This window comes from Anolis sagrei, chromosome 6, assembly GCF_037176765.1.
Source record: "Anolis sagrei isolate rAnoSag1 chromosome 6, rAnoSag1.mat, whole genome shotgun sequence".
In the NCBI taxonomy this organism is placed as follows: domain Eukaryota; kingdom Metazoa; phylum Chordata; class Lepidosauria; order Squamata; family Dactyloidae; genus Anolis; species Anolis sagrei.
Window position 1 is genome coordinate 32,584,352 of NC_090026.1, and position 136,759 is coordinate 32,721,110.

The 136,759-nt window shown below is 40.3% G+C and overlaps 1 protein-coding gene across 1 annotated transcript; it reads right to left on the minus strand.

The window, feature by feature from the left end:
- Positions 1 to 18,503: 18,503 nt before the first annotated feature.
- On the minus strand, positions 18,504 to 112,707 carry IGF2BP1 (insulin like growth factor 2 mRNA binding protein 1). The gene is made up of 15 exons (XM_067470000.1): positions 111,884 to 112,707; positions 107,897 to 107,957; positions 51,547 to 51,595; positions 48,882 to 48,933; positions 47,568 to 47,631; positions 35,046 to 35,327; positions 34,548 to 34,682; positions 33,531 to 33,653; positions 31,013 to 31,148; positions 26,881 to 27,003; positions 26,070 to 26,186; positions 23,213 to 23,287; positions 22,650 to 22,781; positions 19,661 to 19,774; positions 18,504 to 18,666 (listed from the first exon to the last, which is right to left on the minus strand). Exons 1-15 carry the CDS (start codon positions 112,056 to 112,058, stop codon positions 18,574 to 18,576), a joined length of 1,731 nt encoding a protein of 576 aa, XP_067326101.1. The 5' UTR covers positions 112,059 to 112,707; the 3' UTR covers positions 18,504 to 18,573.
- Positions 112,708 to 136,759: the final 24,052 nt, after the last annotated feature.

Here is a 136,759-nt window from a genome sequence, read left to right on the forward strand (position 1 = left end):
GAAGCTTCAAATAGTCCAACAAAAGGCAGCCAGGTTAATAAGTGGAACGGCATACAGGGACCACACAACTCCCATGTTACATCATCTCCACTGGCTGCCTCTTTGCTACTGGGCACAATTCAAAGTGCTGGCTTTTCCCTGTAAAGCCCTAAACTGCCCCAGACCAGTTTACCTGTCTGAACGCATCTCCCTTTACGAACCACTGCAGAAACTAAGCTCTTCTGCAAAGTCCCTGCTCTCAGTCCTGCCATCATCACACAGGTGCATTTGGCGGGGACGAGAGACAGGGCCTTCTCAGTGATTGCCTCCCAGTTATGGAACTCGCTTTCTGGCAATATTAGATCAGCCCCCTCCCTCTTGTCCTTCAGGAAGATGGTGAAGACCTGGCTGTGGCACCAAGCCTTTTGGAGCAGTGCAATGAGGCAAAATGGTGACCTGAGATGGTTTTTGAGCAACTTTTAATGTGAATATATTTTAATGTTTGTATATATTTATGGTTTTATGTCCTGGCACTGAATGTTTGTCATATATATGTTGTTTTCCGCCCTGAGTCCCCTGCAGGGTGAGAAGGGCGGAATATAAATGTTTTGAATGAATAAATGAATGAATGAATGAATGAATGGAGCACTTGCCATTTGAGCCAGTTGCCTAACAGGAGAGCTGTCACTGTGCTGGACTGGATTGGGAATAGGAAGAAAGGAGGTCTCCTTATGTCCAGCCAAGCCTCATGACTAAGAATGGCTGAGGCCCTTTCCACATTGCACCTATATCCCAGGATCTGATCCCAGATTATCTGATTGCTTATCCTAAATTATCTGGCAGTGGAGACTCATATAATTCTGTTTAAAGCAGATAATCTGTGGGATATAAGGCAAAGGGTGTTTGCCACTGTCTTCCTCTGAGCTAGGTGACCTGCCCATGGTCATCCAATGGGTTTCCATGGCTGAAGAGGGACTAAAAATCTTGTCTCCCAGAGTCCTAGCCCAATATTCAAACCATTACACCACTCTGATTCTGGCTGAGATGTCTGAGCTACAAATCAAGTTCTTTTTTCAAATTCCATCTCAGACACAAACATACTTGACAGTTTTCTGAAAGATGTTCCCTTTCAGTCACATTATCTAAAATTTGCAGTGGAAGTAGAAGGATAATGAATTTTACTATACAGCAGGAGGAGGAACCTTAAGCCCTTTTGGGCTACCCAGAATTCTTTCCTATTGGCTATTGTGGTTTCTGAGCACCCACACACCTGAAGTACCAAGAGTTCGCCATCCAACTCCTTACCTGTGAGGATTGAAGAATCACACTTGAAAGAGCCACACAAACATTAAGTCTTAAATCAGAGAACAAGCTGAAAGATTGGCATTTTTTCGTCTTTTATTTTAAAAAAATGAAACAGTGGAGTAAAGCAGTTTGTGGCAAATATCAAGCTGGAAGATTAAAATGGAGTCAGTGTCCATCTGTAATCACAACTTTGGATCTGAGCCAACTTAACCTGCCTCATGCAAAAACAAAAACAAGGGGTCAAAGAACAGAGATTAGAAATGGAAATTAAAGGGAGAAAAGTTTTTCTCTTTTAAAAAAAAAACCATTCTTTTACAGTTGACCAAAGAAAACAATTGTTGAAGAGCACAGCCTATCAGAGACAGGCGCTGGACTCACAATGATTTCAATTGCATCCAACAAAAAGGAGAAAACAATTTGACACATTTCTTGAAGTCTTTCTGCAGTAAAGCATAGCAGACAGATTCCTTGTCCAAATTCATAGGAGGGTGTAATTTTTAAAATAAACATGATTTGTCCAATAAGATAACAATTGATTGCTGCGACAGAAGATAATCAGAACCTACATCCAAGTAGCAAAATAGTTAAATATAAGATCATCCACAATTGAACTGGGAGCTGCTCTTGTTTAACTTGCCTGAGTTGGTTTACAAGAGACATTGACAAAATGCACAGAAAATAGGTATATGTCACAGTATCTATTAGCAATAATAGCTGGATTGCACCCCTATGTTCAGGGGTCGTATACCAGGCAATGGTGGCAAACCATGGGGAATGCCAAACAAACCTCACTGCGACAATTCTCACTTGGTTGGCTAAAGTTTTCACCCAAAATACTCAGTACAAGATTTCTCCCCCAACAAGGCAATCTTTCTAACTCCTCCCCCATTCTGTCTTGGTTCAGCTAATTTTGATAGCGATCCATCAAGGTCATTTGTGTTTAATATTTAAAAATATGATGATGCAGTTGTTTAGCACCCTCAATGGAGGGAGATACAAGATTTACAAAAGACTATCCACTTGTGGTTCTTAAGGCACAATTCAATCAATTGCTGGTAAATAGGACTCTCATTCAGGATGTATGCCAAGAATGTGGAAAGAAAATGGGAGTCGTGAATTCTGAGGGTGTTGGGGACGGGGAAGAAACAAATATGGTGCAATTAAGGAAAAAAAACAGTCATAGAAGGGAAGAGAACAGTTGAAATCTGGGAGCTCTTATAAACTAACAAACATTTTAAAAATCAGGGTCAATCAACTTGTAGAGGGGCGGCGGGAGGGTTTAGAGGAACACAAGTAGTTGTTCCAACAGCTTGAGGACAGCGGCATATAGCCGTGAATGGTTTCTATGGTGCTGTCAACATGTAAACTCCATTCCATTCCCCATTATCTGTGTCCTCCTAAGAGCTTGGCAGGATAACATGAGTTGATGCCCTACAGTATGCCATTCCAACAACGGGAACACCTAACCCCTGCATATATCATTTCAATACCGTTTTATTGGAAGACAGGTTGACATGCAACTGCTCCCATTTGCTCTTGGGATCAGGACCCAATGACTTATCCAGGAACCTGAATTTGGTTTTGCCCAGCTATGCCTCCACTGGGCCATGTTTGGAGCATTTGGGCCATACTGGCTCAGTCTGCACAGCATACAGTCCCCTTGACCTGAAATGCAGATAAAGCTTGCCTCTCTAAACCCTCTACAATTCACCAAGTCTGCTTTAAAATGCAGGGAGAGACCCATAGTTTCTATTTTCTTATTTTAAAAGGAAAGAAAATGAAGCAGAACAATATTTCTTTGGGGAAGGGGGGCAGTATTTTTCTCCCTACGCTACACAGCATGTTGCATTATCACTACCTAGTTATTTTATTTTTTATTTATTTAATCTATTGGTGCTAAGAGGTAGATAAACAAACACGAATTGGTTATATTTATATAATATAATGGTCGTCATGCCCCTAAGTTGATATGAAGTGCAGTTCAACAAGCACTTTTAAGAGGGTTTTGACTGATATATTGGCTGAGATGCTGGGGAGGCGGATCGAAGAGGCACCCAGTCTGAAGCCAAAAGCTATGGGGCCGGGGAAGGCAGTGTGTGCCTTTCATGCAGCTCATGGAAAGGCTGCAATGAAAGGGGAGAGAGTCAGGCCATGGCTTGAATTCCTATTGCTGAAAGAAATATGAGATCAAGAGGTCTTTTTAAAAACTATAAGGAACTTTTTGTGACTGACAGAATTCTCCTTGGAGCTTACCTATTCCAAGGGAAGCTTTAAAACAACTCACACACACACAGATGTAGTAGCCACAAATCTTATGATGCTGAAATTGGAAATGTTACTCTTACAGAATCCTATTGCTCATCCACGTAAGATGGTTCTGTACTCTAAAACAGTAACTTGTCAAGACTTCTCCCAGGAGTTCTCATCTATCAAGACAATCTAGGACTGCAAAGAACTATCCATGAGTATCTGTTCAAAGGCCGTGCAAGAATACTCCCACAATCATGAGTATTCCCCCATACGCATTCAGTACTGTTAGACCCTACGTGTATCAACCTGCATCTTTACTTCTGCCATTCTGGATAAGAAAAACTGTTCATGTTACAAACACTTAGCAGCCAGAACTTGTCCTAGTCATACTTAGTGTAGGCCTTGGAGTCAAAAACCAATGAGATCCAAATGTCTAAATATGGAACCAAAGTCCACTCTGTGTAAAAGAGATCAAATTTATACAGACAATGGACAATTTAATTGTATCTTCTTTGAGGATCCTGCAATGCTGGCCCTGATGTTGTGGAGGAAGGGATGAATCTGTTTCAGTTTTCAGTCTCAACTTTAAAAGAGATGCTGAACCTATTTGAAGTTCAGACTAAAACCTGGAGCAAATCCGTCATCCCCGCACTGTCACTGTCTGGCAGATGCCACCAGAATTTGGCAACCATGAAATAAGGTGTTTCTACATGGTGCAAACAATGAGGATTCACACCAATTTTGGAAAGCAGATAACAGATAAAACTGAACTGGCCCTTCTCATTTTGGTGAAAACTGGTTATGCTTTATGTTTTGTTTCTCCTTCTCACTATTTGCTGGCATCTGTGCAAAGCAGCAGCCATCTTGAAGGAAATGCTACAAAGAACCCTAGTTCTTCTGAAAGACGGAAAATTATAAGTCTTATCTGACTACGAAAAATATATTTTGGGCAGGGATCTTACCTCTTTACTGGCCTAAATTCCATTTTAGTCCTGATTTGATGTTACCCATTTAAGTGATTAGATTTATGTATACGTTGACTCATCACTCAACAATTGATTGAATGGGTCTGCTCTACTTTCGGACTTTGCCAGCCACTTTCTCCTTTCAGCACATACTGTTGTTTATGCTCACAGCCTCCCACAAGTCTACAAGCAGCAAAACTTAGAAATCTTTCTTTTTGGGGGCCACAACTCCCAGGATCCACTAGGCAGCATGACCGTGAAGCAGACTGGCTGTACTCCAAATGAAAAGATAACCTTTCCTAACTGTGTGACAGATAACATGGTTCACATTTTAAGTGTCTACAGCACCGAACTGGGAAAACAGCCAATTGTGTTGAATCTGAATCAGTCTCACCAAAAGGAAATTAAAAACACTCTTCATATCCCTATACATTACACTGCAAATCAGAGAGGTATTCATCTTTGAAAAAGTCAATTTCTTTAAAAAAAGAAAGAAACCATCTGCAATGGAGGACAAAGCAGCAGGATTTACATGTACTTCTATGGGGTTGTGGCTATTGGTTTGCCTTAAAAAAAGACAATGGAGATTGGCTAATGCAAACCAAATCACAGAGTTGTTTACCAAATGATAAACTCACCATGATGTATGCACATAAGCTTGTTGTAAGGCTTTTGCCCTGCCTTCCTTCTTAGTAGAGATCTTTGGGAAAAGGTCATCAAAGAAGCAAAATGTTATAAACTACCAGCTTTCATTATGGTTCCAATACACATTCTAAAGTACTACTGGGTAAATATGGTCTGTCCCTATTTCATGGGTGTGCAACCTTTGGCCCTCTAGTTGTCAGAAGAATGGAAACTTCGATTACCCCACAGTGTTGGATATGATGGTTGGGCTGATAGAAGTTATGGTCCAAAAACACCTGAAGAGCTAAAGTTGCCCATCATTCCTTTTGCCAAAGTTTTCCTATTGGTGTGCATGACTCATCTTTCTACTTGAGTTTGGAGAAATTATTTATTTGGTCTGTAATTCCAAGAACTTCCCAACTAGCAGAGAGTGTGCCCATAACAGCTGGTGGTTCTGGTAGATCAGTGGTTCTCAACCTGGGGTCCTCAGATGTTTTTGGCCTTCAACTCCCAGAAATCCTAACAGTTGGTAAACTGACTGGGATTCCTGGGAGTTGTAGGCCAAAAACACCTGGGAATCCCAGGCTGAGAACCACTGTGGTAGGTGAAGTCTGAGAACAAGGTCCTATTTAATGCTGAAGGAACACAAAGCTCTGCTAGTCTGAGAGGTCTGAGAGGACAACACCTCCCAGCTGGCTCATGGTGCCATTCAGACCTCCCAGCAACCTCCTCACCAGCCAATCAATTGCTATTCGGATCAAAAGGGCAACAAATAATGTTTATTATTATATTATTATCCAGTTGCTGTTTTACAGCTGGACAAAATTAATGCATAAGAAAATACACCAGAATGAGTAACCAAAAGGATTCTGGTCTAAAGAGGTAACTTGTCCAAGTTCTGCTTTCATGACCAAATCATAATGGAACAGCTGTGGACCAATATAGGTGAGCTTTGGGCATATAATAATATATCAAGAGCTGGGTGGACCTTCCAACAATCTCAAATTCTATAACTTGGTGACAGAAAATGGCACAATGCCCCAGAACAAACTGCCTCCTGCATGCCTGCCCAAAATACCACGGGATCTTTCTAGTTCTGTTTCCCACAGAAACAGAAATCAAGATCAACAGTACATTCACATCTCTTCAGAGGTATCTGCAGATCAAAATGACTCCTTCTGCTATATTTGGTGAAGCAGAATCCAGCTCCCTGAAAATCTTACCTTGATTTAAACTGGAAGGGACCATGCTATCAATCAAAGTCACTCTCAATTTGGATGAAATCGGAATCAAATTCGGAATTGCAGAACTTTTTAGAAGCCCCCTAAGCAAACCATATACACCAGGCATGGGCAAACTTCGTCCCTCCAGGTGTTTGGACTTCAACTCCCACAATTCCTAACAGCCTACTGGCTGTTAAGAATTGTGGGAGTTGAAGTCCAAAACACCTGGAGGGACAACGTTTGCCTATGCCTGGTATATACAATGCTCATTCATATCTTCCATGCATGTCTGTGAGGCTTATGCAGGAGAACTTCCTGGACTGGACCTTAAAGGTGCAATTCTGCATAGAATTGAAGTAAAAACCCATTTAACTTGTTAGGACTTATGTCAAGGTAATATCAGTGTGTGGAAAGAAGAATGCATAGGACTGTGCTGTTCAATTGTTATCGGCTATTGCATTTACTAATCACAGAGGTTAGATGTTGATGCAGAATTTTGTTAGCCTGCAATTTAGAAATATTCTCATCTTTGTCAACAACTCATTTCCCATAATGGGAGGGATTCTTTCTCCTTCAGTGATGGTTGCAGTGCATTTGAACTAATTTCTTTCCCAGCTTCTGACTGATGGACATTATCACAGTCAATGGCTTGCAAGTGTATCTGTAAAGAGATTGGCTGACTTGCTCTGGTCTCAGTTTACTGAATGATGTGTTTTTGGAGGTTATGGACCCTGGAACAACAGAAGGCTAGAGGTGTCACAAAGGGAACCTGATTTCTAAAGGTTAATTTTTATGATCTATTTACCTAGAGATCTGATCTAGTTCCCTGCCAATGTAAACTGAGCACTTATGAGCCTTTTAATTAATTCTGGTTTCTTGCCACAATAATCTGGTAGTGATGTTCTATATAGTCTAATCTGGGAGATATATATAATGATTTATATTTATCTTCTATAGAATACAAAATCTAGGGAAAGGCACAGCTTATTAATTCGATGAGCCCATACAGAGGAAATAGGAAAGAGCACAGCTCAGCAAAAGAGTTTAAGTTTTTTCTGCAACACACTCCAGATTCCATCTTTTGTTTGATCTAGTCAGGTCAGGAGCACCCTCTATCTGAAATCCTGGAGAGCAGCTGCCAGTCAGTACAGACGCTATCAATTTATACAGATTGGCCCAATTTGGATATAAAGCAGCTGCATGTGCTCCTATCTACTTTGGCCTATAAGTCCAGCTTCCACAAAACAAAGCCTTTAAGTGAGAACAGGCACAATTCTGGCTCACAACAATCATCAAGGCAAGGTGCAAAGTGACCGGATGAAACCAGTGCCAAAATTACAACATCTTTGTTGTTGGTTCCACTTGCTCAACATGGATATTCCTTCTTGCAGAACTTAAGATGTGTTGAATTTACTAGGGATGAACTAAGATGGGATTGAACCCCTTTACCCAAAGTGGACTTACTGGATCCTACTGCACCACAACTAGAGTGAAAGATTGGACTTTGCAGGGCAGTTGTGAGAAGGAAAAGCAAGTTCTAGCCCAACTGCATAAGCCGCCAGCCCCACTGCAAAAGCTACCCTTAAATTCTTTCTTGAAGTAACCATCTTACTTATGGAAAGGAGTTAGTAGGAGATTCTCCTCTATGCTGCACAATTATAGTGGTGTGATTCCAGTTTAACTGCCATGGTTCTGTTAAATGCAATCCTAGAACTGGAAGTTTTAGGAGCCACACTTGGAATTATCAGCCAGAGCATTCTGGTGTCTCACAACCTACAAACCTCAAGACCTCAGAGGACAGAATCATGGATGTTAAAGTGGAATAACATTATAACTATATAGTGAATGGCCCCTGGATTATCTTCTACTTCGAGGCTTATGTGGAGCTACAGTCTCAGAATGGATAGTAATCATTCTCTCTCTTAAACAATTACACATACTCATATACACACCCTGATTTTAAAAACTCTATCGTACTGTTAAGTTTGAGGTAGTTTCTGCATGTGTAAATTCCATAGCTAGTAAACAAGTTTGTATCCTCAAAGCAATAAAGTTATGACAGAGCCTCTTACAGTTCAGTTTTCTTTTTTCCTCTTTGATAAGCCATAAAAATCTACATCTGGCACAAATCTTTTTATACAAGAAAGAAAAGGCCTGCTTTTATCTAATCTTTCCAAAGTCTGTTCAGATAAATGGCTTTGAATTCCTACAATTCCTTTGATTTATTTTCCTCATGGCTTTGGATCTAAATCCTAGTATTCTTCTTTTAATTTTAAAGAAAGATAAACAAAAGTTTTGCCTTCCTTTTGAACAGGCCAATACTTTCAAGTGGGCTAGTAAGTCAACAGAAGTTGCAATTTTTTTTCTAAAATCATGAAAGTAAAACTGTCCCCATGATGTTTAAACATATTCCATATTTGGTCCAAAGAGAACCAAAGAGTGAGGTCAAACTAAATTTGCCAAACCCTATTAGCTGCTGAAAGTTTCAATATGCCTTCTTATTCTTTCCATGTACGACTGCCTCCTGTGCTCTGAGAGTTGAGATGATCAGGTGAACAAGAGGAAAATTTAAACCTAAGCCCTAAAGAATGCTTTATTACACCATTTATCATGTGATTCTCCACATGTTACTGTTTTGCAGGCCAGTGTAGCCAATGCTGAGAATGCTAGGAATTGTGGCTCAACATCTGGACGACCACATGATTCCTACTCTTGTTTAGGGTCAGACAGTTTCTAGGGTTTTAGGGGGGGTTCAGAGGCAGCTCCATACCTACCAGAATGCCCATCCTCTATTTTGCCACAAAATTTAATCAATGTGACAAATCCCCTCCATGCACTTTTACTTTAAAACAAGGCACGTGAGAAATCTTGCTTTGAGGAGTGTGATTCAAATATTTTGAAAGGTGTAAAACAGTGGTCTCAACCTGTGGGTCCCCAGGTGTTTTGGCCTACAATGCCCAGAAATCCCAGCCAGTTTACCAGCTGTTAACATTTCTGGGAGTTAAAGGCCAAAACATCTGGAGACTCACAGGTTGCGAGTCACTGGTGTAAAACACAGTGAGTGCCTGTGTTGTGGGAATGGGGTTTCAGTGGTTTCCAAAACCAAAGAAGCTACCTGTAGCTTGCAGACTGCGTACTGCCCATCTCTGCAATTGGATGGCATCCTGTCAGTGACATTCTACATGCCAGGCTACAATTCTTATCTTTGGCCAGCTCAGTCAACAATGATGCCAACTAGGGATGGAAAAAATTGTCGCCCTATATATATGGAGGGTGTCCAATCAGAGTAGGCTGACATCAACTTAGGCAGCCTCTGAGTGAAGGTCAGCAGGGTAGTTCTAAGCCAGCAATAGCTTCTGCTATGATGCCAACTAGGGATGGTAAAATTTGTAGCCCAACAAAAAAGGAGGGTGTCCAATTAGAGTAAGGCTGACATCAACTTAGGAGAGCCTCTGTGTGAAGGTAAGCAGGGGAGTTCTAAGCCACCAATAGCTCCTGCTAACTTCCTTCCTGCCCCTTTTTTGAAATTCAAAAGGGTAGGAAGAAACACTCAACCAGACTGCAGGAGACAGGGGTAACAAATGCCAACAGCAGCAAATCCGGTCCCATTCTGACCTCAAATAAACCCCTGAATGCAGGAAATCTGAAAGACCCTTATGGCACAGAGCTTGGGAGAGCAACTTTTCAAATTCCACAAGCCAGCACAGACGTTTGGGGAGCTGTGATCCAAAGAAGTAATTTTTGTAAGCTCGGGTATGTTTCCAAAATAAGAAAAGTTCCTACTGTGAACATTGAAAGCATCAAAAATCCTGCACAAACTACAATTTAGTGGTAAAAATGCCAGATCAATGACAAGCCATGGTTTGACCAAACTCCAATGATTGTGCAGGTTTTTTAAAAAGCCTGAAAGTAAGCCAAAAACAAAACCAAAAAAACCCACTCTTAATAGTTTTGCCAGTTTTGGACAGCAATCTATCACTGCAATATCTAATTGTCACTGTCATCACCTATCCCTGATAGCTAAGTAAATTCTTAAAATCTAACACATCCTCCACTGCTGGCAACACCAGTTTCAGTTCCCCAAGTACTATACATGGAATTTGGATGGATATCAATAGCTCGCACAGGTTAGGAATATTAATTTGGGGGACGACACCTCTCAATTCCCCCCAGTCACTATGGCCGGTAGCTGTCACACTGCCTGGAGGACTATAGAGGCCATCATTCCAAAAGGCTCTGGCAATGCCAACAATTCTAGCACCAAAGTCAGGATTTTGAAACTACCAATCTCTGATAGTTAATCTTATGCTCATTTGAAAAATGCCAGAGGTCCCAGTCCCACCCCAACTTTGATGCATTTGACTAGAAATATTTAAAGAGAGAGCGAAGTAACGATTTGATTTTAATAGCACTGGGGGGGGGGGGGGTTAAGGTGGGGAGAGTGTCTTTTCATCCACCCCTTTAAAGGATACGATTTGAACCAAACACCAAAATATTGCTTGCTGTTGGAAAGCACCTTATTTGCTATGGCTGATGTCTGAATAATAATTATTTAAAATAACCGATTTATGCAAGTCTGTATTAAAAGCAAGAGAAGTCAAGAGATTTTTAAAGAACTCGATTTCTCCCCCCCGAACACACATACACACACTCATCTTTTTTTTTTCTGAATGCAACACAAGCAATCAATTAATTTGAAGCAACACTCTCTTCTCCTTCCCTTCACAATTCATAATCCATTTTTGGTTTTCTTCCCTAACAGAGTGCATCTTATAACTTTTTATGCTTATAAAGGGCCTAAACCTCACCCACAAAACAACTATTATCTGTTTCAAGGATTTCCAGCCAGGAAAAGGAGATTAGAAACCCATTTGTTTAACTCTGTTTGGTGTAAAAGGGAAAACCTGGTACATTTTAATGGCTCTGGAATCAGGGGTTTGGGTTTCTGCACCTCTTCCATCAACATCCAATCGCTACAGAAAAGGGGTACTCACTTTTTTAAAAAAGGAACATTATACATTGAAAGGCCTAATAATAGCTTCTCTCAAGAACCCTGAATCTGGTCAGGATCAATGCCAAGTTGGCCCCTTGTGAACTAATTTTACAACCACTGACCTTTGACAAGTTACATTCAGAGAGGTTTATCTGCTCCAAGTGCAATGAAGTATAGCATAGCAAATGTGACTTTTAAAAATATATATATTAAAAAGAAAACCCACAGACCTTTCAAAGAGTGGCAGCTAGGGTTGCATCTTGTCCTTGAGAATGTACAAAAAGCCACACCAAAATTTGGCTCCCGTTTCTTTCCTTTTTTTCAAAAATGGACTGCTTCTCCTCAGTAAAACTGAGGTAATCTTTGTAAAATATGTCACAGCACCATAGCGGAAAAGAGGGCCAAATATTTGCAAGGTCAAGTGTTGGCTGAGCTTCTTCACAAGGTGGTTCATAACAAGCAGTCCCACAAGCTGGCTTCTGAGCATCCCAAAGATACTTGAGTTCAATGCAGTTGAGGATGAGTTTAGGCAATGAAAGGATACCGTTCTCTGTCCTTCTCTGATCGTCCTCTTTGACATAGTTGCTTGTGAACATTAAAAAAATACTCGGGTACATACTCTGTTTCCGTGAAAATAAGATATCCACTGAAAATAAGACCTAGTAGACGTTTTGTTGTATTGCTAAATATAAGGCCTCCCCCAAAAGTAAGACTTAGCAAAGTTGTTGAACTTCCCTGATGGCCGGAAGCTGCAATACCGTTCCTGCTGTATAAGTGGTCAAGGAATTGCTCTAGGAGATCATTAGTCTCCAGACAGTGCATGGGAACCAGGTACTTTACAGCCCTTATTTTTATGGCCTTGTGTGTGAGTTAGACAACCAGTGTGTCACTTTGATTCTTTAGGGGGCGTCTGCTTTTCTGGTTTGTGATGACACCTACTGTACAGTATATAATAAATGTTCTTTTTGTTGTTGTTCAACAATAAACGCGAATTCTTCTTCATGGAAAAATAAGACACCCCCTGAAAATAAGACCTAGCACATCTTTGGGAGCAAAAATTAATATTTACGGGCTAGTGCTGAATATTTACAGCACTAGCCCGTCTTATTTACGGGCTCGTGCTGAAGAGATACATTTCTCACTATTGTAGAGAGCCAGCAAAGGACCAGCTGTTTTGAGAGGAGGTATTTTGTTGCTATACTGCAGGGAGTTATGATCTATCAGCAACACCTAGTGACAAAAACATCCTAGTTTGAGGATACAACAAATGAGAAAACACTGATAATCGAGATATAGAGAAACAACAGGTTCAACTTAGATAAGCAACCAAAGAGGACAATCATCTAAACAGATCACGTAAACTCATCCTAACTTCTAAATTAAGTATACATAAAATGCAGCCAGTTGTGTAACATTTGCAAATCTTTTGTGGAGACTGTGTTATCACAGCGATTTTAACAACTTGGACACTGCAAACAAAATGCACAAGTTATAAATTGGCCATATTCTTTAGGGGTATGATTATAACATTCAATTGTTGTACTGAAGGGACGAAAATGAAAACTTTTTGGGATGGTGTGAAGGGTGGGGAGGGCAGGCGAGAGAAATCCGCCATCTTTTCCGCTACGTCTGAAAGTCTCTGTCGTTCTCCATAGAGAGCTCATAACACTGCCGACCTGCATAACAATTTCTGGCTCATAAGAAATTATGAAACTTAACTTCTCTTTTCATTAAAAAAATAAAATATTCAAGACTATCAGCTTTTATATAAAATATCAGCAAGCCCAAAAACAAAACAATTGCTGAGGTAAGTTCATACCTTGAGGTAGCTTCTTTCCCCCCATTTTTCTCTCATTTCTTTTTTCTTTCCTCCTTTCCCTTAAAAACATACAGCAATGCCTGACCTTTTCTGCACACATCTCTTGGTTACAAGGCATAAAAAGGACAGTAACTGCTTCAGAGTAAAACAGCAAGATCCATGCAGCCACTTTAGTTTAAATTCAAAGGTATTTCAGTTGAGTATTAGGCACATGGAAATACTTTGGAACTTCATGGGCATGGTGTCATACAGCCCAACTTGGATCCCAAGGCTTTTTTCAATGGGACAATTTGACCCAGTTTCGATTATCTTGGTTAAACCTGGACATAATGGGTGTTAAATCAGGACAAAAGTCTTTCTCTGCTAGTTTACAAATATATGTATTTCAATTTCAGTGTGAACAGGGTTGCTTTGCCCTGTGAGATTATTTCCAATACTTCTGTTAATGCAAAATTTCATCAGATAAGAGTAAAGACATGATCTTAAACTCATATAGATAGCATCCACTTGTGATCATCAGTCTCAAATGTTTGGCTATTTTGTAATTTATGCATTAGGCCAATGTTGGATCATTTCAACATAATTTGACCTCCAGTAAGAGAGCTTGAGACCCAGAAATCCATTTAATCCAGAATATCCATATTCAAATCAAAAGGGCAGTCACAGTAGCTTCCCAATGATACAAAAACCTTCTGATGTAATTTTTTCATCAATTTAAGAAGGCCGTGTGGTCTGCCATCTGATCAGGGAATGGAACAACTACTTTAGCCAAGCAGTTACTCACTTCCAGATCTTTGTGGATTACTACACCCCAAATCTATGTGGCAGTAAAGCTACTAAGAGCCGTAGTCCTCAGAGCAACTTTCCCTGTCTCTATCCATGTCCATGAGCAAGAGGCCACTATAACCAAAAATATAATCCAATAATATAAACCATAAAAATGTTTTTTTATATATATGCTATGGTCATAGACCATTCAATGTCCATTGAATGTTCTATGACTATAGCATATATATGAAAAACATTCTTATGGTTTATATTATTGGATTATATTTTTGTTTACAATGGCCTCTTGCTCGTGTACTTCGGGGAATCCTTTCTCTGTTTTGTCTATCCATGTCCACCATGCAAACTTCCTGGCATAGACAAGGTACTTTCCCCAACACAAATTTTCTACATGTGTCTCAATAGATATTCCAGCTCTTTTAATCTGATGCATCAAGTAGCGTTATAGCTGTAATTCCTCTGCACACTCTACTTAGGAGACACACTTTAATTCAGCCAGTTCACACACTAACCTGGGAGCATAGACATCACAAAAGGGCCATACCACCCAGTTTACTGATGCCAAGGCTCATGAAATATGACACTGAACCGGGTTTGCAGGCTTTAATTTTTTTGGGAGGGGGGGGGAGTTGGAAGATATATTATCACATACTTTTGACAATAGTGTAGTTTCGTTTTAGGTCCAAATTGAAATTTAGCATTGGGTTTATCTGAATCCAAAGCTCTCTGGCACACCCTGGAGGGGAAAAATGCATATTAACTAGACTGAAGTCTATTTTAACGCAGAGATGGAACTTTGTCCTGTGCACAGGCCGACAGGTAAACAATTCTGGTCCTCCACAAAATACAAATCCACGGTATATAATTTTTCATCATTGTTTCTTTCTTTTCAAAGCTCACATAAGAGTGACTGGGATTAGTAACCACATTACATTCTTCTGATGTCTATATTTGGTATCGCCTCATAAAGACACTCAATATTCTTGTGGCAAATTTTTCCTTACTTCCAAAATTAAAAAAAGGGGGGGGGGAGTTATTTATTTAAAATCAAATCAATTTGCAAAAAATTAACTTCATTTTAATCTTACCCCCCTCCTTTTTTTTTCATTTCTTCCCTCCAATCCTCAAACGTAATCCAAACATCCCTACAAGTACTCATTTAAAACATAATCTTTAGATCCTACTGGAATTAAGGTCTCCTGGGTTTGTTTGTTGTTGTTGTTGTTTTGTAAATATACATTAGGTTACTTCCTATAGTGGTACCCTGGCAGGAATTATAACCTAGGGATCAGGCACTCAACAGTGAAATCCTATACACACTTAATAGGAGTTAAGTTCAACTATGATATTATATTCGATGTGTAGGATTGCATATTAAGTCCCCAGATCAGCCATTTAAAGCAGGGAGTTATGATCTATCAGGAAGGCATTTGCCTTGATCCAGAGAATGCAATCGTACGCACCATTCTTGATTCCCATTTGAATGAAGAAAAATCTGTTCCGTAGAGGAGACAATCACTCAAGCAGTAAGTGGAGAATGAGCAAATAAGATCACAAGATCCCTGAGCAATATATCCACCTGTGCTGCAGATTCCATTCCTGAACATATCTGGATCAAGGCAAGCATCTCTTCTTTTTGGTATGTCTATGAGGTTCCTATAAAGGTAGAGGGACATCATACCTAAAATGGTAAGAGATTCTGCCTCTTCAAGATCACCAAGTGGCGTTTACCCCCACTTTTAGGAGTAGAGAACCACTGTGATGCAGGAAAGAGGTCTCTGACATGCCTAGAAGCCCTGACCATTCTAGACAACTGTCATCTTACAAAAGGGGAATTTGGGGAGACTTCCAGCTCACAGTCTGCAGCCATCAAGGATCATGGAGGGCAAGTGATCTGAGGGATATCTGAATAAGTTTTGCAAACAATTTCACCCTGCCCAGCTACCTCACCATATCACAAAAGTCAAGCAATCAGTGACTCCCTGTTGATTTGGTAAGGTTGGAGCTACATTGCCATATGATCTATCTTGAACCACATTATAATATATGGCCAATATAGGCCCATATAATGCAATTCAAAGTGAATTATTTCACAATGTAGATCCAGTCTAAGAGGTAATGGATGCAGGTTGAAGAGGCAGCCTTGGGAATGGGCAGCCAAAGGCAGAAAGGGGCAATTGGCTCTCCTCCTCACTGAATCCTGAAGGTAGCCTCCGAACAATACACCGTCTTCCCAAGCTGCTTCTGGGCATATACCATCAAAAGGTAGAAGGGAGACTGTGGAAATGTTACTTTTTTAAAAGTTACAACTCCCAGAATCCCCAGTTAACAAGGCCAGTAGGGATTCTAGGAGTTGTAGTTTTAAAAAGTAACATATTTAATGGAATATGCCCACAAATAATAAACCAGAGTTTGGAAATATTCGTTTTTGAATGACAACTCTTAGAATCACCAAAGGTCATGCTGACTGGGAGATCCTGGGAACTTGAGTTCTAAAACGTAACATTTCCAAGCTCACACACAAAAGTAACAGCAAGATGTCATTATTAGAAGTAAGCAGCTGGTAGCTGTGGCTTCCTTTCAGCAGAACATGGGCCCAGAAAGGAGATGGCCGTTCAAAATAACATATTAGTAGCTGAATGTTCAACTCATGCAATGCGTGTGCAAACCTCAGGCAAACACAGAAACCCTGAGGTGCATATGGATGTTTTAGGGGTTGGTGCAGAGAAAGGCATGTTTGGGACGGGGATTTTGCTGTGGTCTGAACAACCACCTTAAAATGTAAACCTGCAAAAGAGAAGGACATTGGAGTTGAAAAAATCTTTCTAAAAAAAAGAAGCCGAAATTACCATATCCCTTTTTTAATAATCAATGAAAAAAATTAAAAAACTGTTTGAGCCATTTCAGAACTATAACTGACTTGGATCACAGCATTTTAAAAGAACGGAATGGGCCTCATAATAAAAAACCAAACTCAAATGCAGAAGTTTCTACCACTGAAGAAAAACTCCTCTGGATCCAACCTATACTTTAAAAAGTTTTGTCCAGGGCTGCAAGGTAGAAAAAACCGATACAAATGCAACAATTTCTGCCTTTCTTCAACAGTGTAACACCGTATTCCACCAGGACTGTATGTAAATGGTTTCTATCTTGGTGGGATATTCATTCATTTCCTGATTTTCAAATAATTTGAACACTTTCTCTGAAAAGTGAATATTTCAAGGGAACTGGTCCAATTTACAACAAAATATATCTAACACCACAATCTTGTATTTAACAACTCAGAAGTAAGTCCCATTGATGCATCTACATTGCAGAATTAATTCAGTTTGACACCACTTTAACTGCCATGGCTCAAGTCTACAGAATCCTCAGGCTTGTAGTTTAGTAGCACTTTGGCAGAGAAAGCTAGAGACCTTGAAAAAAAAACAATTCCCATGATTCCAAGGCATTGAGCTATGGCAGTTCAAGTGATGTCAAACTGCATTAATTCTACAGTGTAAACACACCCTCGATCCTAGATGGATGGTATAGAACTGCAGGCTAAAGAAATATAGTTTGGTGAAATGTCTGTATTGACCAATTCTACTTTGCAATCACATCCGTAGGCTGATTTCAATACAGAGACCATGGCAGCTCAAGTATCTGGTGCTTGATACACATATTGGGTAGTTGGGGTCAAAATATTATACAGCCGATCTTTGTGGAGACACGGCTACTGGGGGGAAAATCCAAATAACCAGTTTGTACAACAGTGCACTATTTATTTATTTATTTATTTAAAACTTTTATATCCCGATCTTCTCAATCTCCGTAGAGGGACTCTGACCGGTTTTCACAATTGTCAGTTTAAGATTAGTGTTTCCCTAGAATCCAATGTGAAAGATTTTTCCAAACATATGCCCTTCTAATGTGCTGGACTACAATCCCCATCATCTTTAGCCATTCTGGCTAACATATCTTTCTGAAATTTGAGAAAGCCACCCTCAAAAATCCGGTGCTCCTCAATTTTCTTCCCTTGCCAACTGGAAAACCGAGTGCTTTCTTTGGTGATGGGGTGTAATGGTATTGGATATCCAAACAAAACCTTGAACTATTTGCATTGGGTGTAGGAAGGATTGAGGGATTCCAAATGCCCCTTTTCTCTGCCCTTGTTCTGATAAAGGCACAGCAAGTTGCATGTGTGATCATTCCTGCCCCTCTGGACAATCCCAGAAATACTGCACAGTGTTTTTCAGACTATGGGGTTGGATTAGAATTCTTTTACCCAATTGGCTGATCTAAGATTCACCCCTAACATATATATCTGTGTGTGGTTTGCATGCACATATGCAAAGCGACACATGCGCATGCACACACAGAAAGCATGCCTGAGGAGCCAATCAAAACTGCTTTGGCTCAAGAGACGTAAAGTCACCCGTCTACACAAAATAATTCCTAATACCCGCCTATGGTAAACTGATTCCCAGCCACTCTTAGGGTTTCTGCATCAGCTCATCACTCTTTCTGCTTGGCTTTGTTTCATCCGTTGTCAATGTCGTTCGTTCGTTTGTTTGTCCATCTCTCTCTCTCTCTCTTTCTCTCTCTCACTCTCTCTTTTTCTCTCACACACTGGGGTAAAGCAAATTCCTATTTCCTTCGTGCTTGTGTCTGGCTGTTCTGTCCCTTCTGATGCTGCTGTTTCACCTGAGCGAGGATATCACGTATTTTGCGTTGCGCCATCTGATAGGAAAGGGAGAGAAGCAGAGGACAAGCAGATTTATATTTATTGCCCAGTGATGGAGAACTTTTTAGACACCGAATACACAAACCACTGTCCTAGCCTAGTACAACAGATTAATTTCTCTCCATCCCCAGTCATATTGGCTGACTTTCTGGGAGATATGGCTTTCTGCAGCACTGTGTATAAACAAATGAATCACATTTGGAACAAGCATAGTGATGCCTGGAAAATTCGCTCAATTTTTTGAGATGGTTTCAGTTAAAAATCACAGCTTGGAAAAATTACTTTTGGGTTCTACAGTTTCCCAGTGAGATGTAGTCCAAAAACAACACTTCACCTATCTTTGATTTCAACTGCCTATCCCTCCCATTGGAGCCCCTGGTGACGCAGAGGGTTAAACTGCTGAACTTGCTGGCCAAAAGGTCGGTGGTTCGAATCAAGGCAGTGTGGTGAGCTCCCACTGTTAGCTCCAGCTTTTGCCAACCGAATAGTTTGAAAACATGCAAATGTGAGTAGATCAATAGGTACTGCTCCGGTGGGAAGATAACGGTGCTCCATGCAGTCATGTTGGCCACATGACCTAGGAGGCATCTACGCCGGTTCTTTGGCTTAGAAATGGAGATGAGCACCAACTCCCAGTCAGGCACAACTAAACTCAATGTCAAAAGAAATCTTTACCTTTACCTTACCCCTCCCATCAGAAAAAAAAAAAACATCTCAAGTATTTTTCTTTGTGAGCTATGGCAACATACTCTTTTGAAAGAGATGTCTTTGCTCATCTCTTCCAGAATGAGTTAGAGGAGCAATGGCTTGCTGACATTGTATGGCAGGGAGTTGGACTAGATGGCCCATATGGTCTCTTCCAACTCTGTTATTCTATGAGTCTGTGATTACCCTCAGTTTGCCGTTATGTCCAAACTGGGCCATAGACTTAATAGGTTCGATTTTCTAAATGTTTATTACTATTCTCAACTCCCCCCATTTGACACCTACCTGGCTGGCATAGAAATGCCCGATGATCTTGACAATGACTTGCTCATTCTCATCGGGGGTTTGGTCCCGTGGGACAACAACCTCAGCTGCCGTCAGGTTCTGCAGCTCATTAACCTGTAAATTGAAAAGTATTTAATTTTTGAAAAAGCCATACAATCTCCTGACCTGAACATGCACTCATGTGCAGCCACACCACTTTTTTATGAGACCTGAACTAGAGAAATTCTATTTTGATTGTGATTTAGATCATCTTTAATTTAAGACATGCAGGCCCGTAGCCAGGATTTCGTTTCGGGGTGGGGTGGGGGCTGAATTTTTTTCAGGGGAGTTTCGGGGGGATGAGTTTCGGGGGGGGGGGGCTGAGTCTGAGTGAAAGAGGGTCTAGCCTAGCAAACCTTTTGTATCATTACCCCAATACCCCCATCATGCATATGGGATATATTGAGTATGGTGATCAGATCATGATATGAATAAACATAATAGTTTATTTTTTTATTAATTTTTATTGATTTATCACATTTATTACACACTATTGCATTTTGTACATCAGCCTCTTAACATGTTGTTTTGCTTTGACATTTCCCCCCCCTTTTCTCTTTTTTTCCCCTTTTTTTCCACCACAGTGCTCCCCTCCACCCGTCTCAAGCCACCATTCTTACATTTCATCTGTCCAAAATTTCATTTCTTCTTGTGATGGTAATTTTCCTTCCTTATTTTTTAATCCATTTACCACAAATTTTCCCCATACAGCATCAAAATCGCTTTGTTTCCATGTACCTTTTTTAACATGTCAATTTATCATTTATTGCTATTTTCCATGCTTCCTTATACCACTCCTCTATTTGTATATTCATTTCTTTTTTCCAATTCCTTGCTATAAGCAGTCTTGCTATAGTTAGTAAGTTTGTTGTCGCTTCTTTATCCTCCTTTTTCAGTTGCTTATTGTTATATAATGATAGTAAGGCTATACTAGGACTTTTATCTATTTTCATATTCATTATTGTTTCTATTTCTCTAAATACTTTCTCCCAAAAATTATTTACATATTTACATTGCCACCACATGTGTATATATGTTCCTGGTTCTTGACACCCCCTCCAACAATTTATTGAGTTATTTTTATTCATATATGCTATTCTTACCGGTGTCAAGTACCACTTCCATATTAACTTATAATAATTTTCTTTAACTCGTATCAATAAATTTTTTAAATGTCTTTGTCCCCATAATTGTTGCCACTCTATTTCACTTATTTTTATCCCTAAATCCTCTTCCCAAATCTCCTTAAGGGTACATTTTTTTATTTTTTCATCCTTCATTTCAATTAGTATCTTATAAATTTTGCTAATTATACCTCTCAAGTTTTCATATTCTTCTACAGCCCTTCCCTTCTGTATTATTTGTTCGAATTGATTGAGTTGGCTTCCATTTCTATTGTTTTTTTTTCCAGTTTATTAACCATTGTTCTAATTGTATACAATGAAACCATGACAATTTTATTTCTTTAAACTCTTCCAACATCATTTCCCTCTTCATTTCCACCTTCATCCAATCCCCTATCCTATCTAGATTTATTTCCCTTACCTTTTTATCCATTATCCTTTTTATCCAAAAAAACATAATAGTTTAAATAATGCACCAGTAAGGCCTTTTCACGAACCACCATGAGAATTTCGCCCCCCCCCCCCCCCCCCCGGCTACATGCCTGAAGACATGGCATTCCCTTCAGATCCAAGTTTTTATTCTTACGTGATATTTTAGAAGTAACCATGGCTTGTGTGAACTGCAATTTATGATTCAACCAGGAGAGGGCAGTAGTGAAATGTCCAATAAGGAAGACATCACTGCCAATGGGGAAACTTCAGGGGCTCATATCTCCCTCATTATTTAAGCTATTGGGATGAAACTTGCTACAGTGGTAAACACATTTACAACTCTTTGCCTATTAGGTTTCATAACATTTCACTCATCCACTGGTTTTTTGGAAATTTTCAAAGTTTTTAAAAACAACATTAAAAAAAACCTAGTATAGCAATCTCCACCTCCGCCTCCCTGGCTGGCTGAGAGGCATGCCAACAAGTTTTGCAGGAGGGCTTGGTTTCCTCTGAATTTTAGCTGCATCACAGCTATATCCAAAGACATATGAGACTTCAGAATCGAAGGCTCCTTTTGATTCATAATCTTAATATTGGGGGAGGGGGCAGCAAGCAGGTGCGTCGGCGCTCTCTTCAAAAGTGCTAACCATCCGAATAACCGACGACTCCCAAATAAACCTACATCAAGTGCACATCTCTATTAGTTAATTATCTCTCTGTGGGATTATACCTCACCACTATGTGGAACTGGAAGTTTGTTCTAGTGATTTCTGGTTTTTGTTTTTCAGGCTTTTAAAAAGTTTTTTTCCCTATTAAAGAACTATGGTTGAAAATCTTTGAAGATCCGTATTTATTTTTAAACCAACAATTATTGGTGTTGCAAGATTCAATACGGTGGTTCAAAAGCTCCACTCCATCCTACTTGCAGACATTGCTAACCCCGCAAATGTAATTCCAAGCAGCAGCCTGTGAAGACAAAAACCATGATTTGTTGGTACAAATATTGTACCAACATGATTTGTACTAACAAACCACAGTCTGTCAAACTATGTTGGCAAACCAAATTCTAATATGGATTGGAATTCCTGGTTTGCTGGACGCTTGCCAACACCATGTTTGCCAAGTAATGATTCAATCAGGCAATGTGCAATAAATACAGCGTGGTTTCACAAAGCCAGGGTTTTGTGTTATGCTCTGGTTTCCCCTACAGTTTGTTCAGATATAATTACGGCCCCAGTTATCAGTGTATTTACCAACAGATGTTGGGGAAACAAACACCTGGCACATTTGTAGCCTTTAAATCAAGAAAATCCAAACTAGAAGCATTTTCACCAAGTAATAACAAGTCTCCAATCACTTAATGCATTATATTTGTGGCCCAATGCTGCACTCACCGTTTTGCCTCCTTTTCCGATGACTCTCCCTGCAGCTGAAGCAGGGACTCGGATATGGGTCTCCAGCTTCACTTCTTCTTTGGGCCCAAAAAAGTTCTCCTCTTTAAGCTTTCCATAAATTCGCCCCTGAGCCTGAAGAAGGAAAAAAAGAAATGAAGACCAGGCACGACTAATTAATTTCTATACACAATCATGTGATTCCATAGACTTGCTCCGCGCCTGCTAATAGGAGACTCCCAAAGTCTCCTATCAGTCATCTGGGCTACAAAGATACTGGGGACTGTGTTCCAAAAAACCCAAAGCTATTATGGTTTTTTAAAAATATGTCATACTTCTGGAAAACATGTTTGCTTCCAACTTCCACATTTCCTATCTCTTCTTCTTCTTTCAGTTTTAATTACAGCCATTTTGTGACTGACCTATATTATCCATGGCAATGTTTTGGAGCATCACTGACATACACTGAAAATGCCCAACGTTCCTGACTGCTGTTTTAAAAATAAAGAAAGAAATTATAATTAAACATCTACCAATAAGTATGAATACGGAGGGAGAAAACACACCTTGAATTGGGCTTCTGGTGGTCCAGTGATTATCACCATTCGCACTTTGGAATCCGGTGTCTCTGCAGGGGCAATCTGGAGGACAATAGGGAAATGACATAAATTGAGTTGCTTCATCAGTCATCCAGTCCATTGCTTCTTAAGTATGGGGCCTAACCCCAAATGGAGTCCTCTTAGCTCAATGTTGGGGCTGCAAAATATCTTACTCCAGTAACAGTCTTCTGAACATCACCTACTGACTGCTTTAAACATTTCCACTAATCTGTTGTGCAGTGTTTGCAGTGGATTCTGCCGAAGATGCTTCAGCTGTGCGTCATAAAATGGAAAATCATCCTATTTAGCAAGCCTTGTAAATACTGATTTATTTTCAGTAAATGTTTGGTTTTTACACCTACTATATACACCAGTGGTTCTCAGCCTTCCTAATGCCGTGACCCCTTAAATATAGTTCCACATGTTGTGGTGACCCCCAACCATAAAATTATTTTCATTACTACTTCAGAACTGTAATTTTGCTATTGTTATGAATCATAATGTAAATACCTGACATGCAGGATGTATTTTCATTCACTGGATCAAATTTGGCACAAATACCCAATATGCCTAAATTTAAATACTGGTTGGGTTGGGTTGTGGGGGGGGGGGGTTGATTTTTTTCATTTGGGAGATGTAGTTACTGGGATTTATAGTTAACCTACAATCAAATAGCATTCTGAACTCCACCCATAATGGAAATGAACCAAATTTAGCACAAAGAACTCCCATGACCAACAGAAAATACTGGAAGCATTTGGTGGGCATTGGTCTTGGGTTTTGGAATTGTAGTTCACCTACATCCAGAGAGCACTGAGAACTCAAAAAATGATGGATCTGAACGAAACTTTGCACAAATACTCAATATCCACAAATGTGAATACTAGTAGAGTTTGAGCAAAATACACCTTGACATTTGGGAGTTGTAGTTGCTGGAATTCATAGTTCATCTACAAAGAGCATTCGGAACCCCACCAATCATAGAATTGGGCCAAACTTCCCACAAAGAACCCCCATGACCAACAGAAAATACTGTCTTTGATGACCCCTCTGACACAGCCTCCCCCCCCCCCCCCCCCGGTCCCAACTCCAAGGTTGACAAACGCTGATATATACCAATATAGTCAGGTCTACATAAACATTTTTTGGGCCAAAAGGGTCCTGAATAGAAAAAGCCCTGATATAGTCAACCTGCAAAACCTGTGTGTCAGAAAGAGTTTGGAAATGTAACTTTATCAGGATATAACTCCCAGAATCCCTCAACCAGCATGATCAGTACAGAGTTGGCGTGGAAAACTGGCATAATGTAACGACTACTGTTTTATTTCATAGAATCATAGATATGGAAGAGACCCTGTGGGCCATCCAGTCCAATTCTCTGCCAAGAAGCAGGAAAATTGCTTCAAAGCACCCCTGACAGATGGCCATCCAGCCTCTGTTTAAAAGCCTCCAAAGAAGGAGCCTCCACCACACTCTGGGGCAGAGTTCCGCTGCTGAACAGCTCTCACAGTCAGGAAGTTCTTCCTAATGTTCAGGTGGAATCTCCTTTCCTGTAGTTTGAAGCCACTGTTCTGTGTCCTAGTCTCCAGGACAGCAGAAAACAAGCTTGCTCCTTCCTCCCTATGACTTCCCCTCACATATTTATACATGGCTATTATGTCTCCTCTCAGCCTTCTCTTCTGAAGGTTAAACATGCCCAGATATTTAAGCTACTCCTCATAGTGCTTGATCTCCAGACCCTTTATCATTTTCATTGCCCTCCTCTGAACACATTCCAGCTTCTCAACATCTCCCTTCAACTGTGGTGCCCAGAATTGGACACAGTGTGATTCCAGGTGTGGTCTGGGCAATGCAGAATAAAGGGCTAGCATGACTTCCCTGGATCTAGACAATAGACTCCTACTGATGCAGGCCAAAATCCCACTGGTTTTTTTGCTGCCGCATCATATTGTTGACTCATGTTCACCTTCCTGTTCACGAGGACCCCAAGATCTTTTTCACACGTACTGCTGGCGAGCCGGTGTCCCCCATTTTTTATCTTTGCACTTCATTTTTTCTGCCTAAGTGGAGTATCTTGCATTTGTCCCTGTTGAAACTAATTTTGTTAGTTTTGGCCAATCATCTCTCTAATCTGTTAAGATGATTTTGAATTCTGCTCCTGTCTTCTGGAGGATTAACTATCCCTCACAATTTGGTGTCTACCTTTCTTTCTACAGAAAATAAAACCTCTCTGTCCTGATTTTGTTGCTTTTTCCACCTGTGTTTTCATCATGTCCTCAATTCATATTGGGCTACAAAGACTTGTTTTTTCTCCTTGTGATTAAATTCGCACCTATTTTATTGTATTATGTATTTATGTATTTATTTATTTATTTATTTATTTATTTACGGCATTTATATGCTGCCCTTCTCACCACGAAGGGGACTCAGAGCGGCTTACAAGTAAAAAGTAAATACAATATATTATATTATTATCATGGCACAATATTAATATTATATATACCACTGTACTATAACATTATACATTACTCCTTATTCTTGTATTAATCCACTTAGTGTACACATTCCCCATTAGTTAAAATGTCTTTGTGCACACTTCTATAACTCTGTGAACATCATTTTAAAAGATACCAAATAACACTCCTATGCTTCACAAATGTTTCAATTCTTGTATTCTATACTTCCTCTCAAAAGGAGGTGTGAAGAATCCAACTAAACCCCTTTCCATTCCTAGGCAGCAATACCTGCTTCACGCAAAGTTTGGCAGCAGCCAATCAATCACAAAAATTTTAAAAACCTGAAAGAAACAGAGAAGGTTAGGCACCTTGATAGAGGCACTTGCAAATCTGGAAAGCTGCTTGATATGCTGCCCTTTCTTGCCGATGATCGCACCCACCGCCTGGGCAGGGATGAAGACATGCACCGTTTCTTGCTCAGGAGGCTGTCAAGATAAAGTTTTAGGGCCGCCAGTCAGTATCGGTCAAGCTGGACCTCCCAAATTTGGCATTTATTAAAAGCTTTTGTCCATCATCCACTGATGAATGGCTCCATTGCCATAATGTCACAGAATGTGTAGTGTAAGTTTGATAATATCAATGTATGTGATTTGGGCTAGAATTTTTATGGCTTAGCAACAAGTTGGGAAGATTAATAGGACAAAAGTTTACAGCAGGCATGGGAAAACTTTGGCTCTCCAGATGTTTTGGACTCCCAACTCCCACAATTCCTAACAACCTCAGGCCCTTTCCTTTTCCCCCTCAGCCGCTTAAGTGGCTGAGGGGGAAAAGGAAAGGGCCTGAGGCTGTTAGGAATTCTGAGAGTTGGAGTCCAAAACACCTGTAGAGCAAAAATTTGCCTGTGTCTGGTCTACAGGCAGGGATCTGTTGGAAGAGAACAAAATAAACTGGGAGTGAAGAAGTACAAATTCGAATGTTCAAACAGTGGGGTTGGGAGGCAGTTTCAGTGTTTTGTGAATAGATAGTCTTCTTCTGAAACAGGTGTCGAAAGGAAGAAGGCTGTATATCATTATGTAGGTACAATGGAATAATACTGTTTTGGTCATGCATGCTTTTATAGTTGAGGGTAAACAGACCTATACAAACAGTCTCCCAGAACGAAGCATGGTTCAAACCTACCAGAAAAGAACTGTATGGTGCTGCCCCAGAAACACTACTTGGAGGAGGTGGCACTGCATTGGAAGAGGCAGGGAAGAGGCCAACAGCAGCTAGGTTGAGGCCAGGTATCAGGTGTGACTGTAGCTAAAATGAAAGAACAAGAGGAGGAAAACGAAGATATGGATGATAAGGTGTTTTGTTACATTTGTACAGTGGCTTTTCCATCAAAACTGAATGTTTCTTATCATGGCTCATAGACACTAACAGTATGATTAAACATGGGTCTTACATCAAAGAGGGAAAGAGTGGGATATATCTATCTATCTATCTATCTATCTATCTATCTATACTGTATTTGTATACCGCCTTTCTCAGCCCGTAGGCGACTCAAGGTGCTTAACAGGGTAAAATTCAATGATTACAATATCATATATATAATTAAAAACATAACATATAATAAAAATTAAACATATCAATAAAATATAAATTCATAGTGTCGCCTTGTTAAAAACGTTGTCCGGTCTCATTGTCAGTTCCATTTTCCTATGTCAGTTACTCTGCATTTGGAAACGCTTGTTCAAAAAGCCACGTCTTGACTTTTTTCCAGAATGTTAAAAGGGAAGTGGCCCATCTAATATCTATAGGGAGGGCGTTCCCCAGCTGAGGGGCCACCGCCGAGAAGGCTCTGTCTTTTGTCTCCGCCAAAAGTACTTGTGACGAAGGCGGTAATGAGAGCAGGGCCTCCCCAGATGATCTTAAGGTCCTAGATGGTTCATCAGGGGAGATGTGTTTGGACATGTTAATAATAATAAAAGTGAATAATAATAATAAAAGTGAATAATAATAATAATAATAATAATGAAAATGAGTATGTGTGTATGTAGTGAAAGTGTCCACTTCCACAAACACTACACAATATCCCAGAGTACTTGTAAGATATCAGTACAAACACAAAACAATCTATGCGTAATGTAAAAGTGTATTATCAAGAAGACATAAAATATTCTATTTACCAAAATCCCCAGTACAAAGCTCAATTCAGTGGTACACAGAAATCAAAAGGAGCAACCGCTCTCAAACATAACAGTTCTGGGTTTGGATAGGGATTCCACTGTGTATAGGCTTCAGGGATATATTCAATGCAAAAAGTCATATAAACCAAGTAAGTATAGAGTCATGAGGCTATATGTAAGCTGAAGACAATAATGGAGATGAAGCGTCACTCTCAAAACAATCTTCATGGAAAAGATCCAGCTCAAGTCCAGTGAAAAATGGAGCACTGCTTCTCAAAATAAGTCTTCAAAGAAAAGTCCCAATGGCATTCAACAGGGGTGCCCAGGTATTTTTGTACCCTGTTTCGGGGAAAGAGATCCCCTTCTTCAGGAGTTGAAGTAATCAGCAACTCTAGACTCTTATCTATAACAAGATATAACATAACATAACATAGAGTAACAAGTATTCTCCAGCAAAATTACAGAAGTAAAAATAATCCATACAACAAACATATATACTCACATCATGCCAGATAGCATTTACAACAAATGACTCTGCTAGTAGTACATTCACACTGCGAGTACTTCTGTAGGTTCATCCACAGGTTTATAAAGGGTAATTAGAAACTTAAAGGAAACAGCTAAAATTAAGTGACTCATTAAGTCCCTGAGGGGAAAAGGTTTTCAACTTAAAGGTCCAATACATTTCCCTTTGGGATAGTAGTTTTTCTAAGTCCATATGGGGTTTTGGAATGATGCATTCCAGAGCACAAAATTTAAAGGAGTTGGGTGAATGTTTGTATTGTGTAAAGTGTGAATATAGGAGGGACTCAGTAGATAAACATTTTATTCTGGATTTATGTTCAGACATTCTAATTCTCAAAGGTCTGGTTGTTTTTCCAATATACCACAAACCACAGTCACATGTTAGAAGGTAAATTAAATTACTGCTGTTGCACGTGGAAAAAATGTTTAAGCGTGGTGCCCACTTTGTTCCTGTAGTTGTGGACCTCCTTGGTTTTCCATGATTGTGGACAACATTTACAGCGTCCACAGGGGTAATGGCCTCTCAAAGTGCTTTTAGGTATAGTAGTAGACGTGGATAAATCTGTATGGATTAACAAGTCTCTTATATTTTTAGTACGCCTATTACCGAAAATGGGTAGTTTTTGACAACCTGGAATATCTTGAAGTAGATGCCAGTGCTTTTTGATGATCCGGGTAATCTGTTTGGAATAGTGCGATAGTTCTTGTGTCCAAATAATTTGATTTTTTGTGGGTTCATCTCCATTATTGCCTTCAGCTTACATATAGCCTCATGACTCTATACTTACTTGGTTTATATGACTTTTTGCATTGAATATATCCCTGAAGCCTATACACAGTGGAATCCCTATCCAAACCCAGAACTGTTATGTTTGAGAGCGGTTGCTCCTTTTGATTTCTGTGTACCACTGAATTGAGCTTTGTACTGGGGATTTTGGTAAATAGAATATTTTATGTCTTCTTGATAATACACTTTTACATTACGCATAGATTGTTTTGTGTTTGCACTTCCACAAACAGCCTTAACCCACAGTGCCAATGAGCCACCAAGGCCCTCCCACCTTTTATAACATTAAAAGGTTATAGCAAAAACCATGAACATGTAGCTCAACACCTGCTAATGTCCTTCCCAAACACCATACTGTCCACCACCCAAGGAATGCTTTCATTCAAGGACAATTTCATCCTAGATTTTACATGTTTTCCCCAACACAGACATTCCAGTGTTTCTTACTCTCTCCATTTGCATGATCCCGCCCACTGCCTCTCCCTTAACCCTTTCAACTCTGTCTGCACAACAAACAGAGCAGAACTAATCAGCAACTAAACATACTGGAGGAGTTTGGGGGATTGACTCCACATGATGGAAGTTGTAGTTCACCCTGCATCAAGTCAAGAGCACTGTGACCTCCACTGACAATGGACCTGGACCACATTTGGCACATAGAACCCCCATGACCTAAGAAAAATATTGAAGAGGTTTGGGGAGAATTCACCTTCAGTTATAGCCATTGTAGGTACTGGGATTTATAGTTCACCTGCAATCAAAGAGTACTCTGGACCCCACCAATGATGGCCCTGAACCTCACTTGGCACACAGAACTACCATGACCAACTAAAAATTCTGGAGGGGTTTGGAGGGAACTGACCATTTCTGGAAATTGTAGTTCACTTACATCCAGAGACACTGTGATCACCACCAATGATGGATCTGGGCCAAACCTAGCACACAGAACCCCTATGATGAACTGAACCTACTGGAGGGATTTGAGGGGACTGACCCACCATGGTGAGAACTATAGTTTACCCTGCAGTCAGAGATCACACTGAATCCCACGAATGAAAAAATGCAAATGTGAGTAAATCAATAGGTACCACTCCAGCGGGAAGGTAATGGTGCTCCATGCAATCATGTTGGCCACATGACCTTGGAGGCATCTACGGACAACATCGGCTCTTTGGCTTTAAAATGGAGATGAGCACCACACCCCAGAGTTGGACACGACTAGACTTAATGTGAAGGGGAAACCTTTATCTTTATATATATATAAATATATACATTGATTAATACTGGCACGAGAGTGGAGGATTTTATGTAATTGCTAAAAATGAGTGGAGGTATTTTAGTGAACTGAATAGCATTTCACACTGAATTTTAATTATGTTTAGGAAAAGACAGGCATCTCAAGAAGTGGATTGAATTCCACTGAAACTCATCCTTAAATAAACTAAGTCTTACAGATGCTGCTACATTCTTTCTTTCCTCCCCTGCTCCCATTCTTTTTAAGCTGAAACAGGCTAGCAACTCTTGAAATTTGTAATTAATTCTTATATATCTGTACATTTTAACTAAAAAAAACCCAAGAGTAACCAAACAAAAATAAGCAGATTTCAAATACTGGCTCCTTCTATAGAAAATAAATATATGTTGCACTGGCCCCGAGCCATACTGAATTCAGGCCCTGATTAGTATAAATCCACTAATCGTTTTTACAGTCTTTTGATGAAAAGACATTGATCTCTGATCAGACAGGCTGTTCTTATTGAAGATGAGATATCACATGATTTTACCAGATTGCTAGGGGAGAGAAGAGGTGGGACAAGAATATGCTCACACTCATAGCTGCCACATCATTCTCATAGGCTTCCCTCACTTTCTTCATGATTTCTTGCTCGGCTCGGCAGCAGTTCTCAATTGAGCCCTTGACGGTGATGGTCCTTTCAGGGTTATACAGTGTCAAGTCCTGCAGCCTGGGGAGCAAGACAAAAAAGAAGGAGAAGCACATCACAGTTTTGTATTCCTCTACCACAGAAACAAAATTATTTATTTATTTATTTACTGTATTTATGTACCGCTTTTCTAAAAAACAAAGTACAATCAAGTACTCAATTTCTTCCTAATCTTCAGTTTGGATTGCTACAAAAATAAAACAGCTTGTATGACTGATTGTACATCAAGTACTAAGTACAATTTCTGCTATCTTTTCATACTGCTTCACTTCAAAATGCAAATCAATACCAGGAAGATCAGAGGAATCAAGTTTTTTCTCCCCAAGAGGGACTCAACACAGTTTACAACAAATAATGACAAAATTCAATGCCTTACATACGTATAAACTAAATCCTAGATCTAAACAAAACATTTAACTGCCCATTAAAATCAATAAAATAATTAAATATAAGAAAAAATAACAATTAGACATGAAGATCTAAAATTAAAACCATCTAATACAAACATTAAAATCACATGATCCAAACTCGTAGACCGGGGACATTTCAAATGTCGATTGCACATATTCCATGTTTATTTCTTGTACTGCATTACTTTACTAGCCAAAGGCTCGATTCCATAACCATGTCTTTATTTTCTTTCTGAAGGCCAGGAGGGTGGGCACTGATCTAATCTTACTGGGGAAACAGTTCCAGAGCTGAGGAGCCACCACTAAGAAGGCCCTGTCTTTCATCCCCACCAACCGCACTTGCAAAGCAGGTGGGACCAAGAAAAAGGCCTCCCTAGAAGATCTTAACCTCCTTGGTGGTTTATAGAGGAAGATACATTCAGACAGGTAAGCTGGGCCAGAACAGTTTAGGACTAAAGCCAGCAGTTTGCTTTGTGCTCAGAAACTGACTAGCAGCCAGTGGGGCTGGCATAACAGGGGTGTTGTGTTCTCCCTGTACACTGCTCCGGTGAGCAATCTGGCTGCTGCCTGTTGGACTATTTGAAGCTTCCAAACAATCTTCAAAGGCAGCCCCACGTAGAGTACATTGCAGTAATCTATTCTTGATGTAACAAGAGCCTGGACTACTGTGGCCAAGTCCAGCTTCCTCCAACAACACCTTCTGGGAACAACCCTCCAAGAAGGACCAGAGCCACTATAAGACAGTACCTCCAAGCCCTATTCCTGCGAAGCATCCCAGGATACCGTGGTCTACAATATCAAAGGCTGCTGTGAATTCCAGCAGAACCAACAGGGGCACACTCCCCCTGTCCAGTTCCTGGCGGAGATCATCTACTAAGGCGACCAATGCTGTTTGAGATCCATGTCCCAGTCTAAAGCCAAACTGTGACGGATCCAGATAATCTGTTTCCTCCAAGAACACTTGGAGATGGAAGGCCACCACACATTCCATGACTTTGCCCAAAAGGAGAAGATTAGAAACTGGCTGAAATTTGACTAATTGAGTGGGGCCCAGTGATGGTTTTTTCAACAATGGTTTTATTACAGCTTCTTTTAAACTAGCTGAGATTTTGCCTTCCTTACAGGACAAATGACACGTCTCCTTGCAAAGTCTCAGCATGCAGCTCCCCAAGGCCAACCAAAGTAATTTTAGCATCTTGGACAGAAAACCCAACAAGCACCTCATTCTGTCCCTTTGTGATTAGAAGTTACAGATTGAGCATCCCTTACTGGGATTTCCAAAATCCTCCAGAATCTCAAATGGCCCACATGATATAGTGACACTTTTGCTTTATGGCGGTTCAATGTATATTGATGTTATATCATGCAAAAATTGTTTAAAATATTGTATAAAATTATATTTGGATTATGTCTAAAGTTACATATGAGGCATACATAAATTATGTGTTTAGACTTCTCCAAACTATCTCATTATAGACTATGCAAAGGCATGTATTAAAAATCCAAAATCCAAACTACTTCTGGTCCCATATATTTTGGAGAAGGGGTACTCAACCTGTACAATGATAAGTAATAAATAACTATCAATTTGCTGCCTTTCCATGATTGTCCAAAGGGGCTGCGTCAGTATATCTAGCCTGGCCCGGAATAGAAACCATGTCGAGATGCTCCTATGACAGGTGACTCTTACAGACAACATTCATTTTATATAACTGACCCATGACACTTACAGCACACTACACAGTACATCACAAACCCAGGCAAAGACTGCACGGTGTCTCATCTATTAATAAGGGATATGTGGAATGCGGCAGGATCTAACCAAACAAATATTTACCTTATCATGGATCTGAGGGTACATAATAAGGGAGCTGATGGGTATCATCTCTCATGTTTTAATTGTTTTAAAGAGTCAGCTCAATTTCAGAAGAGAATGAAATAAGAAAAGAGGGAAGAGAGAGATGGATGGACAGAAGCAAGCAAAAATCCTTACGAGGAGATGGTGATCTTTGTCTCTGTGTCCTGCTCCACCTTCTTCAGGTTCCGGCCCTCTTTGCCAATCAGACGTCCCACAAAGTTATTATGGGCTAGAATTTTCAAAGGCACTTCATCAGCACTAGGAGAAAAAGGAGGAGGAGGTGAATTTAAAGGCTTGTAACTTCCTTCTATCCTAAACTTTCAAAACGTTCATGAGTCCAAAAACCTACAGTCCTCTGCTAAACTAGAATTTGGAAAATTCCTTTTTTGGTATACTGGCACCCGCAACCTTCCAATCTGCAGGGTCACTAATCATGCTGCAAATTGTAATCTGTAAAGGCAAGGTACTCAAGTTCTCTTCTATCCTGCCTTCCCCTTGAGATTATTCCAGGCCTTCACTTAGCCTCCTCAAAGCCTTAAGTTTGTTACAACATATTGTCAAAAGCTTTCATGGCTGGAATCAATTGAGTTGTTGTAGGTATTTCGGGCTGTATGGCCATGTTCTAGAAGCATTCTCTCCTGATGTTTGCCTGCATTTGTGGCAAGCATTTTCAGAGGTTGTGAGAAACCTCACAACCTCTGAGGATGCTTGAGACAGGTGCAGGAGAAATGTCAGGAGATAATGCTTCTAGAACATGGCCATACAGCCTGAAAAACCTACAATAACCCACTTTGTTACAACAGGTTGAACAGATTAGTCAGCAATTGAGTGGATCCAGAACAGGATCAAAATCTTATATGGTTACTACATGATCACAAAGTGATAAGGCCTGAACCAGACCATAAAATGAAAATGATGAGTCTTGGGGAAAAGGTATAATTTTAAAGAGCAAATGAGAATCCCACTCCTCTCAAAGCAAACAGCTGATATATTCCTTTCCCTCAGATATTGATTATGCTGGCTGGGAATGATGTGAATTGTAACCAGGCATATTAGGAATGTGTCATATTAGGAAAGTGAGACAAACAGTCTTGGAACACACACTGAAAAGTCCCACATCAACCCTTTGCACCAATAATATCTCAGCCATACGTTTTAGTATCCTTTGCCTCTTTCTGCATGATTTCCAAGATCATCTTGCAAGCAGCAGAGCAGCCCTCTGGGGTCGAATGGATGCTTATTGCTTTCTCTGCTGCCCCAGCATTTTCCTTCCGGTGCACATCAATTCTGCATGGCAAAGAGAAGGGAGACAGAAGTCATCTGAGTTAACAAAACATGGAAACCAAAATCCCAAAATCCCAATATGAAAATAAAGGACTAGAAGCCTGAAGCAAGTCAAACAGATGTTCCCTTATCTACCACCTCCATACATGTTAGCTCTGGCTGTATTCATTTTATAATACTAGCCACATGTTGATACATGAGGAAGAAAATCCCCTAAGAGCATCTCCCAATTTTTAGCAGTAAAAATACACTAATACCAAAGCTTAAACTCAACAATTCACTGCCTTTCAATCCTCCTCAAGATCTGCAACCTATTGGCAGAGCTGGCCCTAGTGAAAGGGGAGAAGGAAACAGGCAGGGTCTTACTTGGACTGTGTCTGCTTGGTTATGTTGCGGATGGTGGCACCTTCTTTGCCAATAATAGCTCCCACATATTGGGTGGGAACAAGAAGCCGGAGGGGGATGTCTACTGGCTGTTGCTTCACAGGGGCTCCTGAAGCTACGGGAGAACCCTGCCTGGGGGCACCTCGGTTCCCAAAACCTCCTCGACGTCCATTCTCCGCGCCTTGCACAGTTTGTTCATCAGGGATGTAGGAAACCTTCAGTGCATGATTTTCCAGTTGATGTCCATTAAGCTTCATGATGGCTCTGAAGAGGAAGCAGAGAAGAACAATAACTTAGTTGACTTTACATATCTTTCCCATTATTTCTGATGTGCAGGCTTACAGCGCAGTCACTTATGTAAGCAAAAGCATGGCTATCTACTCTTTCTACAGATGTAGGTGAGTCACAGAGACCACAAATTATTGAAGTATTTACATATGCAGTTATACAGACCAATACTGCTGAGCTCAATGCGATGTCTTATCAAGAAAGTGTGTGTGGGCTGCAGCATTCATCTCTTCAATACAAAAGGTAGCTTGCACATAGATAAGTTACAAATTACACAAAGGTAACAAAAACATTCTGTCTGGGAGACGAAGAACTCAGTGAAATGAATATGAATGATTTTTATTCATGAACTTTAAGATCTTCAGGGGAGGCCCTCCTCTGGGTCCCATCTTCGTCTCAAGTACAGTTGATAGGAACGAAAGAGAGGGCCTTCTTGGTGGTGGGCCCCTGGCTTTGGAATGCCCTCCCGAGGAAGATCAGGCTGGCCCCTACCCTCCAAACCTCCCGTACACAATTAAAAACATGGCTTCTTTGACAAGCCTTCGACCATGTTGAGATTCTTCGACAATACATATGAGGACCTTCGCTGACAAGTACTTTACAATTTTGAGATCGAATACTGCTGTTTTTACCTACAGCATTCTCTGTTTTTTATTGTTTTTAACCAGGAGGTACTATGAAATTGTGATGTTATATTGACTGTTGATTGTTTATATTTTGTTTTGCATTTGTTGTATTTTGCATGTTACACTCTGAGTGTTCTGTGAGCCGCCCCATGTCCCTCTGGAAGATGCTGGCGGGATAAAAATAAAAGTATATTTATTTTTATTTATTTATTTTTTAAGTCCATTGTAAGAGCAATGGAAATATATATATACAAATTGTGTATTCCTTATATAAAATGCTAGGATCAGAAATGTTCCACATTTTGGATTTTTTAAGAATTTGGAATACTTGCGTCTACATAATGAAATATCTTGTAGATATGACTAAGTCTAAAAACTAAATTTGTTTATGTATCACATATATTTTATATACTAAAACTGATTGTGATTTTAAAAGCTGTTTCAATAATTTTGTGCATAAATGGAACCATCAGAAAGCAATCATTCCCTCAGCCATTCATGTGGACAATTTTGGATTTTGGAATTCTGCATAAGGAATACTCAACTTCCACATTACTTTCATAATGTGAACAAAAATAAATATTTTACTATTTCATTTCAACATAAGGTTGCTAAAGACATTCTAAGGACATTAAATTAATATTATCAATAAACAGGACAACTGATTGCATTTTATTAATGCTGAGGTCGATGTACTATGTCCTCAATTAACTTTACTTAAACTAAAGCCAATACATAACTGGAAGCCCACAGCCAAAAACTGATATATCCCTTGAAATCCATGTGTGAATTGAAGGCTTGCCATTATGGTGCATATATTCCTGACCAACAGATTACAATGCTGCAATAAGAGTAGATGACACAACCAGCCAAACTAACTGTCAAGAGTCCAGACTAGTGCAAAGTTCAATTAATGTTTGGTTTCCATCGGACACAGCTGACATTTTGAAAAACATGTAGATACACCAAGAAACAATCAAGAAACAAACAAGAACATATCTCCTTGACACTATTGCCACAGGCCTTTCACTGTAATTTTCCTCCAGTTTTTAGAAAAGTTACTTTTTGATTACAGTAGGCCAGTATGAATGTATTGGCTAGGGTGTTTATTTATTTATTACTAGCTTGGGGACCCGGCGCTGCCCGGGTTATGAGAGAAAGGAAATGTATATCAAGGCTGGTGTTTGGCTCGCAGTGGTCTCAGGAAGTTAGTGAAGGTACTGTGAGTCCCATCGTCCTCCAAACTGCACCAGGATGGAGAAGTTTGGTCTTGATCAGTCATTGGATGAGGGTCACAGCAGTCTCAGAAAGTGAGTTAAGGTACTGCAAGTCCCATCATCCATAGTCTCCCTCAAACATCACCAGAATGTTGAGTTGGCCATGGGGGCTCTCTGTGCCAAGTTTGGTCTTTATTGGTATTTGGATGAATGTCACTGTGGTTTCAGGAAGTAAGTGAAGGTACTGCAAGTCCCATCATCCATTGTCCGTCCTCCTCCAAACAGCACCAGGATGTTGAGTCTCTCATGGGGGCTCTGTGTGCCAAGTTTGGTCTTGATTGGTCATTAGATGAGGGTTGCAGCAGTCTTGGGAAGTGAGTGGAGGTCCTTGAAATCCCATCATCCATAGTCTGTTCTCCCCCAAACCTCACCAGAATGTTGAGTTGGCCATGGCGGTTCTGTGTGCCAAGTTTGGTCTTCATCAGTCATTGGATGAGGGTCTCAGTAGTTTCACTAAGTGAGTGAAGGAACTGCAAGTCCCATCGTCCATGGTGCATCATCCTCCAAACCGCACCAGGATGTAGAGTGCATCATGGAGACCCGGTGTGCCAAGTTGGGTCCTTATCGGAAATTGGATGATGGTTGCAGTGGTCTCAGGAATTGAGCGAAGATACTGCAAGTCCCATATTCCATGCTCGATCCACAGTCAAACCACACCATGGCATAAAGTGGGTCATGAGAGGTCTATGTGCCAAGTTTGGTGTTGTTCAGTCATTGTTGAGGGTCGCAGCAGTCTCGGAAAGCGAGTAGAGGTACTTCAAGTCCCATCATCCATGGTATGCCCTACTCCAAACCGCAGTAGGTTGTAGAGTGGGTCATGGGGGCTCTGTGTGCCAAGTTTGGTTTTGTTCGGACATTAGATGAGGGTTGCAGCAGTCTTGGGAAGGGAGTGGAGGTACTTCAAGTCCCATCATCCATGGTCTGTCCTCCTCAAACGTGCACCAGGATGTAGAGTGGGTCATGGGGACTCTGTGTGCCAAGTTTGGTCTTGATCCGTCATTGGCGAGGGTCTCAGTGGTCTCAGGAAGTGAGTGAAGTGACTTCAAGTCCCATCATCCATTTCCATATTTTTCCAAACTGCACCAGGATGTAGAGTGGGTCATGTGGGCTCTCTGTGCGAATTGTGATCCTGATCCATCACTGTTGGCAGTTGTAATGGTCTCAGGAAGGGAGTGCAGGTATTGCAAGTCCCATCGTCCATGGTGCATCCTCCCCCAAACCGCACCAGGATGTAGAGTGTGTCATGGAGACTCAGTGTGCAAAGTTTGGTCTTTATCGGTAATTGCATGAGGGTTGCAGTGGTCTCAAGAATTGAGCAAAGGTACTGCAAGTCCCATAATCCAAGGTCTATCCCCGACCAAACCACACCAGAATGTAAAGTGGGGCATGAGAGGTCTATGTGCCAAGTTTGGTCCTGATCAGTCATTGGATGAGGTTAACAGCGGTCTCAGAATGTGAGTGATGGTACCGCAAGTCCCATCATCCATGGTTCATCCTCCTCCAAACTGCAGTAGGATGTAGAGTGGGTCATGGGGGCTCTGTGTGCCTATTTCGGTCTGTATTGGGAGTGTTCTGACCCAGCCCCCTCTGGCCTTTTCCTTTCCTCTCTTTGTCATCTCGGAATGTTGGGTTTGAGGCTGGCCAATCAGAGACCATATGCAAATTTCCTTCTCATGTCCCCGTTTCTTCCATGAACTCTTTTCTCCACCAGGGGCTCCTCTTGAAGCTGGCCAATCAGAGACCATATGCAAATAGCACCACTGCGGCAGCCAATCCGAATGTTGGAACTTTCAGGCTGGCCAATCAAAATGCTGGCACATACTCCTCCCGCCACACCGCCACACATCCGCCACATACAAGTTTTGACTTTTATTATATGTACTAGCTTGGGGACCCGGCGTTGCCCGGGTTATTAGAGAAAGTGGGTAATGGCGGTTCTGTATGCCAAGTTAGGTCTTTATTGGTCTTTGGATAACGGCTGCATTATTTTCAGGAAGTGAGTGAAGGTACTTGAAGTCCCATCATCCATGGCCCATCCTCCTCCAAACAGCAGCAGGATATAGAGTGGGTCATGGGGGCTCTGTGTGCCAAGTTTGGTCTTTATCAGTCATTAGATGAGGGTGGCAGTGGTGTCAGTAAGTGAGTGAAGGTACTGCAAGTCCCATCATCCAGTGTCAAATTCTTCCAAACCGCACCAGGATGTAGTGTGGGTCATGCTGGGTCTCTGTGTAAATTGTGGTCCTGATCCATCATTTTTGGCAGTTGTAATGGTGCAGGTATTGCAAGTCCCATTGTCCATGGTGCACCCTCCTTCAAACTGCACCTGGATGTAGAGTGCGTCATGGAGACTCAGTGTGCCAAGTTTGGTCTTTATCGGTAATTGGATGAGCGTTGCAGTGGTCTCAGGAACTGCGCAAAAGTACTGCAAGTCCCATAATCCATGGTCTATCCCCAGCCAATCACACACCAGGAGGTAAAGTGGGTAATGAGAGGTCTATGTGGCAAGTTTGGTCCTGATCAGACATTGGATGAGGTTAACAGCGGTCTCAGAATGTGAGTGATGGTACTGTAAGTCCCATCATCCAAAGTCGATCCTCCTTCAAACTGCAGCAGGATGCAGAGTGGGTCATGGGGGCTCTGTGTGCCAAGTTTGATCTTGATCAGACATTAGATGAGGGTTGCAGCTGTCTTGGGAAGGGAGTGGTGGTACTTCAAGTCCCATCATCCATGGTCTGTCCTCCTCAAAAGTGCACCAGGATGTAGAGTGGGTCATGGGGACTCTGTGTGCCAAGTTTGGTCTTGATCAGTCATTGGCAAGGATCTCAGTGGTCTCAGGAAGTGAGTGAAGTGACTGCAAGTCCCATCATCCATTTTCAAATTCTTCCAAACCGCACCAAGATGTAGAGTGAATTATGCGGGCTCTCTGTGTAAATTGTGGTCCTGATCCATCATTGTTGGTAGTTATAATGGTTTTAGGAAGGGAGTGCAGGTATTGCAAGTCCCATCGTCCATGGTGCATCCTCCTTCAAACTGCACCTGGATGTAGAGTGGGTCATGGAGACTCAGTGTGCCAAGTTTGGTCTTTATCGGTAATTGGATGAGGGTTGCAGTGGTCTCAAGAATTGAGCAATGGTACTGCAAGTCCCATAATCCATGGTCCATCCCCGACCAAACCACACCAGGACGTAAAGTGGGTCATGAGAGGTCTATGTGCCAAGTTTGGTCCTGATCAGTCATTGGATGAGGTTAGCAGCGGTCTCAGAATGTGAGTGGTGGTACTGCAAGTCCCATCATCCATGGTTCATCCTCCTCCAAACTGCAGTAGGATGTAGAGTGGGTGATGGGGGCTCTGTGTGCCTATTTCGGTCTGTATTGGGAGTGTTCTGACCCAGCCCCCGGCCTTTCCTTTCCTCTCTTTCTCATCTCGGAATCTTGGATTTGAGCCTGGCCAATCAGAGACCATATGCAAATTTCCTTCTGTCATGCCCCGTTTCTGCCATGAGCCCTCTTCTCCACCAGGGGCTCCTATTGAAGCTGGCCAATCAGAGACCATATGCAAATAGCTCCACAGTGGCAGCCAATCAGAATCTTGGAACTTTCAGGCTAGCCAATCGGAAAGCTGCCACAAACACGTCCGCCCTCCACACTTCCGCCCTTCGCATACAAACACTCTTCTTTATTATATATATAGATATAGATAGATTTATTTCCTGCATTTATAACCCGCCCTTCTTACCCTCGAAGAGGGACTCAGGGCGGCCTCATAGCAAGTATGATCAGTGCTTTTACATGAACATTCAACAAATACAATTAAAACATTAAAACAGTTAATTAATTAGGGTGTTCTGGGAGTAGTAGATCAAAAAATAATTTTCCTAGGCCCACCTTTCCCAATCTATTTCCAATTAGGAAATGGTTAACTACAACACATGTGCATTTTCCATTTTTTTCCTTGTTGATTCAAAAAAAAAATCAGGCAAGTCTTTGCTTGGCTATTTTATACACTGAATTTCTATGCCATTAAAAAGTTGTTATTCTTCATTTTATTGTTTTTACTTCAACACAAAACATTTTGTTATCATGGACTTCATACACTGCACACTAAGTAATGTGAATGTGATAAGCACATTTTTCACATAAGACCATTCCATCATAAAGACAGAACGTTTCAACAGTTATACAGAATGTGTGCAGAATATTCAATGTCTTGCAGTTCCACACTGCTATCTATAGATGGCAGTATTAGCACGAAGAAAGCTCTTATCTTGGGACAACCTGATAGCCATTTGAGCATCCCAGGACATGGATGCTGGCTACCTTTTAACCAGATATTTGAAATCTAGGTTTGGAATTGGTGTAATTACCTCTGTTTTTACATATGTATCATGCAAACCAAGGGTGGGTTCCAGATAAGAATCCTTCGTATTGCTTTTAGAATGACTACATTTGGTCTTATTTTGAGTTACCCTATATATACTCATGTATAAATCCAGAAATCAACCCCAAAACCTTGGTCAACTTATTCAGGAGTCAGTGTGAATACTATATCTTCGTTCTTATATATATATATATATATATATATATATATATATATATATATATATATATATAAAAAACCATCACCTTTTCTGAGTAGAGTGCAAAAATCAAGAATATAGTCCACCCTGAGATAACTTACAAGAAGAATTCTAATTACACCAAGTTGGCTATAAAAACAGCATTATATAGACTTCATGTGGTATCCAGGCCACAGCTGACCACTTTATCAATCTCCTATTATCCTATTTTTAAGTCCAGAGTCTGGGCTTGAAAAACTAAAATCCAGATTCACCAACACCAGTAAGCTTAGCATCACCAAATGCATGAGTTCAATAAATAGTTTGATTTTGTGGGCAGTTGGAGAAGCAGTTTGAACTTTTTTACCTGATAAAATTCCAACCGAGGAAATGTCTCAGGAGTCACATTTTAATAATGGCAGCAAAGTCAAAACTTGGGGGGGTGGGGGGAGAGATATACATTGTACCTACTGCAAAAAGAATGGCACAATCTCATCCATATCTAATAAGAAGTAGTTTTGTGATTGAGTCACCTGGCAATGTTACAACTGCTAGTAGGAGTATGACAAAGAGAAGTGAGAAGGTGCTGGATAATGAGTTACAGCGGAAAAGGATCAGGGAAATATTTATGGCCCCAACAGACGATAGCAGTTTCGAAGTGTTCTCCGAAGTGAGTGAGGATGAGCAGGAAGATGGAGGACGAGGGGTTAAAAGGTATACTCGAGAGCAGGGGTCAGACGATGAGCGTCAAAGGAAAGGGGTTCGCTAAATACTGCTCCAACAGACAGCAAAGACTTCCTGGGTTTCCAAGGGAGTGATGGGAGTAGGAGTAGTGAAGAAGAAGGGGAACTCTTGGATTGGACTAAAGTTAATAAGGTTAGAAATGTTTGTTTACAACCCTCATCCAGTGACACCTTTGAAGGTTTTACAGGGGACTGGCAGACTGATGACAACACGCAGACATGGGGAGATCTAAGTCTTGGTAAGCGTTGGACCGACTGGAAGGATGGGCAGGGACGCTGAGCTGCAGCATCTCAGGCAGCTGCTGGCGATGTTGATGGGGTGGGGGGCAGCTCATCAACGGATGAGGAGCAGTGAGGTAAAAGTATGCTCAAGTCGAATGAAACTTTGCAGAAGGCGAAGTGTCGTTTCGTGCTTCGGGTCCTGTCTCTGCCGTTTGCTTTGTTGGGTTCTGGGTCTACAGGCTGCTGAATCTACCGTGTACCGACTGGCTTGAACTCCGTGAGTGTGAACCTCTCCTTTCCTGACCTCGGCTTTCCCTGACTACGTTTTGCTTCCTGGATTCTGACTGGTTTCTACTGGGATTTGTGGACTATGGACTTCATTTAGACTATGGCTACATCATCTTGTGTTTTGTGTTTTTGTTCCCCTTGTATTGTGTTATTTTGAAGCAGTTAGCTCAAACTCTTATTTAACCCAGACTATACTCCCGTTTGGAGCCCCTGGTGGCGCAGTGGGTTAAAGCACTGAGCTGCTGAGCTTGTTGATCGAAAGGTCGCAGGTTCGATTCCGGGGAGCGGCGTGAGCTGTCAGTCCTAGCTTCTGCCAACCTAGCAGTTCGAAAACATGCAAATGTGAGTAGATCAATAGGTACCGCTTCGGCGGGAAGGTAATGGCGCTCCATGCAGTCATGCCGGCCACATGACTTTGGAGGTGTCTACGGACAATGCCGTTATTCAGCTTAAGAAATTGAGATGAGCACCACACCCCAGAGTCAGACATGACTGGACTTAATGTCAGGGGACTACCTTTACCTTATACTCCCGTTTAATCCGCTTTATTTTCCAAATACTCTATTTTTGTCTGCAAGTTGCTGCAACTTTTGTTTAGATCAGAGGCGCTGAATTTAAGTGTCTCTGAACCTCTTTGTTTACCTAGTAAACTCTTGTTTGAACTTTGAAACTTGTGTTGGATTCCTTAAAGGCGTCTGGATCATGACAAGTAGGCTCCAGACAATTCAGTTGAGCTTCTTCACAATTATTGTGTTGCCTTCTACAAAATTTTCTCCTCCAAGATAACTGTGGATAGTTAAAAGGAACTGCACCTCAAATTTTAAGCCAAAATTCTTCTCTGTCATTCAGTAGGAGTTATCCAGAAGCAGACATTAAAATATACAAACTAATCAGAGCATACATAATAATTATACTGAACTTGCATAGGGATATGCTTATCTCTCAGTCTCAAAACTGTGGCATTTCTCTGAATCCCACCTGCATTTTCTTCCTGTCAATGTTTCATATAGTCCTGCAAGGCTTTTGTGTATTCAATTATTTCATGTGTTGATTTGGCATGAAAGTTCCACATGTGAAGTAATAATATTTCTATTGGTTTTGATTCTTATTTTTACATATCCCTAGATTACACACTAAAAAGTAAAGGTAAGGTTTCCTCTGATATTAAGTCTTTTTTGTGTCTACCTATGTGGGGTGGTGCTCATCTCCATTTCTTAAGCTGAATAACGGCATTGTCCGTAGACACTTCATGTGGACAGCATGATGCATGGAGTGCCACTACCTTCCCACCGAAGCGTTACCTATTGATCTACTCACATTGGCATGTCTTCAAACTGCTAGGTTGGCAGAAGCTGGGGCTAACAGCGGGAGCTCACCCCGCTCCCTGGATTCAAACTGCCAACCTTTCAGTCAGCAAGTTCAGCCGCTCAGTGGTTTAACCCATAAGTCTTTCAAACATGAACATTCTTGAGAAGAGTTTATTACATGAAAGCCTAAGAAGCACATGGTAAGTATGGAAAAGTTGCAAAAATAATATCTCACCTTCCAGAAAATTCATTTCAACGTTGCTGATTATATAGTTAAGCAATTATCAAGCGAGAGATAATGATGCTCTATTGTAATTGTTGTTGTGTGCCTGCAAAGAATTTCTGACTGATGGCACCCCTAAGGAGAATCTATCATGGCTTTTTCTTTGCAAGATCTGTTCAGAGGGAAATTGCCTTTGTCCTCCTCTGAGGCTGAGAGACTGTGACTTGCCCAAGGTCACTCAGTTGGCTTCGATAACTGAGCAGGGATTCAAACACTGGTCTCCAGTCATTGTGCAATCCTCAAATCACTACTTTATGCAAACCTTACTTATCAGTAGCAGAGAAAAATAAATATCTCCAAAAAGTAAAAAAAGGTAACCCAGACAGTTCCACGGCTTAGAGGGTAACACAGACATTACAAGAACTAACAAGGTAGTCTAAAATGTTACATAGATTTCTGAAGATAACACAAAAAATACAGAGCAGGCATAAAAAGACACAAGGAAGCCAGAAGTGGTCAAAATGAATCCAAACAAACAGGTTTCTGCCAATGACCTATACAGACCAGGTGACAACAAACATTTATCTCACGAATTGCATCAGATAAGAGGCAAAAAGTCAGGTGCTAAAATGACAGAACAAATCCAGTTCTCAAAATTAAGCAGCCCTGTGAGCCAGATTTGGCCTATGCATTGGATATTCCATATCCCTAGCTAAGAGAACTTTTACAAGATGTATTCTTCACAATATTGTATAGATGTGTGAGTACAAGGGAGAGAGCCTTTTCCGCTGTGGCTCCCCAACTCTGGAACTCACTGCCTGGAGAAATTAGGAAAGCCCCTTCCCTAGAAATCTTTAAAAAGAACCTTAAAACCTGGCTCTTTCACTGCGCCTTTTATGATTAGGTATATAATCCCACATGATTGCTCTGCCTCAAAGTTCTGTCATTGGAGTATACGTTCCCCCTCATGGGAAAACTTGATTCCACAACTCCTGCTAAAATGAACCCTCCTCCGTAAATTACCTGCTTCCCTCTTTTATCTCATCCAAGTTTTTAATTAGTTTTAATCGGTTTGTCTTTTTAATCACTACATGTAGCCCACCCATTATTACTGTGCCCGTGCATATTGTAATTTTTATTGTTATACACTCATAAGTTTTATGTAACTATGATGTTATTGTTTATTGTTTGCGTTTTCAGTTTGTGTTTTTGGTTTTTCTTTATTTTGATTGTCGTTTGGGCTTGGCCTCATGTAAGCCGCTCTGAGTCTCCATCGGGGAGATGGTGGCGGGGTATAAATGAAGATTATTATTATTATTATTATTATTATTATTATTATTTTATGTGTTCTTCTCTAAACTCCCAGGGACATTCTGGGTGTAAGATAAAGCATCGATTTAGATTAGGCCCATACAACCTATGGCTCTCCATATGCTTTGGACTTCAGATTTCAGAATTTCTGATCATTGAAAAAGCTGGCTAGGGCTTCTGGGAGTTGAAAGTCCCAAAACCTGGAGGCTCATAGGCTGTGCAGGCCTGATTTAGACAATGATGATGATAATGATGATGATGATGATGATGATGAGAAAGAATGGATGCATCACTGTGGCTTGGTAACTAAACTGTATAGATTTGGATTAATGACAGTAGAGAGCTATGTACACAGCAATTTCTTCTAGATCAGTGGTTTCCCACCTTTGGTCCTCCAGGTGTTTTGGACTTCAACTCCCAGAAATCCCAGCCATCTTACCAGCTGTTAGGAATTGTGGGATCTGAAGTCCAAAACACCTGGGGGACCAAAGGTTTGGAACCATTGCCCTAGCTAAGACTGACAATCCAAAAAATCAACAGGTTCAAAAATCATAATTGTCACAAATACATAAGGTGGCCTTAGGTGAATAATCACTGTATGCTTTTCAACACCCACTGTTCGTAAACAAAAGTGGGAAAGAGCCACTGGTCTCACGTCCTGTTTACAAACGTCACACATTTTGCAGGCTACTGAAGGAATAAAATGTATCAGAGTGACCTTTGGTCTGACCCAGCAAGATCCTTCTGTCTTTCAGAGTCAGCACTCTAATCTGCAATGCAGAGAATAACACTGCTGGCTTACTTTACAGGGTTGTTGTGCTCATTCCAGGTGGTACTAACTCAGGCATGGGCAAACTTTGGCCCTCCAGGTGTTTTGGACTTCAACTTCCACAATTCCTAACGGCCGGTAGGCTGTTAGGAATTGTGGGAGTTGAAGTTCAAAACACCTGGAAGGCTAAAGTTTGCTTATACCTGTACTAACTGGTATTTTGAACCATCAATAATTTGGATTGTATCCAAGAACATAGGAAACAATCAGTGAGCAATTTTTGGATAACGTAGCATGTTTCCAGCAGTATCGTTCTGTACTGTAATTGGAGTATCTATGGCAATTTCATTTAGCTGTTCTGTCAGTCTATTTTTATTTATTTATTTATTTATTTATTTATTTATTTATTTACTGTACTTATATACTGCCTTTCTCAGCAAGATGACTCAAGGCGGTTTACATTTGGCACAATTCGATGCCCCCAATACATAAAATACAATTGAAAACATTAGCATATAAAATATAGGTTCATAAAAAGTCATAAAACATTTTTGAAATTGCTTCCAAAGTTCCTGTCACCACTGGGCCTACAGTTACCAACAACAAAAGTAGTTGTACTTTGTATAAATTTAAAAAGGAATAGAAATATTAAAATCACAAAACTTCACAACAACTGTTAAAAAAATAACAAGCAAAGTTTCAAGTTAGAGAATAGTTCTCTTCCGTTATTATTCTCTTAACAGTTGGTGCAAAGTTTTGTGCTTTTACTCTACAAAGATCAGGGACACATGTAATTCCCATTGTGTAATTGGGAAGAACAACATTTATGCTCTCAGACACATCCAAAGCCAAACACGATATAACTGCAGAACTATAACATCACTTTTAACTTACTGCCTGGTCTGTTCTCGGTTGGAGTAGGTGACATTGACAACCGCTGTCTCGCTGTCTGTATTCACTTACACAAGGAAGAAAAAAATGTGTTAGCTAAAACAGATGTAATCACTATTTTTATTATTTGATCTTTGTTTATTCCAATATAGAATAAGCTGATTTATGCTTAACCCAGAACTCGCATTTCCAAGATGACCTGACAAAGTTGCTGGACCCAAAAATGTATCAAATGCCATTTTAACACACATATATGTTAAAATGCATACGTGTTAAAACAAATCAAAACAATTTATTTTAAGACATCTTTTTAAAAATACATACATGGAACAGATTTTTTAAAAATGATATTATTGAGGAAACAGGATGGGCAGATACATGAGAGAAAATGTGTTAAAGTGACACAGAGAACATAATCTCATGTATAAGTGTTTAAGTAACAAGGTTAGTGAGATCTAGTAAGGTAAATGTTTACAGCTTCATCTCCTGTCTTACTACACTCCAGACTTTTGGACCACAACTCTCATAATACTTGATCATACCCCATGATGTGTGATGGGTTTCATCCCTGGACTGAACAAGACCTCAGTGAGTAGCTAGGCTAGAGATAGTATCAGGCTGAGGGATTCCTTCCCCCAATTCCTATGCATGTTTTCCCAGAAAGAGCTTTGCCTTTACTCTTCCTGCTAGCCACTGTGTCCTTCCCTTTGATGATGTAGTAATGGAATTCTGTGATGAAACTTCTTCTTTAATATTTATTGCCGTGGTCTCTCCACCATTTTCCAGTCTCTTCTGCCTTTTTTTCCTTCCAGTAAGGATACATTTTGCCTCTCTCTAGGCAAAATGAAGCTACGTTGATCTTTTTACCTTTTACCTCCCTTAAAATATGAAATTTAGTAAGCTCCATAGTTGACTCCAACTATGTATTTCTTTTACTTCAATAAATATTTTTGAACCTAAAGTTCTGACTCTGCAATCCTGTACCATCCTAAGATATAGAAGGCTATCCCAGTTCGCCACACATAAATTTCTGCTGCTTATGAAGCTTACTTCTGGTACTCTGCTATATTTATGGTGGAATCACCCCAACTGAGGGCTATTTTGAACCTAACAGCTCGGATTCCCCACCAATGTGTGGTCTTATGGATGTGGTTCTCCACAACACTGTGAAAATACCAGGTTGGGGAAAGTGTCTGAATATAATTAGAGCCTGATCTGAATAGAACAAGAGCCCGCTTTGTCTATCTCCAGTTCAATGTTCTGATTTTCACCTTTTGCTTCAAGACCAACCTGTATAGATGCTCTGACATTCCTTACCTTGTTCACAGTTTTCCACAGTACCATACTGGGCTAGCAATCCATCCAAAACCTATGTGTAAAAGAAAAACAACAAATAAAACGATGCGTTATTGTGAAAATTTCTGCACGTTAAAAGTAATGATCTAAACATGTAATCATAGTAGGGATATAAAAAGTTATAATGCAGCCTTTTGCAATCTGAATTCTTGTCTAATACATTTCAACATACTCCTTTCACTGGTTGCAGCAAAAAATACCTGGTTCCAGTAGCTATTGGAACAGAGATGAATGACCTATGACCCATATATCCCCCACAACAACTCTACTCCTCCAAAAACACTTGGAAATCCCTTCAAGGGAGCCTCAAAAGCATAGATCCAGCCTGATTCACATTTTCAAAATTCACCACTGCCCAGTTTAGAAAACAAGTTCCCCTCCCTGTCTAAGCAGATATTGCTTTGGAAGTGTGGATCCAACTGGATCTATGTTATAAAAAGAGTTCTTCCTGTTTGTGTATACTTATGGAAAGAGAGACAGTTGTGTGTGTATGTGGGGAGTGCATGCACATTGTAAGTGTGTTTGAATTCACAATTTGTACAGAAGTGGAAAAGGAAATGGGCAGGAAGAGAGAGAAAAGTAAGGTGGTATTTGTAGCATTTGTGGGGGGGGAGAAAGATTATGAGGAAGTGAACCCATCCCACTTTTCTCTCTCTCTAACGTTACACTCTCATTTCAAGAAAAATTACATGTAGTACTGACGATCTTAAGGGAGAATGACGGTGGGGTGGAATTGGCTCTGCCAGCATTGTACCCTTCTGGCCTCCAAAACAACTTATGCTACAATGTGTTACAAGGCTCATACAAGGCTCTGAGGGAATGAGGCCCCAAGTATCCACTGCTAGGGTAAGACTTCTCCTAATAGCTTTCTACTGTTGTTAGGAGAACAACACTAATGTTGTCCAATGCATCAGATCTATACTGCACCATATTTGACAGTAAGGCAAAGGTAAAGGTTTCCCCTGACATTAAGTCTAGTAATGTCCAACTCCTGGGGGTGGCGCTTATCTCCATTTCTAAGATGAAGAGTCGCCGTTGTCTGTAGACACCGCTAGGGTCATGTGGCCAGCATGACTGCATGGAGCGCTGTTACCTTCCTGCAGAAGCGGTACCTATTGAACTACTCACATCTGCATGTTTTTGAACTGGTAGATTGCAGAAGCTGGGATTAACAGCAGGAGCTCACCCCATTCCCCTTTCAGTCAGCAAGTTCAGCAGCTTAGCAGTTTAACCCCCTGTGCCACCAGGGAGCCCATTTGAAAGTAGGATGAGCAAAATTACCTGGACTAAGAATAATGACTTCTGTCGCATCCATTCCAGTGAGTATATTCCAAGGCAGTATCCAACCCATTTAGTTTAAACCCTTAAAATGCCCAATGTTTTCCTCTTGGAACAACCAGAAATCCTGATACTACTATACTGTTGAACAGTATAGTAGCCTTCAACAATACAATACTGTTGACTGCTTTCAATTAGCTTCCAATCTACAGCAATCCTAGGGTTTCCTTGGCAAGATTTGCTCAAAAGTCGTTTGCCATAGCCTTCTTTTGAAGCTGAGAAAGTGTGACATGCTCAGTGGGTTTCATGACCAAGTGGGATTTGAACTCTGGTCTCAAACCACTTGATTTTTTAAAAAAGTTATTTAAGGTACAATATGTTATCACGCTGAAACTGAGAGACTATTGAACTAAGGCCAAAATCCACGAGATATGTGAAACAACTGACATGGTCTTCTGGCTTTTGGACTACTTCACAATCCTCAGAGCAGCACCTCTCACAAATGGATGTCCTGTGGCAGAGAAATGTTGCTAAATGACTATGCTAGGGGAAAGTGCAGGCCAGGAAGGGGCACCTAAGCATGTTCTATCCAAATAAAATATGGTTAATTATGATGCACAAATAAGGTCACAGTAAACACATATATTTCCCTTTCTTCTTTTCAACAGTCCAAATTCTTTTGCTTAGTAGCTAAGCACTTATCTTAAAGGTGCATAGCTATCCTTCAACTGACCAATGACCGCAGGCTGAATCTGGCCCGCCAAAGGCTTTTCCCCAGCCCCCTGCAAACATTTAGGGCCAGTGCATGCATGCACACAGCAGCAAGTGTTTGTGTGTGACTAGAATGGGTGAATTAGTGTGTCAGCAGATGTGCGGCACCAACACACATTTGGGTAACCATGTTTACTGTATAAAGCTGAAGAAACAGTATTTTGGGGAGGCATTTATTGGATTCGGAAAACATTTTCTTCTGTTTTCACGCTTTGGGGTTATTTAGAGGCAGAACATGCAGGGGGGGACATTAAGTACGAGTGGGGACTTTCAGGGGATTATCGGGAGGTTTTAAGAGCACAAAAATAGGTCCAGTGGTCTACAAGCTACGTTTTCCCAACTCTTGAGTTACACTGACAAAATGGCATGCAGCAGTTTCTGGAAACACAAATAAAAGATTAAAAATTGGTAAAATTGATATTTTCCCCCCACATCACAACAGATGCCTTGGAAAGGGATAGTTAACTCTCACAATGCGTTTCCCCACCCACACATTTCAAAAAACCATGGAAATTATTTGTTTTCACAGGCAATGTATTGTTTTTAACAAGACATTTCGGGTTCAGAAATATCTTACCTCCCATCGTAGTTGAGGGGGAATATTTCGTATCTGGATTTTGCGGCTCCTGAAATAAATGGAGAAAGAAAAAAAAATTCAGGAGACATTAAGGTTCATTTTATTTTAAAAGTGTTGCTCATACTGAATATGAGGGAGAAACTACTGTCTGCAAGAGATATACCCAAAGCAGGAAAATACTGGGTTGCTGTGAGTTTTCTGAGCTGTATGGCTATGTTCCAGAAGCATTCTCTCCTGACATTTCACCCAGATCTATGGCAGACATCCTCAGACATTGTGAGGTCTGGAAACTAGACAAGTGGGATTTATATATCTGTGGAATGTCCAGGGTAGGAGAAAGAACTCTTGTCTGCTTGAGGCAAGTGTGAATGTTGCAACTGGCCACCTTGATTAGCACTGAATGGCTTTGCAGCTTCAAAGCCTGGATGGTTGCTGCCTGGGGAATTCTTTGTTGGGAGCTGTTAGCTGGCCCTAATTTATTCTTGTCTGGAATTCTAGGTTTTCCATTTTGCTAGAGTTCCACCGCTTGGAGATAACTAAAAAGTACAGAATTTTGGCCCCAGGAATTTGTTTTTGAGTACCAGAACTGAATGAGGTTTACAGTCTTTCTAAATAAAAATCCACTCCTGATTATTCCAAGCTTTCACAATTTCAATAATATAGCTACAGAATGAAGAGAGACATTTTGTTGCTGCTAATATTAAGAACTAAAATCACTCAAGCATCTTCCAACAGATCTCAGTCTATCTTTCTACCCAACCTTGAATTAAAGGAAATCCAAACAAAACGCATTTGAGTTTAATGTGAATGACATAAACTATATGTATAAACTTATTTATATTAGACAATTTGGGACTAGATATGAGGAGAAAGAACCACTTGAACCACTTTTGTGAACCCTCTTTCTGATCTCCGAAAGAGAACTCTCAAGCGCAATTTTTTAATAAGTCTATTAGCATGCACCACTTTCTGTTCAGAATTTAATATATATTAAGAAATGGATATCTGAGGAATCCACACACAATATAATCTCATGGCCACTCTCCTTCTTGGGGAAAAAAGAGGGAAAAGAGAACACAAAGGTATGGCAAACCTTTCTAAACGGAAAAGACTAAAATGCTCTACCAAATTCCTCGTCATTAACTCCTGGCGCAATTTAGGAGCTTGTTTACACTGGCGTAAAGCAAGTGGTAAATCTGATAAAGCTTACCAATTTCATTAAAATGTTATTTAGCTATTTGCAAGAGTACTTGGTGGCTCCTCTGTTTCACTGATTCAAAACTGAGCGCTCAGTTTATGGAAAGCTGTCATATTTCGAACACATGCTTGTGTAGTAGGGAAAACTCTGAAATCGTGCAGGGATTCCCTCTGGAGGTATCCAGCCAAACAGGTCTCTGTAACATTGCAATCCTATATCAACTGGTATCTTCAAGTGTTTTCAACCACAACTTCTACTATTCGTGGTCACAGGTCATCCTGTCTGGGGCTGATTCAAATTGCAATCCAAAACATCTGGGGTTTGTCAGATCAGCAAAGCCTACTATACATACTTGTAAGTGTTGATGAAATAAACTTAACTCTGAGTATTGATAAGGAAGAGCGGCCCCCTTTGAGTCCGTTTCTCATTTGCTAAATCTTATGGTCTTCCCAGCACGAAAAAACATGAAAACTGAGAGGCCCATATGCCACCCTGCATGTGTGTTCCCGGAACTCTTATGTAAAAAGCTCCCATTCACACCAAGATAAATACCAGAAGTAAAGCTGTGAGACAGAAAACAGGTGGTATTCTGTCCATTTAATGGTAGTGTAGAAAAGAAAACGTCAGCACTACCTAGTTATGTGACAATCAACACCAGCTGAAATTCCCTCTTCTACATAACCAATAGGAGCCCCTTGGCAGCCCAGCGAGTTAAACTGCTGAGCTGCTGAACTTGCTGACTGAACATTGGTGGTTTGAATCCAGGGAGTGGGATGAGCTCCCATGGTTAGCCCCAGCTTCTGCCAACCTAGCAGTTCAAAAACATGCCAATGTGAGTAGATCAATAGGTACGGCTTCGGTGGGAAGGTAACAGTGCCCCATGTAGTCATGCTGGTCACATGACTTGAGAAGTGTCTATGGACAACGCCGGCTTTTCATCTAAGAAATGGAGATGAGTACAACCTCTCAGAGTCGGACACAGACAGAGAAAACCTTTACTTTACACAACCAATAAAGGTGCAGCACAGAAGCTAGAACTTCTCCGTACAATCAAGTTGATGTATTCTTACTATGGCTTGCTCCCCCTTCAGCAAATTAATAAATGTAAAGAAGGAGACATAGTGATTGCATATTATACTCAGTGGTCAATTCTTCCCGAAGTGCCCATATACTTCACATTTTATAAAGTTGGTTTGACTTCGGCAAGAAATCTTTTTAGAGTGGCCCCAGAGATTTTTACACACTCAATTGGTTTTCAAAGGCCTCTAGAAACTCATTTTACGGATTAAAAAATATGGCTCACATCCAATCCAACCACCTGTAGCTGTGGCAGTGTGTGAGCCTTATATGCCTGATGCACCATCAAGTCCCATTTGCTTAGGAAGATATTATGCATGACTTTAAATAAACAGTGAAAGGTATGTCTCTCTGATTTTTTTACAATCCAGAGGCTACTTGGTACAGAATGAAACCCAAGGGTGGAATGAAAAGGGATGGTCATTCCCCTCTGACAACAACACGATAGTCTGGAACTGGAAAATGGCATATGTGTCTGCAGTCTAGATTGTTAAAATGTGCTTCCTAAAAAATAATTGTTTTTTGTCAATCTAAATGGTCCAATCCAGATCAAAACCATAGGCAAAATGTTGTGAGTCAAAGAGTCCTGATCTCACCTGCTACCTGCAATGTACTTGAACTGGAATTTGAACATTCAGGTTTTACTATTGCTAGTTGTAATCAGCAGGAATAACTTTAGTTAGCAGGTGTTGTGAAGTGTCAGGATTGATCAAACCTGGTTTAGATTTTAGAAACATGGCTTCCTGCTTTTTGCCAGGTAGCCCAGGGAATTGCTTTCTTTCTGCTTAAATTATAAGATCTTGCCTCTAATCCTCATTAAATCCTAAAGGCATCTCAGTAGTGCTCTATAATCAAGAATATGCTGTTGACAGGTCCAGTAAGACCAACACGATCACGTTTCCCCAGACCTAATAGTAAATTGTCTGTCATGACAACACAAGCTCTGTCAACTCCATAACTAAGTTTTAAACTTACAGATGCATACATTTTGGATAATATTACATTACAATACATGTGCTTTTTTCCCAGAGCATTGAAAAGTTACCCTTTTGGACAGTAGTCTGCCAAAATAGTGTGACTGATAGCTGGAAAGATTTATATCAGTTTCAATGCAAAAAAAAAAAAAAAAGCTTTTCAGATCTGGCTTTATCCATATGCTTATGCATGGAAAGACCAGTTTCATCTAGGACCGTGATGGTGAACCTATGACACGCGTGTCAGCACTGACACGCATGGCTATTTTTGATGACATGCAGACACATGTGGCCACATACAGAGAAATACACCTTATAAGAGCCAATCTAATTCCATCCTTAAATTTGTAAAAGGCTCTACAAATTTAACATATGCACGTTTGAGCACTGTCTACTACATAACTCAGCATGGATTATACATTTTTCTTATTTAAACAATAAATATTGCAAAATTATGGTTTTTTTCTTGAAGTGACACTCCACCCAAGTTATGCTCAGGTTTTTGGCAAATTTTGACACACCAAGCTCAAAAGGTTACCCATCACTGATCTAGGAGTAGCTGGAATTAGGGTTGTTGTTATTGTTTGCGTTTTCGGTTTGCGTTTTCGGTTTTTCTTTATTGTAATTGTTGTTCAGGCTTGGCCACATGTAAGCCACTCCGAGTCCCCATTGGGGAGATGGTGGTGGGGTATAAATGAAGATGTTGATGATGACGATTATTATTAATAATAATTATGCAACCAGAACCTCCATTACCATGTACAGAAAGTATCAATACTGGTAATACCCTGTTTTTTTTGGGTGCAGTGTTGTTGTTTTTATTAATCCTGGCTGCATCGTTGACTTTTTAATAGTAAATGATATCATTCAATGACAGGAGAAATAAAGCACTGACCACTGCTAACTCTAAGGGGCCTGCTTGGGAAGGACTGGCAATGATCCAATAAGCCCAAGATTGTATGGATCTATAGATATATCAGCCCCGCATATGCCTGTTTCCCTCTGTGCATGAATAAGGACATAAAGCTTGACACATGCCCTTTTAAAATCAACAGTGAGCAACTGTGGCATACGCTGATCCTTTTCACTCCCAGATACCCAATACCACACACGACCACATTTTTCATATCACCCCCAAGAGCCCCAACTAGGTCTCAGAAGTCTACTTCCAAATTTACTTCCGTTCTTTTAGTCAAGTGGAAGTGGAGTCAAGTAAACTACAACTCCAGGCTATCTCACTCCATATTATTTTTTAACAGGGGGATGTGTGGGGGAGGGTTGAGCAGCACAGAAAAAGAGATCAAAGGCTAGTTGTGGTCCGTGGGCTTCACTTTCCCCACCCCTGTTTCAAATTAACCAATTACGCCTAAAATACTGTTTAGTATACAACTGGACTGAAAAGAAACAGCAGCAGCGACAGCAACAATAAAGGCAGGACTGATTATCAAACAAGAATTTAACCATGTTTACCAAACTGGTACGCTGGAGGGTTAACTTCCAAAACTTTTTGTGTGCCACTACTTCTTTTGTAAATACTGGTCAACTGAATCCTGTAAAGATGGGAAGTCCATGATTGAAAATCTACCAGATTTGACATCCTAACATACTCACATCAGTCAAGAAAGAAGATGTTAGGAGGGGCTTTTTTTAACCTCTACTTGCTTAACCTGATCAAATTTAACATTTCCTTTTGTTTCAATGAGAAGGAATACAAAAGTATCAGCTTCAGAATGGATGGTCTGTCTCCTTCATTGGGGACAGGTAAGGGGGCAATACCATCAGCAATTGAAGAACGTTCTCTCCCTCCACCCCCAATTACAATCTGACTCAGGAATTATGAGATTTTTAGTCCAAAGAAGAAACTTTTCAAAGCTCTGAAGATGGAGAAGGAGCAATGGAAGTGGAGCATTCCCCTCATGGCAATGAAAATGCCTGTAGCACATGTATTATTGTGTGTTATATGGTTGTTGTTGGTTTTGTATGGTATTGTTATTTGATTAGTTGTCCCCAAATATTTCATATATCAAAAAAACCTTTGTGCCAATTAAAAATATTTAAATTTTAATCATCCATGTAACAAAAGACTTCTGGCTCAAGAAGCACTAAATTTCTATTTATTTATCTGAGTTCCTCTTGAAGCTGGGACTCAGCATGATTCACAAGATTAACTGAAAACAACAGATACAACACCGAACATTTAACCTCAGACTGATTTAAAAATGTATAGGAATTCCTTTTTCCAGGAGCTCAGAATCATTCCTCAAATCCTGACATTTATTTATACTGTTTCATCCAATAATTGATCCCACCTACCTTTAAAAGTGTTTGTTCTTTCTAGCATTTTATATTATTGTTTAATATAATATGACTTAGGTAAAAGTAAAGTCTAGTCGGGTCCAACTCTGGGCAGTGGTACTCATCTCAATTTCTAAGCCAAAGAGCTGGCATTGTCCATAGAGGCCTCCTAGGTCATGTGGCCAGCATGACTGAATGGAGCGTTGTTACCTTCCTACAGGAGCGGTACCTATACATATACTTTCACTTGCATGTTTTCGAACTGCTAGGTTGGCAAAAGCTGGGACTAACATTGGGAGCTCACCCCACTCCCTGGATTCAAACCGCCAACCTTTCAGTCAGTTGTTTAACTTGCTGTGCCACCAGGGGGCCCTTAATATGACTTAATCATCATCATTTTCTACTATTTTTTTCCTAAAGCTTTTGACTTTTTTAATGCTTGAATGTCATTTTAAAAAATTCTGCGGGATATTTTTAAAAGCTTGCTAAAATGGAAGCAATCGCCTCACTCCTCCGCTCGTGCTCTGTGAAGGTATTCAGACTCTTCCAAATGTTAGTCCAAGCACACAAGGTAAGTGTGGTAGTCACCAGCCATTTCCTTCAGTTCCCAGCTCCCTCAATCTCTTGGTTTCTACCACATCCTGTAGGAAAACCCAAGATAAAATATCCAGCCCGCTAATGCTTCACGTTTTCAGGATTTCGGTCCCTGTCTCCTGCCAGGCTCTCCAGAGCACTCTGAAAATCACATCCGTCGGAAGGAGATGGGGCGAGCAAAATTACACTCAGAGAGCGTCAGCTGGAATCTCAGGGGGTCAATAAAGAAAAGAGAGAGAATCTCTATAAAGAGCCATGGGATTGTCCATAAAACATGCTCTTGTTTTAATGGCCAGAGAAGATTGAGGGCAAGGGGGAAGGGAAAAAGATAAAGAAAAAGGGCAAGGTAATATTTTAACAAGCACTCAATTGAGATAGCTTCAAGCCAGACCTCTTCTTCCTGGGTTTTTTTTTTTTTTCCTGTTCCAAATTCCTGCTTCCTAAAATAGAATCTTTGGGAATTCTCAGTGCCCAAATTAACCCATCCTTCTGTAACAGCTGCCACACGCCACTACAGGTGGACCATCTCCACTCTATCAGACATCCTGGACATTCCTAAATTCACCAAGCAGCTGCGACTCAGAGGCAGAGAAATGCAAATACTGAAACAGATCCGTGGGCATGTGTGTCACTCACTACCTGCTGTGACTATTTTTTGCAAGCAAATCCATATATTATCTATATATGCCTGTCACTTCCTGTGAATTCAGAAGCCCACACCCTTCTCTTCCCATGCAGCTCTGCATGCATGTCCGTACAATTTATCTACCACAGCACTTATTCTTACACATATCTCCTCCCATTCTATATATTATGCTACTTTGTTAATGTGCATCTGATTTTTTAAAAATTAATTCATAGAAACAGATCCAACACACACATGCAGGAGATGTTTAAACCTTCTCAGCCATGGCCACTTTTAAAAAAATCTAAAATAATTATTTTCTCTGTACAGGCGCTATTGAAAGAGGGCTTGAAGTGCTCCATTAGCAGCAATGGTGCCTCCACCCATAGGAAAGCAGCAACACATTTTGGTTTAAAATGGCTGGAGGGGGATTTAATGCTTTTAAAAACTTTTTGTGATCCTTGGTTGTAAGTTAAAAAATAAAACAGTTTTACCATATATGAGAGGATTTATTTTAAAGCCAGTATATATACAGTAGAGTCTCACTTATCCAGCCTTAGCTCATCCAACATTCTGTATTATCCAACACAGTCTGCCTTCCACCCAGATTCACAGCTGTTTCAATACATTGCGATGTTTTGGTGCTAAATTCATAAATACAGTAATTACTATACAACATTACCGCACATTGAACTGCTTTTTCTGTCTAGTTGTTGTAAAACATGATTTTTGGTGCTTAATTTGTAAAATTGTACATAATTTGACATTTAATAGGATTTTCCTTAATCCCTCCTTATTATCCAACATTTTCGCTTACCCAACATTCTGCCGCCCCGTTTATGTTAGATAAGCAAGACTCTACTGTATAATGGGGGCAGGAAATCTGTTGTAGGTACTGCAATTCCCATTATCCCCTGCTGCATTCCAAAAATTTGCAGGGTTAAGAGATTCCCACTAATAATGCACAGGATTGCAGCAAGTTTTTGTCTATTTTAATATTAACTCCTTTCTCATTTTTAGTTGAGTGGGCTTGTGTTCATCCTATGTAGCCATATAACATGGCAGAGACAATAATACAGTTTTTAGTTAGTGCTCAAGGCTAATATTATGAAAAATGGCATAGGCATACTGACAAAAATATGAGGAAGTTCCCAATTTAATGAACGTAAAATGACACTGATAAAAATACGGTTATGTGCATGCATACATACCCCCACATATATGCACACATTCATTAGATTGATGAATAGTATAGTAATCCGAAACATTCAAACTGGCTTCCAAAAAAATTAATAAGTTAAAGTCATATAGAAAACTCATGTTGAGAGTTTTCCAGGCTATGTGGCCATGTTCCAGAAGCATTCTCTCCTGGCGTTTTTCCTGCATCTATGACAGGCAACCTAAGAGGTTATGAGGTCTTTCAATCTCTGAGGATGCCTGCCACAGATGCAGGCAAAACGTCAGGAGAAAATGCTTCTGGAACATGACCACACAGCCCTGAAAACTCACAACAACCCAGTGCTTCCAGCCATGAAAGCCTTGGATACCTTTGAAACAGTTTTAAAATTCATATCATATTGTTTTTAATGTTAAATTAGGACCAACAGCTTCAACTGCTTTCAGGGAAAATGCACAAATTTGTTCTTGTTTCTAAAACAAATTGGGGCGGGGGGAGGTCTATCTTGAAGGAATTTTTTATTCTTTTTGTTGCTGAAAATTTGGCAAAAGAAGAAAGGCACAATCTTATGATGTAATGGGGGAGAACATACATTTTAATGTTTAATTAAAGCTTTTAGTTGATTAATCGTACCACTTAAATCGATGAAGCCTTCCAGCCTTAGCATCAACAAAACAACCAGTAAAAACAATAGCAAGAATCAATTTTTATTTCATGATATACATTGAGCAGGAGTTTGAATTTCTCAATGTGTGACTGCACAGCTTATGAGCCACCTTCCCTATAGATGTCTGGCAGAACTGGCTGGGGTAGGAATTGGTTAGACACATGTTTTCCTCTATCAACTTAAATCCCTCTGACCCCTTCCTATAGTACAGCATTCCTTACATTCCAGACTTCTTAAACAATGGCTCCTCCATTCATTTAGGGACATGGAACAGCATTCAAGCAAGAGATTTCATTACAATTTCCATCCCCCACCAAAGAAGAAGGGGTGGGGGAAGCAGGACAGAACTTTCCTTCCAATGAGAAACACATTTTTGCTTCCTTTAAGTTTTCCATTTTATATTACAGATCCCGCCAGACTAGCTAATATAACTAAAATTTGGGATTGGTTTTTTGGTTTTAGGGTGTGTGTGTGTGTGTTTAAAAAAAATTAAATAATGTCTGAGTTGGAAGATTTTGGGTCCACATAATGAAAGGGGAGGGGAGGTAGAAGAGCAATTCAGAAAGATGTGGAGTGGGGAAACTGAAGAGACAAGGCTTTCATATAGACATTTATAAACTTCCTTGAGTTGGAACTAGACTTAGTGATACTCTAGAAAATAATGAATTGCTAGCAGCAAAACTTAAGTTAAATCCCTAAACCAGATTGCTTATAGAACTAGCTTTTCCCATACCAAAATATGCTCAGTTTTCAGAATATAAATAGATGGCAGTTTTTGAGGCTGGAAACAGGATTGTGTGGGTGCAGGATTAAATATTTTTGCAGTACAACACATACTGCATGCCCCTCCTACTTATATCCAAGGCCTTGTATATTAAACATTTTCACAACTACATTTCCAGTTCAATATTGTAGGCACGGAGCCCCCGGTGGCGCAGCAGGTTAAACTGCTGAGCTGCTGAACATGCTGACTCGTTTGAAGGCCGGCGATTCGAATCCAGGGAGTGGAGTGAGCTCCCACTGTTAGCCCCAGTTTCTGCCAACCTAGCAGTTCAAAGCAATGGTATTTCCTGTAGTAACCTACGTACGTGAGAACTGGACCTTAGGGAAGGTTGAGCGAAGGAAGATAGATGCTTTTGAACTGTGATGTTGGAGGAAAGTTCTGAAAGTGCCTTGGACTGCGAGAAGATCCAACCAGTCCATCTTCCAGGAAATAAAGCCTGGCTGCTCATTGGAGGGAAGGATACTAGAGACAAAGTTGAAGTACTTTGGCCACATCATGAGGAGACAGCAAAGCTTAGAGAAGACAATTATGCTGGGGAAAGTGGAAGGCAAAAGGAAGAGGGGCCGACCAAGGGCAAGATGGTTGGATGGCATCCTTGAAGTGACTGGACTGACCTTGAAGGAGCTGGGGGTGGTGACGGCCGACAGGGAGCTCTGGCGTGGGCTGGTCCATGAGGTCACGAAGAGTCGGAGACGACTGAACGAATGAACAACAACAGCAGTTCAAAAACATGCAAATATGAGTAGATCAATAGGTACCGCTTCTGTGGGAAGATAACGGCACTCCATTAATCATGTCTATGGACAATGCCGGCTCTTTGGCTTAGAAATGGAGATAAGCACCACCCACCAGAGTCGGACATGACTGGACTTAATGTCAAGGGGAAACCTCTACCTTTACCTTTTATCATAAGCACTTGATTTTAGTCTATGTCTGTGAAATAAGCTCAGCAATGCCTGATATATGGAAAGCCCTGAAAAATATTCTAAGACTAACTGTAATCAGAAAATAGGTCTTCCATGTTGTGGAAGTCCATGGGGAATGTGGACAACACAGCTGTTATCCGCATTCCCCTGTGTGCACACTGCAGCAGGAGCACACATAGCTCAATTTATTTAGGCCTCAGAATCAGACCTTTTTTGGGAGAAGAATATTGGGAGTTTTGGCACAAGAGTTGTTTCCCACTCCCCAATTTACTAGCACTGAGACAAAGGTCTTTGTGTCTTTTTATGCTAAACTACTATTTATATAATAAAAATGTATGGGCACCACTAGAAAAAAAAAACCAAACTGATTCCCTAGACACCAGCCTGGGAGGGCCAGAAGAATCTAGCTGCCAAGTATGTGATCCAGAAAACCAAGAAAGCAGCAAAAAATTGCTACAGATATATACAGGGTTAGTCAAAATGCATAGGCCAATAAGCCATTCAATTGAATGGCTTATTGGCCTATGCATTTTGACTAACCCTGTACTATCCAGAGAAAACCCCATAAAAGACACCATGTATTTCAGCATAAATCCCGTAGCCGTAGGCAACCAGAACTGAATAAGCCGACTGGAGAACGATTAATATGCTATGTTCCTCCTTGCACCTAACATAGAACCCAAATGGGTTGCAGGAGGAGGAAAATGGCCTTCATAGCAGTCCTTTCCTTACCAACAAACTAATGAAATAATGTCAGGCTAGTAATTGGTGTGTGTGTGTGTGTGTGTGTGTGTGTGTGTGCCTATTTGTAAAATTACTACAAAGGTTAGCTGCACATTCATATACACTTTATAAATAATAATAATTATTATTATTATTATTATTATTATTATTATTATTATATATAAAAGTGTTGGTTATGGATTTGCATGTGCCCTGTACAGAAAACTTCTCATATTGGAATGATAGAGTTGGAAGAGATCACAAGGGCCATCCAGTCCAATCCCATTTTGCCGTGCAGGAACAACAATCTAAGCACTCCTAACAGATAGCCATTCAGCATCTGTTTTAAAATCTCCTGAGAATGAGACTCAATCACACACTGAGACAGTATATCCCACTGTCCAACAGATCTTACTATTAGGAAGCTTTTTGTAACAATAAGGTGTAATCTCTTTTACTGTAGTTTTAATTGACTGCTGGAGATTCATGTGTGAAAGCTTACCTTAGAGGACGAACATTGTTGTTGTTGTTGTTAGCATATCAGGAAATTAAAAGATATAATATTTCCAATTCTGCCCTAAACTTGAGGTTGTTAATAATGTTTCCATTAAGGCTACTTACTCTTTTGACTGATAGAAACAGTAAAGAGGTTAAGGTTTCCCTTTTACATTATGTCTAGTCATGTCCGACTCTGAGGGGTGGTGCTCATCTCCATTTCTAAACTGAAGAGCTGGTGTTGTCCGTAGACACCTCCAAGGTCATGTGGCTGGCAAGACTGCATGGAGCGCTGTTACCTTTCCACCGGGGCAATACCTATTGATCTACTCACATTTGCATAATTTCGAACTGCTAGGTTGACAGAAGCTGGGGCTAACAGCAGGAGCTCACCCTGCTCCATGGATTCAAACCGCCAACCTTTCAGTCAGCAAGTTCAGCAGCTCAGAGGTATAACCCACTGCACACAAAAATAAAATCAAACATTTTTAGAAACAGGAGATTTTAGAATGCTAGCCTTATCATTAGCAGGTGTTATCATATTATCAACCTGAACACATATGAAAAAAGCAGCAATGGGAATTTTTGGGTAGTTGATTACTTTAACAATCATACTACATATGTCTAAGCTCAGTGGAAAATAGGGTTCACCAATCCCTGAAGAGCCACGTATCCTTTATCATGTTGCTCAACTGTCAAAGATACCTTGCCTACAGACAACTTTCCTTAACCTGGTGCACTCTGGACAAATTGTACTGCCGCCATGCTTAGTGACTTTCATGCAAGTTGGGAAAGATGCTTCAATTATTGACTTACTTCACTTGTATACCGCTTTTCTCACCCTGGGGGGACTCAAAGCAGTTTCCCACATATTTGTGGCAAAATGTAATGCCTCACATACATAGAAAACCCAACATAGAGGGTGGTATGGTGGTTTTGGCAATAAACCGCTGCAGTGAGGTGTCTGTTTAATAGAGGCAATGTAATGTAGACTTATCCTCATTCAGCCACAAAAGTAGCTAACAAAGAATAATGAATAGACAGGAGCCGGGAATGTCCTTTCAAAGACTGTTTTCCCTAATGAAATTTGCATGTAGCATATTGGCCAAAAATGCATATACCCACAAATGATGTTCCCTTTCCTACAATTCTGAGATAATGATCAGTTATCACCTCACACATTGCTCCCTTCCCACACAAATTCTGAGTCATGGATTGAACTGTAACCTCGCATGTGGTCTTTTATCCAGCCGAGGATAGGAACATTCTCCTTCAACACTGTTCATTATCTGTTTTACTGTGAGCCAGTGTGGTCAAGTGGTTAGAGCCCTGGAGTCAGCCTCAAGGGATCTAGGTTTTGGCCCCTAATAAACTGCAAAATTTACCAGACAACCTTGAAGCTGCCTCAACCCTTCCTAACTCCAATCTCTCAGGTTATCATATCTCACAGCATTGGTGTGAGAAAAAAATGGGGAGGAGGTCACCTTCAGCTCCTTGCAGGAATAAATGTAACTTGTAACTTACGAATAAATCAATGAATATTGAGAGTCTCAGCTTAAATAAGTAGAGTCTCACTTATTCAACATAAAAGGGCCAGCAGAACGTTGGAAAAGCAAAAATTTTGGATAATAAGGAGGGATTAAGGAAAAGGCTATTAAATGTCAAATTATATTATGATTTTACAAATTAAGCACCAAAACACCACTTTTTACAACAAATGGACAGAAAAAACAATTCCATTCACAATAATGTTATGCAGCAATTATTGTATTTACAAATTTAGCACCCAAACATCACAATGTATTGAAACAGATGTGGATCCGGGTGGGAGGCAGACTGCGTTGGATAATACAGAACGTTGGATGAGTGAAAGTCGGATAAGTGAGACTCTACTGTATATATACTGACTTGAGAATAAATCCTCTCATATATAAATAAATACTGGCAGTCTCAATAAGTAAGTAGACTGCTCACTTTCCAGTTACTCTGAAATAGAAACTAGAAATACAGCCAGTCCCCAAGTTACAAACATCCGACTTGCAAATGACTCAAAGTTAACAGTGGGGGTGAGAAAACCGAAAGTGAGAGAAATTTATCCCTTGGAAGGGAAACACACTGCTGAAAGAGTTATCATGGGAAAATCTTTATCACCAATCCTTGTTTCCACAACAAGCCACTTTTTTCAAAATTATCACAGGGACAGAAAGAAAGGTAAAATCTTCCGAACAGGGGCACAGACAACACAAGAAAAAACATCACAGGGTATTTGCTATCCAAAGCTAAAATATACGTATTGGCTGGAGTTACACTTAAAAATGTATCTGTTACAACTTACAAACAAATTCGACTTAAGAACAAACCTACATCACCTATCTTGTTCATATGTTAGGTACTGCCTGTACAATTTTCTCAACAAACATGGCTAGAGTGAAAACTTCTGTACTTTTAAACACCAAATACAACGGTGCCAGAGGACAGAACCGGTAAAAATGGAATCATATTTGGCGTGAAAGGGCCTCAGATTCTGCCAAGTGGTTATTAATTAATTAATTAATTAATTAATTTACAGTATTTATACACCATTTTTCTCACCCCTGAGGGGACTGAAAAGGGTTTATACAAAAATAATGCCAAAATTCAATGCCTTACATACATAAACCAAAACTCAATCAACAACATATAACTAGCATAAAATCTACAGGACAATTCACCATAGCATAAGATAAAAGGACATTTAAAACATGAAATATAAGAATGAAAACACCTAATAAAAGCATTAAAATCACATTATCCAACATATAGACTGGGCCATTCCAAATGTTGATTGCACATATTCCATATTTGCTTCTTGTACTGTATTACTAGTCAAAAGCTTGGTTCCAGTGTTGACAGCCCATCTTTAACAGAAGCTATCTGAGAGGGTGGCTGGAACAAACAAAATGCCCACCCATGAGGTAATGCAGTATTTTTTTCCCCCAAAACTTTTTGTTCATTTCACAGTTTTGGACCCCAGCCTCAAAATCTTTTACTGGCCATGCTAGCTGTGGATTCTAATAGCTAAAGCACAAAACACTTGGAAAAACAAAGGTTGAGAATTACTAATATAAATAAAACAGAGTTGCATACTCTCACTTCCATGTGATTCACTCAAGCATGTTTACCACCATATGCTCTATTACCCTTCTGTAGTTTAAGAGTGATTTATTTATACCCTTGAAACAGGCTTACGGTATCAATGAAGCATTCTAATTAAAAAGTGCAGCAAAACATATAGAACCAAGTGACTTTTGTTTTAATATAAATAACGAACAGTAATCATGCAGGAGATTGCACATGCCTAACACTTATTGGCGTATATGCTGATGCAACCACAATCCTATCCGACATCTACCTGAAACTGAGGATTTCATGCTTTGATCTCCAACATGACAGCAGGAGAAGGGCTGTGTTATAAAATCATTCCCTCTTATTAGAGAATATAATTATCATAATGTAATTTATCACTAATGAGGAAAATTACAACTCCTGGACCAATTAAATTGATTGTATCGCTACACAAGGAGAGAAAAGTTATCTATAGCAGTGTTTCTTAGGCAACTTTTTCATTCCAATGTGCCAAGTACTAGTGCCATAGGTAAAGGTAAAGGTTTTACTTTGACATTAAGTCTAGTAGTGTCCAACTCTGGAGGTTGGTGCTCATCTCCATTTCTAAGCTGAAGAGTCGGCGTTGTCCGTAGACACCTACAAGGTCATGTGGCCGGCATGACAGCATGGAGTTCCGTTACCTTCCTGCTGGAGCTGTACCTATTGATCTATTCACATTTGTATGTTTTCAAATTGCTAGGTTGGCAGAAGCTGGGGCTAACAGCGGGAGCTCATCCTGCTCCCTGGATTCAAACCATCAACCTTTCAGTCAGCAAGTTCAGCAGCTCAGCAGTTTAACATGCTACGCCACCGATGTTTCCCGATGTCATATATCAGCCATTTTTTTCTACATTTGTTTCATTCCTGAAAACTTTCAAGGGACAAAGAGCTGAGGGCTAGTGGACCAACACTTGTCAATGGACCACCATTCCGAATAGCTTTAGTCTACAGTATGTATCCTTCATATCTTTGATCCCAATTGGACTGATGTCACTAGGGACCAAGCTAGGATACACATGATTATATGTACACATTTAACAGGAGGCTTTTCTGTTATATAAACAGTAGTAGCAGAGAAGCTAAACAGCCTCAGTACTAGAAGGGCTGAAGAAAGGATTTAATTCCTTCTCTTCTTGTTCACATCCAACAAAAAATCCCTCTCGAGAGTTGCTATTTGAAGAGAAAAACACCACTGGAATTCGCCTTCCAAGTATAAATAGTAATTTTGCAGGGACTCTTGTAGGGAGGGTCTAAGTCCTCTTTCATAGCTAGGGATGGGTGAGAAATCAGTGATGTTTGAATTTTAATAGATCCATGTTATTCATGCCTTCCAAACCAACAGGCAAATAAGAATATAGTTCCACTTAAGTCAGTACAGTGAGCCCTCAGGATGTGTTAGGGTTTGGTTCTATGTCCCATTGGATACCAAAATCTGTAGATGCTGAAGCAAAGTAAAAAAAACAATTTCTCTGTCAGCTGCGACTTGAGAACCTGCAAGTCGCTTCTGGTGTGAGAGAATTGGCCGTCTGCAAGAATGCCCAAATGCTTTACCATTCTGTGGAAGGCTTCCATCATGTCCTCGCATGTGAAGATGGAGCTGACAGATGGGAGCTCACCCCACTCCCCGGATTCGAACCACCAACCTTTCGGTCAGCAGTCCTGTCAGCACTGCATCACTGGGGGCAAAATAAAATGGTGTCCCTTAAATAAAATAGCCAATCAAACACATGCCAGAGGCAGACTGAGAATTTGTAAACTGGCCGGGACTACAACAGGGCTTGCCTTCACCTCGGCATAGTGCTCAGCACACGGCAAAATCAAGTCTTGCTTTTCGGATATTTTTTCCCCTGAATATGTTCGAGTAACAGTTTTTTGAATCCATGGATACAGCATCCAACTGTTCTCTCCCAAACCTGTTGAAATCCAGCTTGCCAGTCAAAACTGTGCACATTAAGGAAATTGTGTTCCAATGGCAAGCATGGCAAGAGACTGTTCACTGAAAAGCTATATTATGGGCAGGGATAGGCTCCTGCTGCGATGAGGGAAACCCTTTTCGAGTTGGTCAAGAACCCAGGGCCACACTTCTATTTTAACTCCTTGGGTGGGCCTGTAGGAGTTAACTTAACATTCATTTAACATTAGCTACATATGTACATATACCCAGTGGCACAGCGGGTTAAACCACTAAACTGCTGAACTTGCTGACTGAAAGGTCGGCAGTTCAAATCCGGGAAGCAGGGTGAGCTCCTGCTGTTAGCCCCAGCTCCTGCCAACCTAGCAGTTCAAAAACATGCAAATGTGAGTAGATAAACAGGTACCGCTCTAGTGGGAAAGCTTTTAAAAAGCATTTCTGGAGTGTTCTGCCTGTACTCCCCGAGCCACATGCTGGTCACACTGATTGGGAATTGTGGAAAGATTAGTCCTCAAAAGAGATTTTTCTGAGCTCATCTATTTACATGAAATATATATATATACTTTAATCATCCCTACATATGTTTTCAATTTGAGCATTTTCCTATCTCACTATAATATTAAGGAAAGAGAAAGGATTTATTGTTATTGTTATTATTATATTAATTAATACCCCACTATATCTCTCTTGCAGGAGTCTCAAAAGCAGCTTAACATAAAAGCATCAGCATACAATTTAAAATATATAAATATGCGAACATTAAAACAAAATTAAATATAAACAGTATTTTAAAATTCTGAGTTAAAAACCAATTAAAACATGTTCAAAGTTAAAAAGCACAGCACCTCCTGACTAGATCTTAAAAACCTTCATCTTTAAAATTTTAAAGACTGAATTTTAAAAAAGTAGTAAGAAAAGCCTGGTCCGTCCATCCCTTCCCGTCCTCGCTCCTGGTCTGATATATATCTGGTCTGATATATATCTGGCAATATGTCATCTTTATATGCTAAAATTCAGTATTTTGACATGTTACTCTTTTGGACAAGAACTCCCCAAATCTACCTAGGAGTAGGGTCACTAATTAATTCCAACCTAGGAATTTGGGGAATTCTAATGTAAAAGACCCCCCGGGGGCACAGTGGGTTAAAGCACTGAGCTGCTGAGCTTGTTGACCGAAAGGTCGCAGGTTCGATTCCGGGGAGCGGCGTGAGCTTCCACTGTCAGCCCTAGCTTCTGTCAACCCAGAGTTCAAAAACATGCAAATGTGAATAGATCAATAGGTACCGCTCCAGTGGGAAGGTAATGGCGCGCCATGCAGTCATGCCAGTAACATGACCTTGGAGGTGTCTATGGACAACGCCGGCTCTTCGGCTTAGAAATGGAGATGAGCACCACACCCCAGAGTCAGACATGACTGGACTTAATGTCAGGGGACAACCTTTACCTGTAATGTAAAAGAATAACCTTTTCCAGCTCTGGCTAGAATCCCACTCAATCATTTCAGGAGCTCCCAGTGGCCCAATGGGTTAAATCCCTGTGCTGGCAGGGCTGAAGACTGACACGTCAGAGGTTCAAATCTGGGGAGAACGTGGATGAGCACCCTCTGTCAGTTCCAACTCCCCATGCGGGGATATGAGAGAATCCTCCCACAAGGATGGTAAAACATCAAAACATCTGGCATCCCCTGAGCAACGTCCGTGCAGACAGCCAATTCTCTCACACCAGAAGTGACTTGCAGTTTATCAAGTTGCTCCTGACATGAAAAAAAAATCATTTCAGTGTCATACATCCGACCTTTTCCACCATATTCACATATACCTCCATACACGCATCCCAAATCCCTTAAAGAGACTGGAGCAACTCATCTTCTGGGGAAAATTTCTTATATAGGTATGTCTTGATGCAGACACTACTGAATTTTGAAAAAAGAAAGTGCTGCAAAAGAGGCTTCAGATGGTTTTCTACTGTCTGTTTTCATGAAATAGAATACAAGAAGTCTAAAGTAAGAGCCATTCACTTACTTAGCACCAAATGTTTTCAAGAGGAATAATCATGAACGAGTGGCAACATCCGTCTCAATTTACATAGTTACACACATACATACAACTTCATTATCAGAAATATAAGAGAGTGTCAGGTTGAGTCAGATGATGTTTCAAAAACAAAGCCAATGAAAGCCAACACACATCTATCTCCTTTCCAGCTGATGCCAATGGGACATAACTGTCTTGTTTTTAACAAGAAATCTCGCACAGAGTAGGCATATCCCCAATAAGAAAAATGCAGGGTGATGCAAATTTTGTCAGTCATCATAGTTGACATAAGGGAGGAGAGAGAGAAAGGACAGGAAAGCGATAGAGAGGAAAAGGAGAAGGAAAAGGGAACAAGGTTGGGGAATTTGGGGAGAATGAAAGGTCAATTCACTACAGGAAAAGGAACTAAAATAGGCATTTCAAAACCACATGGCTGGAGAAAAAGAAATTCCTTTATCTGGCAGACTAAATCTGGCAGTTCAGAGCCTACATTTCGGACTTCCGCTGTATACAAAACCTTTATTCTGCGCCTACCCCTTGCTCCTCCACTCCACCAGTTGTCACAAAATCAGTTTCTCCTTCCGTCTTCCAAACCACCCATCTATCCCCCATGCAAAACTACCCTCAAGTTATGCCAATTGGATCCAGGATGGGATTGCAAGTGAATCCCTTCTTCTGGCATAACTCCAAGTTATTTGCAATGTTATGCTGATGTAACTTTAAATCAGTCTGTTAGAAAGGCTGTAGCACAGTGTGAAGAGCAACGGCTTTGCATACAGAAAGTTCCAGTTCAGTCTCCGGCAGGCTCTTTAAATAAAATCCTGCTTGAAACTGTGGAGACCCATTGCTGCCAATCAACTGTTGACAATACTAAGCTAGATGGACCAACAGTCTCACTAAGAATAAGGCAATTTCTTAAAAACCTATATATTACACTTTGTCAAAGTCACTATTTTGAATTACAGCTCCCAAAACGCGTTAGTGAGCTTGGCTTCTCCATATGTTCCTGGTTGGAGAGGACCATGAGAGCTGTAATCAAAAAACATAACTTGAGCTAGGGAGGAAAGATAAGGGTATGATGAGGGAGGAGTGACCAATGTAGTTGAAATCTAATGATCCCTTGACAGGTCCTTCCATGGCTTTTGCGATCTACACAAACATAATTAGATCCAGATTTAAGCATGGGCAAACTGGGGGTGCTTCCAGACAGCATCAAATTACGGGTTTTAAATGGAGCAAAAAACCCCAGGTCCACATACAGAACTGTTGGTCCTGGGATTTCTGCCTCTGTTGTCCAGACTTGATGCTTTGTGGCAATAGAGGCTTCCAAGAAGGTCACTGAAGAACTTCCGACGGATATTTCAGAGGGTTTAAAAAAAAAACTTAAGATGCAAATATGCAAAGATGCGAATCATTGTATAGGTTACATTCCTGGGTTATACAAGCTGCAGGGCCATCTGTATTGTTCCTGTGTTATATATGTCTGTTCCTGACTGTGCTTAATGTGAAAAGATGTACAACATTGACTAGGGGACCACAACTTTGTCCTGGCCAGAGAAAATGTGCCCTCTACACATCTCAAAAGGTTTCTGGCACACAAAGTTTTTGCCTCCTACTCAACTGTCACCTTCTTTTTAGCAACCGACCAACCAGGAACAAACATCTAAAACCCAGGAACAAACCCAGATTTAAAAATCCCATGATTTCCGATTGCAGGGACATACAAAGATCTGCATATTCGGCTCAAACCCGTACCTGGAAATCTCACATTTTTTGCCTTTTGTAGCGATTGCTTCCGCGTTGACAGAGAACGGCATCTGGCCACCGTGCTGCTTGCTGTGGAAACTCTTGGAATAAAGGTACTATCTGGACAGGCCCTGGGCTGGTGGAAACAGCGTTTCCTTCCTTCTCCCTCTAACCAAAAGCCTCCCAGTCCCATGAAAATGCTACACAAAGCATCAAAGTATAACAATGAATGGAAGCTGCTTTACTGCAGGGGTAGACAACCCCTAAAATGAGTGAGGCATTTTTTGTCACACAAAGCCTGCATGGTTTGAGCACTAGACTATGACTCTGGAGACCAGGGTTCGAATTCTCATCCAGCCTTGGACATGTCACATTGTCTTGGATATCAGCCAGCACGCCAACGCCTTAAATCAATAAATAGTTTTCCAAGATCTACATCAGGGGTCCTCAAACTAAGGCACGGGGGGCGGATACAGCCCTCCAAGGTCATTTTCCCAGCCCTCGCTCAGGATCAACCTATGTCTGAAATGACTTGAAAGCACACAACAACAACAACAACAACAACAATCCCATCTCATCAGCCAAAAGCAGGCCAACATTTCCCACTGAAATACTAATAAGTTTATATTTGTTAAATTTGTTTTTCATTTTAATTATTGTATTGTTTTAAGTGTTTTTTGCACTATAAATAAGGTATGAGCAGTGTGCACAGGAATTCATTCATGTTTTTTTCAAATTATACTCCGACCCTCCAACAGTTTGAGGGACTGTGACCTGGCCCTCTGTTTAAAAAATTTGAGGACCCCTGATCTACATAAATACTTGCAGGAACACCTCAGCAAGTGAGAGTACAAAAGTGGCAGGCTAAAATCCAGCATCTCAATCCATGGCTGATATCAAATGAGAGACTCCCTCCTGGGCACACAGAAGATTGGGCAACTTGGAAGGGGCTAAACGGACTGCGCTCTGGCACCACGAGATGCAGAGTCAACCTTAAGAAATGGGGCTACAAAGTGGAGTCCACGACACGCAAGTGTGGAGAAGATCAAACCACAGACCACCTACTACCATGCAACCTGAGTCCTACCACCTGCACAATTGAGGACCTTTTTACAACAACACTAGAGGCACTCCAAGTGGGCAGCTACTGGTCAAACGACATTTAATAGAATACCAAGTTTTCAAACTTTGTGTTTTCCCTAATACATTGGTTCACTCCTGATACGATAAATAAAGTCTCAGAAGAAGCCAAAAACAAAACAAGTCTGAAGAAATTTTCCCGAGAAAACTCATACCTTAAAATTAATGTGAAGGCACGCTACTTTCTATGAGTAGTCCCGTTCCATTCACACAAAAGGTGAGTCATGGATCCAGTCCAATCCGTACAAAACAGCATTCATTTAATAATAAACCCAAAGATTAAGAGTGTACGCAACCATCATTCTCTCAACATGAAGAAGTGAATCCTGATAATAATCACAAGCCATGGATGACCCCTGCCCCCCCCCCCCCCCAACAACACAACTGTCAGCCCAATTTCAAAGGCTGTGCCAATAATTAGTTCAGACCTCTGGAAAGAGCCATCTGTCCTTCTTCCAGCAGCCTGGTGGGTAGTGAGGAAGGGGGGAGGGGGGTCCCACAAAGGAGGGAGAGAGGTCCAGCCTGCTTTTGGCTCTGGCCTCACCACTTAATTCAGTGGCAACTCCATCAGCATGCTATCATGGACACATCACTGTGGAGGAAATGTAGCTTTTCACACAAGGAACAAAACAGAATGATCATGACATTCACAGTATATCATCTGTATTTTACAAGCCCTCACATGCGAACACAGCTTACCTTTTTAATTTTTTCGGTATTTATTTATTTACGCCTTTTCTACCCCGCCTTTCTCACCCCGGAGGGACTAAAGGCAGCTTTACATACAGGCAACAATTTGATGCCCTAAAACGCAATGTACACTTAAATAAATATTAAAATAAAATTTAAAAGTACATTAAAACAATTAAAACATTTAAAAACAATACATTCAGAGTTAAATACATAATCCACGAGCATAACCTGAGCTGTTCCAATGGTCACTGCACATTGTTTGAAGTCTATCTATTGCAGTAGTTCTCGAAAGGCTTGGTCACAAAGCCACATTTTCACTCTCTTGAGGAAGGTCAGAAGGGAGGGGGCTGATCTAACAGGTCACCCAGTGAGTTTCATAGCCAAGTCAGAACTTGAACCTAGGTATTCCCAGTCCTCATCCAATCCTCCATTTATCACTACAGCCCAGTGACACTTTTCTTTAAATTCAATAGAAGCAAGTTTTTAAAAAATCATGTGAAGTGCTAACTTTTTAAAACCCAATAGCAAAACTATTGTGGAAAACTACTACACTTTTATTATTCAGTTGAAAAGAAAAACTAGAGGCAAATGGATATGGAGAAGATGCTGAAGTAGACAGACTAATGAATGAGACAGAGATAGAGAAAGATGAGAGACAGGACAAGAAAACACGTCTAGTAGAGAAAGGGAGAAATAAGGCAAGGCTGAAAGAAAACAGACTGGTTAGGGCTTGAAAATACTGTAAATGGTAATACACTTAGCTTTTAAAAAGGAGGGAGTCTTGTCTTTTTACGAGTCAATCTGAACTGGAGAAATTCTTTCCCAAATGCATAGATACTGGCCTGAAATGTGAGCTAGCCCCATTCTCTGAGCTAGTACGTTACCATGGAAAGTTTAAATAAATAATCACCATTATTTTCAATACCAGATGTGGTAAGGGTTGTTTCACATGCTGAAATGCACTGTGGGTGATCGACCACCACCAACAAGCAACATCTGGTAGGGATGTCCCAGTATCCATGCAAAACTATCGCATAAATCCAATGCCCAAGAAGCAGAAAAGACAGAGCCACAAGACAGACAACAATTGAGGTGTATCTAGGAAGGTGTAATGTCCAGAGCAAGAGAATCACCTGCACATCATGTAAGTGAGGGAAGTTAGGTTGGTCCCCTCTCTTTCCACCAGCATGTGAAGACCTTTCTGTTACCTTTGAGTATTTATTTGATGGAGAAGGTCTTCTTATTGGGGTATGTTATATTTATGACCATTTTAATGGACTTCTAAAACTGTTATTACTATTTTCAATACAATTATTTATTTGGCTTGGTATTATTCATTATTTTAACCATATTCTGTTTTGTGAGCCAATTTAGGTCCCGTAAAGGTAAAGGTCTCCCCTTGACATTAAGTCTAGCCGTATCTGACTCTGGGGGGTGGTACTCATCTCCATTTCTAAGTCAAAGAGCCAGTGTTGTACGTAGACACCTCAAAGGCCATGTGGCCGGCTTGACTGCATGGAGTGCCGTTACCTTCCTGCCATAGCGGTACCTATTGATCTACTCACATTTGAATGCTTCCAACTGCTAGGTTGGAAGAAGCTGGGGAAACATCGAGAAAACCAAAGTGCTCTTCTAGCAGTCACCAGCCAATCCCTCTCCAATGCCAGAAATACAGATAATGGTGTAACATTAGAAAATGTTGACCATTTCCGCTACCTTGGCAGCCACCTCTCCACAAAAGTCAACATTCACACTGAAATACAACACTGCCTGAGCTCTGCAAGTGCCGCATTTTTCCGAATGAAGCAGAGAGTGTTTGAAGACCAGGACATCCGTAGGGATACCAAGGTGTTTGCTTATAAAGCCATTGTCCTCTCAATCCTGCTATTCACCTGCGAAACGTGGACTATCTACAGACGTCATACACAACTCCTGGAACGATTACATCAGCATTGTCTCTGAAAAATCCTGCAAATCTCTTGGAAAGACAGGCGGACAAATGTCAGTGTGCTGAAAGAAGCAAAGATCATCAAAATTGAAGCAATGCTCCTCCGCCATCAACTCCGCTGGACTGGCCACGTTGTCCGAATGCCTGATCACCGTCGCCCAAAGCAGTTGCTCTACTCCGAACTCAAGAACTCATGGAATGTTGGTAGACAGTAAAAGATGGGCTTAAAGCCAACCTCAAAAACTGTGGCATAGACACCGAGAACTTGGAAGCCCTGGCCCTTGAGTGCTCTAGCTGGAGGTCAGCTGTGACCAGCAGTGCTGCAGAATTCAAAGAGGCATGAATGAGGGTGAAAGGGAGATATGTGCCAAGAAGAAGGCACATCAAGCCAATCCCGACTGGACCTGCCTTCCAACTGGAAAACGATGTCCTCACTGTGGGAGAACATGCGGATCAAGAATAGGGCTCCACAGCCATCAACGGACCCACTGGCAAGACACCACATCTATGAGGGATCACCTAAGTGAGTAAAGAACCTTGGGCTAACAGTGGGAGCTCACCCCAACAGCTCAGCGGTTTAACCTACTGCACATTGAAGGAGAAACGGAATCTCAATTTGATAAATAAGTGAACAGAAAACCAATACAGCACATGCCCAGAGGAATTGCTTTCTAAATACATTAACCTCAATGAATGCTGCTTTCAGAATTGTGGTCCGCATGAGCTGTAGATACAAAATATGTAATACAAACAATACCTACAATCAATACAACTTTTTCATTAGATCAAGCTTCGCAATCTGGGAACTTCCTAGACTGATGCACAACTTCCACCATCCAGAGCCAGCAGTTTATGTTTGATGATGGTGAGTACTGCAGTCCAAAATATTGAAAGGGTGTCATAATGGGAAATGCAGTTTCCATATTTTTCTAAGGCTTTCATGGCTGGAATCACTGGGTTGTTGTTGGTTTTTCGGGCTATGAACAAATGAATATGGAAAGTGGGTTGTTGTAGGTTTTTCGGGCTATATGGCCCTGTTCTAGAAGCATTCTCTCCTGATGTTTTGCCTGAATCTATGGCACACCTCACAACCTCTGAGGATGCTTGCCATAGATGCAGGCAAAACATCAGGAGAGAATGCTTCTAGAACATAGCCATATAGCCCAAAAAACCTACAACAACCCGCTTTCCATATTTGTTTGTTCATTCATATCCTTCTTTGCTATTTTTCAATAAAGAGATTTTTTTGTGTGTCAGGAGCAACTTGAGAAACTGCAAGTCGCTTCTGGTGTGAGAAAATTGGCTGTCTGCAAGGAGGACGCCCAGATGTTTTGATGTTTTACCATCCTTGTGGGAGGCTTGTCTCATGGCCCCGCATGGGGAGCTGGAGCTGGCAGAGGGAGCTCAACTCGCTCTCCCCTGATCTGAACCGCTGGCTTGTCGGTCAGCAATCCTGCCAGCACAAGGGTTTGAAATAAAACCCAAAGTGGGATAATAATAAATGCACACCAAACTCATATCCAAAAATGCCAGCATAGCTCTTACGGATGTTAAAATCTGTCAGTCTCCATAACATTGGCTATCTCTGAATCTTAACTGATCTAAAGAAAAAGATGTATTTTCTTCCTATGATTTCGATCAGGAGACCAAGATTTGAATTCCCACTCAGCCATGGAAACCCACTGGGTGACCTATGGCAAGTCACACCCTCTCGCTCTCGCCAAGAAAACCGTGTGATAAGGTCACCATAGATTGGAAACAACAGGAAAGTATACAATAACAGTGCACAATACACTCATTATCTGTACTAAGCCATGAACACTTTATGAGAGCACAAGGAACTATCAGGAATAATTCACTCACACAAATGTTAACAGGACTTAAACCTAAATCTAATTGTTACTAGTGTAGACCTACAATAATAGGAATCTGGCAAGTGGGCAATTATGTAAATTCCATTGCTCCAGTCTAGTCTAACAAGGACTAAGAACTTGATTGCAAACACAATGTATTTCAAGGTTAAGGGGAAAATATTAATTTGGAAAAAATGGGAACATTTATGGAAAAGAGGTTTTAAATTCTCAATAACTGGGTCCATTAGAGAAAATATGCATGAAATGTTCTATAGAACTTATATAACTCTCGAGGTATAAGCAAAATAGGTACTGTAATTCTCATCGGGGGGAATACCAGAGATGCAAAATACATAGAGGTACCTTTTTTCATGCTTGGTGGACTTGTAGGCTAGTACCAAAATTTTGGGAAAAGGTAATCAAGGAAACAAACAAAACAATTATTAAAATTTATTTATTTATTTATTTATTTATTTGCTTCATTTATATAGTGATCTTTTTGCCCCTCGGGGGACTCAGAGCAAACATTTAATGCCTCGATTATACACACATTTAAAACATAACATGAAATCATTAAAACTATACATAAAATACAATTTAAAACCATAAAACATATGACACATGATAAAACTAATACATAAATAATGCATTGCACAATCCTTAGTCATAATTCAGCTGCAGTATTTCTAGCTGTGTTGTGACAAGTTTTCACGTGTTTCCTGAATGCCAGGAGGGAGGGGGGCCAATCTGATCTCACTAGGAAGAAAGTTCCACAGCTGAGGGACCACCACTGAGAAGGCCTTGTCTCTCCCCCCCCCCCCCCCAATCGCACTTGTGAAGACAGTGGGACTGAGAGCAGGACCTCCCCAGCAGATGTTAGTGCACATACTGGTGCGTAAGCGATAGGTAAGCTGGACCGGAGCCATTTAAAAGGTTAAGAAAACCCCTTTTAGGTTTATTTGGTGAAAAATTCAATAAAGATGACATAGAAATTTGTCAATGCAGTTTTGTAGCTGCAGAATCATGGAAGGAAGAAAAAGACTTATTTATAAAGGATTTATAAAGGTACACTTTAAAATAGCAGCAAGGGGAAGTTATTAATATAAAAATAAGGGTACAATTTAATGAGATATTAGTTTCACATTAATTGGTGTCGGAAGCGGTGGTTCACAGGTGGGGGTTTGAGTGTGGTAGGCAGATGTATTTGTATTTAGGCCATGATGCCTCGTATTCATATATGGTTTTACTGTATGTGTATGTTTTGTATGTTTTGATATGGTCAAAATTGACTAATCAATAAAGAATTGTATTGTATTGTATTGTATTTGTATTATTTTATTATTTATTTATTATTAACTTTATTTGTACCCCGCTAGCATCTCCCGAAGGACTTGATGCAGCTTACAAAGGCCAAGGCCACAAAACACAACACAAACAATATAACACCAAAACCAAAATTAAAAACAGTTAAAGCAATATTGACGACATGCAATAGACAGTATATCAAGACACAATAAAAACTGGGCCGGGCCAGAGTAATGGGTACAGGATTAAAAGTGCTGATGTTGCAGGTGGTATACGAGGATTATAGGGCAAGTGCAGTGTGCGGTGTGCAATAATCTTAGTTCTACTAAAAGTGCTTCGAGGACTTGTTATTGGAGTTTTCCTATTCTGGAAAGGCACATCATAACAGCCAGGTCTTCAAGTTCTTTCTAAAGACTGCCAATGTAGGGGCCTGTCTAAGATCTTTTGGGAGGGTGTTCCAGAGCTTTATGTGTATTTGAGGTATTATGTGTATTTGAGGTATTTATTTTATTTTAAACTCTGTATATCACCTTTAGGTGCCACGGTGGCGCAGCCGGTTAAACCCCTGATCTGCGGAACTTGCTGACCGAAAGGTTAGCGGTTCAAATCTGCAAGATGGGGTGAGCTCCCATCGTTAGCCCCTGCTTCTGCCAACCTAGCAGTTTGAAAACATGCAAATGTGAGTCGATCAATAGGTACCACTCCAATTGGAAGGTAAAGGCACTCCATGCAGTCATGCTGGTCACATGACCTTGGAGGTGTCTACGGGCAATGCTGGCTCTTCAGTTTAGAAACTGAGATGAGCATCATCCCATCCAGAGTTGGACTCCTTGACAATATCAAGGGGAAACCTTTACTTTTACTTTATATCACCTTTACACAATATTTTTAAAGAAAGCACAATGTATTAAACTGAATATTTAAGGTTACATAAATATTTCACAATTGTTCTTCCAGTCTTGCGTGCTGATTCTTGTCCAAAAATATATTTATAGATTACCTACTCATTTACATTGTGGGCCCCTAGATGCTTTACATAGGTATTATATCTGGGATAGTCTCCTACTCAGAATGAAGAGGGGGAACAATATGGATGCATATAGTTGCATCTAAAAAGTTAAAGCTTATACCACTCAGACATCAATTAAATCTGTTTGATATTTAAAAAATGTTTTGCATTTTAAAAGCATTCATTTAAAAAAATGTAAATAATATTCCCTCAACTCGATTTCATTTTCTACATTTCCACTGTCCATTTTATTTGTATGTTAGATAGGAAATAAATGCTTTCTTGCATTTTCATGTTTCATTTTTTACAAAAGTGTTTTATTTTCTGAAAACTTAAAATTTTTGAAAAATGGAAATAAAAATACAGACATCCTCAAAAAGCTCGCAACCAGATTTCACTTTCTGTATTCCCAGTCTTTTGCAGTCATGTTAGAAAATAAATAAGTATTTATTGCTTCTTTCTATATGTGACATAACTATTAATTCATTTTGATGAGACTATGAATATAGGTGTAGCTCAGACGTTTGTGATAAAGCTGTTATTTTCAGGAGACGGTCAAGAAAAAAATGCATTTTATTTTGATATATTTTTTAATTTTAACAAATTCAAAAATCTACTGAAATCGATAAGATCTAATTTAAATTAATAATCTATTTTTTAAAAAAAATAAAAAAATTCATCTGCCTTTTGAATAAAAAAAGACACTATGGACTCAAAGAAAGAGAGCTCTTCTGGCAGTTGCCGGACAAAGAGAAACTTCCTGCTGATCCCAGAGCCCACTAAACCAACAGTCACCGTAGCCAAAAGAAAATGGCGTCTCTCTTCTCGCATGCTATACAAAAAAGGGAAAAGAAAAGCCCTTCTTCGTGGGTGATCTCAGCCCATGTGCTTTGGAAGAGATAATGATCATGCAACCTTCACAGGCCTTTGTCTCTGCTGCTACCCCCACTAAGACAAGCTGATAAGACAGGCTTTCATCTCGAGGAAGGAGAGTGGAGCAGAGCAGCACAAATAGCTAAGCCAGTGGGCCAACCCCGCAAAGTCCGTTCTCACAAGAGATAGCTTGCGCCAGCTTTATCACTACTAGCTGGAGAGGGGAAAAAAATCTCATGGTGATACCATGCTGCACTGGGGATTCCCAATCTCAGAGTCCCTTAGTGGCATTGGACTACAACTCCCAGAATCGCTGAACATACTGATTGAAGCTTCTGAGATAATAATAATAATAATAATAATAATAATACTTTATTTATACCCTGCTACCATCTCCCCAGGGGACTCGGTGGGGCTTACACAAGGCCGAGCCCAAAATACAACAATACAAGCAATAACAACAGCAAAACAGCAATTTAAAAACAACAAAACAATAAAACAATAACATAAGCATTATCAATAGGACAACACACTTCAAAATCTATGGGTAGGCCAAATGTAATTAAAATTAAAAATAATGCTGGATGTGAAATCCAACACTGAGTTTAGGAAACAGGAAGAATCCTCATGGTGACTATTACCAGGAGTTGCACTAGAATAATTTTAGGACGCGCCTGCAAATGCCTAGGAACCTACAGGTCAGCATTTCTCAACCTGGGGTTCGAGTCCCCTTGGGGGGTCGTGAGGGGGTGTCAGAGGGGTCGCCAAGGACCATCAGAAAACACAGTATTTTCTGTTGGTCATGGGGGTTCTGTATGGGAAGTTTGGCCCAATTTTATCATTGGTGGGGTTCAGAATGCTCTTTGGTTGTAGGTGAACTATAAATCCCAGCAACTACAACTCCCAAATATCAAGTCTATTTTCCTCAAAATCCACCAGCGTTCACATTTGGGCATACTGAGTATCCGTGCCAAGTTTGGTCCACCTCCATCATTGCTTGAGTCCACAGTGTTCTTTGGATGTAGGTGAACTACAACTCCAAAACTCAAGGTCAATGCCCACCAAACCCTTCCAGTATTTTCTGTTGGTCATGGGAGTTCTGTCTGCCAAGTTTGGTGGAGTTTAAAATGCTCCATCTTTGGAGCATTTTAAAATCCATCTTTGGTGGAGTTTAAAATGCTCTTTGATTGTAGGTTGACTATAAATCCCAGCAACTACAATTCCCAAATGACAAAATCATTCCCCCCCCCCCCCCCAGTCCCACCAGTATTCAATTTTGGGCATATCGGGTATTTGTGCCAAATTTGGTCCAGTAAATGAAAATACATCCTGTATATCAGATAATTACATTACGATTCATAACAGTAGCAAAATTATAGTTATGAAGTAGGAACAAAAAAAAAATTATGGTTGGGGATCAGCACAACATGAGGAACTGTATTAAGCAGTCACAGCATTAGGAAGGTTGAAAAATACTGCTCTAGGTCCTCCATCCCAACTCTGTGGTCAACATCTGGTGGAATCATGTTAGAGGATATAGAGATTCCTAAAGAGAGCATATTAATCATCCATGAATAATTAAATCCACAAATATGAAACCCACAAATATGATTGACTGATTATATACAACACACAGTTCAAGGGACATATGCCAATTTCCAAGGCACTGTGCATGGTCTCCTATATCATGGCATTACTTCCCCACCCCCTGCATCAGAAATCTGGAAGCTATGATTCCACTTGTGTAGCTATGATAGCTGCTTCCATGTTTTCCTAATGGATGAGGTTAGCAGATGCATATAGACTCCTTCCTACTCCAGAGATCTTCCGCAGCAGTCCTGGGCTACTTTTTCATCAAATGTATCTATTCCATAGGCAAGTGTACTCCCTCCATTGATACTCAAAGCGGCCCCAAGGGCTGAAAGTTTGTGCATCCCTGCCATAAAGGAAGGTAAAGGTTTTCCCCGACATTAAGTCCAGTCATGTCCGACTCTGGGGGTTGGTGCTCCATTTCTATGCCGAAGAGCCATCATTCTCCGTAGACACCTCCAAGGTCATGTGGCCAGCATAACTGCATGGAGCGCTGATCCTTGCTATAGACCACAAAATATTGTTCCTTATGTAGCACCACCTTACCCACGGTGCAGTGATTTGAGAGGTGGACTATGACTCTAGAAACCAGGTTTGAATTCCTGCTCAGATACCTCTGGGTACCCTTAGCCACATCACATTCTCTCAGCCTTGGAGGAAGGCAATTTTTTAAAATCCTCTGAACAAATCTGCCTAGAAAACTCCCTAGATAGTGTTGCCTCAGGGTCACCATAACTTAAAGGGAATCTCTTCCTGCTCAAAGACTGTTTGGTAACTGGCAAGAGAAGAAATTCAGTATTATAAAAAGCATTATGGCTGGCTAAGGGGAACCATGGACAGGGCGTTCCAAACTGCATCATTTTGTTGCAGACCCCGCTTCCTTTTTAAAAAAGTGTCCCCCCTTGCTGGTCATGGGGAAGGAAAGCCCAAATGAACCCTTCACTTCCTGGGCCAAGAAAAGGACAGAAAAGATCTGAAAACTATTCTTTCATCAACTGTCTGTCTTTGCTTTGGGAGGCCTCCCTCACACTTTGGAGAAATTTGGCTTTATTCACCGGGGAAGGCAAATAAAAGAGAGAGATCACAGTGTTCTGTGTGCCGTGGCTTGGATTTGCCGCCTGGCACGTGCCCGCTTTTGAGCTGCAGCTGGCTTCTCCCAAGACTCTGCCAAGTCTGGGCAGCTCTGTGGCTTCCTGTGGGATTGCAGCACTGGATGCCATGACATGCTGGGCTCTTTGCTGCCATCCTGCTTTCTTAAACACTGCCCCATATGCCTAGGAGGAGCTCCCTCTAAACGCTGGCAAAGGCTGCTATTGCGGCATGCTTGCTATTACTCTGCCTCCTTCCAACATGCAATGGCCTCCAGTAAAACTAACTTGGCAGCTGGCATGTTCCGACCCCTTCCTGTTAATACTGCTCGTAGCTGACTCACTGCTTCTGTGCGTGCTCGTAGTTACCAGCTGCTTTCCTTTCGTGCTAAAATTGGGATTGGTTAACATGTTAAGAGTTTTGAAGTGTCCTGAGTGAGGAAGATAGAAGGGAACTCACTACAAAAAATGCTTTCTTTTTTTTAAAAAAAAAAGGTCTTCAAAGATCAGCTTCTATCACGATCCTAGTCTTTGACGTCTATTCTGAAATCATCCTGCATGCTCAGGTAACAGTCCCAGAAATTAGGAGAACCATTCTCAGACATTCAGGTACCCTCATGATACCAGGATTTCAAACTCTTCTCATCTCTGTTTTTATTAGACCCAGGAAAAGTAATTATTTTGGACAACTGCTGCTAGAATTGGGGGTGGCTTGGGAATTCAGGGACTGTAGTATTTATTTATTTATTTACTAGCCTGGAGACCTGGCAGTGTCTGGGTTATTTGAGAAAGGCATTGTTTGTTTTTTGAAGTTTGGTAATATCGGTTTGGTAATGTCTTAACACTATTTTTAGTGGGGAAAGCCAGTCTTCCCTTTTGTTTTTATGAATGCTCCCAATAGAAAATGCATAAGGATGTGGGTGAACTACAATTCCCAGACTTGTGAGTCAATCCTTCCCAAACCCTGCCATTATTCAAAGTTACCCATGTTGGCTCTGTGTGCAAAGTTTGGTCCAGATCCATCATCGGCTGGGTTCAGTGTTCTCTGGATAAAGGTGAACTATCTTATTTGTTATCTGGGGACTACTTGCAAATTAAGTGATGTCCAGAGCTAGGGGAAGATAGTTTTTTTTATTACTGCTCTCAAAATTGTCCAGCCAGGATGGATTCCAGTAGCTGTCATTAAAAGAAGTAATTTCAATATGACCTCTATATCTGCTGGACCAGTATCTATGGTTTCATTTACCCATATTGGGCAAAATATATCCTCTCTAGACATTTTCTGGGTCCTCCAGTGGGACTTTATAGTATTTTTCAGCAAAAGTTCTTTAAAAATAGGGTTCCCATTATCTTTAGTTTTGCATGTCCACATGAAGTCCGGATACAGGGGTCACACTGTATTTAAAAATCTAGTTACACCACAGAAAATACCACCTTTTCTTATTCCAAACAGATACTTCTCTCATTGTGGGTCACAAAAAAAAATCAAAGTCTTAGATCCTTCCTGACTCTGATGAATTTTAAAGTTATTCCTGAATAATTATACAGAAGGTCTGTGAAAGCACAATACAGTTGTCTGGGGCACTTCATCTCCTCACCAATCAGTAACTGCTTGGGTTGTGGGATGGAGCTGCATCCAACACTGACAACTTTTTCATGGCATGGGATGAACCAGGAACTACTGGTTATCTCCGTGCCAATTTCAGAGAAAGGACGTTATGGGTTTTCCTCTTTGGCGGAGATCCTGTGCTTCAAACCCTAGTGAATTTGGAAGGTTCCTTGTACATTCAGCACCCACATTTGCAGGTTTGATTTCTGCAGATCTGATTATTGGAAGATTTGATTTATATATTCTCTAGGTCCTCTATAATGACTTTATGATCAACTTCAGCCAGAGTCATGCTAGAGGACCTAGAGATTTCTACACAGAACGTCTAAGCATGTGTAGGCCCTCCAGCACAATTTTATGGTCAGCGTCTCGTGGATGCACTGATCTTGAAGGTAATAGCCCAAGCACCTGAAATCATCTGCAACCAATTACTTTTCAGAGAAATAACATTTGAAAAGCAAAATAACAAATGAAAATAAAATTACAGCCTGGGTAATGCATAATAATTTTGTTATTTTCCAAAGTTTTTAGTTTTACTGAAGGTCTGTGAAATGGTAGGAATCTGAGCACACTGCTTGGTGGAAATCCATGCCTCCTGCGATTTTGGATTTTCCTATCTGCCCCCAGTCTGTTTGGGGGGAGCTTGCCACCCCTCTGTTTCCACCTTGAAAGCAAACAAGCAGGAACACTACCACCTCAAAAAAGGAAGCAGGTGGATGGCAGCAAAAAGTTTCAGATTTTGAAGTAGTTTAGTTTTGGGGGGAAAGGATGCTCAGCTGTATAAAGCAAGTTGTCTGTGTCTGTTTTTCCATTTCTAAGCCAAAGAGACCGAATTGTCCGTGGATGCCTCCAAGGTCATGTGGCCAGCATGACTACATGGAGCACATTACATTCCCGCAGAAGTAGTACCTATTGATCTACTCACACTTGCATGTTTTCGAACTGCTAGGTTGGCAGAAGCCGGGCCTAACAGCAGAAGCTCACCCCGCTCTCCTGATTCGAACCGCCATCCTAGACAAGGTCTGAAAGTCAGCAACTTCAACAGCTCAGCGGTTTAACCCGCTGCACCACTGGGGGCCTTAAGTTACATCTGTGTAATTAAGGAATGTCTCCTGATTCTATCTTAAGAGCAAGCTACTGGATCAGGCAATAGAAGTCTGTTGACATACCCACTGGGATGCAAAAAGGAGATTTTTTGGACCTTCTCCCACCAGAAAGAAAAGCCTGAGACAAGGCCTTGCTACAAAGGTGTTACCTCTTTTGCTGGAATGGCACATATGAATGTCATCCTTCTTGCACCCTCGACTGAAGTTGATAATAGCTGGTTCATAAGGGGGACTAGGATGGCATTGACCCAGGTTTCCTAGAAGACTGCATAGCTTTACTGAATACAAAGCAGTTACGGGTTCATAACTCTAGGCTATGAATCTGTAACTGCAATACTGAATACCATTCCTCGTCTCTAGGTTGAAATGAACACTGATCATGTGACAGTTGGTCCCATAAAGCTACGTTACAAAAATGGCAAGAATTCACTGCGCTGAAAGAATCAAATAATGACATACTGCCATTAGCCACCCACCCAGAGGATTTAATTCCTGGCATTTCTACCATTCATGTCAACCCCACACAGGTGGACCAGCAATGGGTTTTTGTGAGCTTAGAAATCATATGAATTTATCCATTAGGCTGAAATAATTTGTTATACAGTTTCTGCCTGCCTTTGGCTTTGCCATTTTTAACATGCTTCCCATACTGGTAGGTTTACAAAACCATTAGGCATTTAGTCGTTGCTGATTCCTAGAATGGCATCCAGGCATCTCTCCAGATGAAAACCAAATTGTTTTTGTGGGCCCAGAACCCAAATTACAGGACACTATATCTGGGGGGAATGTAATTCTTTCCCCCTTGTCAATAGGGCCATTGTAATTTCAGCAATGCTGTTTGGCATCTAGCTGAACAAGCATGACAGGCATGCATTGGATAGCACGTGTGTTGTCAATGATGATGAATGACCAACCACCCCTCCTCTTTGAGTGCTCATCCTATACAAGGCCTGAAACAGCCCTGGATGTTTTCACAACAGCCACTACAGCAGGGTGCTCAAGCTTAAAACAGACTGTGTTTGCACATAACATCAAGCCAACAATTCTAGTTTAATAAGCCAGGATCTCCATGCAGCTCTTTTTTTTTTCTTCTGTCAGAAAACAAGTCAGGATTCAGGACTTAACCAAAGCTTTCCATGATGTGTGACCTCAGTGACAGTCAATGAAGCACTTAAAGTACAAATTTGACACACAGGAAATACAGATTTAACTCCACACTAAGACATGAAACTCACAAAGTGATCTTGGCATGATCACTCTCACTTAACCTGATCTACTTCATAGAATAAGTAAAGGTTTCCCCTGACATTAAGTCTAGTCATGTCCGACTTTGGGGGTGATGCCCATTCTCCACTCCTGAAACAAAGAGCTGGCATTGTCCATAGACTTCTCCAAGGTCATGTGGCCGGCATGACTGCATGGAGTGCCGTTACCTTCCCGCAGAAGCGGAACCTTTTCATCTACTCACATTGTATGTTTTTGAACTGTTAGGCTAACAGAAGCTGGGCCTAACAAGGGGAGCTCACCCTGCTCCATGGATTCAAACAACTGACTTTTTGGTCAGCAAGTTCAGAAGCTTAGCAGTTTAACCCGCTGCACCATCAGGGGGCCACTTCATAGAATATTGAGCTGGAAAAGACCACATGGACCATCCATTCCTATCTCCTGCCATGCAGGAAAAGCAAAATCAAAGAACCCTGACAAATTGCCATCTAGCCTCTGTTTGAAAGCCTCCAAAGGAGGAGATTCCACCACAATCTGAGGCAGTGAGTTCCACTGTTGAACAGCTCTTATGACAAGCTATTGTGTGGATAAAGCATGAATTATGCCCATAACTTTGACCTCACTGGTGGAAAGATATGATATACATGAAACAATAAGCTTTAAAGTATATGTCCCCATTAGTCATGGGCCAGAAATTAGTCCCATTCATTTCATTCATGATTCCGTTTTGTTCCATCCATTTGAATGGCACGAAACATAAAGACCCCTCCTGAAAAAAAAATGCAATCGATATGAAAGGCAGGTGGGACTGCTTTTCGGATTGATTGCGTGGGGCCTAGCAGGGCCTGCAGACAAGAGCCGAGTAGGGAGTGCTCCTTACTCGGTGCTCGGCTGCAGGTCCGGGTGCATAGGCCCAAAGCCTGCATCCGTTGGCCCAGGCACTTTGGGCCCATGGGTGAAGTCCCCGTCCCCATCCCCCCCAATAATGGACCGAAAGAAAACGGATCGGTCTGCCCCGAAAACAAAAAACGAAAATCTAACCTCCAGATTTCGGGAGGCTCAGATGAAAATGGATTGAGGACCTCACCGAAAGCTAGGACACGAAATGGATCAAGTCCCGAATGCACATGACTATTCCCCAGGTGTTTTGGCCTGCAACTCCCAGAAATCCCAGCCAGTTTACCAACTGTAAGGATTTCTGGAAGTTGAAGGCCAAAACATCTGGGGACCCACAACTTGAGAACAACTGTGCCACAATATGAAACAATAAGAAACTGGAGGGGTTTGATGCAGGAATACTATGAAAAAAAAATCACCAGAAAGGTAACTTTATTTCATTTTTCATTAATTAATGTTTTTGCATAACGCACACAGGTGTAGTGTGCTATTTAATGAAAAACTGACAGTTGATTTAATTAATATATTCCCATTCACTTTATATCTGTACATCTCATGTGAAGGCGCAAACCATAAGTACAACTTAAAATAATTCTGAAAGAATCTAAACAATTCAACAGAGCCATAATAAAAAGCACGATGGAATATATATGCTTCCATTACGTTAGCAAAACCTGAAGGTAGCCACAACTTAAGGTTAAAAAAATCGGCTCCTTTACTTTTTTTTTAACCTTTGGATGCAGATTTTCAATATTATCCTACAAAAGCTTAAACATGATTGGAACCCATTTCAGACTGATCATCCGTATAAGCCCCAGGACTGAAATCAAAATCTTACAGGCCCAAGTCCAAAATCTCATCCACTAGGCTGCACTGTGAAATAGCAATTGTCAAAGTGCTAGCTAGCCTAAATCTCTTAATTGTATTAATATGAAAAAGAAAATCCATGTCTGACTGATCATCTGCATTTGGGATCAGGAAGTAATCCCCCCGCTTTGGTTTCCTGGAAAACAGTTAAGACTGGACAGTAACCAACTGGGACTTTGGAAGGGATGTGTACTCGGCCTTGTGTAAATTGCTGGGAGTCATCTGTACCACTGACACATTTCTACGCCGCAGCTGACTTCAAACTATTTGTTGGTCTTGTGTGTCTTTAAATTTTTTCAAACCTGCAGCAACCTTAAGGCAAAACTATTATTTGGGGGGGGGGGGGTGTTTAGAGGGGATCCCTGCTCTTATCTCCCCCAAACTAGGGCTGCTGGCCAGATGCAGCTCTCCAAGATCATTTACTTGGCCCCCACCCCAAACATTAGACTTAGGGCCACCCTAAGTCTGAAACGACTACAAGGCACACAACAACGGCAATCCTAATTAACTTGACTATCTCATCAGCCAAAAGCAGGTCCACACTTCCCATTGAAATACTGGTAAGTTTATGTTAGTTAGAATTGTTCTTCATGTTAAATAATGTATTGTTCTTTCATTATTATTTTTTTGCATTACAAATAAGATATATGGGCATAGGAATTCATTCCTGCTTTTTGTCAAACTATAGTCTGGCCCCTCCAACAGGCTGAGGGACTGTGAATTAGCCCTCTGCTTAAAAAGTACCCCTGCTCTTGAGGCTGAGAGAATGTGACTTGCCCAAGGTCAGCAGAATTCCAACCCTGGTCTCCAGAGTACCACAATTCAGTCTTTATATTACAATCTGATACGAAGAGCTGTAAAGGTAAAGTTAAAGGTTTCCCCTTAACATTAAGTCTAGTCATGTCCAACTCGGGGGGGGGGGGGTGCTCATCTCCATTTCTAAGCTGAACAGCCAGCATTATACGTAGACACTTCCAAGGCCATGCAGCTGGCATGACTGCATGGAGCACAGTTACCTTCCCGCAGAAGCAGTACCTATTGATCTACTCATATTTGCATGTTTTTGAACTGTTAGATTGGCAGAAGCTGAGCCTAACAGCAAGAGCTCATCCCGCTTCCCGGATTCCAACTGCCAACCTTTCAGTCAGCAAGTTCAGCAGCTCAGTGGTTTAACCCACTGTGCCACCAAGGGGGTCCTATAAAGAGCTGTGCCAATGATGAAAATAAGAGGTCAGAATGGATACATAGCTGCCTCCAGATATTGCTTTTTATTTATTTTAATACAGCTTAATACAAAGTATTTATAAGTGTCTTATTTTAACTTACTACATAGAGTGCAATCAAGTCTTATCAAGCCTTGTTGTTTGCTTTCGTATTGTGATATGGCCTAAGGGCTAATCAATAAAAAATGTTATTCTTACAAAGTACAGTTGGTCCTCCTTATCTATGGATTCTGCACCTACAGATTCAAGTCTCCTTGGATATTACTTTTGAGATAAAGGCCGTTGTATATTCAATAAATAAAAAGTAAAAGCTAAAAAAAAATCCATAGCTTGAAAATATTGCCCCTCAAAATTTCCAAAGAACAGCCCCTGAGTTTTAGACAACAGGCCTTTCATTCGTGTTTCCATTTGGTTCCAAAATTGTCTGCTGAAACCAAAATCCATGGATTCTCAAGTCCCATTATATACAATGGCATAGTAAAATGGTCTTCCTTGCATAAAATGGGAAAATTATATTTTGCTTTCTGGAATTTTTTTTGCGGAGGGAGGGGAAGTGAGTATATTTTCAAGCCATGTATGGTTATACTTTAACATACGAAATATGGGGATACGGAGGGCCAACTATAGAAGGGACATCACTGTACTTAACAGGAATTGCACAAGAAAGGATGTCCCATTCTCCATAGCCAACAGTGAAACAAAGGCCAATAGGCTCCTAGGAGGCTAGTAAAAGGAATAAACAGCTTGTAGCCAATAGAGAAGGGACAAAACAGGCATTTCAAATTTTACCAGCTTGTTTGGTTCTGATCACGAAATAATGCGTGGGAGAGCCATCCCTTCTTTGACAATCTTTTAGTCACCTGCCTTGAACTCTAAATCACCCCAGACAAGTTGTTAAATGTCTTACACCAAGTCAGGACTAGCTGGAATATCTCCCAGGAGAAAGGGGAGATATGAATTCAATAAAGAAACAACGCTTGGTCTATCTATTTCAGCATTGTCTACCTTTACTAGTAGCCATTCTGAGTCTCAAGCAGAAATCATCCTCTGCCGTGCTGCTTGACATGATTTGACTTTTTCCATGTCAGGAGCTACTTGAGAAACTGAAAGTAGCTTATGGTGTGAGAGAATTGGCTGTCTGCAATCCTGTTTTACTATCCTGTGGGAGGCTTCTCTCATGTCCCTGTATGAGAAGTTGGAGCTGACAGGTGGGAGCTCACCCTACTCCCCGGATTTGAACCCTGCTGGCACAAAGGTTTAACTCATTATGCCACCGGGGGCTTCACAGTTTGACTAGGAATGCCTGATAGTCAACTTGCAGTTCTGAAAAGCCATTACTTTTTTCGTTGTTGCACCTTTTTGTCACTGCCAAAACATAGATGCCACTACCAACAAACCATGCCACAGAAGGTTTTTAGCAGTGTCATTCACAGAAACTTGTGAGCCTTCCCTCTTAATGCTGCAAACCAATAAAACACTATGCCCTAACACCTTCCCCTACTATAAAGAGCTACTGTATATCAGCAGCAACTGTGGACCGCAGTCCGTGGCAGCAGTAGGAACCCCAATGGTCCCATGCAGCCAGCCCTCCCTTTGGAGGCTGCCTATCCCTCCTTTGACTGAATTCAGCATAAGACTCGTTATCCACCTATAAATTTTGGCCCATTCTCTCATCACACTCAAAAAATACATTTGTCACACATACATTGAGGTTTGCTGAACTTGATATTACCCAATGAAACTGTCAGTAGAATTAGCTCTACACAGTGCATAATCAATTTATGGAATTCACTGCAACAAGATGTAGGATAAGCCACTGACCGAAGCCCTATTTCAAGCACTCATAAAAAGAGTTAAATTCAACATGTAAGGAGGAGTGTGCACTAGCCCCATCCCCTTCTCTTCTAGCTCTTCACATTTGTAGATAAAAGTTTTAAGAGGACCGTGTAACTAAAACTCTTTATTGACAGCAGGTTTCTTGGAAGTTGCCATTCTTCAAAGGTAACTGCTCCTAGCTTTGCTTCAGACTGCCCAATCCGTACTAGAGTTGTGAGCGGAACCATTTTCCTTCGTTTTATCTGTCTTTTTGTTACCTTTGGGAGTACGTAACGGGAAAGCCCCTCCCTGTACAAAAATCAGCTTGACGCGAAAGCAAGCAAGAGCCGATTCCGCCTCCTCACCTGCTTTTCGTGAGTATGTGGCAATCCATGCTTCTTTCCTTAGAAAGAGGGTGCATATGTGTGGGGCATGCAGGCCAAGAAAGTATGCATATCTGCCTGCAGCCAAGTGCCTCCTCTAGAGTAAGAATGATAACTTGCCTGTTGCCTCCTTGCCTTGGAAAGAGAGTGCACATGTGGTGTGCAGGTCCAGAAAGTGCACGCTCTAAAGTAGAAACGGGTAAAAAGCCTCCTTAAAGGGTGTGCCTATCTGCAGCCGAGTGCCTTTCCTCTAGAGTAGAAACAGGTAAGAAGTCTCCTTAAAGCACATGCCTCCGTGGAGTGGAGTGCCTCTCCTAGTAAAACAGCTTCAATGCCTAAAATGATGGGAAGGGGAGTCTGGGAAGCCCCCCCTCCCCCCGCCCCAATGGGCCGATAGAAAACGGATCTTTCAGCACCCCACAGTGAAAACAGATATCTGCCCTCCCGATTTTGGGAGGCTCCCAAAAAACAGATCAGGGCCCCCACCGAAAGCTGGGACAAGGTTTACCCCAAAAGCACAACCCTAATCCATACTTTGTTGCCTGCCTGGTGTTGGATCACTTATCCAATTTTTCCCACTGTTTCCTTATCTTTCTTCTATTTTATTTCTTTTTCCCCCTGATATGATCCATATGGAGGAAAACCTAATAACCAAGATATTAGAGAATTTACAAACAAACAAACAACACTATTCCTATGCAAAAAAAAATAAGTTTTCCAACATCAGGAGAACACTGAAAATAATAGTTTCCTTTTTGTATCTCTATACGTTTAAATATTATGCATAAGTAAAATTCACACAACCAAAACCATGTATATTTGGGGAATGTGCACAAGGAAAATGTCTAAAAATATGATATGATAAAAATTGTATTAAAATCTCTCTTTTAGAGAGAAATATGTACCAAATCATAAACAAATTCCAAGCAGAAAGAAACTTGATATAGGACTTGGATGGGACAAAGAATGTTGATGGGATTATGAGAAAGACAACAAAAACGTAATGACAGATTTGCATCCCTATTTTACTTTTCTAAGTTTTCCATTTCTGTTTTCTTCTGGAGTAAGAGAATGCATATTACAAGATTCTCCCTGGCACTTCCCTAAGTGCTGATTCAACCAGTCCTGAAATGTATACCATCCAAACCTCAGCTGCCACAAAATACGGATAAGTGCTGGGTTCTATTATTCAGAAGATCTGTCTTTTTTATTGCATGGTGGAACCTTGGTGTATTAATGCCACCACCGCCAGAATCATCACCCTCACTTACAAGGGCCCAGTACATATAAGTAACACTTAACTAAAGGTCTATAGTATCACAAATGAGAGAGATTCTCTTCACTCCCCCAAATCTCTTCCTTTGGGTCATGAAGAAAGTAATCAGGGTTGTTGTAGGTTTTTGGGGCTATGTGGCCATGTTCTAGCAGCATTCTCTCCTGACGTTTTGCCTGCATCTATGGCAGGCATCTTCAGAGGTGTTGCTATTTTTTTTAAAAAAAAATTACCCTATGCTAAGACACAGAACCAAAGGTTTGAGCCTTTGGGATTTTTCTTTTAAGCAATGCACCCTTCAAAATGATATTTCTGTGCATAAAATGGGAGCTGTAATGCTGTGACAGGACCACGGTGGCAGTTGCTCTTGATGAATTGCTCTGGGGTCAAAAGTTATAAGCTTGTATATTTAGCCAGGGACAAAAAGAAAATGTAAAGCAATTTGTAGACTGGAAACCACTATGAAAATGAATCATAAACTGGACTTGTGTGCTTTACACAGGGATCCTGTCATGGCCTGCTGAATCATGAACAACCTGATTTCCTATCCTCTGAAATTAAAAGATGTGAGATTTAATCAAAAAGAACTACAGGTTAAGGAATACCTTTCTATCCAACCCTACTTTATCAGACTGGATTTCTTGTAAGGAAGAAATAGGGAATCTCTTTCAGTATGAGGACAACATTCACAGGGTTCCACGTGACAGCAGTGGGTGAAATACTTTGCTACTGTTGTTGTGGGCCTTAAAAATACTCGAACTTATGGTTTTCTTCAGAAGAATTATTCAGGAACAGTTGCCCTTGCATTCTTCTGAGACAGAGAGTGTGTGACTTGATCAATTGATTTCCACAGTCAAGAGGAGATTCAGTCCATATTCTCCAGAATTGTAGGGCAAGGGGTGCTTTGAATGCAATTTTCCTGCTTCTTGGCAGGGGGCTGGACTGGATGGTCCATGAGGTTGATGATTCTAAGGCTCAAACCACTATATAGGTACCATACACTGACTCTTGGTGCAGTACTAACAAAGGTACAATATAGGGAACCAGACAAGCAAACCAATATATATAGTCGTCTCTCAACATCTGCAGTTTTGATTTTTGAGGATTTGATTCTTTATGGATTTGGTTAAAAATATTTTCTTTGGGAATGTCTAGGTCATCGAATATGAATCTATGGGCAATTTTCTCCAATCTTGCTAGCAAAGGTGTTGAAGAGTTTGTGGCCTTCCAAGTGTTTGGGACTCCAACTCCCAGAAGCCCTAGCCAGCTTGTCTAATGGTAAGGAATTCTGGGAACTGAAGTCCAAAACACCTGGAGGGTCACAAGTTTGACACCACTGTGAGATTTCTAGGGAGAACAACTGTCTACAGTTGATTCTCAAAAGGTGCTCCTCCAGATGTTTTGGACTTCAGCTCCCAGAAAACTCAGCCAACTTACCAGCAATTAGGAATTGTGGGAGTTGAACTCCAAAACATCTAGAGGAGTACAGTTTGGGAAACTCTGGTCTACAAATCTTCTGTATAAATTAAAAATGTAATTTTCGTTTGTGGGATTAACATCAACACAAAAACCACTGGACGAATTGACACAAAATTTGGACACAATTCACCTATCAGGCCAATGAGTGACCATCACTCACAAAAGCACTGAAAAACACAACAGAAAGGACTTAAAAGGCCAAAAAAAACAAAAAGACGCTACAGCACATGCGCAAAAACAACTCCACCTGGCAAACAAAACAAGCAAAAGCATATCCACACTCTCTTTCGGACTATAGCTCCCAGAATTCCCTAGACCAGGCCCTTTCGGAGAGGAGGATGATCCAAATGCACTGCAGCTGCAAGCTTTCTTCTCCTTGGGTTTCTTTGAGAGCATCCCAATCCCTGCATATTTCCAGTTTCCTATTCCTGGACTGCAACTCCCAGCAATCCTCCAGATAGATTAGATAGAGATAGAGAGAGAGATCAGGAGGACTGCTGGGAGTTGCAATCCAAGAATAAGTAGAGGAGGAAGAAAGGAAGAGAAGAGGGAGGGAAGGAAGGAAGGAAGGAGAGAAAGAAAGGAGGGAAAGAGGGAGGGAAGGTTGGCCACAGCAACGTGTGAAGGGTACAGCTAGTCTTTAATAAGGTCAGATTCCAGCAGAATTTGACCATAGAGTTGTGCTGGAAAACTTAGAAATCTCCAGAGGGGTGTTCTCTCAAATAAAATAGCAATTTCTTTATTCACATTTTTTTACTTTCATGGGGATCCTGTGCCCCAACCTCATCGAATGTGGAGAGCTGACTATAATAACAATACATTTTGATTTAAATCTTACTGGCCCAAACCAACCCTTACAGCAACCTAGCAGCCCTTTTACACAACACAAATATAGCGCCATGATTCCTGAGGAGTCGTGGAGTTTGAGGTTTAGACATGGGTATTAGGATTCTCAGACAGGAAATTTAGATCTTCACAAAAATAAAACATCTCAGAATTCCGTAAAATGCAGTTGTGGCAGTCAAACTGAAACTAATATTTAATTTACATCCTGTATTTCTCTCAGTATGGCACCAAGGCAGCTCACAATTTGAGTTAAAGAAAAAATTAGTAAGATGTGTTCCCGGCCAAATCTGGGTAATCTGAAACCACAGATATAACCAAATGCTATTAAATTGCTTGACTTCCAGCCCCAGTATACCACAGAGACACCTTGGAGATCACAGGAATTCTTTACATCCTGCAGGTTGACTCTTTATGTCCTGCAGGTAACTTCCAAGGGCAACATACAGGCACAGGTAAGTGAAAAACTGGATTTCCGTATTTATGGGGGGTGTTACTGCACAGTTGAAACAATGGGTAGTAAAAAATATTTTAAAAACAATTAAACAATCACATTAATAATATTGAAAGTTTTAATGCATTTAAAATATAATGATGATTACAAAAATATAGTAAACTCCAATAAAAGGGTATTGATGCAATGGTTACTACTCCAGGGGCCTGTTAAATAGTAAGGTCTATTACTAGTAGCATAAAGGAACAGATATGGAGCCAATCAAGCTTCCCACAGGAGGGAATTCCATAATCTGGGAGAAAAGCACCAAGAAGTCTCCCATTCTCTCACAACCTCTGACTGTCATGGTGGGGGGAAGTGAAATAAAGTCCTCCTCAAATGCCCTTAAAACTCGAGAGGTCCCAATTGGGGGAGCACTTCTCTCAGAGAGTCTCAGTCCAACCTATGTAGGGCTACATAATAATAGTAATAATAATAATAATAATAATAATAATAATAATAATCTTTATTATATTTTAAAAAGCAATATATTTTTTAAAAAGCAAAATAATACAGAGAAAAATCAGACACAATCACAGTGAGCGAGCCACATCTACAGGTAATAATAAAATGCATGATGAGACAGAAATAAAAACAGGTATATTTGTAAGGGAGAAACTCATGAGTGACAGAGTAGTGGAGACAGGCCTTCATAATGGCTGGAGGCAGTGCAAAAATGAGGACAACCATTTTGGGGGGAGTGACAGAGGGAGATGTAAGATCACTCTCCAAAAGCGCAACAGAAGAGCCAAGTTTTGAGGTCCTTCTTAACAAGTTTCTAGGGTGGGAGCTTGCCTAATCTCAATGAATTCCAGAGTCCGGGGGCCACAGAGGAGAAGGTTCTCTCACTCATACCCGTCAGTCAGGCCTGTGATAAAGGGAGGGGCGAAATGAGAGCCTCTCCTGAAGAATGAAGAGGTCGGGCAGGTTTGTGGAAGGAGATACGGTCACGAAGGTAGGCGGGTCCCAAACCGTTTAGGGCGCTGTAGGTGATGACCTGCACCTTTAATTGGGACCGAAGAATAAATGGCAGCCAATGGAGTTCCTTAAAGAGGGGGTTGACCACTCCCTGTAATTTGCCCCCTACATACATCCTATCCAGCACTTTGAATTGTCTAGAAACATACTGATAACTAGAGGAACTGCTTCAATACGAGTTATACATTTCCTGTGAAATCACAGTGCTATGATCATTAAAGGGCCCCTGAACAAAAGCTTGGAAGTCAACAAATGATGGTGTGAACAGGTTGGTTATTCCAGGAGCGCACTGAAAGGCCAGCTGCAGTTTCAGGTCCTGAAGATCTCAATTCCTCATAAGGTAAATCAGAATATTATCAGAGTATTATCATCTCCCAAGGTTCAGATGGGTAAATAAAGGAGAAGGAGAGGAATACAACCTGAGACACCTAGTGAGTTTATGGTAGAGAGGTATGACATGGGCACTTCCTTATACAAAACACAGCCTTTTGGCCACTATGCTACACCGGCTCCCTAGGTAGTATTTTTTACTATTTCACATGTTCCCACAATGTCAGGATTACTTCTGTTTTATGAATTGGGAAATGAGAATGTGAAATAGCGATTGCACAAGACGACACAGGAAGCAAAAACCTGACTCACGTTTTCTCATACTAGCTTTCAGTCAAGCATATGTGGATTTGCAAAAGCGTATGTCCTTGCCCAAAGTCAGCATGGTTTGAGATTGTTAGTGGATTCTGCACTAGGCTTATGGCAGTTTCAACAGAAGGCTTGGTCATGACAAAACATGTTGTAATTCAACCTATTTTCTAAAGTTTGCAGGGGACAAAAATATCATGCGTAATACTGCTTCAGCTGGAAAACTGGAGGAAAATACCACTGAAAACTCTGAGGTATGTCCTCAGACTTTAACACAATATTCATGTGAATCCTTCCTTAGTTCAGAGGAGCTAAAAGCATGCTTCAATTCCAAAGAAGCAAATGGGATCAGCAGAAAAGCTGTGGTCTCAAATCCCGAGATTTAAATACACTTATGAACATCTAGTTTCTTTTGAACTGTGCCCACTCCTTGCAAAAGTAATAAAGGATTGCGTACAATAGGGGTGATTTTGCTAGCAGAACGCTCTTCTATTTAGTGGCGCCTTCCATGAGCAGAACAGAGTAATTTTCAGCCATGTCCCTCCTGACTGTATGTGGTCTGAAGACTCCTCACACCTTCCAGAGCCAATCTACTGTGGAATGTGGGAAGGGTGGGTTGCAGAGAGGGAACCACCCAGCCCCCCAAAAAACATTGAGTCTTTCATCATTCCCCTGACAAAAGCCTGTACTAGATCAAAGAGGTTTCCTTAGGTGGAGAGACACCAATTGAATACAACCCCAATTCCAATCTAATCTTAAAACTAAACTCTTCTTAATTAGATTGCACCAAACAAATTCTGGGACACTTGTATCCCAATTATTCAAGAGTCTAAGATCTTTCCTGGAAAAGTTTTACTTTCTGGCGTTCAATTCCTGGTAGGCTTTGGTCAATCAGAATCTTTCAGCAATCACAGATGTCATGCCAACTGGAGGATGTTGAGAGTTGCAGTTCAAAAGGTAACTTTTCTAATCTCCTTTATAAAGGTGCCTGAAGTCTTCAAGAAACTGATATTCTTGAAAGATATTTCCAGGTAACCCACTGGAATAATTTGCACACCATGCAAAAGAAAACCCTTAAATGTTAACATGCCATTGTATGGTTTTAATAGTTGATTTTAATGTATTTAATATATTGATATGTGATTCTTTTTTAATTTTTATTTATTTTAATGTATGTGTATATTGTGTTTATATGTTATCTGTGTATGGAATTTAATTATTGCCAATTTGGAAGCCGCTCTGAGTTCCCTTTGGGGTGAGATAGAGCAGGGTAAAAATACAGTAAATAAATAACAAATAAATAAACATAATCCATTTTTTTTGTGTGTGAGGAGCAACTTGAGAAACTGCAAGTCGCTTCTGGTGTGAGAGAATTGCCCATCTGCAAAGATGTTGCCCAGGGGACGCCTGGATGTTTTACCATCCTGTGGAAGGCTTCCCTCATGTCTCCGTATGAGAAGCTGGAGCTGACAGATGGGAGCTCATCCCACTCCCCAGATTCAAACCGCCAACCTTTCAGTCAGCAGTCCTGCCGGAACAAGGGTTTAACCCATCACGTCACCAGGGGCTCTGAATCCAATATTAAATGCAACTGAAAGTTTCCTAAAACTGAAAGCTACGAATATCTCCCACACAATTTTTTAAAAGCAAGCTTTTAATAATATGCTATGCTGTCCATATTTGTTGTGGGATGTTTTTAACTGCTTTTAATTCTGTTGATAGTTCAATTACATTTTAACTATCACTTATTATTTTTAGCTTATTTTGACTTCACTAAACTGCCATATGTGCTAGAGCTGGGAGAAAAGTAGAAATATGTGCATATATACAAACAAACATCTATACAACCTTGTTGTATTATCATCATCATCAAAACTACAGCAGTAGCAACAACAACCGAAACTCAGTAGTTCCTACCTAGGTCAACCAAATAAGTCATTTTGCCCAGTACACTGACATTAACACATATGTTCTAATGATCCATATTTCAAAGCATTTGCTTACCAACTAAATCCAAGAGGATTGGGATATAGGCTGTGCAGGGCAGCTGCATCATATGTAAACTTGAGACATACAGTATACATGGAAGCAGAGAGGTTTGGGGCATTTCCAGTCAAAGAGGTTCCTTATGAAACCTGCATGACTGTATGATTCGTAATTAAGATAAAAAATACTGGCTTTAACAGGGTACTGGTTATTTACATTGAGAGCACATTGGTGAATCTAGATATGGAAAAAAGTTGCCTACCTTTTTCTAAGTGATCCACAGACAATTACAAAGACTGAGAAAAATACAATACATATCCCTATCTGGGATAGCATGTTTCCAGACTTCACATAAAAACACAAAACTGCAAATAACAGCAAACTGTATTGAAACGGAGGACTTATGTCCCAAGAATACCATAGAGTTTTGCTAGAGGTCCCATGGACATTAAGAAGAAACACTGAAGTTCAGTTCACACTTTAGAAGAAGAAAAAAACCTGCTTAGACATAGAAACACACTGGATGACTTTGGGCAAATCACACTCTTCTTGAGCTTAAAAGCAAGATTTCTGAAGAAATCTTGCCTATTCTGTGAAACCCAAGGACAGGGTAAGCAAAAGTCAGAACCGGGACAAAACAACAAGGAGCATTCTTATTTAAGACCATGGATACCACACCGAAGATGCAAATAAAGGGAAGAAAACCTAAACAACCCAATTCCAAAAGAATCAACCCTTCATATTCTAATGGTTAACGCCAGAGGTCCTCAACTACAGACTATACCTAGAGCAAAAAGGGTCATACAGCCAGAAGAAGATTTGAGCTCAGATTTCTGAAAGAACCACCCCACTCACTGCACAATAAATCACTTTTGAAACTGAAGAGACTTTCAAAAGCATTGTTACATGACATGATGAGAATCAACTGCTCAAAAAAACACTGCTTTGGCTAAAACTTGAAACAAGATCTTGGATTCCTGGCTTTAACAGCTCTGCTTGTTTCATCTGGAGAGGAAGAATTTCCTTTTCTGCCATAGATTCAGCATCTTGTATCCTAAGGTACATTTATAATACATAGCTATAACAGTTTGAAATCAATGTATTGTCAAAGGCTTTCATGGGCTGTTGTGAGTTTTCCGGGCTGCATGGCCATGTTCCAGAAGCATTGTCTCCTGACGTTTCGCCTGCATCTATGGGAGGCATCCTCAGAGGTTGTGAGTTTGAAATCACTTTAGCTGCCATGCGGAATCCTGTGATTTTTTTTTTTTTTTTAGTTTGACAAAATTTTGTATTTCTTTGATTTTAAGATTCCATCGATTCAAAGGAACACTGATTTCAGGATCACCAACATAGATAGAAGATAGATAGATAGATAGATAGATAGATAGATAGATAGATAGATAGATAGATTTACTGTATTTGTATACCGCCCCTCTCTCAGCCTTCCGGCAACTTGACGCGGTTTACAAGGCAAAATTCAATGCCACCAAAAACACAATTACAATATAAAAACTTTATCAATAAAATCGTAAAAGCTGTAATAGCACATAATTCAATAAAAACTCATTAAAACAATATCCAATCCCATCTTGTAGTTGATTCCATTCTTATGTCTGTTACTCAGTATTCGCAAATACCTGCTCGAATAGCCATGTCTTGAGGTTTTTTCCGAAATGCTAAAAGCGAAGAAGCCTCTATGAAGTTCATGTGATCACCATAAGTTGACAGGTGACCTGAAGGCACATACTCACACATATTACAAATGAGAGTTATGTTAAGCTACTGAATCGAATAGGAAAATGTCCACCAACAATAATTTGTCCTATTGATTTCAGTGAATCTACTCTAGACAGGACTGACTTCAGACCTAGTGTTAAATTTCTTTTCACAAATATTAGGTTCACATTTCTTTTTTAAATGATCCTTTTGTCATTTTATTAGTCGTTTTAGGAGAGCTTAGAGAAGGTATGTAAAACCATAACTCCTGAGCATCCAACTTCAAAATATTCAAGGCAGTGCAGCTATGTTAAGGCATTATGGGAGCTGTACTCCAAACAAAACATCTGGAAGGTGTAAGATTCTCTAGACTTTACTTATTACGGGTATGGGCAAACTTTGGCCCTCCAGGTGTTTTGGACTTCAATTCCCACAATTCCTAACAGCCTCAGGCCCTTTCCTTTTCCCCCTCAGCCGCTTAAGCGGCTGAGGGGGGAAAGGAAAGGGCCTGAGGCTGTTAGGAATTGTGGGAGTTGACATCCAAAACATCTGGAGGGCCCAAGTTTGCCCATGCCTTACTTATTAGCATCATAACTTCTAAAACTTGCCAATATTGTTTCTTCTTTGGAAAAAAAGTTCCATTACCCTTTCATGAAATTGTAATATCCCATCCTCCACAATACTTTAAAAAATGACAAGCATGATCAAATAATAACTTAAGCCTTTGGAATATAATCTTATGCATGTTTACTCAGAAGCAAGTTCTACTTACTCTGCAGCGTAACTTACTCTGTTTGGCAGTCTTTCCTTGCAGATAAGTAGGCAGACAGTAAAAGCTTAAGAAGCATTTCATGGCATCACCAAGGGAAAGACATTCCATTCATAAAGTCAGGAAGAATCTCAGGAGGCTAGTTATTAGCTACTAACAGCACCGTCTATCAAAGGGCTGGAGGCTCGTTCTGTGTGTGTATGTGTGTCTTTTAAACACATGTTAGTTCAAAAGATGAAGTTGCTTTATTTTTCCAGGGATTTCCTTGTTTTCCAGACTTTACCAGTACAATCTGGGAAACAGCAACATTTCTAAGGTACATTGAGAGAAATGGCATATTCAACTTTCTTCTTCTTTTTTAAGGAATAGAAGCAGTTTGTCCTTCTAAATTTGTTTCCCTACTACATTAGTCTCGCTTATCCAACATAAACGAGCTGGCAGAACATTGGATAAGCAAAAATGTTGGATAATAAGGACGGATTAAGGAAAAGCCTATTAAATGTCAAATTACGTTATGATTTTACAAATTAAGCACCAAAACATCATGTTTAACAACAAATCGACAGTAAAAGCAGTTCAATACACAATAACGTTATGTAGTAATTACTGTATTTACGAATTTAGCACCAAAACATCGCAATATATTGAAACAGCTGTGGATCCAAGTGGGAGACAGACTGTGTTGGATATTACAGAACGCTGGATGAGCGAAGGTTGGATAAATGAGACTCAAACCAAACACTAATGACGCTTCTTCATTCTCCTAAAATATTTTCTCTTCTTTTCAGTAGTGAACAATTTTTTCTTTATTTTTTTAACCAGAGGAAAGGCCGAAAGATCTACATTGCACACAACTGTTAACTTTATTTCATACCTTTGTCAAGTTTTCCTGATAAGAACTATACAGGTGCTTGGAACTGTAACTCAAACTTTTACTCTGTGTGAATTTACTTGGGAATAAGCCCCACTGACCAAACAAGAACTGATAGTTTAAGCAGAACTATCTTTCACATGCCTGTCTACAACATTTTTGACTAGAAATATATTACCTCCAATATATTCAGATTTGCCCAATGGGATTGTTTCTATACTAAAAATGAACATGAGATTTCCTATATGCCAAGTGTTATCGATGCTCAAATATATCTGCCATTAAGATATGGCGTCCAAAGACATGGGAAACTTCATGTCAAAATTTAGGAACTACATTTTCACACTAAAAACTTGTTTTATGGAAAACCTTTTATTCCTTTCTCCATTCTTTCCAAATTTTGCTAATTATACAGACAGGCTCTTTTCTTTTATGGCCAGCTATTTGTCCCAAACTCTTTGCTGCCTCTATGGTTCCTAGACTAGACCCAACAGAGGTTCTTTGATACGGTATTTCCTGCTTTTACTGAATCTACTGTCATATCCTAAAACACTTCAGGGGACAAACTTTTGTTGTCTGCATACAAAATGAAGCAATACCAAAACAGGTAGATCCACCAATGACCTATACACATGGCAAAACAGAACCATTACAAAAACCAGCATTCAATGTATATAAGTAGATGCTTTTCAAGCAACGTTTTAAAACTCCATCTTTTATTGTTGACAGTGTAGCAAACAAGTGAATGGTAATTTGTACTGAGAATTAGATAGTATTCTAAAGGGAGGAAACTAGCTTTTAAAAAATCTTTAGTCTATGACCATAGGAGCAGATATATACAGAATTGCACTGATATATACTTACGTAGTTACACAATTTTCAGAAATACTGCCCACACAATAGAAGATTTCACATGTTCTATTACAAGTGACTAAACATTTTGACTAGATAGACTTAAGACATGCTAACTAGTGTACTGTCAATTTAAGATATCTGAAGCAAATTTTATGACAATTTTACTGAAATTATGATCAAACTAAAAAAAAGAAAATGTACATAATTAATGTGTGCTAATTTTGTTGGTAACTAAACTCTGAAGGATACCTGTTGGCAATTTGTAACAGAGCAATCTCCCCATTTGTATGAATTTTTAGCAACTGAGACATAATCACTTTTTCCTCACGTGCTAAAGTTTCATTCTCCTTAAACTAGTCACTTCCAGTCTTCATATTTGGAATGTTTGCTTGATGGATTCACTTAATTTCCCCCTCCTCTCGTTTTCTTCCATTCATATTTGTCCTTCTCTTCCCCCACACCACTATTCTATCCACTTCAATCTTTTCAGTCTCAGACAACCCCACCCCTAACCTCCAAACATTTCTTAACATTCTTGAGTTCTTAAAACATCTTCCAGGTTGTTTTAATTAACCCTTTCCATTGCCAATAGGAATTTGCTGACTGTTTAAGGAATAAAATGGCATTTTTTTCTCTTTTTTTCTCAATGAACATATAACTGAAAACACATCCCCCAAACACACACACTCATCTCTTCCCTTGTCCCTTCCCCCCAAATCTATATACATTTTTGTATTGCACGTTACAGCTCTCTTGTAAGTCCCCTTCCAGTCAATGGAACTTTTTGAAAGAACATTAAGATGGGAATGGAAATACTCCACACACACACACACACACACACACACACACATACCCAAAGCATTTCCAATCCCCCAAAGCATTATAAACACCATGCTGAGCTGTAAGTCATGTGTTTGTATGAAATTCGTTGTTTTTTTTAAGCAGGAAACTAAAAATTCACTTATCCAAATGTATGTTTCCTATATTTAGAAAATACTAAGTGTAACCCCAGGTCTGTGGTTTCAGCCTTTATATGTTAAGTTGCAAGTGTTTACTATAGCTGTCTACAATAGCTCTAATTCATTAAAAAATTACTTATAATGGCATTTGAAATAGTTAGCAATTTAAGTCCTTATAAGAATTTTTCTACATATCATTGATACATTCTGCCTTTGCTGTAATTTATACTGAAAATAGCCATGTAGCACAATTTATAAATGATAGACAAGCTATGTGAGTGTCACCAGAGTTGATACTCAGCCCTAGGAAGTCATCTACTAAGGTACGTATGAACATTTTAGGTAATTTCTAATTAATGGGGATCAATAAACAAGGCAAAACATATTTTTTTGCAATGAAACAAAACCATGTGTGATTTGATATTGCATTATTTTAATACCTAAAAACACACAGATTAATAAAAAGCTCCCATTTTTCTAAAGTTTGTTTTAAATCTTTACTTAAAAACTGATCATCTTTACATGGCTAGAAGCTGGCTACACAATTCTCAAAGTCACCAATCATTAATACTATGGTAGTCTTATTTAATTTACCAGTTTCTGCTTTAGGTATCACCCCCAAAACTGGAAAATCAAGTCCTAATGCATGGAATTCATAAACACACACACACAGCCCATTAAAAAAATCCAATTTTACAAAACCGTTTTGTTATCAATGGAAAGGTGATCTATCTTGATAAACAAGCCATTCTTACTTGTTCTAACAACCTGCCAGAAAGATTGGGCATTTCCCCCTTTTTACTTCAAAAGAAAGAAAGGCAATTTTTGTTTTGGGCATGTACAAAAGTGCATTTATATACATCTAATGCGCAAGATTAAAATTTATCCTAAATTAATTTACAAAGACATCAAATTTACTTCATTAAAGAATACTTTGGAAACTCAAATATGATCAGTGACTATTAAGAAAGGTTTGTTTGTCATTAGATGCATGGGTTTAAAAACATACAATGCCAAATAGTTAAAGGTCTGGAAACCTGTTTGATTTCGCCAAACCTTACTGAAAGGTTTGATCTCTTTACTCATACACATTAAGTATACAATGTGCTTTAATTACAACGTTCATCCAGTGATTAATCTGTATGAGTTTTTTAGCATTACGTAAAGTCTAAGGAGAAACACAATTCAATAATTCCTCAAATCATTCATATTACGTACAACTGATTTGTAAAAGCAGCACTAAAGGAGAAACCAGAGTAATCAAGTTCTTTTTCTCCTCCCTTCCACCCTGTTGCGGTCACCAGCCCCCCACCCCAATATTTATCATGCTTTGTTTCATACTGAAATTGCCTTCCCAATAACATTTCTCCCAATTGCCATGTAAAACCACAGCTAACGTATATGTATCACACTATGAAAACTGTTACAAGCACTATTGATCACTCATTACAGAAAGCCATGCCTGTTGGTACAATAAAATAAATTAATCAAATAGATTTTGGGAGGTTTCCAATTCACAGAGGGAACTGCAGGAAGCCAGTCATAAAAAAAATACTCCTCCATCAGCACATTCTGCTACAAAGTTTAAAAGTCCAAGAAAGGGGTTTAATATGAAAGAGAAGGAAGTTGTGATGTCAATCACAGAAAAATAAGATATTGAGCGATAGGCACAGGCATTTGGTTTCACTCCACCCCCTCCGCTTCTATTTTTGAAAACGAGTGCTTGGAAAATAAGTGTTCACACTAAATTCTGGTTTTCAAAAAGTGTATTGTGAATGTTGTGCTTGCTTTACAGATTTCATACAAACAGGGAATAGTTGTGAAATGTTTCTAAACGACAAGGCTCATTATAATATCATTTTTACCCCCCCCCCCCCCAAGTGCAAAAATAAGTCTAGCTAATCAAAATACTACACAAAATAGGCCTGATATGTTTTTAAATACACTAATGCTACTTTAAAGGCATGATCAAAGAAATAGATCTCCATAAAAGTGCAAAGTTTTAGAATATTTAGAGAAACAGTAAACTAAAGCACATACGTCCTTTTCCTTTCTGGAAATTGAGTTAGTAAGTTTTTTGTCTGCTCAACTTTAGGAAGAAAATTAAAACAGAAGTCAGATTTAAAAAAAAACACACCATCTTGTCAAGTGGAAACTTACTTAGACAGAAGATGATCATACCATTTAAACAATAAGCCTCCACTTTTCAAATATTACTGAATACACCACTGCAGACTACTAGTATATTTTTTCTTTAGTGTGTCAAAAACAACTTGAAGAATTTAAATGGAAATAAAATGGACAATTCGACCATCAAGGAGTTCCTGCCCTAAACAATTTCCTTTTAGAATGGAGAATGAAAATGTAATTACACCCTTCAGGAAATTGAAATTTTCCCACTTAACTTTTGAAATTTTTAGCATCCATTTTTTCTTCTTTTGTTAACTTTTGCCTTTCAATACTGACAAAATGAAAGAAATTAAACAATTGGATTACCTTTGCTTTTTAGGTACAGAGTGTTCAATCTCAAGCTGTTTTCCATGCAGCTCCACTTTCCCTAAAAATACAATTTATATATTATTTATTTACTGTATTTATATACTGCTTTTCTCACCCCTGAGGGGACTCAAATACAACAAATAATGGCAAAATTCAATTGTATTTTTCAAAAGTAACATACAAAGGGAAATGAGAGCACAACTTTAATGTTTACCCCCACTCTTAATATTTAATTCAACTTTTTAGGAGAATTCAAGGGGATTTTATCAGTAACTACAAGGCCTGCTTCCCTCCATGATATTTATTTAAAATATAACTGGATTCTCCAAAAAATGAGCCAAAACAGGAGTAAAACCAAAAGGGTAAGGCTTTTGTATGATCCTATTTTTTGGCAAATGTGTTGATTTCAATGGTAACATGGTAAAAGATCTGTTTTATCACCAAGATGAATGAAAATAAGAGTGACAAGGCCTCCTTGCTGGGTTAATTCCACTCCCAACTTATTTGGTATTCAGAAATATGTATATATTTTAAAAGAATCCCATGAATAGGTATTCCAATGAGAAAAAAAGGTTCTAAAATTGGAAAAGTATTGCTTTTGGGTAGTAGAAGGACCCGAGAGGTTTGCTCTCAGCCAAGAGTCAACCCCAGCCTTGTTCACTGCTTCCTCTCTGCCTCTCTTCTCAATCTCTGAGCAGCATGGCGACCTTCCTTCACGCTAAGGCACACATCACATGCCCCAGGAAAACCCAGTTTGAAATCAAAATGGCCAAAGTCCAACAGCTCTCTTTCTTCCTGCCCATTTCCCCTCATTCCCAAGAGACTTCCTTCCTAACCCACAAAGTACATACACCATTATGGGTCAAAAATTTGGACCATTTGAACGCATGGGAAAATCCCAAATGGCTTTGAAAAAGAAAGAGAGAAAAGGGGCGGGGGACACACAAAGTCGATAGCCCAACCTGGGTTTTTGTGAGGGGAGGTTCAATGTGTTTTCATTTCCAATTAAAGCAGGCCTGTGGTGTGTTTTAATTTAGGGGTAGGAGAGGCCTCTAGAGAAGGAGGCCAAGAAAGGCTCTTTCTTTCACCCATTTTGGTGCCTTCGCTCTCAACAGTGCATTAAGGAAGCAGGGAGCCATTTATTTTAGTATTATTATTATTATCATTATTTTCAAACCCTATTATTATCAAAGAAGGACCTGTTCTATAAAGTGTGGTGGTCAAATCCCCCAAATCTTTCTCCCAATAAGGATTTTTTTGGGGGGGGGGGGGAACAAAACAATTTTTACAACACAGCTCTTTGTAAATCCAGTGGAAGTTGATGGGCACTTCTAGGCCCCATGAAGTTGTTTATTCACCTCTACACCAAACCATGAAGACAGAAAAGACACAGATCTTGGTTTCTGAATGCAGGATTTGTATAAGAAACTGGGGGCATGTTTTGTAAATCCAGTGGAAGTTGATGGGCACTTCTAGGCCCCAAGAAGTTGTTTATTCACCACTACACCAAACCATGAAGACAGAAAAGACACCGTTCTCGGTTTCTGAATGCAGGATTTGGATAAGAAACTGGGGGCAGGTTTTGCAAATCCAGTGGAAGTTGATGGACACTTCTAGGCCCCAAGAAGTTGTTTATTCCCCTCTACACCAAGCCATGAAGGTAGAAAAGACACCGTTCTCGGTTTCTGAATGCAGGATTTGGATAAGAAACTGAGGGGTTGAAGAAAAGGACCCACATTTCGGAGGGGGCGAAGCAAAAGTGAACTTTCATTCATAACACTGGAAAAGAGTAGAGAAAGAAACAAGGCAAAGTGTGGCTGAAGGCATCTTTCCATGCTTTTAGTCTTCTTTGGACACAAGGCAGGAATCCCCAACAGCAAAGGATCCTGGTGGGTGGATTTTCTAAGTGATGTATGGAGGGGTTTCTTCAGATAAATAATAATAAATCAAAAGAAGGACCTATTCTATAAAGTGGTGATCAAATCATCCCAATCTTCCTCTCAATCCGAAAAAACAAAAAAATATATATTTTTACAACAGAGCTCTTTGTAAATCCAGTGGAAGTTGATGGGCACTTCTAGGCCCCATGAAGTTGTTTATTATGCTCTATATCAAGCCATGAAGGCTTAGTATACACCTTTCCGAATCCAGGATTTGGATAAGAAATTGGGGGCAGGTTTTGCAAATCCAATGGAAGTTAATGGGCATTTCTAGGTCCCATGGAGTTGTTTATCATGCACTACACCAAGCCATGAAGATGGAAAATACACCAGTCTTCTTTTCTGAATGCAGGATTCGGATAGGAAACTGGAAGCAGGTTTTGTAAATCCAATGGAAGTTGATAGACATTTCTAGGCCCTATGAAATTGTTTATCACACTCTATACCTAGCCATGAAGGTGGAAAATACACCTTTCTTGGTTTCTGAATGCAGGATTCGGATAAGAAACTGGGGGCAAGTTTTGTAAATCCAATGGAAGTTGATTCTAGGCCCCATGAAGTTGTTTATTATGCTCTACGCCAAGCCATGAAGGCAGAAAAGACACCTTTTTCTTGGTTTCTGAACACAGGATACGGATAAGAAACTGGAAGTTTGAAGAAAAACACCCACATTTTGGAAGGGATGAAACGAAAGTGAACTTTAATTGATGACACTGGAAAAGAGTAGAGAAAGAAACAAGGCATCTTTCCATGCTTGGAGTCTGTCTTCTTTGGACACAAGGCAGGAATCCCTAACAGCAAAGAGTCTTGGTGGGTGGGTTTTCTTAGTGGTCTATGAAGGGGTTTCCTCCATATAAATAATAATAAAATAACCCCAACATTTGCAGAAAGAAGGAAGAAGTGGAAAAGGCAACAAAAAAGTAAATAAATATGGGTAATCCATTGGTTTACAAGAAACTTTTGATGGCTTTCATGGCCCATTGCTGATCTGGATCTTTCTTTCCACGCTTTGAGTCTTTGGACACAAGGCAGGAATCCCTAACAGCAAAGGGTCCTGGTGGGTGGGTTTTCTTAGTGGGAAATGAAGTGGTTTCTCCATATAAATAATAATAAAATAATCCCCATGTTTGCAGAAGAGGGAAGAAGTGGAAAGGGCAACACAAAGTAAATAAATCTGGGGGATCCATTGGCTTACAAGAAAGTTTCGATGGCTTTCGTGGCCCATTCCTGATCTGGATCTTTCCACCTTTGACTCTTTGGACACAAGGAAGGAATCCCTAACAGCAATGGGTCCTGGTGGGTGGGTTTTCTTAGTAGGATATGAAGGGGTTTCTCCATATAAATGATAAAAAATAACCCCTATGTTTGCAGGAAGAGGGAAGAAGTGGAAAGGGCAACAAAAAGTAAATAAATATGGAGAATCCATTGGCTTACAAGAAAGTTTCGATGGCTTTTGTGGCCCATTCCTGAACTGGATCATTCCACGCTTTGAGTCTTCGGACAGAAGGAAGGAAGGGGTCTCTCCATAGGATTAATAATAAATAACTCCCATGTTTGGAGGAAGAGGGAAGAAGTGGAAAAGACAACACAAAGTAAATAAATATGGGGAATCCATTGGCTTACAAGAAAGTTTTGATGGCTTTAGTGGCCCATTCCTGATCTGGATCTTTCCACGCTTTGAGTCTTTGGACACAAGGCTGTTAGGCAAAGGGTCCTGGTGGGTGGGTTTTCTAAGTGGTGTATGGAGGGGTTTCTCCATATCTCCATATAAATCATAATAAAATGTTTGCAGAAAGAAGAAAGAAGTGGAAAGGGCAACAAAAGGTAAATAAATTTGGGGAATCCATTGGCTTACCCGAGAAAATTTTGATGGCTTTCATGGCCCATTCCTGATCTGGATCTTTCCAAAGTCTTTGGACACAAGGAAGGAATGAAGGGATCTCTCCATAGAATTAATAATAAATAACCCCCATGTTTGCAGGAAGAGGGAAGAAGTGGAAAAGGCAACACAAAGTAAATAAATATGGGGAATCCATTGGCTTACCCGAGAAAGTTTCGATGGCTTTCATGGCCCATTGCTCATCTGGGCAATCCACAAAGGCGTAGCCAGATTTCACCAGGAACTGGCCCGAGAAGGAAATTTTGTGGTCGTTGAAGACTTTCTCCAAATCCGCAGGAGTCACGTTCTCGTTGAGGTTCCCAATGTAGAGCTTGTTCATGGCTGGTGGAGATGCCTTTTGCACAAAATGTTGGGTAGGTCCAAAAAGGGAGGAAGTCCCAGAAGGTGGGAGGGAAAACCAGAGAGAAAGAAACAGAAAGGGAGGGAAGAAGAAGAAAAAACAACCTCACACACTGGATTGTGTATGTAAGGAAACTTTGGATAGATTCTTCTGATTGCAAAAAAATAAAAAAAAGTTTCTGATTCAATTTAGTAAATAGGGAAAGTGATTTAGTAAACAGGGAAAGTGGGGAAGAAGAAAAAAATCCCAGTTCTATTTGGGTGTGGGAAAGAAAGGAAAGGAAAGGAAAAGGGGACAAGCAAAGAGGAAAGAGAGGGGGGAAGAGAGAGAGAAATGCCAGCCCCCTGTTTTGCAGAATCAATAAAGCTGGTGGTGGGTTTGGATGCAACTTGGTATGGCGGGCTTGGGGAAAATGGCTTATTTCCCCCTCCTCTTTTTCTCCCTCCCTCTCTTCTCTCTCTCTCTCTCTCTCTCTTCCAGAGGCCCCCCAACTCCTTTTGAGTCGCAACTCATGTGTCACACTCAACCCACACACACACACATCCAGACACAGGCAGGCAGGCAGGCAGGCAGGCATCCACACACAGGACGCCTCGCAGGCTTGAGGCCGCCCTTGGCTCCGCCTCTAAATAAAATCGACCTGGAAAAATGAGTGAAAAATGTTTGCAAGAGGAAGCCACGTGGTGGAGGGAGAAAGAAAGGACCACCCCTAGGAGGGGAGGGGCAGCCCCTTGCACACACACACACACACACACACACAGCATCTTTTGAACCAGCAACAAAAAAGAACACAGCCTGAAATACTATTTTATTGACATTTTTTTCCATCCACTACAATCCCTAGCCTTGGAAGATGAGGAACCCTCTCTAGCCCTTGCAAAGGGGCATCTCCAGGAAGGACATCCCCTCCCCAATGCCTGGGGTCCTTTTTTTCCTCCCTTTTTCTAGAGCTCCAGCCCAACCCCCCACCTAAATCCCCCTTCTTCTTCCTCCCCCTCCTCTTTTACTTTGCCTCTCCCCCTCCCCCCTGAGCTCCTTAAAGAGTCTGAATGAGTTGTTGAAGGGCTCTTCCACACAGCCCTATATCCCAGAATATCAAGGCAGAAAATCCCACAATATCTGGGTTATTTGAGTCCACACTTAGGGCCCTTCTGCACAGTCCTATACCCCAGAATTTCAAGGCAGAAAATCCCAGATTGCTTTCAACTGGGTTATTTGAGTCCACACTCAGGGCAGAAAATCCCATAATATCTGCTTTGAACTGGGTTGAGTCTACACTCAGAGCCTTTCCACACAGCCCAGAATATCAAGGCATACAATCCCAGAATATCTGCTTTGAACTGGGTTATTTGAGTCTACACTCAGAGCCTTTCCACACAGCCCTATATCTCACAATATGAAGGCAGAACATCCCACAATATCTACTTGAGTCCACACTCAGGGCCCTTCCACACAGCCCTATATCTCAGAATATCAAGGCAGCAAATCCCAGATTGCTTTGAACTGGGTTATTTGAGTCTACACTCAGGGCCCTTCCACACAGCCCTATATCTCAGAATATCAAGGCAGAAAATCCCACTATATCTGCTTTGAACTGGGTTATGAGAGTCTACACTCAGAGCCTTTCCACACAGCCCTATATCCCAGAATATCAAGGCAGAAAATCCCACAATATCTGGGTTATTTGAGTCCACACTTAGGGCCCTTCTGCACAGTCCTATACCCCAGAATATCAAGGCAGCAAATCCCAGATTGCTTTGAACTGGGTTATTGGATTCCACACTCAGGGCCCTTCCACACAGCCCTATATCCCAGAATATCAAGGCAGAAAATCCCACAATATCTGCTTTGAACTGGGTTATTTGAGTCCACACTCAGGGCCGTTCTGCACAGCCCTACATCCCAGAATTTCAAGGCAGAAAATCCCACATTATCTAAGTGTGGGCTAAGCCAAAGAGCCAGCATTGTCCATAGACAACTCCAAGGTCATGTGGCCAGCATGAGTGCATGGGGCGCCATTACCTTCCCACCAGAGAGGTACCTATTGATCTACTCACATTTGCTTTTTTCCAGCTGTTAGGTTAGCAGAAGCTGGGGCTAACAGCGGGAACCACCAACCTTTTGGTCAGCAAGTTCAGCAGCTCAGCGGTTTAACCTGCTGCACCACCAATGGGAATTATTCCTTCTTAAAGTTGGCAGAACCTGGGGCTAACAGCGTGAGGTCACGCCACTCTCCAGATTCAAACCTGTGATCTTTTGGTTCAGCAGCTATGTGCTTTAACCCATTGTGACACCAAGGGCTCCCTAGTGGGGTTTATATATCTGTGGAATGTCCAGGGTGGGAGAAAGAGCTCATGTTTGTTTGAGGCAAGTGTGAATGGTGCAACTGGCCACCTTGATTAATAATAATAATAATAATAATAATAATAATAATAATAACTTTATTTTTGTACCCTGCCTCCATCTCCCCAGATGGTCTCGGGCCAGCTTACATGGGAACAAGCCCAGTCAACATAGTTAAGATATAACACACTAAAATACATAAACTACAGCATAAAACAATAACATTATAACATAATATAAGAACAACCATCAAAACAACAACCAATGATTAGAATTGAATAGCCTTGCTGCTTCAAAGCCTGGCTGCTTCCTGCCTGGGGGGAATACTTGGTTGGGATTTCCACCATGTGAGACTACACAGAGAAGCTATTGAAATTCACAAGCATGTGGACAATTTTAACAGAAAGATGGAAACCATGAAAATGAACAAAATCTGGTTTCCAGTATTTAAAAAAAAACCTCTAAAATCAGGACAGTAAATAAAGAGCAACACTCAAAAAAGCAGGGGAAATCCAGACATGAAACAATTTGGGCCAGCTCACACGTACAAACAAAGGATTCCCCAGGCAGCAATCAGCCAGGCTTTGAAGCTACAAGGCCATTCAATACTACTCAAGGTGGCTAATTGCAAGTTTCACACTTGCCTCAAGCAGACAAGAGTTCTTTCTCCCAGTTTGGACATTCCACAGATATCTAAACCTCACTTGTCTAGTTTCCAACAGATCTCACAAGCTCTGAGGATGCCTGCCAAAGATGTGGGTGAAATGCCAGGAGAGAATGCTTCTGGAACATAGCCATATAGCCTGGAAAAGTCACAGCAACCAAGTCTGAATGAGATTTTTCTGGGTTCAAACTTAATCAAAGGGATCTCTGGTTTCTTTCCTTGCAAGGGGACGAGGAGAGCAGTGGTGCTCCAAGGGGCCCTCTTCAGGAGACCCCCAAGTCCCTATGGGACCCCACTAAAACTCAGGAAACAAGGGTAAAAAGGAAATGAGAGAGCATCAAACCCACTTGTATGAGTATAGAAGAACCATGTTGGATGTCCTCGAGGGTCTTGGGGAACGCATTGCTGTGTGAAAAGTGCTTTGGACTCGACATGCCTTTGGAAAGACCTCAGGTGAAATAAGAATGACTCAAAAAGCGCACCAAAGCCAAATAAAACAGCCCTTGGTTGCCCCAAATGGTGAGGAAGTGATCTGGAGTCTTGTTTTTGTAGTATGGCAGGAACAGTGGCTTCAAACTACAGGAAAGGAGATTCCACCTAAACATTAGGAAGAACTTCCTAACAGTGAGAGCTATTCAGCGGTGGAACTCTCTGCCCCGGGGTTTGGTTGAGGCTCCTTTGCAGGGTTTTAAGCAGAGGTTGGATGGCCATCTGTCGGGGGTGCTTTGAATGTGATTTTCCTGCTTCTTGGCAGAATGGGGTTGGATTTGATGGCCCACGAGGTCTCTTCCAACTCTATGATTCCAAGAGGAGGAGGAAAGAAGTGGTGCTTGGGGGGGGGGGCTCTTTGGGAGACCCCCAAGTCTCTTTGGGGGACCCACCAAACTCAGTAGCGGCTGAGGGGGCAAAGGAAAGGGCCTGAGGCTGTTAGGAATGGTAGGAGCTGAAGTCCAAAACACCTGGAGGGCCCAAGTTTGCCCATGTGCCCAAAACAGTAGGAAGAAAAGCAGGGACTTGGTCTTACAAGCAGGCAAGAATGCATGAAAAGCACATGCAGACCCTGCTCTTCTCCCAACAGCCGCCCACTTTTCGGAGTTTTCCCTTCTTCCCCTTATAGCTCAAAGGTCTCTGGTTCATCCCCCTCAGACCATTCTTCCCCTTCAGAGACTAATGACCAAGAAGAGAGGAAGATCCGGCCAAGGAGGAGCTCACCAGTGCTTAGGTTCCATGAATGGGCATTGGCGGGGAAATAAATATATTATCTCTCCAACCAACCAACCAACTAAAAGGGAGGCGATTGAGAAACTGTTTCCGCTTAACCCTTCTCTTCCAAGGAGGCAACATGTGCATCCCCGCCTTCCTTCGGCTTCTTTTTCATCCCCCAATCCGCCTTGCCTATACATTCTCCTCCAGGGAAAATGGGTCTGATTTTCTCACCAGAAATGCCAAGTATCTAAAGAGGAAGATTGGGGAGGAGTGCAGAGAAAACAAGCCCAACTCTGGCTTTGGCTTCAATGGAAGTTCTAACCCTATGGGCATCTTTGCTCGGGAGTCATAGAATCATTAGAGTTGGAAGAGACCTCATGGGCCGTCCAGTCCAACCCTATTCTGCCAAGAAGCAGGAGAATTGCTTTCAAAGTACCCCCGAGAGATGGCCATCCAGCCTCAATCCCTTCTGGATAAAGAGTAATCCATATTTGTGTCATTTTTTAAAATAAAGCCTGGCCGGTCATAAAATCCTTGAGTTGGAAAAGACCTCATAGGCCATCCAGTACAACCCCATTCTGCCAAGAAGCAGAAAATCGCATTTAAAGCACCCCCGACAGATGGCCATCCTGCCTCAAGCCCTTCTGGATAAGGAGTGATCCATATTAGTGTAATTTTTTAAGTAAAGCCAGGGCAGCTCTCAAATCCTAGAGTTGGAAGAGATCTCGTGGGCCATCCAGTCCAACCCCATTCTGCCAAGAAGCAGGAAAATCGCTTTCAGAGCACCCCCGACAGATGGCCATCCAGCCTCAAACCCTTCTGGATAAAGAGTAATCCATATTCGTGTCATTTTTTAAATAAAGCCTGGCCAGTCATACAATCCTTGAGTTGGAAAAGACCTCGTGGACCATCCAGTCCAATCCCATTCTGCCAAGAAGCTGGAAAATCGCATTCAAAGCACCCCCGACAGATGGCCCTTCAGCCTCAATCCCTTCTGGATAAGGAGTGATCCATATTAGTGTAATTTTTGAAGTAAAGCCTGGGCAGTCACAGAATCATAACGTTGGAAGAGATCTCGTGGACCATCCAGTCCAACCTCATTCTGCCAAGAAGCAGGAGAATCACATTCAAAGCACTTCCGACAGATGGCCATCCTGTCTGCTTAAAAGCCTCCAAAGAAGGAGCCCCACTCCACCACTCTCTGGGGCAGAGAGTTCCACTGCTGAACAGCTCTGCCTCACAGGAAGCTCTTCCTAATGTTCAGGTGGAATCTCCTTTCCTGTAGTTTGAAGTCATCGTTGTTCCGCGTCTTATGGCCTCATCAGACTAGAGAGAAAAATCCACTTAAGACCCGGTTGCTGCCTCCTGCAGAATTCTGGGATTTGTAGTTTAGGAAGGAGCATTTAACAGCCTCAGTAAACTACAATCCCCAGAATTCTGCAGGAGACAGAAACCGGATTTTATGTAGATTTTCCCCCCTCTAGTAGTGTGATGAATAGTCTCCAGGGCAGCAGATAACAAGCTTGCTCCCTCCTCCCTATGCTTCCCCCTCAGGTATTTATACATGCCCATCATGCCTATCGAGCCCATTATGTCTCTTATAATTAAAATAAAAATATTTCCACTCTTTGTGAACAAATTAAAAAGTTTCTAAGTTTCTAAAGGGTTTAGTAAAGGGTTGAGAAAGGTGGAATATAAATATAGTAAATAGTAAACACCTCCCTCTCTCTTTTTGAAGAAAGAAACTCTCAAAACCGTGGAAAATGAATTTGTTTATGTCTCTTATAATTAAACTAAAAATATTTCCACTCTTTGTGATCAAATCAAAAAGTTTCTAAAGGGTTTAGTAAAGGGTTGAGAAAGGTGGAATATAAATATAGTAAACAGTAAACACCCTCCTCTCTCTTTTTGAACAAAGAAACTCTCAAAACCGTGGAAAATGAATTTGTTTATGTCTCTTATAATTAAACTAAAATATTTCCACTCTTTGTGATCAAATCAAAATGTTTCTAAAGGGTTAGTAAAGGGTTGGGAAAGGTGGAATATAAATATAGTAAACAGTAAACACCCCCCTCTCTCTTTTTGAACAAAGAAACTCTCAAAACCGTGGGAAATAAATTTGTTCATGTCTCTTATAATTAAACTAAAAATATTTCCACTCTTTGTGATTAAAATAGAAAAGTTTCTAAACAAATCAATGGTCCTGGCATTTAAAGATCACTCTTTCTTAAGGTTACAGGCACGTTTTGAAATCGGACACAGACAGGAATTCGGGTAGAGCGTGGATGAGCTCCCTATGTCAGCTCCACCTCATGAGAGAAGCCTCCCACAAGGATGGTAAAACATCCGGGCATTCCTTGGGTAACGTCCTTACAGACGGAAAATTCTCACACACCAGAAGCAACTTGCAGTTTCTCAATGCACTGACTCCTAGGGACAAAAAAATTGCACCAAATTATGTCTCTCTATATCTATATACTTCCAAGACGCTTGTGCAAAACTAGGGATTGTTTGCTTTGAGGTCGGGGCAGGAGGGAGGGGACAAAGAGGAAGATGGTGGGTGCAGCTCTTCCTCTCCTGATTCTCCCCCACCAAACCCACCCTCCTCATGTCCTTCCAGGCTTCCCAAGGAAAAGGATGGAGTGAAAGGGTCAGAGCAAAGTTGGCTCTGAAGAGGCGCCCATTCTCCCTCTGCCATTATGATTCCCGAGAAGGAGATGGAAATCTTTAAAGCCTTGCCCAGCCCACCAATCCAAAGAGGTGGGGGGTTGGGGTGTAGGCGGAAAGGAAATGGCAAGCTTGGGGGATGGATCATGGATGGATGGGGGAAGGTTGCCTCATTGGAATGCGCTGGCCCTTTAAATGGCTGCTGCCTGGGCGAGAGGCAACGTGGGGGTGGCAGCAAGGACCCCTTCTTTCCCCTTTCCTCTCCCCACCACCCAAATAACCCAGCTAGGAAGAAGCATCAACACTCAAAATCTCCTTTTGCACACTTTTATCAACAGCAGTGCCTTGAATCAATCATCAGGTTGCTTTAAGAGCAAAGAATTAGTCCTTTAAATCGCATTTAAATTAGTGGGAGGGGGGGGGAGAGAGAGAGAGAGATCAATTCTCCTGATCGAACAGGAAATTTGATACACCCACCACCGCAGTCCTGAAATTCCTTTCTTGCTTTGGAAAAGAAACAAAAAGAGAGAGGAGGGGTGAGACTGACTATGTCTTAAAATGGTAGATACATAGTATACCAGGGTCTTTTTTCCCCCTGGAGAGAAATTATAAATACGATTTCAAAACGTGCCTGTAACTTTAAGAAAGAGTGATCTTTAAATGCCACGTTTTCTTCCCATTGTGATCTACCAGGACCATTGATTTGTTTAGAAACTTTTCGATTTGATCACAAAGAGTGGTGTTTTTTTAAGTTTAATTATAAGAGACATAAACAAATTCATTTTCCACGTTTTTTGAGAGTTTCTTTGTTCAAAAAGAGAGGGGGGGTGTTTACTATTTACTATATTTATATTCCACCTTTTTCAACCCTTTACTAAACCCTTTAGAAACTTTTCGATTTGATCACAAAGAGTGGAAATATTTTTAGTTTAATTATAAGAGATGTAAACAAATTCATTTTCCACGGTTTTGAGAGTTTCTTTGTTCAAAAAGAGAGAAGGAGGTATTTACTATTTACTATATTTATACTCCACCTTTCTCAACCCTTTACTAAACCCTTTAGAAACTTTTAAATTTGATCACAAAGAGTGAAAATATGTTTACTTTAATTATAAGAGACATAAACAAATTCATTTTCCACAGATTTGAGAGTTTCTTTGTTCAAAAAGAGAGAGGGGGTGTTTACTATTTACTATATTTATATTCCACCCTTCTCAACCCTTTACTAAACCCTTTAGAAACTTTTTGATTTGATCACAAAGATTGGAATTTTTTTAGTTTAATTATAAGAGACATAAACAAATCCATTTTCCACGGTTTTGAGAGTTTCTTTGTTCAAAAAGAGGAAGGAGGGGGTGTTTACTATTTACTATATTTATATTCCACCTTTCTCAACCCTTTCCAAACACCTTAAAATCTTTTTGATTTGATCACAAAGAGTGGAAATATTTTTAGTTTAATTTTAAGAGACATAAACAAATTAATTTACACAGTTTTGAGAGTTTCTTTGTTCAAAAAGAGAGGGGGTGTTTACTATTTACTATATTTATATTCCACCTTTCTCAACCCTTTACTAAACCCTTTAGAAACTTTTCAATTTGATCACAAAGGGTGTGTCTACACTGGATATATCTTTAATTTAATTATAAGAAACATAAACAAATCCATTTTTCATGGTTTTGTTCAAAAGGAGAGGGGGGGTGTTTACTATTTACTATATTTATATTCCACCTTTCTCAACCCTTTAGAAGGGGACTCAGGGCTGCTTACAGATAGGCAACAATTCAATGCCTTAAATGCAATTAAAATAAACTATTTAGATTAAAATTAAGATCAAAATTGGAAATACATGAAAACATTTCAAAACATTACAATCACTATTAAAAAAAACCACGCTATCCGCAATCATAATCCAAGCCATTCCAATAGTCATTGCACATGATTCCAAATTCATCTATTGCACTACAAAGAGAGAGAGGTTTACTATTTACTATATTTATATTCCGCCTTTCTCAACCTTTGAAGGGGACTCAAGGCAGCATACAGATAGGCAACAATTCAGTGCTTAAATGCAATTAAAATAAACCATTTTGATTAAAATTAAGATCAAAATTGGAAATTCATGAAAACATTTTAAAACATTACAATCACTATTTAAAAAACCATGCTACCTGCAATCATAATCCGGGCATTTCAATTAGTCATTTCACAAAATTCCTAGTTCATCTATTGCACTACAATTGTTCTCCAATGGCTTGATCCTAAAGCCACTAGATTAATATAATTTGCTTTTCTTTTGCTATCCTCAACTTGTATAAATATGTTCATGAGTGGACAACCTATTCTACAAAACAATTATTTGGCAACTTTGCCAAAACAAACAAACATTTTAACATTTTTTTCCAACTGCAGAAATATCATTCAATATACAAAAAATGACATATTCTTTTGATATTTAAAACAGGAGACAAAAATTAAAAGAGTTTGACATTTTTTAAATCCAATTTTAACTTGAGTCACATTTTCAAGAAACAATACAATATATATTCAAAATTGGCCTTTAAATGTTTGTGTTTGTTTTAGCTAAATTTTCTGTTTGTTTTGTGTTTGTTTATGTTTTATGATATTTAATTTAATTTTTTGTATGGTTTCCCCTTCTGGCAATTGAATGTTTTGCCTTATGCTGGAAACTGCCTTGAGTCCTCTTAGGGAGACAGAGCAGTATATAAATAAATTATTATTATTATTATTATTATTATTATTATTATTATTATTATTCATTTATTCATTCGGTCTATCAACCCTGAGGGGAAACTTCCCAAACAAACATTCTCTATATCAAATATTTTTTCTATCATTGATTGTTTCTTCTGTTTAAGAATAGTTGCATATTTTGAATTCTGGGGTTTGTAGTTTAGGGAGGAGCTTTTAACAGTCTCACTAAATTACAAACCCCATAATTTTGCAGGAGGCAGAAACCAGATTTAAAGTGAATTCATTCTCTAGTGTGATGAAGTAGTAAACAAAGTTTTATCAGCTGGTCTTTTAAACAGCATAATCAAAGATGTTTCACTGCCAGTGTTTGTTTGTTTGTTTGTTTACTATATTTATACCCCAAAGGGACCTCAAGGCAGTGCAACAGACAACGATTCGATGCCACACACACACATATTTTTTAAAAAAAGCAGTTACAATGAAAACCAAACAATTAAAACATAAAATTATTAAAACAACAATTAAAATCACACCACCCAAATCATAATCCAAGGCCATTCCATTTGTCAATCCCTTTGATTCATGCACTGTTCCAATTACTTTTACTTTGTTTCAAATTGGCATTTTTAGAAGAGATCAGATTTGAAACATATATTTAAAAACAAACAATTACAATGAAAACCAAATAATTAAAACATAAAATTATTAAAGCAACAATTAAAATCATGCCACCCAAATCATAATCCAAGGCAGTTCTATTTGTCAATCACTTTGATTCATGGATACTTATTTCACTGTTGCAATTACTTATCCAAAACTTTGTTTCAAATTTGCATTTTTAGAAGACATCAGATTTTAAACATATAATCAAAAAGAGCACAGCTGTTCTAAATATATTTCTCCTTTCAAGTTAAAAAACAATATACATATGCTAATGTGCTAATTGTTTAAAAAAGTTCAAAATAAGACCACAGTGTTTTGGTGTATATGGATGCACACACCAACGTGCACTACAAAAACTTCAGGTATGCATTCTAAAGTCAGAACAAACTTCCTTCAAAACACTTAACCCTTTTGGGCACTTTTTTGTTCCCTCCTCTGCAGACTTGTTTTGTGTGTTTGGGAGAGAGAAGTTCCAAGTTGTACAAGCTTCTGACACAATAAATTTAAGAAACCACCAGACTCGTTTCCCCAACTAAAGAGGAAACGTTGGAGTTTAAAGGCATCAGCAGTGTCCACCCTCCCTTCCCCCAAATGTATGTATAATAGTTAGAGAAAGTTCACAGAAGATGCAGCTCTTGGGGAGGGGGAGCTGACCTGTGTTCATTCAGTACAAAAGGAAGTGATAAAAGTTTAACATTTGTTTGCTGCATGTCTGAAACAAGGTTTAATTAATTCCTTTCTCCTTTAGTTTACGTTTTCTTTCTTCCAAATACAAAGATTACCTCAGACTCAACCAAAGGTCCAGTTTTATCTCTTGCGTTCAGTAAACATATTACAAACTTTATTTCATCTACAAAGTTTCCCTCTTTTGTTTCATTGTGCTTTACTTTTGGTTGCCTGATTTAAAGCTTCTTTGGACAGTTGAAAGGGGGCAGATAATTTACATGGGAACTTAGTGATTTTTGCATTAAAGTTATATTTATTATTTATTTTCCTTGAGTATGTTCTCCTTTCTTAATTTTATACCTGATTAATCAATCTCCTCTCTTCAAGGATTAATAACATATTTAATTTGATGACAGTGTTGGGGCAAGATATAGATATGGTGGGGCTACTGTTCAAAAATAGTTTTTGAACTTCCTATTTTTCATTAAGCCGTTTTTTATTTATCGTGTCAGGAGCAAACCAAAACAGTTGTATTGCATTACAAACAAACAGACAAACAAAACACAGCTTGCAGATTTGGTATTCTATTAAAATTAAGCCAATAATATACCCAAAATGTATAAAAAGCACCAATACACATTTATTACAAATTAAAATAATCTTTTATGAAACTACTTTTGATTTTCTCTTCCTACATGATCTTTCAACTGTCATATTTTAAACAACTTTAAACAATTAATCATACTAGAAAATGAATCCACTTTAAATCTGTTTTCTGCCTCCTGCAGAATTCTGGACTTTGTAGTTTAGTGAGGCTCTTAAAGGCTCCTCCCTAAACTACAAAGCCCAGAATTCTGCAGGAGGCAGCAACCAGACTTAAAGTGGATTCGTTTTCTACTATGATGAGGTCCTTTTTGAAGATTTTTTCTAAAGCACTCACTGCAAGGTATAGCATTTCAATTATTTCAGAAGGTATCTAGAAAATCATAAAATTTAACTGAGAATAAGATGCACATCTCCTTCAAATATTAGCAATCTACAAGAAACTGAGATAATTTGATTGATTTTAATCACTCATACCTTAAGGTTGATTTGCTTAGAAAATAATCAACCTTATATTCAGATATATGACCCCCCAAAAAGAGGTTGTTCATTAGATTGATTTTAAACAAAAAGCAAAAGTACAATCTGCATGGAATACAAGGAGTTAAAGCTTGGAATTCAGAAATTACATCACTTGGTTCTAGACATTTGTGAGACATATACCTTGATCCCAAACATGTTTATTTCATTTCAGCTAGACTTACTTCCAGGTAAGCATTCTTTTGATTGCAGTCTTACTTTAAATCCCTCTTTTTTATGAAACTAATAGCTTGGTTTAGTACCTTTCTGTTGGGTTTTCATTTGGTTCAGGCAAGAAGCTAACGAAATTTGTCAAAATTTTGTAGAAAACATCGATAGATTTTCAAAGGATCAATAAAGCATAAAACCATAAAACAGTTTTTTCTGTAACCTAAATTCTTTGGTGCTTCCATTCTGCACATAAACAGAATTAAAAAAATGCAAGTAAAGATTCCCCAAAAGTAAGAAATCCTGTTTCCCTGTGCTAGTAACATCTTTTTTACCTCCATTTTTCATCAATAACTAGTAACTACTGTCACTTTAAAACATGGTGTTGAATAAACAGAACTGTTGATCAATGTCACTGTATTGTTCAAAAAACCCACTCTATCTTCATCCAAATGTAAGAGAAAGATGTATTTGAAAGTATCACATCAGATTAAATAATATATTAAGGCACAGTTAGTACAGTCACTTTTTGGACTGCAGCTTCCACAATCTGCCCATCAAACATGGCAATTGCTGACTGGGAAGTTCTGAAAGTTGTAATTGGAAAAATAACTATCCCAGTCTCATAATTAAAACTTGGGTAATATTGCAAAGTACTTTTAGCATGTAAAAAATTCTAAAAATTAATTTTAAATGATTTTTTTAGATTGATCGATTTGTGGGCAAGGACTCATAAATCTGTCATGCTCTGAACTGTTATTGGTCATACAAGTGGCACCATTATCCTTTTCCTTTCGTTGCTAAACTTTTCAAAATGTAGAATCACCTAGATGGAAAGCAAATGAATGATCTTGTGCAATGGATAACCTATCACACTAGAGAATGAATCCACTATACATCTGGTTTCTGCCTCCTGCAGAATTCTAGAGTTTGTAGTTTAGTGAGGCTGTTGAAGGCTCCTCCCTAAACTACAAACCCCAGAATTCTGCAGGAGGCAGAAACCAGATTTAAAATGGATTCATTCTCTAGTGTGATTAAGTAAGGTATCTACACCTCTGATAATTTCCAGCTCATAGAATAGATCAGATAATTTCAACAGGTGCAGCTTTCCTCACTCCTGTTCTCATATGTGCTTTTAAAACGGGGAACAATGCTGGTAACTTCCTCCTACTGTTTAATAGGTCCAGTATGTGTTTCCCATTATGTATATTGTCTGGTAGGTTCATTCCCATTTTATAAGCATCCTGCTTTTATCCTTGAAAGGAAAGGAGAAGGACCCAACAGCTTCCCCAGCGAGATATACTACCAAATCCAGTTACTATTATCTCCCACCCAGAACCACCTGAAATGTATGAGGACAGAGAAACACAGGAATGACAAAATTGTTTTCCAATTTCCACACAGCCCTATATCTCAGAATATCAAGGTAGAAAATCCCATTATATCTGCTTTGAACTGGGTTATCTGAGTCCACACTCAGATAATGTGGGATTTTCTGTCTTGATATTCTAGGATACAGTATAGGGCTGTGGTGCTGGCTCTATTCTTACTTGGGCATGCAGATTTTTTATCATCAACTTCACCCTTCTCTTCATTGAATACAACAAATGTCAATATGGTCCCTCATCCAAAGAGAGCATGAGCAAAAGAACACTCAACCAAGATCCTGTATCATCAGATGCAACTATAGCAATGGAGCACTATTGTCACAGTACATCTGACAATGCTACTCCTCAAAACCCTTCCTTTTCAGCCTGGCATCCTCTAAATCAAAGGATTTCTGGGACACTGTAGATCCAGGTGTCGGGAACTGTGTTCTCTCAATGGTAACATGTTGAAAACAGACAGCTGAAAAGACCACTCAGAGCCCTGCTGCAACTGCTTCTCTCAACCAGGGTAACGCTATAGGTGTTATTTCCCATCACACTAATATGTAGCACCTCAGAAACCAATTGGTAGGATTGCTGTCTGGCTGAAAAAGATTTGGGGGAGATCTTATTTGGCTATTTGTAAGTGTGAACCTAAAAGTTACAAGATCTAAAATTTCCCCAAACCCTTGAACAACAGTGGGATTCGGGGAGATGCAATTTTTTAAAAAGTAATACAGTAGAGTCTTGCTTATTCAACATAAATGAGCTGGCTAAACGTTGGATAAGCGAAAATGTTGGATAATAAAGAGAGAATTAAGGAAATGCCTATTAAATGTCAAATTACGTTATGATTTTACAAATTAAGCACCAAAACATCATGTTTTACAACAAATCGACAGAAAAAGCAGTTCAATACACAGTAATGTTATGTAGTAATTACTGTGTTTACGAATTTAGCACCAAAACAGACAAGGGTTCTTTCTTTTTCCCACCCTGGACATTATTCCGTGTGGGAAGCACACTGGGTTGGATAATGCAGCAAAGATTGGATAAGCGAGACTCTACTACATATAATCCCAAGTTCTGCACTTCATTCACTTCCACAAGCTTCTTAATTAATTAATTAATTAACCGCATTTGTATACCGCATTTCTCAGCCAGAGGCGACTCAAGGCGGTTCACAGTCGGCTGCTGACTGTGCCATAACAATTATCAAAATACCATAACAATGCCATTCAATTCCATAACAATTATCAAAATACAGTTAAAACAATTATAGAAACAATTCAACATTTAAAATGTAATATAAAAGAAACAATAATGTCTATAAAAACAAAATCCTCGGCATCTCCTTTCTAAAATCGTTGGCCAATTGCATCGTCGGTCGTTCCATATATTTGTTTCTGTCTGATTATGCAAGTTAACACAAGTGTATCAGAAACTACTTGCGCTTTTGTGGTCAAAGCTGAAACTGCATTGCAAGACATTTTGCTACCTAAGATAGTGGAGCAAATTGTCTTCTCCAACACTCCTCACCTATGTGAAGGAATATTTCCTAAGCCATCCACAATATTTTGTACATGAAGCAGTAATTCTTATGACTGCTGACTGCCTTACTAAGACATAAGAATGTAAATTCAATAGTTTAGAGCTTCAGGACCTCCTAATTTATTTCTACCTGATTGCTACTGCCAGCCTGATAGTAGGGAATGGGATAGTCCTGGGTTTAGCAGGAGGGGAAACTTTATCCCTCAAATTAGATTTCCTGTTATAGAAGTAATATGTTGTTTTGGATTGTTGTAGGTTTTTCCGGGCTGTATGGCCATGTTCTAGAGCAGTGGTTCTCAACCTTCCTAATGCTGCAACCCCTTAATACAGTGCTTCATGTTGTGGTGACCCACAACCATAACATTATTTTGTTGCTACTTCATAACTGTAATGTTACTACTGTTATGAATCATAATGTAAATATCTGATATGCAGGATGTACTTTCATTCACTGGATGAAATTTGGCACAAATACCCGATATGCCTGAATTTGAATACTGGTGGGGTTGGGCGGGATTAATTTTGTCATTTGGGAGTTGTAGTTGCAGGGATTTATAGTTCATCTGCAATCAAATAGCATTCTTAACTCTACCAACAATGGGATTGAACCAAACTTGGCACACAGAACTCCCCATGACCAACAGAAAATACTGGAAAGGTTTGGTGGGCATTGACCTTGAGTTTTGGAGTTATAGTTCACCTACATCTAGAGCACTGTGGACTTCAACAGTGATAGCTCTGGACCAAACCTGGCACAAATACTCAATATACTCAAATGTAAACAGTAGTGGAATTTAGGGAAAATAGACCTTGACATTTGGGAGCTGTAGTTGCTGGGATTTATAGTTCACCTACAGTCAAAGAACATTCTGAACCCTATCAATGATAGAATTGAACCAAACTTCCCACACAGAACCCTCATGACCAGCAGAAAATACTGTATTTTCTAATGGTCTTTGGTGACCCCTCTGGCAACCCCTCACAACCGCCCAGGGGTCCTGACCCCCAGGCTGAGAAACGCTGTTCTAGAGGCATTCTCTCCTGACGTTTCACCTGGATCTATGGCAAGCATCCTCAGAGGTTGTGAGGTCTGTTGTTTTGTTATGTAAATAGTAGCAGAAAACCTAGTCAGTCTTGGGGCACTGGGGTGAGGAGAAAAGCAATTTAACTCATTCCCCTTCTTGCTGTGTCCCATTAGAGCCCCCTAGCAAGGAATTTTAAGTACTTAACAAAACTAAAAACCCAAGGATTGAAGCTGTATCCAAGTGTTATAACTGTAGAGTGTCCCAGAGGGAAACTTCAATTGAAGCCGATGGGTGCTTACCATGCAATACAAACAGGAGGCTACAGATAAGGGAGGGGTTTTTTGTTGTTGAGGCTCCGGCAAGGAGGGAAAGAGTTACATTTCCTCTCCCCACTCTGCGCAGTTCAAAGGTTACTCAGGCTGTCCCTATTCATTCATTCATGCATTCACGGATGACATTTCTACCCTACTTTTCCGTTAATGAACTCAAGTTGGTATTTGTGACTTTCTTCATCCCTGCGTTTATCATCATGGCAACAACTCTGTAAGGTAGGTCAGGATAAGGGAGTATAATTGGTCCAAAGTGAGTTTGCGTGGATCAATAGGGACATGCATCTTTCAAATCCCACTTCAACACAACCCCGAACACAATGCCATCCCATCATATGTTAGTCAGCATGATGAAATTAACATTTTAGGGAATGTTGATTCATTCTATGAAACTCATGCTGTGCTGTCCTTGCTTTGATGTGGCTTTCCAAACTTTGTACGGGACAAGTGCCTATTGAATATCTCCTTTAATGCTCATGTACATGCTCATGTACTATATGACTGTATAAGTAATGTTATTGTTTTTAATCTACTGTGTATTTATGGGTTTATATTGTTATTATACTGTGATACTGCAGCATCGAATTGTTGCCAGTGTTAGCCGCTCTGAGTCCCCCCTCGGGGCTTGAGAAGGGTGGGGTAGAAATGTTGCAAATAAATAAATATATAATAAATACTAAGATTTTAAAGTAAAGGTTGAGGCATATTTTCCATAACCTCACATGACAAGTGCAATGCGTCATGCAATAGAAAATACCTGTGTTTTGTAATCAAGTGTTTGTGCATACTTTACCCAAATAGACACAAAAAGGAACACAAAACAAGCACCTATTATATTGGAGTTAAAAGAAGTTAAAGGCTGGAGTTAACATTGCTGGAAGAAACTTTAACAATCTTAGATATGCAGATGATACCACTTTGATGGCCAAAAGTGAAGAGGAGCTGAGGAACCTTCTAACCAAGGCGAAAGCTGGGTTGCAGTTAAACATTTAAAAAAACGAGATTATGGCAACCAGGTGGATTGAAAACTGGCAAATAGAGGGAGAAAACATGGAGACAGTGACAGACTTTGTATTTCTAAGTGCAAATATTACCACAGACGTAGACTGCAGCCAGGAAATCGGAAGACATTTTACTTTTTGGGAGGAATGACCAAGCTCGATGAAATAGTGAAAAGTAGAGACATCACACTGGCAACGATGATCCGCATAGTTAAAGCAATGGTATTCCCTATAGTAACCTATGGATGTGAGAACTGGACCATAAGGAAGCCTAATCGAAGGAAGATAGATGCTTTTGAACTGTGGTGCTGGAGGAATATTCTGAGAGTACCTTGGACTGCGAGAAGATCCAACCAGTCCATACCCCAGGAAATAAAGCCTTTGAAGGAACTGGGGGTGGCCACAGCCGACAGGGAGCTCTGGCGTGGGCTGGTCCATGAGGTCACGAAGAGTCGGAAGTGACTGAATGAATAAACAACGTTGTATTGTGGGGTATTTCCTGGCCCCACTGAAGCCAGATGTCTTCTGAATGTGAGGAATTCCAATTTCCTCGGGACTGAACCAACTATTGACAACCAGATCACACCCTTTCTGGATCATGTTATTGTAAATTGTTGAAAGAATGGCACTGGGGTGTTTTTTTGTTTCTATTTTGTGCTTGTGTGTTTTTATCCTAATATTGGTTGGCTCAAAAGTATACCACTATCATTCCCAAATATACACCCTAGAATTGTTAGGGTGTTTTTTTTATGTCCCAGTGCAGTCCATGAGGAAATGTCTAGTACGGGACAAGTGCCTATTATGCAAGTGACAGCACTGTTCAACGCCTACATTGTTTGTGAAGCTTGTAAAACAAAATGTGACCATGGAGGACTAATTTATCCCATTGCAGTGCATGAAGGTTAAGCTAGTGGTCACCACAGCATCCTGTGCCATAGAACTCCAAGTTAACTATGCACTAGATGAAACACTCTTGGTATCCCTCAAGTGACAAAGCAAATGCATTTGTGAGCTCCACCTTTTTTAAAAGAAAAATTGATACTAGACGCAGAAATAATACAAAAGATTGAGGATACATGTTTCTGCAAATATTTTATCCAAAGCTACGAACCCACGCGTTCACTTTGGTCATCTGGAGAGGCCCTGCTCGTGATCCCGTCTGCGTCACAAGCGCGCTTGGTGGGGACTCAAGACAGGGCCTTTTCTGTGGTGGCCCCCCGACTCTGGAATGCCCTCCCAAAAGATCTTAGACAGGCCCCTACACTGGCAGTCTTCAGAAAGAACTTGAAGACTTGGCTGTTCCGATGTGCCTTCTCAGATTAGGAATCTCCAATACCAAGTCCTAGAAGCACTTTAGTAGAACTAAGATTGCTGCACACCGCACACTGCACTTACTTTATAATCCTACATACCTCCTGCCACATCAGCACTTTTAATCTTGTACCCATTACTCTGGCCCGGCCCAATTTTATAGTGTCTTGATGTATTGTTTGTTTGTTGTTATACTGCTTAACTGTTTTTAATTTGCTTTAGGTATTGTATTGTTGTATGGTGTTTTGAGGCCTTGGCCTATGTAAGCCTCATCGAGTCCTTCAGGAGATGCTAGCGGGGTACAAATAAAGTTATAATAAAATAATAATAATAATAATAATAATAATAATAATAATAATAACAGTACCAACTCCACTGGAGAAATTATACTGCTTAGTCGGTATTGCACCACCTGACATCTGTCAGGAAGTAGAATCCTGTAATAAAAGGACCAAGGCATTGAGATCTCCAGCCCATCTTCTGTTTGGATATCAGCCAGAAAATGCCTTAAATCAAAAAATAACTTCCTAAGAAGTATAGAGATTCTTGGAGGAACTCCTCAGCAAGCTAGAGTCCAAAAGTGGCAGACTAAAACTTGGAAACTTCAATCAGTGGCTGATACCAGATGAAAAACTCCCTCCTGGGCACACGAAAGACTGGGTGACTTGCAAGGTGCTGAGCAGACTGCAGAGATAACCTTAAGAAATGGGGCCACAAAGTGAAGTCCATGACGTGAGTGTGGAGAAGAGCAAACCACAGACCACTTACTACAATGCAATCTGAGCCCGGTCACATGCACAATGTTCTTACAGTGACACCAGAGGCACTCCAAGTGGTCAGATTTGGTCAAAGGAAATTTAGTATAATGCTAAGTTATTAACTTTATGTGTGGATTTTCAATACATCCGATAGGCTGTTAGGAATTGTGGAAGTTGAAGTCCAAAACACCTGGAGAGCAGAAGTATGCCCATGCCTGCTCTGCAGTGTCCTCCATCATCAAAAACAAAAAGATCACACACAAGCCCATTGGTTCTTACTATATCTTTCTCTGCTTTAACTGGATACTAATTCTGGGACTTTTAGGTTTGCTTTAAAGCATTTATTATGGGATTTCCCAAATTTTTTTTTTTTTGGAAACTCAAATATATACTGTCTACTGACATTCCCTTTATAAATGCACTCATTTTTTTCCTAGAATTATGTGGAGGCAGAACTGGTTATACTGATATTTATTTATTTAATATTGATTTAACATATTTCTACACTGCTTTTCTTGAGACAAAGAATCCTAAGGGGGGGAAAAGCAATAGCATACAAAACACAATTCATTTAAAACAAACAGCAGTGTATTAAATACAGTCACAACTGTAAAATTCCCAATGTAAAAGAATTACAAGATTCAATTAACAGGAACAGTCCTACAGTTAAGCAGTGAGAAGGTGTTGCTCAGTGGCTGCAGATGTTGTGTGTTACATAAAAAAGAGAAAAACACACGTTATTTTTTAGAATTATTAATGTGTTGTCAAAGGCTTTCATGGCCAGAATCACTGGGTTGTTGTAGGTTTTTTGGGGGCTATATGGCCATGGTCTAGAGGCATTCTCTCCTGACGTTTCGCCTGCATCTATGGCAAGCATCCTCAGAGATAATGAGGTCTGTTGGAACTAGGAAAAAGGGTTTATATATCTGTGGAATGACCAGGGTGGGACAAGAGTCTCCAGCAAACAAGAGTCCTTTGTCCCACCCTGGTAGAGCAGGGAAGAAGGAAAGAAGAAAAGGGAAGGATGGAGGGAAAGAAGGAGAGAAAGAGGGAGAGAAGGTTGACCACAGCAACTTCAACCAATCCAGAGTTGAAGTCCAAAAACCCTTGTTTCCTTTATTGTATAAACCTAGTAATTTTAACCATTTTCTGTTTCCAACCTTTTCTATTATCTTGCCTATGGGAATTAACCAAGCATTTCAATCATACATCTCTTTAATTTTGTAGTAGTATAGTAGTAGTAGTAGTAATAATAACACTTTATTTGTATCCTGCTACCATCTCCCCAAGGGACTCGGTGCGGCTTACATGAGGCCGAGCCCAAATACAACAATACAGACAATAAACAACAGTACAAGCAATTAAAAATAAAAAACATAAACAATAAAAATATACAACATTATCAATAAGACAACACACAATTAAAAACAATGGGAAGGCCAAATGTAGAGTTAAAATTGGAAATAATGATGGGACATAGATGAAAAGGTGATAGTGGTGTTTGCGGAAGGGCATACGAGCAGACCTAAAGAAATGTAAAGTGCTTTGGAGGACAAAGTGCTATGGGATCATTATTCCAGGAAGGCACACTGGAACAGCCACGTCTTCAAGCTCCTCCTGAAGGCTGCCAAAGTTGGGGCCTGTCTGATGTCTTTAGGGAGTGCATTCCAGAGTTGAGGGGCCACCACCGAAAAGGCCCTCTCTCTCGTCCCCACCAATCGCGCCTGCGATGCTGGTGGGATCGAGAGCAGGGCCTCTCCAGATGATCGAAGGGATCGTGTGGGTTCATATATGGCGATGCGGTCACGCAAGTAGGTGGGTCCCAAACCGTTCAGGGCTTTGTAGGTAAAAACCTGCACCTTGAATTGGGTCCGGTAAATGAATGGCAGCCAGTGGAGCTCCTTGACCGGGAGGGTTGACCACTCCCTGTAAGGAGCCCCAGTTAGCAACCTGGCTGCCGCTCGTTGGATCATCTGAAATTTCCGGGCCGTTTTCAAGGGCAGCCCCATGTAGAGTGCATTGCAGTAATCCAGTCTAGAGGTGACTAAAGCGTGGACCACTTTGGCCACATCTGCCTTCCTGAGGTACGGTCGCAGTTGGCGCACGAGTCTTAATTGTGCAAAGGCCCTCCCAGTCTTTATTCTTACATGTGCTGAGTCTCTGTGACAGAGTTTAAGAACTGGGCACGTTTATATGGACACAAATAGTTCTGTCTATCTATCCATCCACTCACCCATCCAACTATCCATCCATCTATCCAACTAGCCATCCATCCATCCATCCATCCTAGTATCAAGCCACTAGAAGGGTTGTGAGCAATTATCTGGAATTCTTCATTCACGTGTGTTTATTTTTGTTATTTTGTCAAAGCATTTCTAACTTAATGTGACTCCATCATGGGGTTGTCTTGAAAACATTTATTCAGGGGGAGTCGACTCTGCCTTCCTCTGAGGCTGAGAGAATGTGACCTGATCAATTTAATCTAACACAGGCACAAGCAAACTTCTGACCTCCAGGTATCAAGTCCCGCAATTCCTAACAGCCTGAAGTTAGTGGGTTTTCACGGTGGAGGATTCACGGCGGAGGATACAAACCCTGGTCTCCAGTCATAGCCTGACCTGAAACCATTACACAATGCTGGCTGCCTTCTATTTACATGTGTTATCATCTGATACTATGAAAATACATGTGTGAATCTGGCCAATGTGTTGCAATAAAGATCTGAACTCTAAAGGTGGGAGTTAAAAGAGTGCTAATGGCTTTGTGGGACTAGGAATTGCCCCACTTAACCCAAATAATTATAATGCTAAAAACATTAATAACTGTTTGATCAAGCTGTTGAGCGCTTTCACCAATCAGAACCGCAAATATGGCAAAATCGCAACGAGTGTTCCTACAGTAGCATTTGCACTGGTTTAAAACCAAACATTTCAGTGTTGCCACTTTGGCAACCTTCCCACAGGCATTATATGAAAAGGATGTGATAAGGCATCTTTAGAGCAATATTGCATTTCCCAAATTTAATTCACCCCCGCCCCACTGCCGTTCTAAATGATTGGATGAAAGCGCAAACAATTGCTCACAACGACAGGTCTGTAATGTTGCCAGATATTTATTTCATGCTATTAACTCCCCATCTTACAGACGCACTTAATGAAGGAGAAACAAATGTGCAAGTAGCACTTTGTGGAAATGCGATATGATATCTGGCTTGCCCTGCAGCACAAGCTATAAACTCATTGGGGTAAACAGTTCACCCTAATTGATTGCCAGCCCTACTTACAGCAGGTAGATTGGCTCTTTCCACATTTAAACCACATCATTATTGTGGCATCATTCCAGCGTCATTCATACTCTGCTCCACCTTCTGTTAATAGAGAACTCAAATAACCTATGTATGGAAGACCTATATTGAAAATCATCTTCTATTTGAAAGGCTGTCAATTTCAAATCTAGTTTAAAGATAAAGAATCCTAAGAAGGTAGAGCAAGGAAGCTGTCCATCCACAGTTAGCACCTGAACAACAGAGTCAGCAAGTAGATAGTCTCCAAGGCTCATTATGACCATTCCTGATGGTGTCATGTGGAGGCTAAACATCAATTAAAGAAAGATAGTGTCAGGCACAATTCCAAAGAATCTAAGGTCCCGTCTACACTACTATATAATCCGGTTTCTGAACATTCAGCCATTAATTAGAATTAATTAGTCACAATTAATTAATTTGCAACTGGATGATGCCTAAGCACTACCTCGAAGCTCTCACCTTAGTCAGGAAATGCCTGAGACAGTGATCTAAGACCATCTGAAGCTATCTTCTCTAGAAGATGAAGAGATCAATAATTTCAGTCACAATATGTAAGGCTTTAGCTCCAACCAATGAGAAAACATTCATCTATTTGGAAATTAGGTGGTCACTTAGGTGGTAGGTGTATTGTGTCCAAATTTGGTATCATTTCGCACAGTGGTTTTTGAGTTATGTTAATCCCACAAATAAACATTACATTTTTATTTATATAGATATTAGTAATCCCCTGCCATGGGTTTCTGTGGCCCAGTCTGTATATATGTGTTTTGTGTGTGTATATGTGTGTTTACATATATATGTGGTTTTGTGCATTCATTGTGATGTAATTTTTGTTTTTTGGCTTTTTAAGTCTTTTACACTGTGTTTTTCAGTGTTTTTATGAGTGATGGTCACTCGTTGGCCTGATACGTGTATTGTGTCCAAATTTGGTGTCAATTTGCCCAGTGGTTTTTGCGTTATGTTAATCCCACAATCGAACATTACATTTTTATTTATATAGATAATATAGGGAGCTTCAAAGCAGGTAATATGGGGTCAGAAACTGGATTGTATGGCAATGTGGATCGAGCCTAAGAAACAATCCCCCAATGCAAATGCCTGAAATAGGCTGCATAGATAGAACCAAAACCGCCAAAATACGGGGTTCCTAGGGCCAATATAGTGAACCAGTCTAGAATCATAGAACTGGAATGGACCACAAAGGCAAGCCAGTCAACCCCTTTGTCACGCAGGAATACACAAGTAGAGAACTCCTGAAATATGCTACACAAGCTGTTTAAAGACAACCTAAGAAGGAAAGTCCACCAATCTCTGAAGCAATATATCCCACCGTTGAACAGCTTTTACCACAAAGAAGCACTTCCTAATGTTTAGATAGAATTGTTTTTTCTTGTAATTTAAATTCATTGGTTTCTAGCCTCTGGAGAAGCTGGAAAAAACTTTCTTCTTATTTTACCTTCGGACATAAAAATATAGGAATCAGATTACCCTTCACTTTTCACCACACTTAATGTATCCAAGCTCCCTATATCATTTCTCATAAGGTGCGGTTTCCAAATCTTTGACCATTTTTCTCTGGATTCCCATTTGTAAAAACCTGTGCTTGGAAAACTGTATAAAATAAGAACTGGAAAAAGTTTAACGTTTACTGTTCAAAACAGACCTTGAAATACCTGATTTCCAAAGAGATACATGTTTTCTCATTGGTTAGAGTTAAAATCTTATATTTGTGACTACAGTTCTTGATCTCTTCATCTTCTAGAGAAGATAGCTTCAGGTGGTCTGAGACCACTGTCACAGGCATTTACTGACTGAGGTGG

Bases quoted from the DNA above. Each gene is read 5' to 3' on its own strand.
- IGF2BP1 (XM_067470000.1), bottom strand. From the start codon at position 112,058: ATGAACAAGCTCTACATTGGGAACCTCAACGAGAACGTGACTCCTGCG. The intron at 48,934-51,546 runs GTAAGATATTTC...TTTTACACATAG, and splicing joins CCCCTCAACTACGATGGGAG to GTTTTGGATGGATTGCTAGC. The intron at 18,667-19,660 runs GTAGGTGTCAAA...CTTTCCTATCAG, and splicing joins GGCATTTCTATGCCAGCCAG to ATGGCGCAACGCAAAATACG.